The 117,528-nt window shown below is 33.1% G+C and overlaps 6 protein-coding genes, 1 non-coding gene and 6 pseudogenes across 7 annotated transcripts in view; 7 read left to right on the forward strand and 6 right to left on the reverse strand.

Annotated features, from left to right (window-relative positions):
- Positions 1-4, reverse strand: part of LOC133311525 (uncharacterized) — a 3,627-nt gene extending 3,623 nt beyond the window's left edge. The window contains exon 1 of the mRNA XM_061512580.1: positions 1-4. This exon is cut by the window's left edge and continues 227 nt beyond it. Coding sequence (XP_061368564.1) covers positions 1-4 — 4 coding nt within the window.
- A 37-nt stretch (positions 5-41) lies between these two features.
- LOC133311538 (small nucleolar RNA R71) lies at positions 42-147 on the forward strand. The gene has a single exon (XR_009751561.1). It is a non-coding gene; the product is annotated as a small nucleolar RNA R71 (small nucleolar RNA).
- A 6,580-nt stretch (positions 148-6,727) lies between these two features.
- Positions 6,728-13,250, forward strand: LOC133311518 (V-type proton ATPase subunit B 1-like). The gene is made up of 15 exons (XM_061512574.1): positions 6,728-6,768; positions 6,962-7,027; positions 7,239-7,294; positions 7,430-7,528; positions 7,857-7,916; positions 8,725-8,836; positions 8,914-9,122; positions 10,047-10,175; positions 10,656-10,793; positions 11,253-11,403; positions 11,490-11,572; positions 12,076-12,123; positions 12,366-12,419; positions 12,499-12,582; positions 12,680-13,250. Exons 2-15 carry the CDS (start codon positions 6,970-6,972, stop codon positions 12,863-12,865), a joined length of 1,467 nt encoding a protein of 488 aa, XP_061368558.1. The 5' UTR covers positions 6,728-6,768; positions 6,962-6,969; the 3' UTR covers positions 12,866-13,250.
- A 1,613-nt stretch (positions 13,251-14,863) lies between these two features.
- LOC133311513 (AT-hook motif nuclear-localized protein 23-like) lies at positions 14,864-18,513 on the forward strand (annotated as a pseudogene).
- An 11,752-nt stretch (positions 18,514-30,265) lies between these two features.
- LOC133311519 (UDP-glycosyltransferase 74G1-like) lies at positions 30,266-31,818 on the forward strand. The gene is made up of 2 exons (XM_061512576.1): positions 30,266-30,913; positions 31,072-31,818. The coding sequence occupies exons 1-2, from the start codon at positions 30,266-30,268 to the stop codon at positions 31,816-31,818; spliced, it is 1,395 nt and encodes a 464-aa protein (XP_061368560.1).
- Positions 31,819-36,037: 4,219 nt separating this feature from the next.
- LOC133311526 (mogroside IE synthase-like) lies at positions 36,038-37,593 on the forward strand. Its single transcript, XM_061512581.1, has 2 exons — positions 36,038-36,685; positions 36,844-37,593. The coding sequence occupies exons 1-2, from the start codon at positions 36,038-36,040 to the stop codon at positions 37,591-37,593; spliced, it is 1,398 nt and encodes a 465-aa protein (XP_061368565.1).
- A 3,821-nt stretch (positions 37,594-41,414) lies between these two features.
- Positions 41,415-42,800, reverse strand: LOC133311524 (UDP-glycosyltransferase 74G1-like; annotated as a pseudogene).
- Positions 42,801-54,218: 11,418 nt separating this feature from the next.
- LOC133311537 (UDP-glycosyltransferase 74G1-like) lies at positions 54,219-56,823 on the reverse strand. Its single transcript, XM_061512589.1, has 2 exons — positions 56,173-56,823; positions 54,219-54,968 (listed from the first exon to the last, which is right to left on the reverse strand). The coding sequence occupies exons 1-2, from the start codon at positions 56,821-56,823 to the stop codon at positions 54,219-54,221; spliced, it is 1,401 nt and encodes a 466-aa protein (XP_061368573.1).
- A 14,984-nt stretch (positions 56,824-71,807) lies between these two features.
- On the reverse strand, positions 71,808-73,188 carry LOC133311535 (UDP-glycosyltransferase 74G1-like; annotated as a pseudogene).
- A 12,850-nt stretch (positions 73,189-86,038) lies between these two features.
- LOC133311523 (UDP-glycosyltransferase 74G1-like) lies at positions 86,039-87,393 on the reverse strand (annotated as a pseudogene).
- Positions 87,394-95,691: 8,298 nt separating this feature from the next.
- Positions 95,692-97,069, reverse strand: LOC133311534 (UDP-glycosyltransferase 74G1-like; annotated as a pseudogene).
- Positions 97,070-99,729: 2,660 nt separating this feature from the next.
- LOC133311521 (UDP-glycosyltransferase 74G1-like) lies at positions 99,730-101,519 on the forward strand. The gene is made up of 2 exons (XM_061512578.1): positions 99,730-100,380; positions 100,782-101,519. The coding sequence occupies exons 1-2, from the start codon at positions 99,730-99,732 to the stop codon at positions 101,517-101,519; spliced, it is 1,389 nt and encodes a 462-aa protein (XP_061368562.1).
- A 5,436-nt stretch (positions 101,520-106,955) lies between these two features.
- LOC133311536 (UDP-glycosyltransferase 74G1-like) lies at positions 106,956-108,328 on the forward strand (annotated as a pseudogene).
- Positions 108,329-117,528: the final 9,200 nt, after the last annotated feature.

The raw sequence follows: 117,528 nt of genomic DNA on the forward strand, positions 1-117,528 counted from the left end.
TCATCCCTTGGAAGAAAGTTCTCGCTTGTTCCCAGGCTTCAATGCCATGTTGGGGACACTTCCTGAGCAGTCCTTTGAATCTTTCCCATGCTTCATATCGAGATTCACTTTCTTTTTGTTCAAAAGAAGTGATATCCGCTTGAGCTTTGCCATTTTCGAAGACGAGAAAAATTTGTCCAAAAATTTGGTTGCCAAGTCGTCCCAGTGAGTGATGCTTCCTTGAGGTAACGATTGCAGCCATCCTCTTGCTTCGTCTTTAAGTGAACATGGGAACAATCTGAGCAAAATAGCATCCCGAGACACCCCATTCATCTTCAAGGTATCACAATATAGCAAGAAGTTTTCCAGATGGATGTAAGGGTCTTCTGTGCTTCCTCCGGCAAATTGGTCTTTCTGAATTAATTCTAAAAGTGCCGGCTTGAGTTCAAAGTTGTTAGCATCCACGTTTGGTCTAAAAATACTCGCCGTCTGTGGAACTCGAGCAGGAGTCATGTAATCTCCCAACGTTCTCGGAGGTGGTGGAGGTACATTGTTGTCTCCCATTGCTTCTTTTCTTGGTTCTGTTGAGCTTGAAGCTTCTTTCTCTTGTTGTCTTCTTTCTTTAGCAAGTTTTCTGTTTCTTTTTGCTGTTTTCTCTATCTCCGGGTCGAATTGCAAGGAATCGGTGTCAACGGTACCTCGCATAAACCAGAAAAATAGATAATATAAAATAAAAAAAATAAAAAATAAAACTGAATTTAAATAACAGAAAATTAAATAACAGAAAATAAGGTCCAATCTAAAGAATTAATAGCTACTATTAATGTTGAAATAGTAATCCCCGGCAACGGCGCCAAAAACTTGTTGCTACTCACGGCAAGTGCACCGATCGTACAAGTAATATATGATTAAGTAGGAGATCGTTCCCACGAGGATTACGGTTCAAGCACCAATTCACTTTCGCAACTTAAGTTGGACAATCAAAGTTGTATTCGGAAACAGGATTTGGATTGCAAAATTGAAGTTATTAAATATTAAAGCTAACTACTCGCAAGAATTAAAAACAAGAAGGTAAAAATTTGATTGAACTAATAAAATAAAAATGTAGTTAGGGGTTCGATTTCCTTTAATCTCCTTATTATGATTCGAAGTCCTTCTTTACGTTAACCGTCCTTAATATCAATCTAACCAATTCTTTCGCGTGTTATTAGAGCTCAATCCCTTGTTACCCTAAAGCCTTTACAAACTTGGAAGAACCCTAGTTCCCCGGTTATTCCCCAAGAATTCAAGCATTAAGTTCAAGAATCTTAAGGTTACGCAAATTCTATGTCTATCCCTAGAATCATAGCGTTTACGATGAAGTTATCAGATATGGATCACACACCAACATCCCTATTGTCATGCATTTACCGATGATCATTATATAAGATTCAAGCCTATATAAAGCATTAAAATCAGATAACTTCATTCATGATAAAAAGGAGAATTAACGTACGAATTGTTCAAAGTATAATAAATCGACTAAAATCCATGTAACCCTAACTACTTAAAGAACTAGCCGGACATAGCAAAATCAAGAACAAAAGAAAATAGAAAAGCTCCCCCAAACTCCATAGATAATTGGTGGATCTTCAATATCTCCAGTGAACACTTGACGTTGATCCGTCTCCGCCGCTCACGAACATGAATCTGATGTTCCTCCGCGTTCCTTCAGCCTCCAAGCACCCAAGAGTTGTTTAGCAATGTAAAAGTTGTGTATTTCTGGTCCCCAATGGCCCTTTTATTGGCCAAGAGTTCGTATCCTAGTAGAAAACTCGAATGGGCCTAAGTTGGATCTGTCTGGGCGCTTAAGCCTGTTGTAGCGCGCTTAAGCGCCCTAGGACAGTGAATTCTGACTCGCGTTACGCGCTGAAGCGCTCTGGAGGGCGCTTAAGCGCGCTCCTCGCGACAACATTTTCTTCTTGTGGCGCGCTTAAGCCTTGAGTTGGGGGCTTAAGCGCCCAGAGGCAGTAGCTATTTGCGTTTTTAGGGAGCTTAAGCTTCTGAATGCGGGCTTAAGCTCCCACTTCTAACAACTTGATAAGATCTTCAATCTTATTGTTTTCACCTTGATTCATCTTCTTTTCTGATTTGATATCTCTTTATCTAAATCTTCATATTTGAATCATTTGTTATCAAATCCCTTTAAAAATAACAAATATATTAATTAGTTCCAACAATCAGATAATGTTCATGATTATCATTTTAAAACCCTAATTTTTGACTTGTTCAACTAGATAATTCATATTATTTTAGTCCATTAAACAAGATAAACTAAAGGTTTATCACCTATCCAATACATGATTTTTTATCCTATGGAGAAGCTGAGTTAGGATTCAATAGTATCGGATACCAATATTGGATACTCAATATATTCTCACGCTACTCAATATATCTTCACGCTACCTAATATATTTGTATTTATTGCATTATATTTTGTTTTTTCTTTCTCCTTTCTCTTTCTACATAATCTTATCAGATTGCTAATCAGGTGCTCGTCAAACACAAGACATGATATAGGCTTATCAGCCTCCATATCATATCCTACCCTTATCAGCCCCATATCATATCCTACCTTTATCTTATCATGTCCACCAAAGGAGCCCATAAAGTCTTTAAGTTACAATGCCTAATTTTTTTATAAAATGGTGGTAGCTCAGTTGATAATAAGGGAATTGAGTAAGTGGAAAGAGAATTGTCTCGGTTCAATCCCCACTTTTGGAAAATGTTTAAATATTTTTGTCTCTTACTCGCTCCGCACTTCAGATTAGTCCCATAGCCGGCTTAAAGACTATTTGTCTCAAGGAGATAATTAGGGTTGGCTAAAAAAAAAAATACTACATTATTTAATCCACATTAATATTGGATTAACATTAATGAAGAATAAATTACTAATTTATTTTGTTAGAAATAAAATCTTTCACCGGAAATAAAAAGCAAAACTTGATGAAGAATTGTTTAGAATGTAGTGGCCTAAAATTCATAGATACTTAAATTTTTCTTGTCTTTTCTAGCAATTAGTGAAATGCACAGTTTGAGAAATATTTATATATATATATATATATATATATATATATATATATATATATATACATATAGGGGCAGGATCATCTTACACCGGTGTAAGAATAATAAATCTTACACCAAATCTTAATCATTGATTTTCTACATCTAACGGTTAAGATTTATTAGGTCTCACTCATTAATTAATTTTTAATTCCCAATAAATCTCAACTATTGGATGCGCGAAAATCAACGGTTAAGATTTGATGTAAGATTTATTATTCTTACACCGGTGTAAGTTGATCTTATCCCATATATATATATATATATATATATATATATATATGTATATATATATATATATAATGGGAGAAATGCTTTGTATTTTGTTTCTTCTTGAGATTGTCTGCTGCCTACTTGGCTCATTCCTTACTGTAATCAATGTTAAAGAAAATAAAAATAAAAACTCAAACTAAATAAAAAAATAAATAAATAAATTGTCTTACACATTTTCTTTTACTTTTTGAAATCAGGTTTTACATGCTAAACTTTTATTATAGATGGAATAACCTCTACTTTTCTTTAATTATTCAGCTTCAAAATCTTGTTACTACCAATAAATTAGCATGTTAACAGAGAGCATATGGAATTGCTTCTAATTGAAAAAAATATTTACTAATAATAATAATAATAATAAATCACTCAGTATACCTATACTCTCGTAATAGCAAAATAAATAAATAAATGAATTCCATATTTATAGTAGGTAGTAATAAAAAAAAAGGATTTCAAGTTTGGTTAATCCAATTTTAAATGTCCAAAATCACAGTTGAAAAATCAAGACTTACTAACAATAAATATTAGATAATAGTAAAGAGTAGTAGCTCAAATACCATGAAGTCCTCTTTAAAGACTGTTTAATAACGTGATGAAATTCTAATTCAATCACTTTGATTGTCATTTAACTTACCAAATTACCATTCACCACTTTACATTAAGTTGTATCTTTTAGTAAATACTGTTTTTGCAAATATTTTTTTTGGAAATAACAGGAAAATTAAAACAAAAACACAACAAAAAGAAACTAGGCACAAAGCCTAGACCAGTGAACACCTATAGTGTCACCATACAGACGATCAATACAACCTGACAGTGGACTATCATCTTGTGGCCTGGAAGCAGATCTGCAAGGATAAAAAAAAATGGAGGCCTTGGACTGTGGAGTATGAGGGAAATGAACTCAGCATTTATCATGAAGGTTGGGTTCAACCTTGTAGCTCATCCAGATGCCTTGTGGTCAAAGTTCTTACGTGCTAAGTACAATGTGGAGGAAGGCATGACGCCAATTATTCATGCTCCAAACAACAGCTCCCAACTTTGGAAGGGAATTACGCGTAATTGGGATATTATAATGGATCATAGTCGGGTGCAGTTAGGCAATGGTCAGTCCACTATGTTCTGGCTTGATAGCTGGCTGCCCGATTGTGGTCCTTTGATCTCATATGCAGGTTCTCAGTTTTCTGTTAGTGATACTCTTCAGAAGGTGGTGGACTACGTGGATGAATTGGGGCAATGGAAATGGAATTCTCTTCGACAATTGCTTCCAGATTCTGTGCTGCATCGATTTATGAATTTTCTTCCTCCTTCTAGTCAAGATGGCCAGGATCATTTAATTTGGAATGGAACGACAGATGGCAAGTTTACTGTTAAGTCAGCATATGCAATATTAGCCATCAATGATACTACAATCCAACAGTTTCCTTGGGAAAGTGTTTGGAGATGGCAGGGGCCGGAAAGAATTCGCTTTTTTCTTTGGTTAATGGCAGGGGAGAAGCTGATGACTAATGTTTGTAGACTCTGCCGTCATATGGCTCTTTCAGATCTGTGTCCTAGATGTAATCAGTCCAGTGAAACTATCCTTCATACTATTCGCGACTGTCCACAATCAAAGGAAGTATGGTGCATGATAATGCCTCATATAAATCAGCGTGAATTTTTAACCTCAACTTGCACAATTGGATCATTTCTAATTTAGACAGCTCAAAGGATTGGGGGATGGGGTTGGACTGGCCTCTTTTATTTGGAATCTTAGCCTGGAAAATTTGGAAATGTAGGAATTCTTGGGTTTTTGAAGGTGATCGCCAGAATGCTTATTCACTTGTCCGTTCAGCAATTGGTTTCAGAGATAGTGTCGCTCTTGCAGCTAACCCTGTTTTTGGAGTGGGCAATCAACCAAGGAATCGAATAGAGAGATTGGTTGCTTGGTGTTGTCCTCCTGTGGATTGAGTTAAGCTTAATGTTGATGGTGCATGTGATGCTAATGGTACTAGGACTGGGTGTGGAGGAGTTTTTCGCGATGCCTCAGGAACTTGGATCGTCGGATTCTGTAAAAATTTAGGCTCAGGTACATTTTTGCATGCTGAGTTATGGGCTTGCTTGGTTGGTTTGGAGCTAGCTTGGGATAAAGGTTTTAGGCAAGTTTGGCTCGAAGGAGATTCTCTTTCAGCTCAACAGCTCATTACAAATGGGTGCCACCATGATTACCCTACGGCTAATTTGGTGAATTGTATTCGAAATTTGATGCAGCGAGATTGACAGATTTATATGCCTCACATTCACCGTGAAGGAAATAGAGTAGCGGACTTTCTAGCCTCTTACTCTTATGTTTTCTCTGTTTTTGCAAATATGATAGTATAAAGATAGTTTTTATTAACATTTATTTATTGTTTCGATAATTATACACTCTTCATACTTCTCAATAAAATTAATTTTTATGTTACAAATTAAAACTGATTTACATATTTTTGGAGTTATAAAAATAATTTCATATCATTGAAAAAACTCAATGAATGGTAATGGACCCATCTTACTATTCATAATAATTACGTTTTCGGACTTTTGATTTATTCAATGTAAAAAAGAAATTTTTTATAAGAATGATTTAAAATTTAAATATTTAATCATACGAGAACATGATTTGTAAATGCGCAAATGCATGTGTGTCACATGATGCACATCGTCTCTATGCGCAATATCCCTCATGTGACAAACGCGTCTTCACCCATGTACAAATTACATACCTCTATTTCATACATATTTCATCACCTTAATTTGAGAAATATTTAATATGATTTCGACCCATCATTTGATTTAGCGATTCGGGTCAATCAAAACGAGATATTTTTTGACATATAAATCCAAAAGAGAGACAAATTAAATTTTTTTGTCCAAATATCCCATTCTTAATGAAAGTAGCATGTGCTCCTAGTGCACAAAAGATGATCTCCTTAATTTGGTAAAATATTTCAATTTCGAATCAATCCAATAAACTCTTTCCTTTTACCTTGCTATGTGAAAAGGCCCACGGTTTCCGTACAGGAAAAAATCATTTCATAGAAGAACTAAACTAAAGCAGAACTTTATGTACCAAAATCAATGAGAACTTTTATCAATTAAAAAAAATCAAAATATATGAGTACCCAAAAAATAAAAAAATAAAAAAATAAAAATTTATTTGTAAGAAGTTAAATTAAGTACATATATTTTACATAAAAACACAACTTTTTTTATACAAAAAAAAGTCACTCGTGTTTATTAAATAATAAAAAAATATCTTGATTATTACCTGTATCTGACAAATAATTGTTATTTCCTTGATGGTTCCTGAATTTGATTGGTCCATTCATTAGATCTGTCACCAACAAAAACATCAACATCTCTGTTCCTCTTCAGATCAAACACACACAGGTAAGCTCTTCTGATCAATCTCATCGCAGGTTAATGTCTTAATTCCTAGAATTCTTGTGTTCTTCCCCAAATCAAACACACTCTGATCACTGAAAATTAAGGATCACTGAGAAAAAGTTTTGTTCTTTAGCTGTTGGGTTGGTTTGCTGTGCCTTATTTCTTAGTGGGTATTTCACTTTTTGATTGCTTCAAGTTCCAAAAATGGGTGTGGCTCAAAACATTCTTGATGTGGAGGAGGGAACCTTGGAGATTGGAATGGGTGAGTATCCTTTCCCTTTACCTATTTTTATTTATTTATTTTAGTTTTTTCTATTACGATTGTGGATATATGCACCAATGGTTGATAAATCAAAAATCCTTGCTTGCCACTATGAAAATAAAAGAAACTAAGAGAGACATTTTTGAAAGGGGTATTGGATTGATCAATTTTTAAAATTGATAACTTGTTGAATTGTCTGTTAATGCTGCAGAATATAGAACTGTGTCTGGGGTTGCTGGACCATTGGTTATTCTTGATAAAGTTAAGGTAATGAGTAATGACCATGTTACTACTCTCTCTGGTATGCTTATTACATATTCCAAAGTTTTGAACTTTTCTTCCATGAGGATGTCCCTCTTTCTGTATGGTGTGACTGAATTTTATACTGATCAACTGCATCAGGGACCCAAATATCAAGAGATTGTTAATATTCGCTTAGGGGATGGAACTACTCGGCGTGGACAAGTTCTAGAAGTTGATGGTCAAAAAGCTGTTGTTCAGGTGAGTTCCTACTGCCTAACTGCCCAGTGCATCAGTAATCATCTGTAGTTACATATATATCATGAAGAGACAATTCTCTCTTATCTTTGAGATCATGATGTCTTTGTTTTATTTTATTTTTTACCTATAACCAAAATATTATAAGATTCTCCTGTTGTTTCTCAATCTTTATGAGTTGGTAAGACAAAGCATTCATTGTTTTCTACTTTGTTTATGTAGTTGTTTTGACTTCAATAGCAAATGATTTTGTCTGTTTAGTTTTAGCATCTGCTGCTGCTATCAGAAAGAGTAGGTTAAAGTTTATTTACCTTTTAGTATGAATGACCAGGTCTTTGAAGGTACATCTGGGATTGACAATAAATTTACAACTGTGCAATTCACCGGTGAGGTATAAACTCTTTTTTTTTTTTTAATTTTTTTTTTATTCTTTTACTATTGTCTAACTTATTTAAAAATTAAATGTAAAATTATCCATGAAAATTTTATTGTGGATTTTTCATGAATGTATCTACTGATTGGTGACTTGGTATCTTTTGTGTAGGACCCAAATAATGTGTTAATTATTTAGTTTGAGAGTTTTATTTTGGTAGTAAATATAGAACTGGGTCAATCAGTGGCTAGTCTTTTTTAATATGTTGTCTTCTAAATTATAATAGTGACTAGATTAGAGAAATCCTAGTAAAGAATAATAATCCCTCCTGCATGTCAATACTATAGTTAAAAAAACATTGCAGGGTGGTTTCCTTAGTATCAATAATGATTACATTGCTTCTCAATTAACTTGATTAAATGATAAATTTTATATTGTGTATTTTCTTTTGGAATGTTCACTTAATATATTTAGCAGAGACTTCGATTGTATGATATAGTACTACTGGAAAACCTGGTAATTAAGTAAATCAACTTCCAATAAGAAAATAGAGAAAGAATTGTTGTTTGCCGAAATTGTACCCTTCATAAGGTTTGGCTTCTGATTACTGTTTTATGCATTAAATTTATTCTAGAACGATTATTTCTCAAGTTTAATCCTTTTCGATCTGATTATTTGATATGATTACTTTATCCCCTCCTAACAATTTATCCATGAGTATTGAGTATTGAGTATTGGATTTCTTTTCATTTTGATTCTTTGACTTGATTTGAATCAGTTCAACTGTTGACTTCCCTTTTTTCTCTCTTGTTGTTCATGTTTGCAGGTGTTAAAAACTCCTGTATCGCTGGATATGCTTGGCCGCATATTTAATGGTTCTGGAAAACCAATTGATAATGGTCCACCCATATTACCTGAGGCTTACTTGGACATATCAGGTATTATAATTTCTTCTGGGGTGGTCTAAATCTGTATCTTTATCTTTGTCCTTTTTAATATTTTCCCAATAATTCAGGAAGTTCCATCAACCCTAGTGAGAGAACCTATCCAGAGGAGATGATACAGACAGGAATATCTACAATTGATGTCATGAATTCTATTGCAAGAGGTCAAAAGATCCCTCTATTCTCAGCTGCTGGTCTCCCCCATAATGAAATTGCTGCACAGATATGCCGTCAGGCTGGCTTAGTCAAGCGATTAGAGAAGTCTGATAATCTTCTTGAGGTATAACTGATGTATTAAAGTGAATTTACTCTAATATGTTAAATGCTCCTGAATTATGAGTTCAGGACAATGTTAATGACTTGTGTTCCATATAGGTCTTCCTTACTTACTGTATTAATACTTTTCTGGCTAAGGCAATTTGGGAACTTGCATTAATCAGCTGCAAGTCTGAGAACTTGAACGGACACAGGCTTATGCTGGCCTCTTGGCTATTTTGTTACCTCGCACGTGCTGTTAATGCTCATTGCACATGCATCACTTTTGTTGCAGGTTTTAGTGCAGTGGGAGAGTAGTGCTTATTTTGTAATTGAATTAATTCCTAAATATATCGAATTAAGTACTTAGTCAATAAAAGCTGAGCTCATTCCTTATACCCGTATTCACCAATTGTTTTGTTGTGTGTTTGTCACCCTTAGAAGGTTTACATATGGTGTCTGGAAACAGGTATTTTTAGGATATTGGTTGCTTACATCAATATGTGAGGAATTTATAATGTCTGCTCTGTTTGAAGATTTTTATCAAGAATTAAACATTATTGCTAGCAAAATATGCATTACTGCTTGCTTGACTTTCAAACATGTTGATTTTGAATCAGCTTAATTCTGGTTGTTTACGGGGGCTTTAAAATTTTTGTACTAAATTACAATATTACTGTTACCTACATGTTGCAGAAAATTGGAATTTCAATATTAAATGGGAAAAGATAGCTTGTGAATTTTTGTTTCCACAAAATCATTTTATGAAGAAGCTGACATAATTAAATTGAAATGGCCTAGTGTTTTGTTTTATCGCTTGCAGATGATCTAGTTCTTATTGCCTTCAAATTAATAAGGATATTTTATTCATAATCATTTATTTAGACTTATTACCTTTACACTTTGTAAGTTTAAGGTGGATTTTCTAACAAATGTTATCAATATACAGGATGGAGAAGAGGACAATTTTGCCATTGTGTTTGCAGCTATGGGAGTTAACATGGAGACTGCTCAGTTTTTCAAACGCGACTTTGAGGAGAATGGCTCCATGGAGAGAGTGACCCTTTTCCTTAATCTGGTAATCTTTAGAACCAGTATGCAAATGTTCTGTTGTTTACATTGTTGTTTTTCTGCCTTCCCAATTTCCTTCTCAGTAATTTTGTCTATGTATTATAGACATTAAAGAAAAGTATGACCCTTGTACCAATATTGTTAAGTAATTAGAACTTACCAAAACTATAATTTTATTTTGGGAAAAATATTCCTGCTTTTGCTGCAGAAATTTTTTCTCTACCACACTCACATAAAAGTGAGTGAGGCCCATTTTGAAAAGAAGAGAGAGAAGAAGTTAGTGGGATCCACTCACTTTTATGTGAGTGTAGTAGAAAAAAAATTTATGCAGCAAAAGCAGAAATGTTAAATCCTTTTATTTTTGTTGTTGATTTTTTCAAATTTTAATTTCATGATGTGCATGAAGAAGCTGATCCTTAATGTTAGAAAAATATAATATAAATATAATTTAGATTGCTAATTCTCTTGCTGCTATGATTTATTACAGGCAAATGATCCTACAATTGAGCGTATCATTACTCCTCGTATTGCTCTTACTACTGCTGAATATTTAGCATATGAATGCGGCAAGCATGTTCTTGTGATACTCACAGATATGAGTTCTTATGCTGATGCTCTTCGTGAGGTAATGCACCTTCCACTGAAATTTTTAGAAAGAGGCAGCAAAAGGAAAGAAGAGAGATGAGAAACCTTTTGTGGCCTTTATCATTCTCATGTGATTTTAATTTCTTTCTTTGTCTACAAGAAATATTTTAGGCTTGCATAACAATTTCTAGTTGACATCTTACTTTTTATTTTGATTCATCAATTGTTGATCCTAACTAGTTTGAGATAAAGGTGATGTTGTCGTTGATAATAATTGCTCGTTGACATTTATTATCTCTGTTTTTCTTTTTCTTTGAGTATGAGAAGTAACCTAAAAAAACCTTAAATATTTCTTTTTTTTGGAAATATTCCAATCGGTTCATTGTTTCGCAACTAATCCGATTCGGGGCGGGTCCAGGATTAAGGCTTTAAACCTTAAGTATTTCTCGAACAGTTTAATTGACAATGGAACCCTATTGATCACTTCTGGATCCTGTAGGTATCTGCTGCCCGAGAAGAAGTACCAGGTAGACGTGGGTATCCTGGCTACATGTATACAGATCTTGCTACAATATACGAACGTGCTGGAAGAATTGAGGGTCGAAAAGGCTCTATTACGCAAATTCCAATTCTAACCATGCCAAATGATGGTGATGAAATATTATTAAACTTTATCAGCTATCTTGCATAATGCATACCAAATTCTGACTGTTCATCTTTCTTGAACTTTGTTCAGATATTACGCATCCAACTCCTGATCTTACAGGATATATTACTGAGGGACAGATATATATTGACAGGCAACTGCATAACAGGCAGGTAGGTTATATTGAAGCTTTTGGCTGTTATAATATTGTACAAAATGCTGGGTTAATCACCTGATTTATGTACTAGAGAGAATTTGGTGGAGAATGTGTCCTGAAATTTAATACATGGTATTACTATAAGAACGGTAAATTGTTTGATTGTTATGGAATGGAAGTTATTATTCTCTCTATGAGAGCTTTGATGGTTTTCCCCAACTTGTAAATTTTCGTTTTATCCTTTCATTGTCTTGACAAATGTTTTGAAATGGTTTGGTTTTATATTTCCATTGACACATTAAGATGAAATGCTGTGACTGATACGTCATCTGTAAGATCATCAAGATTTTTACTGCGTTGCATTACTGCATAAAATGAAATCTGCTTTTTATTTTCATGATCTACTCTTTTATTGTTGTTGTATTTATTTAGGCATCCAATATGTTTAAAGCCACTTGGTGAATTGCTTACAAAATATTAGACGGAAACTAAAAAGTCAATTCCTTTTGTATTGGGCAGATATATCCACCAATCAATGTCCTTCCATCACTGTCTCGATTGATGAAGGTGAGGTTAATCTTGTTTTGATGTCAAAAATGCCGTCAAGTGATAAATTTTTTTTGGACTTTGTTTACTCTTGGCTGAGTGAGTGGTCCCTACCACATGATTCATCCAACAATCACCCTTTAATCTAGTTGAATATTGTCAAAATTCTGGCTATTTTTTTCTGGCTGAAGTAACATTACTCTTAACTACAAAGTAAGTTATGAGGTTTATATTCTTGTGATGCATCATGTTTGCCTCTGCAGAGTGCCATTGGTGAGGGAATGACTCGAAGGGATCATGCTGATGTGTCCAACCAGGTCTGATTTTGTTTGTTTATCATATTGCTATTTTTCTGTTTATAAACCATCTCATTGGGGTTATTTTGTTTGTTTTCAGCTCTATGCAAATTATGCCATTGGAAAGGATGTCCAGGCAATGAAAGCTGTGGTTGGAGAAGAAGCACTTTCATCTGAGGACCTGGTCTCTAAATATTTCTCTCTTAGGGATATTTTTGTTTGATATAGTGAGATTGTCCTTGAAGTGTTGGTACTAATTAAGTTTGTTCTTTTTTTAACAGCTGTATCTGGAGTTTTTGGACAAGTTTGAGAGGAAGTTTGTCGCACAAGGAGCTTATGACACCCGGAATATCTTCCAGTCACTAGATCTTGCATGGACATTGCTTCGGATCTTCCCCCGCGAGCTTCTTCATCGTATACCAGCAAAGACTCTTGATCTGTACTACAACAGAGATGCTGGTAATTGATGATATATAGCAAGCTCATGTACCTTAATCACATGCTCAATCAGCTTGTAATGACCATGGCAATTGATTCATTTCTTAGTTTTCTCAGCCAAGAGTGCATATTTCTTCTATCCAGCATATATAATAAAGGTTTGAGTCTGTTTGAGTGCCGCATATTTTGATTTACTCAGTTAGTCAGAAGGAAGACCCTATAGATATTTTATTTCATGTGCCATTTTTTTTTTCTGGGGTAGTGGAGATGTTAGTTGTTACCAGTTTGGGATGGCGTTAATTGCATTGTGGGATATTCATTGCAGTCAGCATTTTGTGGAGACTGCTTTCCCATGTATGTTGCTTGTTTCATTATCTGGTTTACCTTTGTGATTTCATTATTCAGGGTATTTATAATCAGGATAGTTGTCTGTTGAACATTTTTATACTTTCGATTGTTTTACTTGATTAATAAGTGAAAGGAGTTTTAAATTTTTAGGGAATATATGTGCACCTATCATTGTGGGGGGTAAGAAGCCCCCTCTCTAAACTAGTTTTTGGATCAAATTAGCATTGCTAAAACCTTGAATATGCATGTATTTATGGAACAGTTCACCAACTTTTTTACCTAAATGTCACGCGAATAGTGTTATTTCTCAATTTGCCACGGGACAAGTTCGCTACCCAGTGTAGCAAACTCGGTCTGCTGACGTGACGTTTCTAGTGGACACCAAGTTCGCTACCCAATGTAGCGAACTTCAAACTTTTTTTTGTTTTTTAACTTGGTACTTGTTATCCACTAGAAATGTGACACGTCAGCAAACCGAGTTTGCTACATTGGATAGCGAACTTGTCCCCGTGGCAGATTGAGAAATAACACTCTTCGCGTGACATTTAGATAAAAAAGTTGGTGAACAGTGACATTTTGGTTGTATTTATCACCATGGTAGTAAGCCTCACCTACACACTATGATCTGTGGTTTTTTTTTTGGAAATAGTTTTTTTTTTTTCCCAAGAAATTAGACATGATATGGTTACGAATTTTTGGTCATCTCGATCCCACTTGCATCATCAAAATTAGTACTTTAATAACCACTATAGTGGTTTTTTTTTGGATAAAAATCGAAACCCGTTCTGGTGGACCATTTCAAAAGTGGTGCACCGGGACCACAAATTTATAGTCATTAATTTTATAATAATTAAAAAATGAATGCCAGTGGTTATATAACTTGCAACTTGGTCAATAGGTTATTATGCAATTCTATAAAGTTTACTTTATTTTATAATTATTTATTTTTTTCATAAAAAGTAAAATTAGATTTTAACTTGGTCAATAAAATGAACCGTTTCACGTTTAATTTTGTATTTATCTCCTTTTATATGTATATATTCACAAATTTTAATAGTGTTTCTTATATTATATATATGGGAAAAACTATTCTCATGTTACATGAGATAATTTTTTTCTCTTACACACTCTTCGATAACTGTGTCACTTTTTTATTTTATCTTTTCAAGTGGTGGAGTCTACTAGTTTGTCTTTATGACATGAGATAATTATCTTCTTTAACATGAGATTAATAAAACACTATATATATATATATATATATATATTCACAAAAACATTGATAGAGCTGAACCATTTAATGCATGTAGAAAAAGAGATATGCACCAAAAAAATGTGAAAAAAGTGCAGAAAAGTACATTCTAAAAGCCACCAACTTGTCCTTGCGAAAATATTTAAAGCCTGCATTTGTGTCAGACCCTACCATTAGAAGCCGCGCGTCCAATGCACTGCCACTCTTAAGCGTGTCAACTGCCCCTTCATTGGCATATTGGTGTCATGGGTTTTCTTAAAGGATTAAAAAAAGTTGTTTTTCTTAAATACATTACTTGGTTTGGCTTGAATAAGGACTTGACCTATTGATTATTTGTTGGTCAAGATATGGAGTCTATCTGATTTATTTTAGTCTAATCCAATTGGGGTTTATAAACATACATGTCACCAAGTTAAGTTATGATGCACAAATGCATACTGTGTTTTCAATTCCCTAATCATAACTTGCAACCAGTTCAAATTAAAATAAATATATAAATCACTTCTTTTGATGTCTAATCTTAGGGTTGTCTAGAGAAAAAAAATATATATATCCAAATTAAAATATGTAATTCATCTATATATATATATAGTTATCACTTGTTTGGATTTTGATTCCAAAACTATCAAAATCTGCATCCAGGTCCCTACACTTTCTAATTGTTAGGGTTCTAGTTCCTTCCATCATCTGGGGTTATGTTATGGTGACCTGAGTGTCATTCACACATGCAACATTTTACATGGCTTTTTCACTTTGTCATGTCAAGAATCCACCAATTGAATCCCCCAAGAAGGGTATCTCTCCCAATTGCTGTGCATAGTTGAAGACTATATTCTTTGGAGTGAGCAAGCCATACAAGCGATTCCTCCAAGATGAATAGCTACAATATTTGGAAGCCAATAAATTACTGTGATTATGGGGATAAGGTGTTATGCCTCACCTTTTGGCCTAACGAGAATCTGGGGGAAGAGATTTTAGAGGTGCCTAAATTATTAAGTATTTGTGATTCTGCATGTTTTTCAACAGATTTAATTGGTAGGAATCTTGGTCTGTGATTTCTTGAAATGATTGATTTACCAATGCCTACGCGTTCAAAATGGAATTTCTGATCTTGGAACATGTTTTTCACACAATAATCATTAATGCAAATTATATCTTTTAGTCAAAAATAAAAAATAAAAAAGAGAGAGACTTCCCATCACTTCTTTGATAGATTTTTCTTCTGATATCTTAAAAAAACTAGTGTATTAAAATAAGGTGTTTACAATATCTAACATGTCTAAAGATAAGAAGATAAGGTATAAGAGTTAGGTATTTATAATTGTCGTCATTATTGGTATATATTACAGGCTTAGGTGTGTGATGCCTATGTTTAGTTGTCCAAGTAATATTATACTTCAAACATAAACTTTTCTAAACATATCCTTGCACAATATTTTAATATAACTAATAAATAATTATTATCTCAATTTATAACAAAATGCAATGATCTATAAAGATAAATTACACTCCCCTCCTTTACAGGAATGGCAATTTTGAACACAACTTGCTGACATATCATGAACATAACATAAATTTTTTTTATTCGGGTCGACCATTCTCTTCATGTTAGAATTTTACTGTAACATTTAGATTCCCGTTTAGAATTCAACATATATAGTTCAATCAGCTGTGACACAAGAAATTAATACAAGTCAAAGTTTCTCTTAAGTATCTCTCTTATTTAAATAAGGATATGCCAAACCTCAACCTTCGAATATTGTTCATGGGTATATATAGTGATTCTAGATGAATTTAGTGAGACGTAATTTTGTTATGAAGTATCGAGCATCTCTTGAAATGTCAAGCCATTTTATACTAAGAGATTATTTTATAACCATTTCATGAAAATTCAACATATAAACAATAAAAATTAATTAATTGATCCTCCCCATTACTCTTTCGCTGTATGTATTTTTTTTTTTCTTTTTAGCAGTGAGCCTCTATGTAGGCCTAGGCTAATATACAATGAATATATTGGACATGTTGTGTCTCGTGCCTACTACAAACATTAAAACTATCGAATTTCAAATACATATAAAATAAATTAATCATAAACTTTCCACAACTGAATTTGAATATTTCACAAGATACATATAAAATTGTTTAACATTGCCCCCCCTAGTTTTATATGTTTTTGCCAGCTGGTGAGTGTAAACAAATAACAAGACATCTAGGGGAAGATTTCAACCGTAACAAAATATATAAGAATGGCTGTACTTCGAGTCAAAACCTCTTGAAATAAGTCATAAAACTCTTACAAACTTATCAACAAAAAAAAAAATGGATATACATATTGTTTTAACAATTGGATAGCCCTTGGGTCAACAAGCCTCGTATGAGTATATTTTTTATATAATGGGACTAGGTACTTAATTTATATTTTTTATACAATGGGAATATGTATTTTCTTATCAAAAAAGAAAAAGAAAAAGGGACATAGAAGAAAATAATTATAAAGATAGAAAAAATATAAATATATATGTTACTTTTTATTATATTTTGTAAAAGATATACGAGTGTTCAATATTCCTATAGCAGTGAAAAATCTTTCATCCCGTTCACATGCATGTGTTAGTATATATATTGATGAACGGCAGAAAGAAAATACATTATTTTTTTTGGGAAAGTAATTGTTCAACATGTGCAAGAATTACTTATTAGCTAAGCTTCAAATATTTTAGGTTTTCTCTTTATCCAAAGGCAACCTAGGTTTCCTAAATAATCATCTAACCTACCCCCCCCCCCCCCTTCTCTCTCTCTCTCTTACACACCCACCCTCACATCCTCCAAAGGCATAGACACAACATGATAACTTCATCACATGATTTTAAAAGTTAACAAATGTGGTTTACAAAGAAAATAATTAAAAAAATATTACATAGTTTTATAATCCCACATGATTATTATATTCTTCCGTATAAGTTTGTTGTTGTGAGAATGGCTGCATTTGCACACTTTTATTTGTCTCTCTCTCTTTCTCTTTCCCCTTCAAACCTCATCCCATTCCGTTTTCTCTGCAGTACTCAATTGCTCCCTTTGTTTTTCTATTCGTTTCTGAGGTTTGAATCATTGGGCACTCCTAATTACTTCCTTTAAAAATTCCTGTACATAATTTAATTGTTCATTACATACTATTCTAATTTCCTCTTATTTTAATTACTTTAACTATTATTTTTTTCTTTGTTTTCCCTTTTTTGTTTTGTTTTTCTGTTTACACTTGTTTAGAGCTTTGTGTATATGGCCGGCATAGACTTGGGTTCAGCATCACACTTTGTTCATCACCTTCAACGCCCTGACCTTGAAGATGATGATGATGAGAACCAAGACCAAGATCATGGCAACAACAACAATGAAGGGCTTGACCTAGTTACACCAAATCAAGGTCATGGTGATGTTGTTGCTCGTAGACCAAGGGGAAGACCACCAGGTTCAAAGAACAAGCCAAAACCACCAGTGATCATCACAAGAGAGAGTGCAAACACGCTTAGGGCTCACATCCTTGAAGTAAGTAGTGGTTGTGATGTGTTTGACTCTGTGGCAACCTATGCAAGGAAGAGACAAAGAGGGATCTGTGTTCTTAGCGGCAGCGGCACCGTCACAAACGTCACGTTGCGGCAGCCGGCCGCGGCCGGCTCCGTCGTGACGCTTCACGGAAGGTTTGAGATATTGTCCTTGTCAGGGTCTTTTCTTCCACCTCCAGCTCCACCAGGTGCTACAAGTTTGACTGTGTTCCTTGGTGGTGGTCAAGGTCAAGTTGTGGGAGGGAATGTTGTTGGTCCTTTGGTGGCTTCTGGACCTGTTATTGTTATTGCTTCATCATTTACTAATGTAGCATATGAGAGGTTGCCCTTGGATGAAGATGAATCTCTACATATGCAACAAGGGCAATCTTCTGGTGGCGGTGGCGGCGGTGGTGGAGTCAATGACTCTTTTTCCGACCCATCTTTAGGGCTTCCTTTCTTCAATCTGCCCTTAAACATGCCTCAGTTACCTGTTGATGGCTGGGCTGGAAACTCCGGTGGAAGACAATCTTATTGATCAGCTTCTATTGGTCACAAAGGTGAGAAGTTATTGAATCTCAACATATATATTCAAGAATTTCCTTCTTTCCTTTGAATTATTTGTGAAGAAGTACTGATTTTTCTATTGAAGTGATCTGATCATTACTTTCTTTGGCTAGGTTTGTTGTAAGGACTCAGTTTGTAGGAACAATTGTAAAATGTTTCTCTTTGGTTGTTGGAGTTGTTAGATTAGATTATTGTGCATTTTAACCTTGAGTTGAATAAATCATATATAGGCTCAATTAATAGCAAATATTTTTGGATTATGAAGTTGGGTTTTGATGATATTTTCTGTTAATTCCATCTAATAATTTCTTTGTTTCCATGGTTTATTTTATGGTGGAACAAATAACAATGGATAATTTTACTCTAACATGTGAAAACAAAACACAAACACAATCTTGAAACCATATGGATAAACAAATTGCTCAAGTTTGTTGGTATTCAAGAGAATAATTAATTAAAAGAATCCTAACATTATTGCTTTTGACCGAGTGAAGTTGAACATCTCTCTCTTATAATTAAGTAACTCCACCATAAGCAAGTGGGGAAAAACTAATTATATTTCTTGATTTCTGTTTCCAATAGTTCAATAGGGCTGTTTTAGAAGTCGTCTAATAAACTTCATTAATATCTTTCTAATATAAAATTTTATTCACTTAAAAAAATTTGAAGCATCTAACTTGATCTATACTAAACTATTAATTTTAGTTTCGAATCAAGTGGAGAAACAGGAGTGCGGATGGAAGAAAAATATACGTAGAGTGAGAGGAAAGGGAAAGACAATGATGGAGGCTCTAAGTTATGTGTGTTACACAGTTTTATAGGGCGTTTTCAAATAGTGTTTGGTTTAATTAATAACATGCAATGTTTAAAACAAACCTTATTAGAAGTTAAATAGATTCTTCAATATTAATTACTGTGTATTTAATGATTCAAAGCGACAAAATCTGTTCACATAACTACTTTGCCAAAATAAGAATATTTTGTAGCTTGTCTCACAGTAGATAAGCTAACTTTGATTGCTAGATTGAGTGCACAAATTAATAGAAATACCAGCCTGGTCTTATCTAACAAAAGGCATGTTTATCCACTGAATGTGTCTTAAAAGCATAACATGTTGTAGCTTTAAAATATCCGCACCCAACTTTTCTTTCTTGTTTTTCTCCATGCTAGTTAATGCTTTAAAACGTACTCTCAAAGTATTAATGCAATCTTATACAAATTAGATTAACCATGAGACTGTTATTTTCCACACAGATATACATGTAGGGATAGGTTATACTTGACACATTTTTTTCTTACCACATTTTACAATCAATCTTATTATCATGGATTAAAATCAAATCAATGGCTCTCATTTTATGTTATTTTGTAACTGTTGATTTGATTTTAATCCAACGATAACAAGATTGATGGTAAGAGATGCTAAGAAAAAAAGGTGATAAATATAATATTTTCCGTAGATATATACTCTATTTTGTAGCTAACAGATATCCATAGCTGGAGAAAAATGGGGGTAATTCAGTTTATATAAAGTTTGTTATCAGGTGCACTAGGCAAAGTGAAATTGGTCCAATTTATCACAAAAAGAGAGTGAAGTATATAATGGTTTCGATTTTCTGCTCTCTTATCAGACACCCTAAAATTAGAGAGTGCACTAATGGAATTTTGATTTTCCCATGTTCCTGCTGGTAACTAAATTCAGAAAAATAAAGATTGTTAATGATGATTAGTTTTTCCTTTTACTTGGAAAGATTGGAATTAGAGAGTTGTTATTAACAGTAGTTAGATATAGTTAATTAACATAATATGGTCATTGTTTTTTTTTTCCATTTTGAGAACTCTTACTTTCACTTGTTTAAACTCAATTCCAACTAATGGCAAACTTATTGGTTTGTTCTCAATCTTTTGTTGTCACTTCCCTCAGTTCGAAATTCAGTACATGATCCTTCATTACTGCGGTGACCTTGATTCTTGCATCAAAATCTCTATATAGATGTTCCCCTAATATTCAATCAGTTACATTTTCTTTCCCCGTGGGAGTAATTAACTCGTTGATTGAATATTCATGATATGAAAGTTAAGTTCCATAGAAGTTGTTCTATAAAGGGTTAGGGTTTCAAAGAGTTAGTGAGAAGCTGAAAAGAAGAGTTTTGGTGGAAAGTTTTCAAGTTGTTGTTGTTGTTGTTGTTTTTTTTTTTTTGGTGTACAATTTTCAAGTTGTTTTAAATGTTCTAAAGATAACAATTAGCTCCATTGGAGATTCGTTCTAACAAATAATCAACCCAATGTCATACTTAGGTTGTGCATTAATTAGATGAACTCAATGGTGACATGTTAATAAAACAGAAAAAGATCCAAAATTACTCGGATTCTTCATTTTCTAGTCCTGGTTTTATAAAAGCTATTTATGTATTTCTTCAATTCAATATGACATTGACTTTCATGCAAAACAATTAGTTATGGAAGCATTAATATTCAATTAAAAGAAAGCGTACTAATCACACAATTGAAGTTTATTTGGTGCAACCAATAAATTTATGTCACTCCAATTGTTTAAAGTTATTTTATGTAGGGTTTAATGTTTCTTCTACAAATAAGAGATAAAGTTATTTCTTGCACAAATATAAAAGTGATTGGGCCGGCATGATGAGAAGAAGAGAAAAAAAGAAGAAGAAGTAAAATTAATACATTTTTATATATATGCACGAGATAAATTTTTTGCATGCAGAAAAAAATATTAATCTCTTAAAATTACATCAGTAATAGTTCTCTGTTATCCCTTAGACCTGATCAAAGACATATATTAAATAATAGAACGTTACATCATTCCAAAAGAACAAGCATCATATTAATATATCAAAACGTCAAATTACTTCCAGCTCTTTATCTCTTTAAATTATTTATCTATAAAATTATTTGTTTCAATTACTTTTTATGTTTTGTTACATACGAGGTGCAAGACTGGTAGAGAATCAAAACTCCAAATTAGCTCATCAAGTCAAATTGCTTTGAGTCTTAGCCCTGCTGATATCCCAATGGATTATCTATACATGATTCTGATATTCAATCACTTAATTAGGTTGTTTTGTTACTAATTTAGTTTGTCTTTCCCTTCTCCACACTACATACACACACATTGGATTCCGATTGCTAAAAAGCTATTGGGTATAAACTCAGTGAATTATATATATACGGTATGTACTTTGTCCTTTAACTAATTCTCAAGTCTCAACTTTTGTATCCCTCTCAATTTTTATTTTCTTGGTTGTTTCACCAGAACTGTTTTTCTTTTTCTTTGGTTGATCCCCATTTTCTTTGCCTTTTCCTTTCTCTTTGGTTGAAACACCAGACTTCCCTTCACCGCTGGATTACATTGGTTGCATCACCCCCTATCCTTGAACTTGGCAGGTTTATACACTTTCCTTCCCTCTTTGACCATTTCTCTTTTTTTCCTCATTTTCTCTTTGTTTATGGAATATAGCTTCCACATTTGTATGCATTCTTCTCTCATAAGCGAACATTAGTTTCTCTATTTTAATAGTATCGGCTTTCTTGTGCACTTAATTTAACACTAAAAAGTAATATCAACTCGTCTCTCACACACACATATATATATATATGGGGTAAATATTTATATAGCCACTTTAGATAAAATTATTTACAGTTATCCAAAAATTATGTCGTTTTAATTAATGAATGATGTTTCTGTAATTTTAGGTGAATTAATGAATGGTGTTTCAGTAAAATGTACATGATAAAAAAATAAACAAAATTACGAAAACACTTTTCATTAATTCACCTAAAATTACAGAAACATCCTTTATTAATAAAAACGACGTAGTTTTTAAGATAGCTATAAATAACCTTATCTAAAGTGACTGTAGAAATATTTTTTCATATATATATATATGGAGTGGGATCCTTTGACACCTGTTGCAAAAAATCGATAAGTGTACAGATCGTTCCAGGTAATAAGAATGATGAGTAGAGTATCGTCTCCACGAGGATTGATGCACCAAATTTATTATAACTATTCCTCTCTTGTTGGATTACTAAAGATGATTTAAGGACAAGTATGGTTTGTGAAATAAATGATAACAATTCAAGAAAATGTAAATGATTGAAAAGTTCTTAAAGAAATTCAAGAACAACAGAATAAAAGTTGAGTAATTAATTGAGAGAATATTGCGGTAAAAAGACGCCAACACTTTTATGATCCTCACCTTGTAACAATACTAGAAAATAGATTATTTGCGACAGACATTTTCCGTCGCAAAATTGGCAATTTCCGTCGCAAATACACTTTGTGACGGAATATGCGATGGATAAAAGTTGTCGCAAAAACCCTCGTTGCAAACAAAATTTGCAACGGCATTTTGGCTGATTATTTTCTGTCGCAAAATGCGATGGATTTGTTTCGTCGTAAAACAACATTTTCCATCGCAAAAGATTGAGCTGAATGTAGACTGATACCGTCGCAAATTGCGACGGAATATTTAATTGCAAATTTTCATCGCACATTTGCGACGGGAAATATTAACATACCGTCACAATTTGCGACGGAATAATAAATACCATCGCAGTCAACTGCTGAATTTGCGATGGAATGTCCCAAAAATACCGTCGCAAAATTACGAAAAAAAAAATTCATTTATTTTACAGATTTAAATTATAATAAAATCCACAAAAGACTCTAGTAATTGCATCAAACAAGCTTCATTAGTTTAGCACTTCCACCAATTAGAAACCACAAAATGATATGGCAATTTTCACAAACCACAACCATTTGGAAGTGAGTGAAGATAATGGTTGTGCATATATAAATTTTTAATGTTAATGAACCACACAAAAATTCAAAAACTAAATTTTTACTCAAAGAAATAAAGAGGGATTCATATGGGACTTACATATTAAAGCAACCAATCTTGAAATTTTACATCCTACAACAAATTTGAAGAAAAACAAAATATCAAAGATTATATCATTAAAAAATATTCTAACACAAACAAAGATAGGTGATAACAATGGCTACCATGAAGAATGAGTTTGAGAATGGAACAAGACACTTGAGCTTGTGCTTCCTTTTCTCGAGCTCGGCCGGTGGATTCAACAAATTGAAGTCATTTTGGAGAACCTAAAACTATGAAATGGAGATGGAAGGGAACCATGGTAGAGAAGCCATGAAAAGGAGGCCATGGAAGGAAAGATGAAAATGGTAAAGTCAAATGGAGATGAAAGTAAAATGATGAATGTTTTTTTTCATGAAATGTAGAAAAAATTGAAAGAGAATTGAGTTGAAAGAGAAATGAGAGAAGTGAAAAATGTGAAGTTATTTTTTGTACTTAACAACATTTTGCGACAGAAATTTCTGTCCCAATTTGTGACGGATATATTTTTCGTCATAAATTTGCGCAATATTTTTAAATTTTGAAATTTTAAAACTGTTTCAATTTTTTTTTTCAATTTGGGACGGAAATTTCCATCGCAATTTGCGACGGATATATTTTCTGTCGCAAATTTGTGAAATATTTTTGAATTTTAAAATTTTTAAAGGCTGCTAATTTCATTTTCGAAATTGCAACGAAAAATTTCCGTCCCAACTTGTGACGGATATATTTTCGGTCGCAAATTTACGCAATATTTTTGAATTTCAAAATATTAAAAGCCCGATAATTTTGGTTTTCAAATTGCGACGGTAAATTCTGTCGCAATTTGTGACGAATATATTTTCGGTTGCAAAGTTGCGCAATATTTTTAAATTTCAAAATTTTGAAAGTGCGCTAATTTTATTTTTTAATTTGTGACAGAAATTTCCATCACAATTTGCGACGGATATATTTTCGGTCGCAATTGTGAAATATTTTTGAATTTTAGAAATTTTAAAGTCCGCAAATTTCATTTTTGAAATTACGACGGAAAATATTTGTCCCAATTTGTGACGAATATATTTTCGGTCGCAAATTTACGCAATATTTTTGAATTTTAAAATATTAAAAGCCCGCTAATAATATCGTCGCAAATTCCATCGCAAATTGCACCGGATTAACTCTCATAGCCGTCGCTAAGTTTGCTCCCAAGGTTTGCGATTGGTTTGCCTATCGTAAAAATTTCGGTCATAAACACTCGTCGCAAGTTTTTCATTTTTGCAACCGAATTAATTTTCGTCGCAATTTGCGATGGAGTTGCGACAGAATTTGTGTCCAATTCTTTAGTGACTAAAATGTGGACGTAATTCGGTCGCAATTATTTTACGATCGCAATTTCCGTCTCAAATTGCTATAATTGATTTTTTGTAGTAATTTTCGTCGCAATTTGCGACGGTTTTTTTCCATCGCAAATTTCCGTCGCAATTTCAGCATTTTCTAGTAGTGTAACCTGAGTTAACGTTTACATTCAATTATGCAATTGAACCAAAAGAGTCACTATCTTTTACTTAATTGGTTAAACCCTAATTCCTTAGTGACTTTAACCTTATTAACCCTATTAGGATCTTAATCCCTTAGAAATCCTTTTTTAAGTTAAGCCTTCGAATCAGTGAATCTTTCACGTTTGCGGTTCATGTAGCTTATCCCTAGTGCATACATGAACAGTTTTCTTACCTCTTGTCAGGAATTAGAATTATAATATTCCTATTGAAAACCCTAACCCTCGCAATCCTAAAAGAGTGATCAGTTCTAGAAGAATTATAAGATGAAGAACAAGGTAAAATAAACTCAATTAACATAGATGATATAAATTTAACCAAATCACAAGGGGTTCACATCAAGGGTTGTGACCCTTACCACAATTATAGAACTAGCTAGACATATTCATGTCTGACAAAATAATCATAAAATAAAATAAAATTAAGATCCTAAAGAAGAGAAAGAAGATGAAGATCTTCCGTCTTGATCGATCGAATCTTTGAAACTCCAAGAAGCTCCCCAGAATTCTCCCACTCTTTGTTGTTTTTCTCTTCCTAGTTGTCAAAAGTCCTTCCTTCCTCTGTTTCTGATCCTTTTATTAGGTTTTGGAAAAACTTAATTTCAATTGCTCTCCAATTGGGCCTCCTTTTTGAGTAATCCGCATCAGATTAAAATTGAAAAGTAACGCCCATACACTTTGCGCCAAGTCTGACGCACTTTGCATGAGAAAACAGAACTGAAGCTGTCAAACGGCGCACCGTGCGCCAGGTCCCGAGCACCGTGCGCCAGGTCCCGCTAACAGTGCGCCAGGATACAGGGACGATTTGCATAAAACGGCGCACCGTGCGCCAGGTCCCACGCACCGTGCGCCAGCTGGAAAATTGAACTTACCTCTTTTGCTTCCTTTTGTGGCGTTTCCTGCTATTAAAACACATAAATTGAGTGAGAGAATGATTGAGAAGGAATAATCAATATTTCTTGCATTTATGACTTATTTTCACACATTTATGATTAATTCCTTGCTTCTTTTAAGTTAGAAAACATCATATGCTAGACGCACATCAACACCAGTGTCAAATTTAAAGTTTGACACCTCATCTGAGACCATTAGATAAAAAAAGATCAACGACTCTGATTCGTAAGCATATGACACCATTGATATTTTTTGATCTAACGATTCTCAGATGAGGTGTCAAACTTTAAATTTGACACCGGTGTCAAATGATCCCACCTCTCTCTCTATATATATATATAGAGAAATAAAAGTATAATGTTGTAGGAAAGTTGTTAGGATATGTTATAGAGATAGAGATTGTGGGACCCACACTTGTTTTATTTTTTTATTTTTTGAATACTAATGTGGATCCCACAATCCCTATCTCTATAACATAACCTAATAACTTTCCTACAACACTATTCTTCTTTTTCCCATATATATAGGGGTAAACATTTCTACAGCCACTTTAGATAAGGTTATATATAGCTACCCAAAAACTATGTTATTATGATTAACGAAGGGTGTTTCTGCAATTTTAGATGAATTAATAAAGGGTGTTTCCATAATTTTGTTTATTTTTTTATCATATATATTTTACTGATACATTACAAAGGTGCATCAACTATTAGCTTACCTAAGTCACCCAAGTCTCTAAACTATGAATTAAGTATCACTTAACCACTACCAACATATATCCTAACATACAAAAGGGCTATGGAAGAATCTATCAAAATTTCGGTAGGGTTTTCTTATAATTTGGTCAATTTTGCAAAATACAATGCTTATGAAAATATTTTAGTCAAAGGGAAAACAAAAATTGAAACCACAAATTTAAAAATTATTTGTCGGAAAACTAAAAGTTTTAAAAGATTAAAAATAACGGTTGTAAAATTTAGAAACATTATGCATGTCAAGAATACTTGACTAGATATCTTTTCCTAACAATACTGCTAAAAACTTAAAATCTTTTTACTATATTCGTACAAAGAAAAATAAACAAAAAACACAACATTACTAAAGAAATCTTGAGTATTGTTGGCCTTGCTAACGTCAAGAAATGCGCAAGTATACGTAGCAACAAGTATACTATCACACTCCTTCCCCACAGCCCCTAGTGTCCAATTGCTTAACAAGATTCTTTCACAATCGTTTTTCAATTGGCAGACAACTGTGGATTTTTAATCCCTTAAAAATCCTTTTCCCTTTTGTTCTCACACAACTTATCCCTAAGCAGGTGAGACTAAGAGCTTGAAGCTCAGGTCCTTTTATCCACAAGGAGGAGTAAAAATAATCTCTGATCCCTCAAATAATCCCTTATTTGAGTCCATGAACTCAACTCATTTTCCAGAGAAATTTATTTCCCAATAAACTTCTCCTAAGCAAACATACTCCATACGGCCAAAATGGAATAACATTCAAACATATAAATCAGAGTTGAACTAAAGAAATTAAACATTAATACCAGAAAAGCAATTAACACCCGTCACTGTGGTTGGGGTTCAGTCACCCAACCCTTAGAAAACTTAGCTCAAATCCATAAGGATTGAGCTCAACTACAGGAATGAAAGGAAAAAATAACGGGAATGAAATGCAAAAAGCTAAATTCACATAACGAGTACTACCCACTGGGATAGCCTCGACACTGTGCTCAAAACTAAACAAAATAAACTAAGTTCTTACAATACCAGAAACACAAAAACAAAATAAAAACAGAAACGAAGAAGAAGAAAAATATAGAAGAAGGTGAGAAAGTTCTCATTTTTTGCACAAGCTCTTCTTTATAACAGCTCTCTTACACATGCATGGGCTTGAGCTATTCTATCAGCATCGTCCACATGTGCCCCCTTTCACTAGTAGTGTGATCTTCCTTAATGCAGCACCCCCACAGTTTGCATTCCAAAAAAATGCTAACGACCCACTTTTTGTAACAACCTCACCTCAGCATAACAGATATGCTTTTTCTTTTTCTCACTTTGCTGATTTGTGAACGGTTTGGGGTCAGGATTATACAAAAGGTATTCTTTTTTTCTAGCATTTTCATATCAACAACCATATATTTTAAGTCACATTTCATGGACTTATCCAGTATCATACTCAAGAATCAACACAACAAAATCGATAATAGAAACACAACATCTTTACTTTCGAAATATGATCACATGTATGGTGTTCTCCTCAACATTATTCAAATAAATTTAACAATGGGAAATAATTATCTCATGTTGTATGAGATAATTATCTCATGCACAAGATATAAATTGGTTATGGGCAGTGGCAGAGCTAGGATTAGAGAGAAGGGGGGGCGAAAATTAATTTTTTTCTTGCATAATATCAGTATTTTCTTTACTTATTAACCTCATATCTTCATGAAACTCATTTAGGTAATTTTTTTTATCAAAATATTAACTTTTAACAACATTTCAAAGACTGAAAAAATGCATTGTTGGCCGATTCCAACAGACATAAAAGGTAGTTTAAAACAATAATTAAAAAAAAGAAAAAAAGAGTGCCTTAACTAAAACAATACTTTTAACTATAATTTTTTATTAAAAAAATTAAAAGACTACAATCAAGTTGCCCCAAAAAATGAATCATTTAAGTTAGAGCAAACTCATTTTCTTTATACGAAACTATTACACAAAGAGAAACACAACCATGCCAATGAAAAGAGAGCAAAAGGGTGGCAAAAAAGCCAAAGCTTTCATTAACCAAAACATAGCATATGGAAATAAAAAAGAAAATGCAGAAAAGGTTAAACATATAACACATACACACTTTAGGTGAAGTGAAGGTAGATTTCAACTTGGAGCTCAAACCAGAACATCTGGAAGAAACACATTTAATAGTAACAACAGTACCACGTTAGCCTTCAATTACATTAAAAAAAATCATTTTTTTTGGGAGGGGGACGGCCGCCCACCCTAGCCTCCCCTGTCTCCGCCCCTGGATGTGGGATCCACTTTGAATTTTCTCTCTCTCCCTTATTTTCTCTACTCTATCTTCCATATGTGTGTGTAGGAGATTGTTTTTCTCTCATGTTAAATGAGAAAAACAATCCTCTTTAACAATGTCTCCTTCCTTCAAATCGTGCACGTGAAACTACCCCAACCCTTTCCCAAAGCTAGTTTAAGAACACATGCTGGAATAGTCTAAGAAAAAATTAAAACTTTTATCATTAAATTGGAAAAAATAAATAAAATATATCAACATTATTAGACAAATCCAAACAACTCCAAAAGCCATCAAACCTTCACAGGAGTAATTTTCTTTCTTTCTTTTTTTGGTATCCCACGGGAGCAATCTTCTATAATATATGCAATTCGACTGACAACTGTCGCAAATCTCGATATAAAAGTCAATTTAAATAATTAATATTTAAACAATTAAAATGGAATATGACTAGATGTACTGAATGATAATAGTCGAATCAATTAAAATGGAATATGACTAGGAGTCTCTGATTATAAAAAGTAGTACAAATTTCGCTTGCTAATATTTAAACTAAATTGTGTTGTAAGTCGCATTCAATGTCTCCATTACGTAAATATAAAATCATTAAATTAATTTTATCCAAAAATTCAATGTCTCCATTACGTAAATATAAAATCATTAACTTACTTTTATCCAAAAATTTAAATTTTTGGATAAAATTAATTTCTTTATATGGTGTTATAAATAATATGATTCAGTGATCATTTGTTCGATACAAGATCGACAAAATAGGTTCGGCCTGCTGACAAGCCGACCAGCTACACTAGACAAATGAGGTGAGACAGACCAATTTTTATAACCCGCCAACTTGCCTAATTTTATTTTTTTTTATAATGCAAAACCGCTTTGAAAAGGGCCAACCCAACCCATTTTCAAAAGAGGGTGGTGCAAGTTGGCTCGGCATTAACGGCAAGATGTCAACTTTGTCACTTCGACTCACTGCTTAATTATATTTATAAATATAATTTAATATTAAAGAATTTTTTAGCACAAATAGACCGGTGTGATGCATCATCTATCATTCAATTTTAGTGTACTGTTATGTGTTGGAGTGTGTTAAAGAAATACAAAACAATTAATATAATTTTATCCGACAACTTAAATTTTTTAATTTGGTGATGTTGATCCTCCAATATTTCATAACACAAGATTCAACAATCATAATAAAAGTCCAATAGTAAAGGCCAAAAAATAATTGAAGTTCTTAAATTAAATTAATGATCACACACCAACAGTTGTCTTACAAGTCGTCATAATTTCCGTGTACAAATTCTCATTTGCTATGTATAAGACTAGGAGAGCTAAGAGAGTTAACAGAGTTTATCAGAGAAATGGAGAAGAAAAGCATAGCCAACAAAGTGCACTGTTTGGTCTTAGCATATCCAGGTCAAGGCCACATTAACCCCATGCTTCAGTTCTCAAAGCTTTTACAACATGAAGGGGTGAGGGTAACACTGGTCACCGTCCGTTCCTACAGCATGAACATGCAGAACATACCAGCTTCCATTGCATTTGAAACCATTTCTGATGGTTTTGACAATGGTGGGGTTGCAGAAGCAGGGGGCTACAAGGCCTATTTGGAACGTTTTTGGCAAGTAGGGCCAGAGACTCTTGCTGAACTTCTAGAGAAACTTGATAGATCAAGTGATCATGTTGATTGTGTTATTTATAATTCATTCATGCCTTGGGCTCTAGAAGTTGCAAGGAGATTTGGTATAATTGGTGCTGTTTTCCTCACTCAAAATTTGGCTGTCAATAGTATATACTACCATTTCCACCTTGGAAAGCTCCATGCTCCCCTTACTGAGCAAGAGATTTCTCTTCCTGCACTGCCCCAACTTACACTTAAGGACATGCCATCTTTCTTCTTTAACTATGTAGAAGATCCATCTTTTCTTGAACTCTTAGTGGGTCAGTTTTCTAACATTGACAAAGCTGATTGGCTCTTGTGCAATTCCTTTTACGAGCTGGAAAAAGAGGTATGCAGCTGAAATCTTGTAACACTAATTTTCATGAACCAAACCAACTCTCCCATTTTCACCGAAAACTTTATGTTAAAATTCAATTTCATTTTTGTTTTTATCCTTCAATAAATATTTTCAGCATGCAATAGTTGTTTACTCGAAATTGCTTATAGGTTGCTGATTGGTCAATGAAGATTTGGTCGAAACTTAGGACCATAGGACCATCCATACCATCCATGTTTTTAGACAAGAGAATTAAAGATGATGAAGAATATGGTGTTGCACAATTCAAGAGTGAAGAATGCATGGAATGGTTAGATGACAAGCCAAAAGGGTCTGTTGTTTATGTTTCTTTTGGGAGTTTAGCAGTGTTCAATGAGGAGCAAACAGAGGAACTAGCTTGTGGTTTGAGAGATAGTGGAAATTACTTCTTGTGGGTGGTTAGAGCCTCTGAAGAGACTAAGCTCCCCAGAGGTTTTGAAAAGAAGTCAGAGAAGGGCTTGGTAGTGACATGGTGCTCACAACTAAAAGTTCTAGCCCATGAAGCTGTAGGGTGTTTTGTAACACATTGTGGTTGGAACTCTACATTAGAAGCTTTGAGCTTAGGAGTTCCAATGGTTACAATGCCATATTGGTCAGACCAGAGTACCAATGCTAAGCATATTGTTGATGTTTGGAAAACGGGAATCAGAGCTTCAGTTGATGAGAAACAAATTGTGAGACGAGAAGCATTGAAGCATTGTATAAGGCATATAATGGAGAGCGAGGGAGGCAAAGAAGTGAAGAACCATGCCATGCAATGGAAGACTTTGGCTGCAGGAGTTTTTGGTAAGAACGGAAGTTCTCATAAAAACATTGCAGAATTTGTGAATAGCTTGTTTCATTTGACAAATACAAGCAAATCACAAATTACTACTTGATCAACTTATTGTTGGGGGTTCAATAAATTTGAAGAAAAAAAGTTATAACTGTAAAAGTTACATGTTGATGTTTAAATAATTGTAACTTTAGAATGTTTGTAACTTGTTTTGTGTTACATTTTGATGTTTAAATAATTGTAACTTTACAAAGTTTGTAACTTGTTTGGTGTAAACGCTATGATGAGAAATTATGAATGTGGATGACATTCTAATTTCTAAGTTCTTCTTTGGAATGGTTGCTCTGTTTTTTGTTCTGTGCATGATATAAAGAAAAATAAAAAAGTTAAACTGTATGTCACATCATTATATGTAATTAGGGTAATTATGGACAAACGTTTCTTTTCTATAAGAATATTCAAATATTTATGTAAATGTGGAACTCTAGTCAAGAGTTACCGTTGTACATCATCAGCAATCTATTCTGTAGGTCACCCTTACATTTGTGAAAATGCATGCCAACCTTCAACGACATATATAGTGTTGGCTTGAAATAACGTACAAACGAACAAAAATTGTTGACATAACTAGAATGCGGGAACAAATTTTTTTGTATATATAGGGGCAAAAGAGTAACTTACATGTTTTTTTAAATTACAACAATTTATATGACAAAAAAAAAATATAATACTTACAACTAAAGACTTGTATAAATTTTGAAAGGAGACGATCACTAACTATGCATGTAATGAAAAAATAAAAAATAATGTTCAAATCTAAAGAGTGGTATAAAGTATAAACTTGAACGGGATAATCGCCCCTCCTTCTCTCCACCATTATAACTAGTTTCAAAATTAACTCAGATATATGTACTAAAAAAAAAATTAACTCAGATATTAAAAAAAAAAAAGTTGATAATTTTTGTCACGATGAACTCCGGCTCATGACTAATACATTACAAAGGTTGAAAGGTGCATCAACTATTAGCTAACCTAAGTCACCCAAGTCTCTAAACTATGAATTAAGTATCACTTAACCACTACCAACATATATCCAACATACAAAAAGGCTATGGAAGAATCTATCAAAATTTCGGTAGGATTTTCTTATAATTTGGTCAATTTTGCAAAATACAATGCTTATGAAAATATTTTAGTCAAAGGGAAAACAAAAATTGAAACCACAAATTTAAAAATTATTTTTTGGAAAACTAAAAGTTTTAAAAGATTAAAAATAACGGTTGTGAAATTTAGAAACATTATGCATGTCAAGAATACTTGACTAGCAATCTTTTCCTAACAATACTGCTAAAAACTTAAAATCTTTTTACTATATTCGTACAAAGAAAAATAAACAAAAAACACAACAGTACTCAAGAATCAACACAACAAAAGGTTCAATCAATAATAGAAACACAACATCTTTACTTTCGAAATATGATCACATCTATGGTGTTCTCCTCAACATTATTCAAATAAATTTAACAATTTCTCCTTCCTTCAAATCGTGCACGTGAAACTACCCCAACCCTTTCCTTCAAAGACATTATGTTTTTAATGTCAAATATAGTTCAAAAAATAATTAATATAATTAAAAATATAGTGTTAATTAATAAAATATTAAAAGTTAGTAAAATGTCAACAACTAGATAAGATCATAATCATTTTTGTTGTTTGAGGTTGTTTTATACTAGGAATAACAAATTACTAACCTGATGAGGATGAGAAAACAGTTGGTATCGGCTGAATATCAAGGAAAAATAGGAAAATAAATAATTATAAAACACGCTCGCTCTGTTTCGCGCTTCAGCGAGCAAGTTAGCGAGAAGCATAATCAAACTCGCTCTGATGCTGGCTTCAGCGATCAAGTGAGCGAGGAAAGGAAAATTGCTCGTTGAGCAGCTCGCTTCAGCGAGCTAGCCCAGAAATAAAGGCCCAGTTTTAAGCCTTCAAATAGAACGCGAAGAAGGCTGTGAAGAGGGAATTATTCGGAAGAGGATGTAGAGGAGCGCATTCAGAAGGCAGAAGAGCGAAGGAACGAGCTTCACCGTGAAGACTGAGTTTTATTTTCATTTATGAATTTTAGTTTCTTTTCATCTATTGTTCTTGTTTTCCTGACTATGTCAAGCTAATTTTCTTTAAGTAGTTAGGACGAGACGGAACTAATGAGTTCTTGAACGCTGCTTGCCTTTCTTATAATTTATATTCATGATTTAAAGTTATGCAATCAATCTGTTTCTTATTGATTAGCTTTATTTATGAACTGACCACTCGTAGATAAACATACGAGTCGTGCATGACAATAGAGATGTTGGTGTATCGATTTCCATTGGTTGATTGCAGGAATTTGTATGATCTAGGGATAGACTTACGAATTCTATAACTGAATGTTCTTGTGTTAATGCTTACTTTATGAAAAAGTACTAAGGGAGGCTTTTGAGTGGAGTAAAGAATTGGATTACTAAGGGATTAAGATTTAATCGAATATAGAAAGAACTGTTAATAACTGTATCTTGAATTTGATTACAAGAATAGGCAGACTAGTTTGGAAAACATTGGGGAAGTTGAGTCCTAGCTACGTTTTTTATAAAAACTTAAAACCAATTTTCTAGCATTATTATTTCTGAATTTAATTTCTTAAATATTGAAAACTAAAAATAAGTTTAAAAATTCTGTTTTAATTTAATTAAAATATTCTCAAACCAATCTTTCACAATCGATCCAACTTTAATTAAATAGATAAATTAGTAATTAGTCATCGGTCCTCGTGGGATCGACAATTTTTCTTATCACTTTAATACTGATATGACCGATGCACTTGTCGAAGTCGCAACAAACACATACATGAATAGTCTAAGAAAAAATTAAAAATTTTATTAGTAAATTGGAAAAAAATAAATCAAATATATCAACATTAGACAAAGGGATTTATTACTCTTATGTTGCATAAAATATAATCTATCTCCTACACAAACAAACTCAAAATGGGTCCCACTTTACTTTTTCTCTCTCTTCCCCTAAAAATGGACCCCACTTGCACCAATGAGTGTGTAGGAGATAATACATATCTTCTACAACATAAGAAAACTATTACCGTTAGACAAATCTAAACAACTCCAAAAGCCATCAGACCTTCACAGGATCAATTTTATTTTTTATTTTTTTTGGGGTTTCCCACAGGAGAAATTTTCTATTATATATACAATTCGACTGGCAACTGTCGCAAATCTCGATATAAAAGTCAATTTAAATAATTAATATTTTAAACAATTAAAATGGAATATGAATAGATGTACTGAATGATAATAGTCGAATCAATTATTTAATACCATAAGAGTCTGTGATTATAAAAATGGGATAGAATTCGTTTACAATTTTTTTTGCAAATTACATTAAGTACAACCGGTCATACACTGCATGATTAAAGTATGACCGGTCGTACTTAGTGTAATTTGTAAGAGTTTGTAAACAAAAAAGTTTGTAAATATAATCTGCCCTTATAAAAATTAGTGTAAGATTTAATTTTTGAATTGAATTAATTTCTTTATATGGTATTACAGCTGATATGACTTAGTGATCATTAGTTCGATATAAGGCTGGCAAAATAGGTTTGGTCCGACGGGTCGACTCACTTCGACCGCCAAACGGGGGAGGCGGGCCGATTTTTACAACCGGCCTAACCCACCAACTTGCCTAACCTTTTTTTTATAATGTAAAACAGCTTTGGCTGGGGTGGGCCTACCCATCCCGCTCTCCGAATAGGACAAGACCGACTGAGATTTTTAACCCACTTTCAAAAGCATGCGGAACAAGTTGACTCGTTTTTTGACAGATTGATGGTGGGACGCTCGACTTTGTCACTTCGACTCACCGTCCTATTCTATTTATAAAAATAATTAAATATTATAGATAAATATTATAGAATTTTTTAGCACAAATAAGCTAGCCTAATGCATCATTCACCCATCAATATCAATGGAGTGTTATATGTGAGGGCGTAATAAAAAAATATAAAACAATTATTATAACCTTATTCAATAAATTAAATTTTTGGGTTAAAAAATTCTTTAATAAACTTTTAATTTCTGTAATGGTGATGTTGACCCTCCAGTATTTCCTAACACAATATACAACAATCATAATAAAAGGCCAAAAAATAATTGAAGTTCTTACATTAATGATCACACGCCACTAGTTGTCTTACAAGTCGTCATAATTTCCGTGTCAAATTCTCATTTGCTATGTATAAGACAAAGAGAGTTAACAAAGAGTTTATCAGAGAAATGGAGAGGAAAAGCATAGCCAACAAAGTGCACTGTTTGGTCTTAGCATATCCAGCTCAAGGTCACATTAATCCCATGCTTCAGTTCTCAAAGCTTTTACATCATGAAGGGGTGAGAGTAACACTGGTCACCACCCTTTTCTACAGCAAGAACTTGCACAAACTGCCAGATTCCATTGCACTTGAGACCATATCCGATGGTTTTGACAATGGTAGGATTGGAGAAGCAGAAAGCTTAAGGGTCTATTTGAAACGCTTTTGGCAAGTAGGGCCACACACTCTTGTGGAGCTTCTTGAGAAACTTGCTAGGTCAAACTGCCCTGTTAACTGTCTTATATATGATGCATTCATGCCTTGGGCTCTAGAAGTTGCAAGGAGATTTGGTATAATTGGTGCTGTTTTCCTCACTCAAAATTTGGCTGTCAATAGTATATACTACCATTTCCACCTTGGAAAGCTCCATGCTCCCCTTACTGAGCAAGAGATTTCTCTTCCTGCACTGCCCCAACTTACACTTAAGGACATGCCATCTTTCTTCTTTAACTATGTAGAAGATCCATCTTTTCTTGAACTCTTAGTGGGTCAGTTTTCTAACATTGACAAAGCTGATTGGCTCTTGTGCAATTCCTTTTACGAGCTGGAAAAAGAGGTATGCAGCTGAAATCTTGTAACACTAATTTTCATGAACCAAACCAACTCTCCCATTTTCACAAGAAAATTTTATGTTAAAATTCAATTTTATTTTGTTTTTATTCTTCAATAAATATTTTCAGTATGCAATAGTTGTTTACTCGAAATTACTAATAGGTTGCTGATTGGTCAATGAAGATTTGGTCGAAACTTAGGACCATAGGACCATCCATACCATCCATGTTTTTAGACAAGAGAATTAAAGATGATGAAGATTATGGTGTTGCACAATTCAAGAGTGAAGAATGCATGGAATGGTTAGATGACAAGCCAAAAAGGTCTGTTGTTTATGTTTCTTTTGGGAGTTTAGCAGTGCTCGATGAGGAGCAAACAAAAGAACTAGCATGTGGTTTGAGAGACGGTGGAAATTACTTCTTGTGGGTGGTTAGAGCCTCGGAAGAGACTAAGCTCCCCGAAGGTTTTGAAAAGAAGTCAGAGAAGGGCTTGGTAGTGACATGGTGCTCCCAACTAAAAGTTTTAGCACATGAGGCTGTAGGGTGCTTTGTAACACATTGTGGTTGGAACTCTACATTGGAAGCTCTGAGCTTAGGAGTTCCAATTGTTGCAATGCCACAATGGTCAGACCAAGCGACCAATGCTAAGCATATTGTAAATGTTTGGAAAATAGGAATCAGAGCTTCAGTTGATGAGAAACAAATTGTGAGAAGAGAAGCATTGAAACATTGTATAAAGGATATAATGGAGAGCGAGGGAGGCAAAGAAGTGAAGAATCATGTCATGCAATGGAAGGCTTTGGCTGCAGGAGTTTTTGGTAAGGACGGAAGTTCTCAAAAAAACATTGCAGAATTTGTGAATAGCTTGTTTCATTTAACGAGAAGCAGCCCTGAATCACAAATTAATACTTGATCAACTTATTGTTTACAAATTGTTTGGGGTTCAATAAATTTGAAAAAGAGAGAGTTATAACTCTAAAAGTTACATAAAGATGTTTAAATAACTGTAACTTTAGAATGTTTGTAACTTGTTTGGTGTTACATTTTGATGTTTAAATAATTGTAACTTTGGAATGTTTGTAACTTGTTTGGTGTAAACACTATGATAAGAAATTATGAATGTGGATGACATTCTAAGTTCTTCTTTGGAATGGTTGCTCTGTTTTTGTTCTGTACATGATATAAAGAAATAAAAAGAAAAAGAAAAAGATAAATCGTACGTCACATCATTATATGTAATTAGGGTAATTATTTTTATGGAATTGAAATGACAATAGAAAATCCATACAAACTAGGGTTGGCAAAAATGAGCCAATCAGTCGGGTTGGCTCGTAATTCGTCAAAAATAAGTCAGGTTGGGTTGACAAAATTAAGTCAATCCGTCAGGTTGCCTCGTAACCCGTAAAAAATGAGTCGGGTTGAGTTGACAAAAATAAGCTACTAACCCGAGCCAACTTGAAAAAAAATGAGCTAATTTTCCGGTTGAGTTTTTTTGTTATAAAAAAATACAAAATATAATATACAAAAATGGACAAAACCCACATACCTTGTCATCGTCTTTTTCTTCTCTAAACCTAAGTTCCTAATCTTCTGCTGCCATTTTTATATTGTTAGACTGTGCTGGCTCTGTTTGGTTCAAATATCTTACCCACTTGGTAACAAGTGGTTCTTATTGTTTCTCGATGTTGGTGCAAATTTATTGTGAAAAAAATTCGAAACTAGAACATTTTGCTTTTACTTCTCATTATGTAACTTTCTATTTTGCTTTTTTTATAAACTATTTTGTAAGACAATTGTATTGTTTAAGCTGATGGAAGTCGCATAGCTAGTGGATTAATATTACAGGTTCATTTATATTGGCTGAAAACGAGCTAACCCGCGAGCCATTTTTGTGCCAACCTACAAGCCAATTTTTGATCCAATCCGTGAGCCATTTTTTTGAGTCAACCCATAAGTCATATTTTTTAGCCAACTCGCGAGCCAACCCTAACCCGACTCGGATCGGGTTTTCTGGCTCTTTCTTTTTTCGAGTCAACCCTAACCCACTCATTTTTTTCGGATTGCATGTGGGTTGGGTCGGGTTGAGCCGGGTTGGCCCGTTTTGCCAACCCTATACAAAACTGCGGTCATTTGAAGTAATAGTCGAAAATTCTTTAAAATAAGAATAAGAAAATAAAAAATCTAAAAAGCGTTGTTATTTTTCAATCCTAAAAAATAAAAGAGAAAAATATTTGTCATTTTAAAGAATGGTCATTTTAATTAAAACTAATAATTTTTTTTTAAAATTTAAATAAATAAAAAGCACTCATTTTCTCCGCTCATGATTTTCATTGTATATCTCTTTTTCTTAGTTAAAAAGACACAATTTTATATCCTTTAAAAGGATAAACATCAAATCCAAAAATAAATTATGAAAATCAAGTTTTCAAAACAATCAAATAAACAATATTCTACTTTGTTTTTTTTTTTTTTTGCTTATCTTTGCCTTACGAATCTCCAATACCTTATATCAGAATCTCAACTACCTTTATCATTTCTTTCTCCTATTGAGATTCAGATTATGATCTAATGGTGGTGAAGAGTGATAGGTAAAAAGGTAGGCAGAGAAAATGTAAGTAGAATAACTTATCTCAACAATAGATAACCAAACAAATTTTATTTTATGTTTTAGTTTATGAAGAAAAAAAAAGCTGTTTTCTTATCAAAGGCATTGGTTCATTATAACTGTTAAATGAATCTTCAATGAAAACCTAAAATTTTATTGAGAAAGCACACTGAAAAATATGATACACTAGATGGAGCATGCGTAAACTGGGGAATAAAATACAACATAAAACAATAAAGAAAGGCTACAAGCAAGAAATAAAGCCAAGTACAAGCATAAATGCAAAGGAAAGCTCGTAAACTATGACGCACCACGCTTCATTTTACAATGTTCCAATAAACAACACCAAATATAACAACATTAGACAAATCTAAACAACTCCAAAAGCCAACAAACTTTCACATGCAGGAGCACTTTTCTATTATGCAATTCGACTGACAACTGTCGCAAATCTCGATATATAAAAGTCATTTTAAATAATTAATTTTTTAAACAATTAAAATGAAATATGAGTAGGTGTACTGAATGATAAAATAAGAAGCATTGAAACAAATTGTGAGACAAGAAGCATTGAAACATTGTATAAAGGATATAATGGAGAGTGAGGGAGGTAAAGAAGTGAAGAGCCATGCCATGCAATGGAAGACTTTGGCTGCAGGAGCTGTTGGTGAGGGTGGAAGTTCTCATAAAAACATTACAGAATTTGTGAATAGCTTGTTTCATTTAAAAGAACACTTGTAATTTATTGTTGACAAATTGTTTGGGGTGCAATAAATTTTGAAAAAAGAAGTTATAACTGTAAAAGTTTCAAGAGTTTTTATGAAAAATGCATACATTTTAATGTCAAAATAATTTTAACTTTTAGAGTGTTTGTAACTTTTTTTCTTTAGAAACTTTTGTATCTTTTCTTCAAATTTCTTGTATCTTCATTAAAAAAGAGTAGGAACTTTCTTCAAAATTGTTGTAAAAAGACACATGGTGTGTCATTTCTGGAAATAACATTCAAAACAACAAAACACTGTATTGAGACCTAAACATTCAAAACACTTGGTAGTTTTGACCCTGAAATGGCTAGATTTGATGAAAATTACATCCCAACGGCCATATACATTCAAAAAATTAAAGAAGGATTGAACAAGAATCATCAAGGATTTGCAAGTTTAATCATCCTAATGTGTATATCTACTCAAAGGAGTCTTGCACAAAATTTGTAGCTCAGCTGGAGTATTTAAATATCTTTTTTGTTTGGTGTAAACGCTAAGGTAAGAAGTTTTAAATGTGAATGCCATTCTAAGTTCTTCTTTGGAATGATTGCTCTGCTTTTGCTCTGTAAATGATATAAAGAAATATAAATAAAGATAAAAATGTTAAACTGTATGTCTCACCACTATATGTAATTAGGGTAATTATTTTTATGGATTTGAAATGACAGTAGAAAATCCATAAGAAACTGTGGTGATTTGAAGTAATAGTAGAAAATTCATTAAAATAAGAATAAGAAAATAAAAGCATATAAAATATGTTGTTATTTTTATATTCTAAAAATAAATTATGAAGAACAAGTTTTTAAAACAATCAAATAAACAATAGATAATCAAACAAATTTTATTTTATGTTTTAGTTTATGAAGAAAAAAAAGTTGTTTTCTAAACAAAGGCATTGGTTCATTATAACTGTTAAACGAACCTTCTATGAAAAGCTAAAATTTTATTGAGAAAGCAACTGAAAAATATGATACATTAGTTGGAGCAAGCATAAACTGGGGAATAAAATACAACATAAAACAATAAAGAAAGGCCACAAGCAAGAAATAAAGCCAAGTACAAGCAGAAATGCATACGAAAGCTAGTAAACTATGACGCACCACACTTCATTTTACAATGTTCCAATAATTTGTTTAGCAAGAAATAAGGCCATGTACACGCATCATTGCAATGGAGCACCACAGTGAACAATAAATAAGAACTTCTTGGTTTATCAAGAAATAATTTGTGATTCATGTTGGTAGTAAATTGAACAAGCTGTTCAAAAATTCTGCAATGTTTTTTTGAGAACTTCCATCCTTACCAAAAACTCCTCCAACCAAAGTCTTCCATTGCATGGCATTTGTTTTCAACTCTTTGCCTCTCTCACTCTCCATTATTTCCCTTATGCAATGCTTCAATTCTTCTCCTCTCACAATCTTTTTCTCCTCAAACGCAGCTCTGATTCCAGTTTTCCAGACATCCACAATTTGCTTAGCATTGGTACTCTGATCTGACCAATGTGGTATTGCAACCATTGGCACTCCTAAGCTCAAAGCTTCCAATGTAGAGTTCCAACCACAATGTGTTACAAAACATCCTACAGCCTCATGGTCTAGAACTTTTAGTTGTGAGCACCATGTCACTACCAAGCCTTTCTCATACTTCTTTTCAAAATCTTTGGGGAGTTTAGTCTCTTCAGAGGCTCTCACCACCCACAAGAAATAACGTCCACTATCTCTTAAACCACAAGCTAGTTCCTCCGTTTGTTCTGCATTGAGTACTGCCATTGACCCGAAAGAAACATAAACAACAGACCCTTTTGGCTTGTCATCTAACCATTTCAAGGACTCTTCACTCTTGAATTGAGCAATACCATAATCTTCATCATCTTTAAGTCGCTTGTCCAAAAACATAGATGGTATGGACGGTCCTATGGTCCTAAATTTGGACCATATCTTCATTGTCCAATCAGCTACCTACAAGCAATTTGTAGTAACCAACCTTTACATGTCAAAAAAATACTTATTTGGGAAATAGAAAAATAACATAAGATCAAATGATGGAGTTATGTGGGTGTGTGTGTGAGTCTAATAGTGTTATATGACTTGAGCTGCTAACCTCCTTTTCCATCTCGTAGAATGAATTGCAAAGGATCCAATCAGCTTTGTCGATATTGGAGAACTGAGCCGCTACCAAATCAAGAAAAAGTGGATTATCTTCATCTGTAGAGAGCAAGAAAGAAGGCAAGTCCCCAAGTTGAAGTTTAGGCAACGCAGGAAGGTTAATCTCATTTTCTGTGGGGGGAACTCGAAGCATTCCTTGTTGAACATGGTAGTATATACTATTGACAGACATATTTTGAGTGAGGAATGCAGCTCCAACTATCCCAAATCTCTTGGCAACCTCTAGAGTCCAAGGAAAGAATGAATCATAAATAAGGCAATCAACATGATCACTTGATCTATCAAGTTTCTGTAGAAGTTCGGCAAGAGTCTCTGGCCCTACTTGCCAAAAACGTTCCAAATAGGCCTTGTAGCCCCCTGCTTCTGCAATCCCACCATTGTCAAAACCATCAGAAATGGTTTCACATGCAATGGAAGCAGGTATGTTCTGCATGTTCATGCTGTAGGAACGGGTGGTGACCAGTGTTACTCTCACCCCTTCATGTTGTAAAATCTTTGAGAATTGAAGCATGGGATTAATGTGGCCTTGAGCTGGATATGCTAAGGCTAGACAATGCACTCTTCTAGCTATGCTTTTCTTCTCCATTTTTTTTTGAAAAACCTCTATGTTTCTTACTCTCTGGGGTGGGGGAAGAGGGATGAACTTATATACACTTCAGAAATAATGGAGAACATTACAATTGAATTTGTGTGTCTTTTAACGTTATTACTTTTATTAATGTTTGTTGTAACTTGTGAGTATGATCTACTTCACTATTTGAAGGTCAACATTACAATTGGATGAAAAGATGCGTGCACAGACATTGAGTTTCATGACTACGCCGTTTTGTTTGTCAATAATATGATTTTAATACTATTTTCATTGCACAATTCTTAAAATTTATATACTAACGAATGGGTTAAAAGTTTGTCTTTTAAATATGCAACTTTATTTACTTTTAATAATTTATAACTATGTATTAAAAATATATAGTACTTTTTTCACTTTCTCGTCAGTAAACAATGTCTCAAGAAAGAGAATAAAGTATAACTTTAATATTAATTATAACTATGAGGAAGGTTATATTTAGAACGTGTTTTTGTTTACAATCTTTTACAACTATATTCTTAACTGTTGATTTTCATCAATCAACGGTTATCATTTATTGTAAATTAATAATTAATTAATAAATTTAATTTATGAAAATAATAACTGTTGATTGGCGCAAATCAACAGTTAAGATTATGGTCGTAAAAGGTTGTAAATAAAAATAGATTGTAAGTATAACCTTTCTTTATAACTATATATGTATTACCTTTAATACATAATTATAAATTGCTAAAAGTACATAAATTATATATTTTAAAAGAATAAATCATTTTCCCATTAATAAAAAGGCTTTAATGTTTCTACAGTGAATATAGATAAGTTAGCTATATTCGCTCTCAAAACGACATCGTTTTGGGTTAATAAAATTAAAAAATTATAATAAAAAACTATTATAATTCCAAAATAAATTTTAATTATAAAAAATCCTTGATTTCCGCCTCAAAACGATATCGTTTTGAACTTAATGCAGATAAATTATCTACATTGACCGTAAAAAAAGCGAACCATAATAAAAATGGTACGTTACTCTTATAGCTTTTTATTCTTATAATCTATATGGCCTCTTTGTTATCATCAAATCAAAATCAAATTAACGATTTTTATTCATTGTCATCATATAACTGTTGATTTGCTTTTGATCTAACTATAAAAAAAATAGTTGAAAGAAATTGTTAGGAAAAAACTTATAAACGTAACCTCCTCTTAACAAAAAATTATTTATTTAAAGAAAATACTACCCTCATTTTACTTGATATAATTTCTCATATTTTCGCACCTTTTTCTTTTTTTCTTAAATGGTTGCCCTATCTAATTTCTCTTTATAGCTTGAGTGAACTATTTAAAGAAGTATGTTCTTTACTTCTTATATAACTAACATCAAAATTGTAAACCCATAATCCAAATGTCAAACAGCATGTATGAATGTGATAAATTGAAAACATTATTAACTATTAAAAAACTGTTATAATATAATATTAATATTAAGGAGTTAATATTAAATTTTTTGACAAACAACATACTTATAAAAAAAATCATCGTACCAAACAAGAGAAGTAAAGAACTATTGAAACACAACAACAACAATGGTTTAAAATGTTAATAGAAACACAACAGCAACCGTGGTTTAAAATATTATAATATAATATTAATATTAAAGAGCACATGAGTCATGCAATCAAAATATAATATTAAAAAATTGACGAACGGAAGACAGCATACTTGAAAAAAAATACCCTCAAAAGAAGCTGTTTGGTTGAAGGAATCTGAACAGAATGATAGATAAATCACAAATGAGAAAGGAAGAAAGCAGCGTTTGGTGTGTTGGGTTTTCTCACTTAGCTAGGTAACTGTGATTGAAGGCATTCCTATTTCCCTATGTATATGTACTGATTTAGCCAGCCATAGAAACCCATTTGCAAGGTGGTATTGTGGAATACCTCCACATTTGCTCCCTGACTGTACACAAAAAAAGACCAGCGTGCCCCTTGTTCCAGCTAAAGTACTTGCAGTGTCCCAAAAGTTCAAGTTCCAAAATACGGTGTTGAAGTACAGAGTCCAATCCTTCTTCACCCCTTCTTGACCCAAACTCAGCCATCTACTGGGATCAATTTTAGGCAATGAAATCAAAGACAGCAACACAAAAGGTAAAAGGGAAATAATCCCCCCAACTATAGCTAAACCAGAATAATTAAGAAAAGATAGCACAGAAGTGGATATGAATATGGACACATAATGAGATAAACCAGAAGACAATGTTGGATTTACCAATTTGAGGGAACCCCAAAAGGGACCAAAGGGTTCATTAGCCCATATAACAAAGCCACCATTGCAGGTGTAAGATACCGATCAGAGGATATTAAATTCGGATATTACAAGCAGGTGTGAAGAATTGGTGTATATATGCAGGTGTGCAAATAAGTTTGTCTTCTTTTTTCCTCACATTCCCTTTTGATGGCTCTTTTTTATAGTGTGCCGGCCAATCAAAAGTAAGGAAGCCTTTGAGAAAGGTTAGTTATAAAGTCAGGGTTAATTTTGTAAACTCGCACGCATTTTCCCATCTATATGTTACTTACAGCCAAACATAGACTTTACAAAAGTTACTTAAGTTTCCCTGTAAAAATTTTTCCAACCAAACAACTTTTTCTTACATTTTCCTACCAATCTCATTTCCCACCCATTTCCCTATACATAACATTTCCCTATCATTCATAATATTTCTACTCAACCAAACGCTCCCTAAAGAAACAATAACCTAATAAAAAAAAGCCCTTCGATTAAAATAGAGAAAAATTCGCCAACTCAGAAGAGGTAGCAAGGCATAAAACAGGTCGCAAGGCAGAGAAAAACCTTAAATGCAGTCGTAAGAGTTCTGAAATTGGGTCATGGGTCATGCAATCGGGTTGTTGATATTTTGGCTTTTTTCTGACTTAAAAAGCGAAGTGAAATCTACGATTCCAGCGATGCTACGAGTTAGTCGTCGATTCCACCGTTCCTACCAGATTTACGATTTCTGTTGCGAGTTGGATCGCTTGGCTTCCAAAGATTACCTTGCATTGCATTTTTAATTCTATTGATTACGTTATTATTTAATTGAATTTAATATAAATATTTATAATATCTAATATTTTTTTACAAAATTGATGAATATTATAAATTTAACTTTATTATTTTGTTAAATTATTGAATATTAAATATAATATATACTATATAAATTAAAAATATTATTTAAAATCAAAACGTGTTTATATATATTAAAATCTAATAATTTTCAAAATGAACATCTCGAATATTATGTCGTGTGTCGTGTTTTGAGTCAATGTCCGTGTACCGTAGGATTAATGCTTTAATAATCCTTCTAATTATGTTTAAGGGTCTGAAACATGGCTTCATAGTGACGTAAACGACACGTCCTGGTTACACTTGAAGTCTTTAGTCAAATTTATTATAATTTAACCAGGGGCGGAGTTTACTGTTTATTGATAACTTTTATATATATATCTTTTATATATATATATATATATATATATATATATATATATATATATCTCTAAAGTTGCTATACGTACAATCAGTTTTGTTAAATTCGGACCGGGCATCAATTCGATCGGAGTACTAAGTCACTGGTTGGACCGTTGAGTCACCGGTCGAACGTTTGACCCGATTATATATATGTATATATATGTATATAAATAGGAAGAATCAGTATCTGGGTGCACATTGAGAAACTTTAATTATTCCCGCTCACTGGACGCATATGTAAAGATTTCAAAAAAAATCCCAAATCTTGAAAAATGAACATAGTAGCTCTTCTACCTAATCGGTGTATGCATATGTAAAGATTTTCTTTTGTTTGGATGGTGTAGCAACATATAACCCAAGCTAATACCATCAATATCAGCAAACTTTACGGACTGATTTCGTAAACAGTTTTATTTTTTTCACTTATTGTGTGATTTTTCATTTTTGTAAAATTTTATTTTGTTTTTATTTTTCTTACTCTGATCCGAACCGGTTCACAAAACCCAGAGGGTCAACGGGACCCGGTAAAAACTCGACGAGTCGTGCGGATCATCGGGGGTTGATTACTTGTCCGGTCCAAAAGCTGACCCAAATCGGTCACCCAACTGGGTTACCGGAATCCGGGTTGACCCGGCCGGGTCGGGTTTAATAACATTGCGTACAACAATGGTTGTGATTTCCCACATTAAATGTTTTAACCTATATATTTAAAAAAATTGTCACTGATATGAAAAAATTATTTCTACAACAAGCACTTTAGATAACATTATTTACGACCACCCTTTTTAACTAAGTCTGACTAGTAAGACATAATTCTAACAATAAAATTTTTCTTTATTTCTCTCTCCTCAGACATTGTCAACTGACGTGGCGGAGAGAGAAAATACAATATTTATACCTTACTCGTCAAACTTAGTTAAAAAAGGATAGCTGTAAATAATGTTATCTATGTGACTGTAGAAATATATATATATATATATATATATATATATATATATATATATATATATATATATATAGACACGAAGATTCAATTAGTAATTTCATGCATTTATAATGTGTAATTTGTAAAATTAGTGTGATTAAAATCGGACCGACCCGGTAACCGGTAAACCGGTTATATAACCGGTCTGGTTGAATCAACGGACCGGCCATGCATCAGAACCGGTGCGACCCGGCCAATTTTCATAAAAATCGGTGACCCGATCGATTAACTGATGACCCGGCCCGGTCCCAAAAAAAACAATTCCAAATTTTTTTTTTCAAAAAAAATCATAATGGACATATTTGAATACTTTTTTGCTTGTTGACTTACATAAGTTATGTACCTACAACACTAATATTATCTCAATTATGTACTATGTAGAAAATTTTGAATTAATTTATAGTTAGAGGTGTCATTTTCTGAACCTAAAGCCCCGTATCACGATCATTATATTTTTGTTTGATATTTATTGGATAATAATATTTGATTTATTATGTTTATATTAAAATATTTGAAATTTTTATTATTTTTTTAGATATTTGAGTATGTTTATAATTTTTTAATATAAATTATAAAATTGCATATAATTACCGGGTCATGTGGTTGAACCAGTGACCCAGTACCTCGACCAGGTCAATGACTGGGCCGATTTTAATAACATTGTGTAAAATATAAATTGAATAATGGAAAGTGTGTCTCATTTTAAAGGATGTAAAGTTGTGTCATTTTAAGTGAGAGAAAGAGATAGATAAAGAAGGAAAGAGAGAGTGGATGAAAAAAATAAAAGTATGAGTCTCACCTCTTTGTGAGAGTGAAATGATATAAATGTTGTCATTTAAAAGGACAAACACTTTTCCCATTGAATAAATCTATTATTGAATCATGTAATGTTATCTTAATGAGCACGGACGACGGACGCTAAATTTTGAATAAATCAAACATTCATATACATATAATCTTATGATCAACATATAATTATATTTTATAAAACATTTAACATTAAAATAAAATTGTGCAATAAATTATTGGAAAAATATTCATTATTTTAAATGACATGACTTTGTGTCATTTTATATGAAACGATGTCGCTTTGGTGTATATTTCCTATTCTCTCTCCTCAATAAAATTAAGAAGACAGAGCAAGTAGATGAAATAGAATGTAAATTATATCAATTATGCATCAAAACGATGTTGTTTCATCTAAAATGATAAAAAATCGTGTCATTTAAAATGACAAAAAATCGTGTCATTTAAAATGAGAAACAATTTTTTAATAAATTATTAACTAGATTTTAGATTGGGAAAAACGTTTGTCATTTTAAATGACAAACATTTTTTTCAATTTAAAATCTAGTTAATATTGTGTCATTTTCGATGAAACAACATTATTTTGGTGCATAATTAATGATATTTTATTTCTCTCTCCTCCATAAAATTAAGAAGAGAGAGAAAGTGGAGGAGAGAGAGTGTAAAAAATCATGAATTAGACATTAAAATTACATTGTTTCATCTAAAATGTCACAAAGTTGTGTCATTTAAAATGGCAAACATTTTTTCCTTTAAATTTTATAAAATCTATATGAGAAAAGTGTATTGTAGCTAACCATGTACATTGTAAATGAGACTATATGACAAAATGTTTGCATGGATGAACTTTTTAAAAAAAGAATTTTATATACCTTGCTTATTTTAGAAAGATATAGTACATGAGAAGCACATTTAGCTAAATATATTATTTGGATGTTAAAATTAAAAATACTTTTCATCTATAAAGTTACTAAAATTGACATGTGAAAACAAATCATGGGAGCGAATTTGGTTGTGATGGAGGCGATAGTGATGGCAATGGTGGTATATGTAACATCTCATTCTAGAACCAGTTTGTTATCATACATTATGGTATTAAGCGCAATTACAGTCAAAGTAATTGATTGAAATTACGAATCAACTTTTTTTCTTTTTTGTTTATTACCATAAATGAATTCTGTATTCAATTCTATCAAATATTTTGACTATAATCCTTACATCATTCAGAAGCGTTAATCTTTATTTTTTACAATCTCTTAATAGATAATACCATAACACAGAAGGTGTACAATATACTCTAAGTCACTCACCATGTAGCCTCTATAGCCTAACATGGTGTAAAACACCCACTGCCATTTTATCATTTCTGAAGAGCCCATACATATTCTGAAACTGGGATTGCTAACCCTCACCATAAATTACCATATTTAACTATGTTAAACTACATGTCTAGAGTTTTCTAACGGCATATTATAAGTCTCGATTAGATCCGTATAACTCAAGATATGTTTGTCGCGAGCCAACTACTTTAAACTGAATTTTTGGAAATAGGGCAGCGACATCAAATCAAAACCGTTTTACAGCCCAGAAAATTCTGAAATTTGAATAATAAAAACTAGACTTATGGGACTTTAATTTGATATATAATATGCCCTGATTGGTTAAGGCACGAAGGAGTTATAAAATTCGCAAGGTAACTACTTTGAACCGAACTTCCGGAATTGATGCCACAACTTCCAAATGGAACTGGGATCAAATACCTTAGCTAATGGCTCTAAGAATTCACAGGGTTGTAGCTCTAAGTGTTAGCTTAACACAAGTCCTAAACTTACTTAATTTGGAGCTCTATACCTCAAGTTATGGTCATTTTACTACACTTGTTCGTTGTCTCGCCCAGATATCTAGATATTCATCTGGGACATATCCAGATATTGGTCATGAAATATCATGATATCTCATCACAATGGCCAAAGTACACTGTCTAGCTTCGATTTAGGGTCTAAAGGCCAACCCTTTGTCATATAGACTCACCAACTTAAACCTAATTGACATTTTATCATCTCTCATGCAATATAATAGCCATTTCAAGGCTTTAATCTATGATCCATCCATGGGCCCATTAAATTCATCTTCTAAACATACTTGTCATCATATCCATATTCCCTCAAGTGTTAACCTCATGCATTATGCCTCATGGCTTGTATTCCTCAAATTTCATTACTAATGTCTCAAGTTACATCATTAACTTATACATACACAACTTTTCATCATTAACAATTTATTATCTAATATTTACTTGGTTAAATCCTAATGTCTTAGTTCTTTAATCCTTTAATCTAATTGGAATCATAATGTCTTAGAAACTCCTTTAAGATTAAGCCTTAAGCATGCTGAATTATAAGTTTGCAATTCCTACAAGTCTATGTCTAGATCATGCAAGAATTGATATTTACCCCTATCAGAATTAAAATCCTAATATATCTATTGTGAACCCTAACCCTCAAATCCCTATATGAGTAATCAAGTCATACAAGAATGCATAAAATTATTCCAAGGTAAAACATAAACAATTTGAGACAACTTATTAAAGAAACAATTTAAACCAAACAGGGATTCACGTTGGATCTATAACCCTAACTATAAAAGAAACTTAGATATAGCCGACTTAAATAAAACAAAGAAAAAAGAAGAAGTAGAAGAAGTCATGAAGAAGAAGAAGAAGAAGAAGAAGAAGAAAAGAAATCAATGTTGCCCAATTCTTCAAGTCTTCTCTTTCTGAAATTCTCCAATTTCCAGCAAAAGCTCTTCTCTTTCTGAATGTGCCAGCCTCTTTCCGTTTCAAAGAGTTATCTTTTTATAGTGATGAAATCATATCTTTTAATTTTCTATAATATCTTCAATGGAATCTTCACTAGAATCTCCAATCATATCTTTAATCAAATTTTTAAAATCTCCCAATTTTACATTTAAATGAAAACTTTCCTTAAAAATATTCAAGAGGATATTCAATAAAATTTTCAATCAATTATATGATTCAGAAATCCCAAAACAACACTTGAGCTCTCCAATTTATTTTTTTATTGAGCTAAAATTACTGCAAAATATAAGAATTTTTATGAGAATATTACTGAGCATAAAATAACACTTTAATTACAATTCTCATATCTTTTAATTATTTGTAAATCAATTTCATGCTCATATTAACAGTTAATACATAATAAATTGGAGATACATCACAAATGTTCGAAAAATGGGAATCAGAGCTTCAGTTGATGAGAAACAAATTGTGAGACAAGAAGCATTGAACACTGTACAAGGGATACAATGGAGAGTGAGGGAGGCAAAGAAGTGAAGAGCCATACCAAGCAATAGAAGATTTTGTGTTAAGAACCTTGAGGTCATCACCCCAAAAGCTAGCTCAAAGGGTGGAGTGCTCAAGGCCTTATAAACCTCACATTAGTTGTCATACAATCAATGTAGGACTATATTTCTCAACACGTCCCCTCACACGAGAGCCCACTGGACTTGAAGGGTGGACAACATACAAGCCCACCTACATCTGGAAATTCCATTAGACAGTGAGATTTCGGACGTTCTGATATCATGTTAAGAACCTTGAGGTCACCACCCCAAAAGCTAGCTCAAAGGGTGGAAGTGCTCAAGGCCTTATAAACCTCACATTAGTTGCCCATACAACCAATGTGAGACTATATTTCTCGCTGCAAGAGCTGCTGGTGAGGGGTGGAAGTTCTCATAAAAATATTACAGAATTTGTGAATAGCTTGTTTCATTTACCAGCAACAAGAACTGAATCACAAATTACTACTTGATAAACCAAACACTTGTTATTTATTGTTTACAATTTGTTTGGGGTTTAATAAATTTGTAAAAAAGAAAGTTATAACTCTAAAAGTTATAAAACTTTTTTATGAAAATGCATACATTTTGATGTCTAAATAATTGTAAATCTAGAGTGTTTGTAACTTGTTTGGTGTAAACACTAAATAATTATGAATATGGATGGACATTCTCAGTGGCGGAGCCACGTTGAGACCAACCGGTGCTTTGGCACGGGTTTGGTTTTGATCACGCTCCTACAGAACTATTGTCCATGTAATCTGGAAGGGGAAAATGAGAGAAATTCACTCTTGGCACTGGCTTGGATATTTGTCACCCTGTTGGTGCCTTGATGGTTCGGTGGCGATGGGGGATCTCGCCAGCAGATTTGAGGTTGGAGAAGAAGAAGGATTTGATGGAGGATAGATGTGCTGCGCGACCACAAGCCTCTTTGACTCTTTCTCCGACTTCAAAAACTGTAAGCCGCCTTGGATAATGCATAAATCCTACGAACACTTGTCCCTCTTATCACTTTTGTTTTTAGAGTTACTAGTGTATTATCGTATCGAGAATTTGTTTGAGGTGGTATTGCACATACGCGGTTTGGTTTGTTTATCTGTTGTGTCTTCGTTTCAGGGTTTTCTGTATTGGGTGCCATGCCATGAAGGTCTTGTGGTTGCAGGTAAGAATTTGAATAGAGAATATATAAATCATAGGTTTAAAAATAATTTTTCTCTTACATTATTTTTTTGCACTTTTATTCTAGGGGCAGGTTATATTTACAAACTTTTTTATTTACAAACTCTTACAAACTACACTAAGTAGGACTGGTCCTACATTAATCACACATTAATGTAGGACCAGTCCTACTTAGTGTAATTGCAAAAAAAAAATTGTAAACGGATCGTGTCCTTTTATTCTATATCTATCTTTACTTAAAAAAATAAAAATTCGCTAAGTACGAAATAAAGATATAAAAATGTAAAATATAAGAATAACATTGTTAAAAGTATAATATCTTATATTAAAAATGAATGTGAACAATATGTGAAATACGTCAAATTAGATGCTGAAAAGGATAACGAGTCAGTACATAATGATTCTTTCTTTTGGGGTTAGCCATGAGCTACACCACAGATAGATAGCCGGCCACCATTTCCTTTCCCGCCTTCTTCCTCTCCTCTCATCATTTCCTAAAATTTTGTCTGGCTCCGCCACCGGATTTTTAAGTTCTTTTTTTGGAATGGCTGCTCTGCTTTTGCTCTGTACATGATATAAAAAAATATAAATAAAGATAAAAATGTTAAACTATATCTCACACCATTACATGTAATTAGGGTAAGTATTTTTATGAATTTGAAATGATAGTGGAAAATCCATAAAAAATTGCAGCGATTTGAAGAAATAGTAGAAAATTAATTAAAATAAAAATAAGAAAATAAAAACATCTATAGGATTTACTTTTCTTATTTTATATGATGAAAGTTTTGCATCCTGCATTCATAAATTCGTATGGGTCCCATGGCTTAAAAAAAAGAAAGAATAATCAATGGTTGTGCGTGAAATTTTTTTCTTCTCCACCAACCTTATACTTACATTTACCAAAAATAAATTATGATGAACAAGTTTTCAAAACCATCAAATAAACAATAGATAACCAAACAAGTTTTATTTTAGGTTGGGGTTCGTTTTTCTGCAGTTACTGCAGATAAGTTATCTGCAGTAAGCTCAATATGACATCGTTTTGGGACAGAAATCATGATATTTCTGTAATTTTAATTTATTTTAAGGTTATAATAGTCTTTATATTTATAATTTTTTAAGATTTCAATACCAAAACGACGCATTTTGGGAATAAATGCAGATAACTTATCTGCATTAACTGCAAAAACATTTTTTCCTTTTATGTTTTAGTTTATGAAGATTTTTTTTTTCAAAACAAAGGCATTGGTTCATTATAACCGTTCAATGAACCTTCAATGAAAAGCTAAACTTTTATTGAGAAAGCAACTGAAAAATATAATAGGATACAATAATTGGAGCAAGCATAAACTGAAAGATAAAATACAACATAAAACTCTGTTAAAAAAAATTACAACATAAAACAATAAAGGAAGGCCCACAAGCAAGAAATAAAGCCAAGGACAATCAGAAATGCGAAGGAAAGCAGGTAAATTATGACGCACCACGTGCCATTTTACAATGTTCCAATAATGTAACATGCATCATTGCAATGGAGCACCACAGTGAACCCCAACAATTAGTCATCAAGAAATAATTTGTGGTTCATTGCATGTTGGTAGTAAATGGAACAAGCTATTCACAAATTCCTCAACGTTTTTTTGAGAACTTCCATCCTTACCAACAGCTCCTGCAGCCAAAGTCTTCCATTGCATGGCATTGCTCTTTAATTCTTTGCCTCTCTCACTCTCCATTATTTCGCTTATACAATGCTTCAATACTTCTTGTCTCACAATCCTTTTCTCATCTACTGAAGCTCTGATTCCAGTTTTCCAGACATCCACAATTTGTTTTGCATTGGTGCTCTGATCTGACCAATTTGGCATTGTAACCATTGGAACTCCTAAGCTCAAAGCTTCCAATGTAGAGTTCCAGCCACAATGTGTTACAAAGCACCCTACAGCCTCATGAGCTAAAACTTTCAGTTGTGAGCACCAAGTCACTATCAAGCCCTTCTCAGACTTCTTTTCAAAATCTTTGGGGAGTTTAGTCTCTTCAGAGGCTCTCACCACCCATAAGAAATAACTTCCACTATCTCTCAAACCAAAGGCTAATTCCTCTATTTGCTCCTCATCGAGTTCTGCCATGGACCCGAAAGAAACATAAACAACAGACCATTTTGGCTTGTCATCTAACCATTTCATGCATTCTTCACTCTTGAATTGCGCAACACCATAATCTTGGTCATCTTTAAGTCGCTTGTCCAAAAACATAGATGGTATGGATGGTCCTATGGTCCTAAATTTGGACCAAATCTTCATTGTCCAATCAGCTACCTACAAGCAATTTTGCGTCAAAAAATATTATTGAAAAAAAAAACATAAGAAAATATGAAGGAGTTATGCGGGTGGGTGTGTGAGCCTAATGGTGTGTTACAAGGGCAAAAAAAAAATGTAGATATGGGTTTTTTAATAAATATTTACGATAACAAAATTATTTTAAATGTAAATACAAATTTATAGTACTCAAACACGCTCCACAGAAGGCGTGACCGGTTGAAAAGAGACACTTCCCACATGTGGCGTGTTTCATGAGAGAGACACTCCCCACAAGGGGTGTGACTCACAAGGTGCTGACACGTGACACAAAAAATCAACAGTTTGACCGTAAAACTTTGAAAGTATATAACTTTTGGCTCAGGTTAGGTAATTTTTTTTATTCAACACCACTTTTCGAGATCTACACAATGAGATCTTATTAAAGGGGATTTGGTGAATTTTTTTTCAAAATTTTGGATATTTTATGGTTAAACTTCGGAAGACCGTTACTTTGATATCGGGTGCATGAATCAAGCCTTTTTTTTTTATTCCACATAACATTTTGAGACAAACGTGTTGGCAAGTCCCAAAGGGGACTTGGTCGCATTTTTTTTCTTCAAAAAATGCTTCCTTGTGCTTCGTTTTGTATATTTTATATCTGTTAGTGTGAACGAAGTTATTTAAATTGAAGTTTCGTTTCGCATAAATATAATTTCAATTTGACACAATGGTTCCATAATCATAAGGATCTTTACTAGGAATGTTTTTAATCATGACAATAGTTTTCTCTTTATTATTCTAGGTTTAAACGTTCTTATAGTATTATTATTGTAAATTCGAACTTTTTTGTGAGAGACTAAATATGTCAAATGAGATGTCATTACGTAGATCTCAAAAAAATTGTGTGGAATAAATTTTTTTTACCTAAGTCGGACACCTGAGTCAAAAGTTATAGATTTTCAAAGTTTTACAGTCAAACCGTTGATTTTTTGTGCAACGTGTCAGCACCCGGTGAGTCACGCCCCTTGTGAGGAGTGTCTCTCTCATCAAACATACCCCCATGTGAGGAGTGTCTCTCTTCAACCGGTTACGTCCTCTGTGGGACTTGTTTGAGTACTATACATTTATATTTTCATTTAAAATGATTATGTTTTTGTAAATATTTATTAAAAAAAATAATATTTAATTTTTTTTTTCCCTGTTGCAAGACTTAGCTATTTACCTCTTTTTCCATCTCGTAGAATGCATTGCAGAGGATCCAATCAGCTTTGTCAATGTTGGAGAATTGGCCCACTGCATAATCAAACAAAGCTCGATTATCTTCATCTGTAAAAAGGAAGAAAGAAGGCAAGTCCCCAAGTTGAAGTTTAGGCAATGCAGGAAGGTTAATCTCATTTTCTGTGAGGGGAACTCGAAGCATTCCTTGTTGAACATGGTAGTATATACTATTGACAGACAAATTTTGAGTGAGGAAAACAGCACCAATTATACCAAATCTCCGTGCAACTTCTAGAGCCCAAGGCATGAATGAATTATAAATAACACAATCAACATGATCACTTGATCTATCAAGTTTCTCTAGAAGTTCAGCAAGAGTCTCTGGCCCTACTTGCCAAAAACGTTCCAAATAGGCCTTGTAGCACCCTGCTTCTGCAAACCCACCATTGTCAAAACCATCAGAGATGGTTTCAAGTGCAATTGAAGAAGGTATGTTCTGCATGTTCTTGCAGAAGGAACTGGCGGTGACCAGTGTTACTCTCACCCCTTCATGTTGCAAAATCTTTGAGAACTGAAGCATGGGATTAATGTGGCCTTGAGCTGGATATGCTAAGACCAAACAGTGCACTCTTCTAGCTACGTTTTTCTTCTCCATTTCTTTGATAAACTCTCTCTTAACTCTCTTAGTCTTATACATAGCAAATGTACACGGAAATTTTTACGACTTGTTAGACAACTGTTGACGTGTGATCATTTATTAAAGGACCTAAATCATTTGACTTTTGTTATGATAGTTGTTCCTTGTCCTTGTGTGAAGAAAGGGTCACAAATACGGAAAAATTTTAAATACCATCGCAGTAGGTAGATCCAACGGCGGAGCCAGGATTGTTAATTGGGGGGAATTTTTTTTTTCTACATCAACATGTAATAAATATTCAGAAATTTAATACCATCAAATATAGATTTTGTTCACTCAATTTTTTCATCCAAAAAATGCAAAGTTTATTGAATAAAACACTAAATCTAGAGTAACCGTTAGAATTGATCTAGTGAGGGATTTTGGTAGGTTAGATTATGTGTTCAATTCCACTTGTATCCAAAAAAATGATCAAGATGATGCTTTAAAAAAAAAATAAGAAATATAAATTTTAGTACTATATACTCTTGTTACGTAGCAGGGCTAGGACAAAAGAAAACACATATAATAACCACCCTCACACACCACAGAATTGACCTATGTAGCACCGATACGACACGCGACACATGACACGACATGACATGACACTCCGACACGTCAATCTTAAAAAATTATGAATTTCGACACGTTGGGACACGTTTTAATATTAAATAATATTTTTAATTTATATAGTGTATATTTCATTTACTATTTAATAATTTAACAAAAAAATGAAACTAAATTAATAATACCCATCAACATGTTATAAAGATAGAAGCTTTAATAAAAAAAATAAGAACTGGGATGAGAGAGATATAATATCAGATAGAGAGATCAAATCATATTAGAGAGATCAGAGAGAAGAAGATACAACAAGAGAGTGATAGGAATTTACAACAATGATGCTGAGATGATCTCTTATCTACTTAAGGGGAAAAAATACAAAAGATAAAATTGATATGATCAGGTGGAAGCTTTATTAATATATTTTAACTTTTTAAAAAAATAAATTTTTTTAAAAAAAATTAAATTTTTTTTACGAAAATGCTATTTGACCGTGTCGGACACGGTCAAATTCGCGTGTCGGAATGATCAACGTGTCAGAAAAAGTCAACCGCGTGTCCGACACCGTGTCGGAGCGTGTGGGACCCGACTCTTCCTGTTTTTACAAGTGTTCGTGCTTCCTTGGAATTGACAATGGTAATAGTAATAAGAGAGAGAGAGTAAAACAACCTTAACAAGATATACAATAAGGGAAATCATACTCTTATGATGCATGAAATTGATCTCTCATGTTACCCTCATTTTGAAAAATGTGCCTCTTTTTGTTCTTTTTTCTAAAAATTGGTGGAATCTACGTTATTTGTCTCTTAACATGAGAGAACTTCTCTCATACTACATGAGAGAAGTAATCACATACAATAATCTCATGGTTTATTTTATTACAAGGTAAAATACACAGGCATATTGCCATGGTAGAATTAATGTTGCTAAGTACGAAGCAACAAACAAAGAAGGGATAGTATAAAACTATTACACAAAATACAAAAAGCATAAAATTCAAACGTAAAGTTACGCATAGTTATTAGTATATACGGACTATACATACATAGCCCTTATAATAATATATATTTACTAAAATCAGTGCTTTCAGAAGAAGCTTTCAATATTCTAGTCTCCATACCCATACCATACCCTCTACCAAAACGATCTTCATGCTCATTCCCATACATACTTCCAAAACATTCATCTCCATAACCACAACCAGAACATTTTAAAAAATCATTAAAAAAAAATCATCAAATTCTAAGGGGTTGGTCGCCAACCCCTAGCCCCCTCCCTCCGCCTTTGCAACTTTGCAACCAACGGAAGCGTGCTACGTCAGCATATGTTGTAGTGTAAAATACATTGTTATACCTAATTTTCAATAGCACCATCTTACTCAAAATGCACTCCACAAATACGGAAATTAAAGATTGTTCAGAGACATTGAATTATGTGACTAACAACACGTACGGTTTAGTTTAAATATTAGCCATAGAAATTTATACTAATTTTTGTACTCAGTGTCATATGTTATTGAATCACTGATTCGACTAAACCTATTCATATTTCATTGTAATTGTTTAAAATATTATGAGAAATTTTCAAAAATATTTCCATGATTTTATTTTGAATCACTTATATCTTGAGACATTGATCGCTTTGCTTTTACATAAAATATACCCAAATGCTATGGATTTCAAATATTTTTTCAAACTAACACGATATCATAGTAGTTAAGTGATGTAGTGACTATAAAAGGGACACATACCGCATTTTCAATTATGTGTAAAACCTCGAAGGCCTGAATAGACGAAAGTCATTACATAAAATAACAATTTTGGTGTATAGGGATGAGTTTTATTTATTTAATCATAATCGCTGAGTGATTAAACTACTTTGGCTATTTATAAAATTATTTTTTATTCCTTGCACCAAATCACTAGACAAGGAAGCGACTATGACCTATTTTTTGTTTGGTCCGTGTGGATGACACTTGCCATATTGGCGTAGAAATCTCATTTATGAATTATGGTCACAACCTCTCTCTCTCTTCCTCTCTAGAAGAATAGACTGGCATTGTTGGTGTAGTGGGTTGTTTATTGTTGTGGCTCACACTCATACACGAACTGACAGTGTAATTAGTGTGTGAGAGAGAAAGCGAGAATGTGCGCGTGGGTGAACATGAAAATCTGTCACTCGTCCCTTCTCACACACTGTTCTGTCCCTTCTCACACACTGTTCTGTTTCAGTTTCAATAAATATCGGAAATGCATGTTGTGAGTAAAGACATGACATGATTATGTGAGAAAATTACAATCATACAAAGTTAAATGAATGATTATGATTTTGTAACTACTTATTTTATTATTTTTTCTCTCCTATCCATCTTTGTATGGTTATGATTTTCAACTTTACACTGTCATGTGAATTTGAACATCAGAGGATCCGGATCCATAAATATCAGCTTCATTCTTTTACCATCCAACGGGCACTTTTCTTCCACGTGTCATGTCATCAGCTTTTGCTCATTTCGTCCTTGCACCGGAAATGCTAATATGCTCGATCACTCACAAGTACCCGTGTCTCTCGTTCTATCTAACACCGCTCATTTCCTCGTCCAGCGAGTATGGTCCATCACCCGTGTCTCTCGTTCTACATTACTCAGCAATTATAAAAAATAATTTTGTAGATGGCCTAAGTAGCTACGTTACTCAACGACCATGGCTATATCACTCAGCGACTATTGTCAAATGGATGGCATTTGTCCTGTTCATCGTCGTTACATCATTCAAAGATTATGGTGCTGTGACGATTTGAAAAAATATTTAGAATTCATGATATTCAGGTATATTTTATGAAAAAACAATGTCCCCTTATATCTTTATACTTTTCTTTAAGGGTTCGCTTTTTCTGCAGTTACTGTAGATAAGTTATTTGCAGTAAACCCAATACGACGTCGTTTTGGGGCGGAAATAATGGTGTTTTTGTAATTTTAATTTATTTCAGGTTTATAATAGTCTTTATATTTATAATTTTTTAAGATTTCAATATCAAAACGACGTCGTTTTGGGAATAAATGTAGATAACTTATCTGCATTAACTGCAGAAACATTTTTCCCTTTCTTTAATCACTTATCCTTTATGTTTTTTTTCGTCCACACGTTTCTCTAATACTGTTAAAAATTTACTAAATATGCATACTTTACCTTTCCTAGAAAAAGAAAATAGAATGATAAAAAAGAAAAACAAATATAAGAACAAGTGTTATAAAACCTTAAAATATTTAATAAAAGACTAAAAGAAAAAAAATAGAAGAAAAAGAATATTAAATATATCTAAATAAAAAAAAGAAAATAGATTAATGATAAAATAAATAGAAGAAAAAAATAAGACCAAATATATTAAAAAATCACAACAATGACAAAAAAGACTAAAATTAAAATAGTCTAAATGAAAAAAAAATACCGAAGACAAAAAAACTAAAAGAATAATTAAGATAAAATAAAAAATAAAAAATCACTTTTGTAAGTTTTCAATATATTTGATTTGATTTTTTATTTTTTATCCTTGATCTATTTTATTCTTCTTATTTGATAAGTTTAATCTTTTTTCTTTCTTTTTTTCACTTTTTTGGTTTTTTACCAGTGATGAAAGAAAAAGAAGAAAAATAAGATAAAATCTAAATAAAAGAAAAAAAAATATGTTTTGTAAACTTTCAACATATTTGATCTTATTTTTTTCTATGTTTTTGCTCAGCATATTTTATTCTTTTTTATATAGGCATATTTGATCTTATTTTTTCTTTTAATTTTTTTTGTATTCGGTCTATTTTTTTTTATTCAGATTATTTTTTTTCCTTATAGTGTTTTTGTCACTATTGTGATTTTTTAACATATTTGGTCTTATTTTTTCTTCTATTTTTTTGTCCTTAATCTATTTTTTTTTATTTAGATACATTTGATATTTTTTTCTATTTTTTTCTTTTAGTCATTAATGTAAGTTTTCTAAGTTTTCATAACATTTGATTTTATTATTTTTCTTTTTTATCACCCTGTTTTCTTATTCTAAGAAGGGTAAAGTAAGTATATTAGTGTTTATAAAAAATAAATAAAAAAGTAAGTATATTAGTTAAGTTTCTAACAGTGTTAAGAAATGATGTGGATGGAAAAAATCTTAGGGAGCTAAGTGATTAAAAAAAAAGTATAAGAATATAAGTGACTCAAAGCAATACTATAGGATGGTTTTTAAATTTTTTCCAAATATTAATTATTTAAAATGCGGCAGTTGTCAGTCGAACTGCATAATAGAAAATTGCTCCTGCATGTGAAAGTTTGTTGGCTTTTGGAGTTGTTTAGATTTGTCTAATGTTGATATATTGAATGTTTTTCTTCTTCTTCTAATTAACTGATAAAAGTTTTTTTCTTGAGACTTTGTTAAAATTTTTTGAAACATTTCAATCAGTTTATCGTTTTGCGACTAGTCGGATTCAGGATGAGTTTAAGACTAAGATTTTAAACTCCCCAAAAATAATATTGAAGAGTATTGAACACATGCTAACTGAGTTACCATGCGCCAATTGAGCTTCCATTGTTTGTTTGGTGACTTTGTTAATTTTTTTTGAATAACGTTGAGGAGAACACGTACATGTGATCATATTTCAAAAGTAATGATGTTGTGTTTCTTTTATGGGTTTTATAAGAGTTATGTTGTAGGAAAAATGATTGTGTAATGTTATAGAAATTCGTTTTGCGTGCCTTAATTTTTTATTTATTTTTTTGTTTTAAAAAGTGTGAGCTCACAAAATGTTGTGAGAGTAGGAAAGTTTGTTGTGTTATGTTAAAGGATAAAAGTAAAACCCTTCTTTTATTGATTGAACCTTTTGTTGTGTTGATTCTTGAGTATGATGGTACCGTTATTTTTTTTGTTTATTTTTCTTTGTGCGAACATAGTAAAAAAGTTTTAAGTTTTTAGTAGTATTATTAGGAAAAGATTGCTAGTCAAGCTAGTACTTTTTTTATACTGACCCCCTAATTTCTTCTTTGAGATAAGTCGGCCTTTGGATATTTTCACAAACTTCAACTCTTTGAGCTGATTATGAAATTAATACTAAGTTGGGGTTTAGTCACAGTTTAAACTCATCAAACTCATTGCTCCTCAACAAAGATATATTTGGTGGGAATTAAACTCATATTCTCTCCCTATCTACTGAGCTGAGGGTGTAAAATTTTGAGTATTTAGAATTGTTTGGCATGGTTTTTTTAAAACTAAAAATTGTTTTAAAACTAAAGTTGAAAATAAGAGTTTATAAAATAAAGGTAAATTTTTTTATTGATGATTAAATAAAATATTTAGCTTAAAAATTCGGGAAAAACAACTCTCCAATTACTAGAGAGAACATTTTTCTCATACAGACCTATCAAAAGTTGTGCCATCCTTCTTCTTCTTTTTTGATGTTATTCCAATAGATTCATCTCTTCGTGAGTACATCTGTCGAGTTTTTTTTTGTCTCATCTGGAGATAAAAAGTCTCTCCTATTACATGAGAGACATATTGTCATAAAAATTAAGAATAAACTAGTGTATTACCCGTGCGATGCACGGGAGGAAAAGATAAAAATATTTGTCGTCCGACGTAGTTGGTTAATCGAACTGCAAACCTTATACTTATAAAAACCTGTATTGCTATCTTAATTTTTTTGCAAGGATTTATGTCGTTAATATTTAGAATTTTATAAATTTGTATTTACAAAAATTGAAATCTGAATTAAGAATTTAATTATAAAAGAAGAATAGTGAAATTCTAATTTAATTATTAAAACGTGTTGGCAGGCGGGGCGGGAAGGCCCTCTGGGCAAGCCCAGATTGCAACATTTAACTATCAGTATTTTATGTAAATAATTATTCTTTTGCAAGGATTTGTGTCATTAGTATTTTAAATTTTACAAATTTGTATTTACAAAAATTAAAATCAGATTTAGGAATTTAATTATAAAAGAAGAAGGATGAAATTTTAATTTAATTATAAAAATGAAGGGCCGGCCCAGTTTGCCACCTCTAACTATGAGCATACAACATATTTTTATATTTATCCACACAAAAAGGTTGTTATAGTCACATTTAAGTTTTTATATTTTATCTCAAAAAATAATAATAAATAATTATTTTTGCTAGGATTTGTGTCCTTTGTATTTGAAATTTTACAAATTTGTATATACAAAAATTGAAAGCAGATTTAGGAATTTAATTATGAAAGAAGAAGAATAAATTTTAATTTAATTATAAAAACATATTGGCAGGCCGGCCATCCGGGTCGAACCCAGTTTGCCACCTCTAACTGTCAGCATTTTATATCAGCATGTAATAGGTTTTTATATTTTTCCACACAAAAAAGATTTTTATAGTTACTTCTAGATTACTATCTATCTATATTTTCTATAGTTGTCTCTAAATCCACTCTCTGATATGTGTGTATTTGTGAAATATATATTAGATGAAGAGTTGATAAATATTTGAGTTGAAGATGAATATGGTAATATCAAAATACCATTCATTAGCTTAATTGAATAAGTATAAATAATTATTTCCAAAATTAACATATATATAAGCATATACTTAATGCATGATATTTAATCTCAATAATACTTCAACTCCACCGATAATAATTTGGTGAAGAATATGAAGAGCCAAGTACTTCTTGGGTTGGAAACAACTATAGCATTAAAATAATGATATACATCAAAACATTGAATGATCGTTCCTTTTAATTGAGTAATTAATAAGAATAAATAATTAACTTTTTGCAAGAATTTGTGTCCTTAGTATTTGAAATTTTATAAATTTATATTTACAAAAATTGAAATTAGATTTAGGTTTTTAATTATAAAAGAAGAAATGTGAAATTTTAATTTAATTGTAACAACGTGTTGGAGGGCAGGGCAGGTCATCCCTCCAAACCGAGCCTAATTTTCCACCTCTAACTGCTAGCATTTTATACAAATAATTATTTTTTTTGCAAGGATTAGTGTTGTTAGTCTTTTATCACAAATTTGTATTTACAAAAATTGAAATCAGATTTAGTAATTTAATTATAAAAGAAGAAGGATAAAATTTCGATTGAATCATAAAAATATATTGGTGGGCCGGCCGGGACGGGCCGAGCCCAGTTTTTCACCTCTAACTGTCAGCATCTTTTATAAATAATTTTTTTGCAAGGATTAGTGTTGTCAGCATTTGGAAGAATATTGAAGACACAATATTGATTAGATCATATATGTAAATACATCAATCTGAATAATAACTTTTAGTAAGCCGCAAAAACATGTTAGAAAAAAAATGCATAATGTCAAACAAAAAGATATGACTTTAAAGAATAATAACTTAGGGACGTAAAAATGATTTTTCACACCTTTTAGTAGGAATATCTGGGTAGCCTCTTCCTTGTAAAAAGATAGAATTCAAAATCATCCTGTCGACTTTGCTCTACAACAGACCTGTCAAAAAAAATGGAAAATATTACACGTTTATCTAATAGAAGAACAACTTGAGAAAGAGAAGAGAAAAATATGTGCACAGAAGCTGATTATCAAATAAAAAGGCCCAGCAACACATTCTATTTATACACGAAATAATTTTGTTACTTTACAATATTTTTTTAATGTTTTTGTTTTTTTATGTAGCATTAATAGGGCTAACAATTACCCATGCAAAAAGTAGTGGGTCATACAACAAAAGAAAAGTAGTAGGATGTTAAATGAGCTGTCTGCCACAATTTTTTTTTCAAAAGCTTTCCCACCATTACAAAGTTAAAAATTCAAATTCAAAATTTAAATTTAAACATAAATTCCAAATTTAAAAGAGTTGAGTTATTATTAATTTGAAAATTTCAATGTAGAAAACAGTGGGATATTAAATGAGTTGTCTGCCACAAAAAATTATTCACATAATTTTCCATTTAATTTATTTCCAATTTCGAATTTATTTTACAATATAAATAATTTTGTTATTTTACAATATTTTTTTAATGTTTTTGGTTTTTTTATGTCGCATTAATATGGCTAACAATTACCTATGTAAAAAATAGTGGGATATAAAATAAAAGAAAAGTAGAGATATTTTTTACTAATAATATACCACAAAAGAAAAGTAGCGGACATTAAACGAGCTGTCTGTCACAAAAAAATTTCCAAAAGTTTTTTCACCATTACAAAGTTAAAAATTCCAATTCAAAATTCGAATTTAAACATAAATTTGAAATTTGAAAGAGTTGAGTTATTATTAATTTGAAAATTTCAATGTAGATAGCAGTGGTGCATTGAATGAGTTGTCTGCCACCACAAGTTGTTCACTTAATTTCCATTTATTTTATTTCGATTTGTAGATTACATTTTATATTTTTTAATTTCAACTATTTACTAAAGAAGGAAAGTTTGCAAATGACATATTTTCCAATAAATATTGTAAATATACTTAAAAATTACCATGTAGAAAGTAATGAGTTATTAATACAACTGTCTACCACGAAAAATTGTTGAACTATTTTCTCACGTATATCAATTTAAAATTTGAATTTCCAAATAGTAGTAGGATATAAATAAAAATATTTGCTACTAATTAATGCTGAACTCTTTTCCCACATATAACAAGTTTGAATGTTGAAATTTAAAAAATAATGAGATTTTAAACATAAAAAAATGATATTAAACATCAAAAAATGATATTAATCATAAAAAAATGATTAAATATTTTTAAAAATGTTTATGTTAAATATTTTTGAAAAAATTAATTGTACGAAAACATTTTAATCAAAGAATGCAACCTTTTAATTATATTGGACGATTTTCTAAACCATTATTCCTCAAATTACGCAACGTTCATTAAACCTGAGATGTAATTAATTCCAACGTTGAGTAAACAGTAGCTTCGATGCAGCGTTTTGATGACAGATGGTCCCCAATACACCATCATTCCAAATTCAAATTTAAATTCCCAAAATTACAATGTAGAAAGAAACGGAAAGAGCATACCAAAAAAGAAAAGAAATGGAAAGAAATATCGTGTTAAGATTTGTTGACATATAAATTTGCTTTGAAGTAAGATTTTATAATCGATATTTCCAAAACAATATGCTATCAGTTGTTAGGATGTGTTTTTTGAAATATTCAGTGAGTCAAATTATAATTTTTCTTTAGTCAGTCATTGTTTGAGTAAAATTAAACTTTTAAAATACGAACCAAAATATAATCAAAGATTGGATTAATAAATTGATTATTAACATTTATTGTACAACATATAACACCACAACTATCGCTTTTAATATTAATTAACGTCGTTATTGATACTGGAAGATATAATTGATTTTTCAGCTACAGGAGGAATATTGTTTTTTTTTTTTCGTATACTTTTAGTTGCAGCACGACTTAGACGGTCGTATTTATTTCCGCTAGAAAAGGTTAAAAAAACAGTTTTCCATGCCACACATCAACATAGCAGAAATCCATTGCAAAAAACAGCTTTCATGAATATACCAAATTAATGGGAAATGTACATCACATAATAAATAGATTGGATTATCTCAATAGAGCAAAACATCACGACACGATTTGAAGTGAGGTAGTCCATTGCAAAAAACACCGTTTATGAATATAACAAATTAGTCGTCACTTCAACAAAACACATTATGTGATGAGCATAGTTATAATAACAACAACAATCCAACATCTCGTCTCCAAGAAACAAAAATCCTCCTCAAGACATAATAGCCAATTCTACGGGGTAGTCTCATCTGCTTTTGCATCAAATCTAATTAAAAAAAGAAAAAAAAATCAGTGATGAGCATTTCAACTTTGCGCAAGCAAATGAAATGGTATAAACATTATAGTAAGATTGAAAAAAAAATTAATGCCAAGAAAATAGAAACACAAATATAAATCAGAAAATACGTAACTCATTTTCAAGCTTTATTTTGTTTGCAGTTCGAACAATTGTAAAATTAAATTCCCCAGCAATGGGATTATGAGAATTAATCACCGGTGTCAACATAGTTAGGGAAACATCACCAACGTCAGCACTATCACAGGTCTGAATCTCAACATCCTATAGTTTAGTAAAAAATAAAATAAAAAAATGGTACATCAAGTGAATATCAATTTTTTTTGTTCATAACATAAATTTTAATTCAAATAATGGGTTACCGCAGCCTTTTCTGGTTCCGACGATACAATTCCGTTTTCGCGTGCATTATCAAAATTTGCTTCCTCCTGTGATATACAACAACAAACAACAGTCAAGTAAAAATGAATAAGAAAATTGGACATCCAATAGAAATAAATACGCAGCCTACATTTGGATAGATCAGAGACTTATTGAACATTGAGATAATTTCTTCACTGATATAAATTTGGAAACTTGATATTTTGGCTCACTGTATGAATTCAGATCCTTTTGCTTCACATTTATCTTAAACAACATTGACTTCTCATTCAGAACATTTAGTTCTTCTGAAAATTGATCCAAATCCGCACCATATAAAAAAATAAAAAATAAAAAAGTAAAAAAGAAGAAATAAACAGTATACAAAATGTTATCACAATCCCGCGCTAACAGTGCTCAATAAACGACAAAAAAAATGTTAAGCATTTCACAGGAATGATGATACCGGCAAAGAACCTTTGACAGTGGCGTGGATCCTACCACCCTACAAAAGAACGCAACCAACTCACAAAAGATGGAAGATTTAAAAAACGCAAAAATGGAAGATTTAAAAAACGCAGACAACTACCTGTTCATCCAATAAAACCATTTCAACATTGTCGTCAAAATCTCTACGTTGAAAGTTAGGAACTTTCCAAGCCCGAATCACCGTCACCTTAATCCTCCAGTCCTCCTTGACAAGATTGACATCCACGATCAGAGAGAGAACGAAGAAGCTGATTTTATTGGCAAAAAAAGTTAACAGCTGATATGCATCAGAGGCAAAAAAAGAAAAAATGAACTGGAGCAACAAAATCGCCCCTAAGCAATCGCATAGAACAATGAGAAGGAGATGTATTTTTTTAAATGTTTAGCAATTCCAATGGAAAAAGTAGCTCAACATCAAATGAGTTGTCAGATTTCAAAATTCAAATTTAAATTTTCAACTCCGAAATTCAAATTTAAAATTTAAATGAGTTGTCTGCCACTACAATTTATAACAAATCTGTACCATTGATTTGAGTTATGAAATCTTGTCCATCGATTTTCATTCAAAATTAGATTTCTTTTATATTTTTTTTATTCACTGATTTACCAAAGAAGGAAAGTTTTTAAATTTTTGTAGTGTGAACGCAAAGCTGAAATTGAAGGAGGAAATGACACGTCAGCAGACTTACCAAAGAATGAATTTGTCTTAGAATATAAGTTGAATATAAGATTGTTTGTTAAGTATTCTGACATGTCCACATAGACCCAGTAAAATGTGTTGGCCATCTAAGATGCATTAAAGATCTAGTCCATTAACACCTCATTGCTGAGCTCATAGGCTCCGCATGAGGGAATTCCTTCTCCTCTGCATAGCTCATCATCATACTTGCAGTCCTCACTGCAACAGTGAGGCCTTGTCTAATTGTTTTATGGCTTGTTTCTCTATCTCTAATCAGTAGGGAATATTCTTTTGCCTATAAAAATATCTTTTCTCCCAATAAAAAAACATATGATATCACACACTTTTATGAATTAATTGTCGTGTGGTTCAGCTTTTTCTAAAAGTAACTTTTACTACTTCCTTATTTTAAAAGTATTTTTTACAAAAGTTAAAGTTATTTATATTTTTATAAAAATATTTAGTTTTTGAAAAAAATATTTGGCTTTTGACTTCTGCTTTTCTGAGAAGTTAAAAATTTTAGCTTCTAAGAAAAGTAGATTTTTGGCTTTTTTTGTGACTTCTCCTTTTTTTAAAAGCAGACATTCAAACGAACTAAAAACGAAAAGTATTTTTTTCTTGAAAAAAAGCAACTTTTAAAGAAAAAAAAGCTTATCCAAACTGTCCCTTATTACTCTATCGAACTTTAGAGTTACCGCTCCTCCTTCGCAACTTCCTCTGCGACTACACTTATATATGGTGAATTCCTCATAATTTTGGTATATATAATTGGCTTGTTGAGATACTGCATCCCTTAAGGCATACAAACTTAGAACTACCATTTCACTATATATAGTTCATTAAGGTAAGTTACAGTTTTATTTTTAAAAAAATTAATTTATATTTCAAAAAAGCTCCCCGTGAGAGCTTTTAATTTTTTTTTATTATAAAAATATGTTTGATTAAGCTTCTTCTTTTAACCAAAAAAAAATTAAAAGTTGTATATATAAATGGTACAAGTTTCACACTTTTACAAGTTGTCATGTAATTATAAATGGTAGCTATAGATAATCTTATATAAAGTGATTGTAGAAATATATATATATATATATATATATATATATATATATATATATATATATATATATGGGGCTTATCATTTTTCAAGCTGCCGGAGATAATTTTATCTCCGGCTACTAAATCATAACCGTACAAAGATGGATCAAAGGTAATAAAGGAAGAGAGAGAAAAGGGGAATCATAACCATTCAAAAGTGAATCAATAAATATAAGGAAATAAATAATCAAAACGACGTAGTTTTGGGGTGGCCGGAGATAAACTTATCTCAAGCAGCTTGAGAAATGTTTTTTCCCGTATATATATGTGTGTGTTAAACTGTATGTCACACCATTATATGTAATTAGTGGAATTATTTTTATGGATGTTAAATGACAGTAGAAAATCCATAAGAAACTGCACTGATTTGAAGTAATACTAGAAAGAGTAAATATTTTTTGGTTACTAACAAAAAAAATACGGTCTCCACTTTAGTCTCTTACAAAAATAAATTAGTCAATTAGTCCCCAACAAATTCAAAGTGGACCTATTTAGTTGAAATCGTGGTCCCTCACAAATTCAAAAAAGATCCATATTAGTCCTTCAAAAGGACTAAAATGGGTCCACTTTGAGTTTGTTAGAGACTAACTAACTAATTTATTTTTGTAAGGGACTAAAGTGAAAACCGTGTTTTTTGTTAGGGACCCAAAAAGATATTTACTCTAGTAGAAAATTCATTAAAATAAGAAAAAGAAAATAAAAACATTTAAAATGCGTTCTTATCTTTCTATCCTAAAAATAAATTATGAAGCACAAGTTTTCAAAACAATCAAATGAAAAATAGATAACCTAACAAATTTTATTTATTTTTTTATTTTTTTGATTTCCCAAGATATCCTCCTCTCAACAGCCAAAACTAATCTTTTGGAGGCGGGAGATCACATTAAATACGTAAACCTTTCCTAACAAAACCTTTTCTATTAGCATGTTTAAGGAACCCAACTATTTTATATTTTTAGTTCGTGTAGAAAAAATTCATATCAAAACAAAGGATTTGTTTCATTGGCTTTTTGTCCCATTTAGGTGTTTGACCACTCAATACACCTATTTGTTATTGGAGGATGGAAATATTTTATCGTTGAAGGGCGATTGGTTCCGGCGGGTTTGAACCCACCACGGCTAGTTCAGCTCTTCTTGTTTCTTATCATTTTTTTCACTTTTACAAGTTTATTTCATTTTGTTGTTTTTTATTGATGTGGTAGCTTCTCTTTTTGTATATGCTTGTACAATTTACAGATTTTGCCTGTGCTGAAAGATAAGGAACAAGAGAAGATGGACAAGAAGAAGAATGGTTGCTCTAAGAAAAAAAGGCCCTATCCACACCTTACATTTTAAGGTGCAAAGACCAAATGGAATGAGGTACAACAAGAAATCCTTTGGGATATATAATATAATTTTTATTTTCTCTTTTTAATTTAAACTCAATGGGACTTGCGTTTTTTTAGTTTTTGTGTATTGATGGGTTCATGCAGATTAAGAAAGCAATCCCAGAGGCAGAAAGAAAAAAAGAAAAAAAAAAAACGAATTCCGCTGGTTAAAAAAAAAAAAGTACCACATGAAGAAAAAAGGCATTGGTTCATTATAACTGTTAAATGAACCTTCAATGAAAAGCTAAAATTTTATTGAGAAAGCAACACTGAAAAATATGATACATTAGTTGGAGCAAGCTAGAAATAAACTGTTAAGTACAATCAGAAATGCAAAGGAAAGCTGTCAAATTATGACCCACCACGTGTCATTTTACAATGTTCCACTAATGTAACATGCATCATGGCAATGGAGCACCACAGTGAACCCCAACAATCAGTCAACAATAAATAATTTTTGGTTCATTGCATTTCGGTAGTAAATTGAACAAGCTATTCACAAATTCTGTAATGTGTTTTTGAGAACTTCCATCCTTACCAAACACTCCTGCAACCAAAGTCTTCCACTGCATGGCATTGCTTTTCACCTCTTTGCCTCTCTCACTCTCCATTATTTCCCTTATGCAATGCTTCAATTCTTCTCCTCTCACAATCTTTTTCTCATCAACCGCAGCTCTCATTCCAGTTTTCCAGACATCCACAATTTGCTTTGCATTAGTGCTCTGGTCTGACAATTGTGGCATTGTAACCATCGGAACTCCTAAGGTCAAAGCTTCCAATGTAGAGTTCCAACCACAATGTGTTACAAAACATCCTATAGCCTCATGGTCTAGAACTTTTAGTTGTGAGCACCATGTCACTACCAAACCTTTTTCTGACTTCTTTTCAAAATCTTTGGGGAGCTTAGTCTGTTCAGAGTCTCTCACCACCCACAAGAAATAATTTCCACTATCTCTCAAACCACAAGCTAATTCCTCCAATTGCTCCTCATCGAGCTCTGCCAGACTCCCGAAAGAAACATAAACAACAGACCCTTTTGGCTTGTCATCTAACCATTTCATACATTTTTCACTCTTGAATTGTGCAACACCATAATCTTCATCATCTTTAAGTCGCTTGTCCAAAAACATAGATGGTATGGATGGTCCTATGGTCCTAAATTTGGACCATATCTTCATCGTCCAATCAGCTACCTACAAGCAATTTGCAGTAACCAACCATTACATGTCAAAAAATACTTATTGGGGAAATAAAAAATAACATAAGATCAAATGAAGGAGTTATGTGGGGGGGTGTGTGAGCCTAAAGGTGGTACAGAACTTGGGCTGCTAACCTCTTTTTCCATCTCGTAGAATGAATTGCAAAGGATCCAATCAGCTTTGTCGATATTGGAGAACTGAGCCACTACCAAATCAAGAAAAAATGGATTATCTACATCTGTAAAGAAGAAGAAAGAAGGCAAGTCCCCAAGTTGAAGTTTGGGCAATGCAGGAAGGGTAATCTCATTTTCTATGAGGGGAACTTGAAGTTTTCCTAGATGAACATGGTAGTATATACTATTGACAGAGATATTTTGAGTGAGGAAAGAAGCTCCAACTATCCCAAATCTCTTGGCAACATCTAGAGCCCAAGAAAACATTGAATCATAAATAAGGCAATCAACATGATCACTTGATCTATCTAGTTTTTCTAGAAGTTCAGCAAGAGTCTCTGGCCCTACTTGCCAAAAACGTTCCAAATAGGCCTTGTAGCCCCCTGCTTCTGCAACCCCACCATTGTCAAAACCATCAGAAATGGTTTCAAATGCAATAGCAGGTACTTTCTGCATGTTCATGCTGTAGGAACGGGTGGTGACCAGTGTTACTTTGACCCCTTCATGTTGCAAAAGCTTGGAGAACTGAAGCATGGGATTAATGTGACCTTGAGCTGGAAATGGTAAGACTAGACAATGCACTCTTCTAGCTATGCTCTTCTTCTCCATTTCTTATGAGCCTATCTCTTCCTTGCTGTGTGAGGTGGGGGAAGAGGGATCAACTTATATACACTTCAGAAATAACCATCTGTGCACGAGAAATTATGTGACAGCTTGTAAAAGTGTAAATCAAAAGTCAAGAGCATGTGATCATTAACCAAAGAATTTCAGTTGAATTTCAGTTGTAACTTGTGAGTAGGAACTACTTCACTACTTGAGTGTCACTGACTTCGCTGTTTTGTTTGCCAATGATAAGATTCAAAATAGGGAAAAGTTCACCAATAGTTTTATGGTTTGCTTCAGAATCACTTATGTCTCTGTGTTTTTTTATCACATATGTCTCTGTGCTTTGTAAAAAATAAAAAATCATAGGGACATATGTGATAAAAATCATTTCCTTTTGCAAACCATAAAGATATATGTGATAAAAAAAAACTACATGATATAGATATTCTGAAACAAACCACATGCGTATTGATAAACATTTCCCTTCAAAATACTATTTTGACTATACAATTCTTACAATTTATATATTAATAAAAACAATTTATTTTAATCTTTTATCTGAACGCCTCTTAATCCTTCCTTTCTACTTGAGCTATTAATTCAAGATTCAGATTTTTTTGCATTCAATATTGAATAATGTGATGTTATCTTAATGAGCACGTACGCTAAATTTTAAATAAATCAAACATTCATACATATATAACATTCCTGTGATCAAGATTTAATTATATTTTAAAACAACATAACATTAAAATAAAATTGTGCAATAAAATATTAACTAGATTTTAAATTTTATAAAATTTGAATGAGAAAAACGTATTGGAGCTCTATATTGTACCAACACACGACATTGGATACGACACGACATGCGTCATACACCATTATGTTAATTTAAAAATTTTAACACGTTATGATAATAAATAATATTTTTAATATATATAATATAGTTTACATTTAATACATATAGCAGCTCATAATAAGTCATATAACTAATCAAACTTTTGAAATTTCATAAGATAAATATAAATCAAAAATAATTTCCCATGCCTTGTTAATTTTTCATATCAAATTCCATAACAAAATATATTTGATTTATAAATTAATTTTTTATATTTAGTTAAAAAGATAAAATAAAATAAAATTTAGATCTTAAAAAAATATATATCAAAAAATATTGACAGCGTGTAGGAGCGTTCATGACCACATGTCAGGATGTGTCGGTACTCGACATGTGTAACACACATTTTTTCACCCAAAAAAAAAATGTTTCGGTGTTGTTGGAGCTAACCCTATGAGCTGTAAATGGGTGTATAAGACTAAGACCAAGTCAAGTGGCAAAATTGAAAAATTTCCTGGTTTGATTCGTCTCAAAAGGCTTTATCCAAAATCGACGGTGTCCATTTTAGATGTATCCCAAAAAAAGAAAGACTAAGAATTGTTTTGACTCTCACATGCTCTTAACTTGTTTCACACTTTTACAAGTTGTCATGTAATTAATTTGTAGGGCACATTGTTATTTGGGAAGTATAAGTTGACCCCTCTTCCCCCCACCCCACAAAGCAAAGAAACGGAGAAGAAAAGTATATAGCCAGCATATATATATATATATATATATATATATATATATATATATATATATATATATATATAGTGCATTGCGTGGTCTTATTGCACAATCCAGCTCAAGGTCACATTAATGTCATGCTTCATTTATCCAAAACAACCTAGCTAGTCTCTCGCACTCAATAATAAAAGAAGGTATGTTTTGCATCCCTAGATCATCCACTAGATCCTACTCAACAAACATTAATAAAAGTCCTTGCGTTAGAAGACATGAAAATTTAATTCAAGTTCTTTGTTGAATGAACACATTATAGAAAAGTATGAAAGGATTGAATGATAAGTGTTGTATTGCTTTGTGGCAGATAGCTATAATGACCCTAACTGGTAAATCTTAGTTAAAGATTTAATTTAAGGATTTAAATGCCATAATTAGATTCAGTGAACGATTTCGAGTATTTTGACTGTAATCATGACTATGTTATGAACAGTGCGTTCTACCGGAGAATTTACAGTTTTGTGAATTAACCGGTAGAGCTTAAAAAGAGCAAAATAATTTTAGAGACATAATTTGATAATTCTGACGACAAATATGAGTTCAGAACGAAAAATTGTATAGTCTGGCACTTTCCATGAAAATCTCGTGAATAGTGTTTCTACCGGGTATTTTGTACTGCTGTTTAAGCAACCGGTAGAGTCCAGAAATAAATAATTGATGAAATAAGAATAAGAAAGTCCAATATATGCCAAGCAAGTCAAAATAGGCCCAAGAAAATGATAAGTTTATAAGTTAAGTTCAGAAGTGAGCGAAGTACAGTTAGTGATTCACAGTGCATTTCGTTAAAACGGTGCAAAAACCATACTGTGAATTATGAATATTGTTTAGTAACAAATTAAAATTTAATGTAAAGGATTTTAGAAAAATAAAAATATCTCCGTAGATATAAGTTAGTTCCGGGTCCGTTAAGTTAAAATACGCGATAGAAAAACATCCGATTGAGAAAGCCACATGTGCTTATAACTTAAGTTTCCTTCCAAAAGTTACTATTCACATCAGCTCACCTTCCCTCTCTCTCCTCAAGGCCGAGTCTCTCCTCCATGGAAGGCTAGGTTTTCAAGTTTTCTTTCTCCTTTGATTTCTCCCTCCACACTCAACCAAATCCTTAAGTCCATACACGAAATTCATAGGAAATCAACCAAGGAATCCATTCCACCGCTTTGTTTGGGCTGGTTTTGCTTGTAGAGAGAAATATTCCTCACCCCCAATTCGTGACACTATTCATCATTGTGGAAAAGTGGGGTTTTTGAGTGAGAAAAGCTTGGGTTGTGTTCCTTGGAGCTTGGGTTGGAAACTATAGGTAAGAAACCTCTAACCCTATGGTTATATTTTTGGTGATTTGAGTCTTGTTAATGATGAGCATATTTTGTTGGGAAATAATTGATGTTAGAATGTGAAATTTATGATGGATTATTGTTGTTTAGGAAGTTGTAGTGTTGAGTAAGCATCCACATGTGATATAAAAATTTAAAAGCCCTATTGCATCTTCCTCCTAGGTTTCGGCCATCATGGAGTGAGTAGGAGTTATTGTGGAAAAAATTATATTATGTATTGTGAAGGTATAGTGTGTGGGAAATGAGTGAAAATGGATGAGTTAGTAAGAATGCCTAAGTAAAAAGGACTTGGTGTCTAAACTCAAAATAGGAAATTAGTGGAAGCATTCCTAGGTGTTTGCAAGTTGTAATGAAGTAACGAAAATGTATTGTAAAAGAGAAGGATCTTTGAAAATTCCCCTTGTAGGATTCGACCTATAGGGTATTTAGGGATATATTTTGTACATTTTATTTTAAATAAAATGTGTTGTAATAAATTGTATAAAGGTGATGAGTTTTGAAGAAAAATAGCATGATTTATGTTGAAAATTCCTAAGGGAATGGTTGATTAAATTAAAGAACACCAACGGTTATAAAGAGGTCTAGACTTGTGTATTGGCATAGGATTGGCAAAAATGCAAAGAAAGGAAAATAAGCGATAAAATGTATGCTTATGAAATAATTATGGTATTGCATCATTTTATTGATGCATTGTAAATTATTCTCTAGGTGTGCCTAGGGATTGAGAAGGATCGGAAATCTCTTGAAGCGATAAAAGTAACTTGTTCCACAAGTAAGCGAATTGGTAAAGCTTCAAGAGGTAAGCTCTATGTTCAAGGAGTCTTTTCCTGCTTGAGTGCTCCACCATGGTTAGTGAACTATGGTTGGACTGTATGACTGTGATTTAGATGCTTTGTATAGATGCATTCATATAGAGTTATTTGATAACATGATATGTTTTGCTCTGATATGACTTCTGTAATATGATTTCTGTAACAATCTCTGGCCATTGATTGTATAGTACCCAGATGTCCGCTTTGGGGTCCTCCCTCGGGACTGATGGTGTACGCTTCTGATATGTCTGGTTCCGCTTTGGGGTCCTCCCTCGGGAACACGTGCGTTGATTTCCGCTTGGGGTCCTCCCTTGGGAATGACGGCGCACATCTCTGATATGATATGGATATATGCTCTGTTCTGTTATGATATCTGTTATATGTTGTATTTGTATACTCTGCATCTGACTTTCATGCAGGAGTGAGCCAGGGGTATGGAGAATTCTCTATAAACCTGGAGCTTATTGAGATTTGTAATCTCACCCCTCTTTGGGGACATATTTTCAGGTGCCCAGATTCCCGGTGAGTCCTCACTAGGCAGGGACACGACACGTGGCTGAGGCAGTTGACAGATTGGATTTTGAGTGGCTGTAGGCTACTACCTTTTTGGAGTGTTTGATGTATTTTAGTATTTTCGCATTTGATGGATCATGATATTGATCCTTTATTGTGTATATGGTCTGTATATGTTTTGTATATGTCTGTCGCTTTGATGCATGTACATTTGGGTATTCAGGCACGTTATATGATGAGGTAGTATTCAGATATGTTTACGTGTTGGATTGCATGCTGTTAGATATAGTGGCACGGAGCCAAGTTATGCATGCGCCCATGGATGGGCATTGGATTATATTTGTATAAATTGTTTATCAGGAAATGCTTTTGTGAGGGATTGGAAAATCCCCAGTTGTCCGATTTATAGAGGAAACTCTGCCCGATTTTCGTTTACGACGAATGAGAATTTAAAAAGAAAAAAAAAAAGTTAGCTCGTATTTTCAGAAGTTAAGTCTTCCGCTGTTTTCTGTTTTATCATATGTATGTTAATTGAACCGGCTCGAGACGGGGATGTTACAATAGCCAATTATATATACAAATGACAACAAACTGAAACAAACGATAACAAACTATCGTAACAATACTAATACTATCGTAACAATACTATATGGAGAACAAACAAACTATCTTAACCAAACTATACAGATACAAGATATTAACAAACTCTTCCTAAAGACTTGGTCTTCATTAGTTGAAGAATAAGATCAAAGGTGATCTTATCCTAACACTCCCCCTCAAGTTGGAGCATGTAATGAAGAAATGCCCAACTTGCTGCGAAGAAAACCGAATTGCTTCATGCCAAGGGCTTTGGTAAAAATGTCTGCAATCTGCTGATCGGAACGAACATAAGAAGTAGCGATTGTATTTCGTAAAACATGATCTCGCAAAAAATGACAATCGATTTCTATATGCTTGGTGCGTTCGTGGAACACTGGATTAGCAGCTATTTGCATAGCAGATTGGTTATCACAATGTAAAAGCATTGGCTGTGAATGAGGAACATCAAGAGAGTTTAAGAACGATTTGATCCATAATAACTCAGCTGTGGCTGCTGCCATTGCGCGATATTCAGCCTCTGCAGAGGAGCGTGACACTGTAGGCTGTTTCTTTGTTTTCCAAGAGATAGGGGAAGTGCCTAACATAATAAAATAGCCTGTGACTGATCGCCTGGTAAGTGGACAGCTAGCCCAATCGGAATCAGAATAAGCTCGAAGAAGAAGGTCATTTTCTGATTGAAGCAGTAATCCTTGACCGGGGTTAGCTTTTATGTATCGCAAAATACGTAAGACAGCTTCATATTGAGCTTCGGTGGGATTCTGCATGAATTGCGATAAAACATGGACGGAGTAGCTTAACTCGGGTCTGGTAATAGTCAGATAAACTAGACGTCCTATGAGCCTTCTGTACCGTGCTGGATCCGAGAAAGTGGGACTTTCTGTAATAGCAAGTTTATGATTTGTTTCAAGAGGAAAGTCACAAGGTTTGCATGTAAGGAGGCCAGCATCTTCCAATATGTCGAGAGCATATTTTCGTTGGCTTAGAAAGAGACCAGAAGAACTGTGAGCCATTTCTATTCCAAGAAAATATTTTAAAATCCCCAAATCTTTGATATGGAAGCATGAGTGGAGGAAAGTTTTGACAGCATTGCATGTGGTTGCATCATCCCCAGTTAAGATAATATCATCAACATAGATGAGAAGAGCGATGAAGTGACCATTCTTGTGTAAGGTGAATAGAGTATAATCAGCCTTAGATTGAGTAAAACCGTAGGACTCAAGAGATGACCGCAACTTAGCAAACCAATTTCTGGGGGACTGTCGCAATCCATAGAGTGATTTATATAAGCGGCATACTTGATGGGTTTGTGATGCTGGAAGCCTTGAGGAACTCGCATATAAACTTCCTCTTTAAGATCTCCGTGTAAGAAGGCGTTTGTAACATCTAACTGGTATAATTTCCACTTCTTGGCAACTGCTACTGCCAGAAGTGTCCTCACACTAACCATCTTTGCTACAGGAGCATATGTGTCAAAGTAATCTTCGCCAGGTATTTGATTATTACCAGCAATTACCAGCCGTGCTTTGAATCGCTCCACAGTACCATCTGAATTGTATTTGATGCGGTAGACCCACTTACAAGGGATTGCACGTTTACCAGGTGGCAAAGAAGTAAGCTCCCATGTTTTGTTTTGCTCAAGTGCATCAATTTCCTTTCGCATTGCTAAACGCCATCGTTCATCTGTGACAGCTTCTTTGAATGATTTAGGTTCGACTCCAGAAGAAATGGCAGCAAGAAACTGTTGATGTTCGGGAGAAAATTTAGAACAAGAAACAAAGTTAGCAATGGGATAAGGAATACCTGAGGATAGACTGGAGGAGGTAGAAGAGGCTGCTGGATTATGTGCTATGACATTGGTGCATGTATAATCCTTGAGATATTTGGGAGGATGGCGAGAACGATGACCACGACCCAAAGTTTCTGATGCAGTAGTTGATGGTATTTGAGACTGTTCATGTTGGTCGACTAGATTATCTGATGTAACAGTTCCTGGTAGTATGGACTGTTCATAGTGTGCAACCAAAGGTAAAGAGCGTTGGTCAACATCTGCAGGAGTTGTAGGATGTGGTGCAATTTCGCAATCAACTGATTGAGTGGAAGAAGATGTGTCGTGTGCAGCCGGTGTTGGTTCTGCTTCAACATGAGACTGCATCAGTTGGGAAACTTCAATGTTGGTAGGAGTTTCTGTTTGGGTTTCATAGGGAAAGATGGTTTCTTCAAATACCACATCTTTAGAGACAAATATGGTCTGTGTATCAAGGTTATAAAGCCTCCATCCTTTCTTGCCAAAAGGGTATCCCAGAAACAGGCATCGGACTGACCTTGCAGCAAACTTGTCTGACGATTTGGGACGTGGATGAGCATAACAAAGGCATCCGAAGACACGAATGTGATCGTAGTTTGGTGTACGATTAAAAAGGCGTTCAAATGGAGTTTGTCCTTGAAGAAGAGGTGTCGGGGTCCTGTTGATTAGATGAACAACAGTGAGAACACATTCTCCCCAAAATTCAATGGGAAGATGAGCTTGAAAGCGTAGTGCCCGTGCTACATTCAAAATGTGTCTGTGTTTCCGTTCGACTCGTCCATTTTGTTGTGGTGTGTCCACACATGATGTTTGGTGTATAATCCCCATGTCTGAGTAAACCTTACGAAGATTAGTAGCACAGAACTCTGAACCATTGTCGGATCGTATTATTTTGACATTGGCATTGAACTGAGTACGAACCATCAAGAGAAACTGAGATAAGTATTGGAACGTTTCAGTTTTAGTCTTCATTAAATAAACCCAGACATTTCGGCTAAAATCATCCACAATAGTTAAAAAATATCTTGCACCAGTTAAAGAAGCAGTTTGATATGGACCCCATATGTCACAATGAATAAGATCAAAACATGAAGTAGTTTTATTAATGCTAACAGGAAATACAGTGCGAGTTTGTTGTGCTCTAAGGCAAATATCGCATACTGAAGAAGAAATTTCCTTATGTTTATTCATTGTAACAAAAGGGAGAAAATGCAAGGACTGAAACGACGGATGACCCAAGCAACGATGCCAAATATCTGCAGTCTGTTGTTTTTGAGCAGTACATGCAGTAAGGGAGGATCTTTTATTTAAGGAGTCATGCACATAAACACCAGCCTGCAATCTACCCAGTCCAATCTTGATCCTCGTTGTGGGGTCCTGCAATTCACATCCAGTGTGAGTAAAAGAAATAATGCAATTTGTATCAGCAAGTAATTGAGCAACTGAGATAAGATTGCATTTTAATTGTGGAACATATAACACATCCTGAAGAATAATATTGGATGTCAACTGAAAAATTCCTCGTTGAACTGATACGAGTTGATCACCATCTGGTAAGCCTATGGAAGTAGATGGAATGGATTCAACATTCGAGATTAATTGAAGATTCCCAGTCATGTGTTGAGAAGCACCACTATCCACTAACCAGGTGTAATTTGGAATGTGCTTACCAGAAAGTGTTGTAGTATTAGCAGAGGGTGTAGAGGGAGAGACAACCATGTTGGCAATCTGCTGAAGAATCTCAGGAGTCAGATTTGGAACGAAATTCGGGTTGGAAAACGTAGGTATGGCAGCTGCGGTTTGTGGTGCAGGAGAACTAATTGTGTAGTTCCTTTTGTCATAGGGTTTGCCACGTCCTCTACCCCGACCATAGGGTGGTTTGCCATGAAGTTGGTAACATTTAGAGACATCATGGTATAGCTTACCACAGTGGTTGTCATTGGCAGCGGAAGAATCTGAATCAGCCATGGGAAATTGGATCGTTACTGTTAATCTGATACCATATAGAAAAGTATGAAAGGATTGAATGATAAGTGTTGTATTGCTTTGTGGCAGATAGCCAATTATATATACAAATGACAACAAACTGAAACACACGATAACAAACTATCGTAACAATACTAATACTATCGTAACAATACTATATGGAGAACAAACAAACTATCTTAACCAAACTATACAGATACAAGATATTAACAAACTCTTCCTAAAGACTTGGTCTTCATTAGTTGAAGAATAAGATCAAAGGTGATCTTATCCTAACACACATGCTCTTAACTTGTTTTCCACTTTCACAAGTTGTCACATACGTGCACTCACTAGTGGAGTGTAAGTTGACCCCTCTTCCCCCCCCCCCAAGCAAGAAAAAGAGAGGTTTACCAAAAAAAGCATAACCAGAACCGTGCATCGCATGGTCTTGGCATCTCCAGCTCAAGGGCACGTTAATCCCATGCTTCAGTTCTCAAAGCTTTTGCAACATGAAGGGCTAAGAATAACACTGCTCACCGCCCTTTCCTTCTGCAAGAACATGCGGAACATACCTTCTTCAATTGCACTTGAAACCATCTCTGATGGTTTTGACACTGGTGGAGTTGAAGAAGCAGGGAGTTACAATGCCTATTTGGATCGCTTGGGCCAAGTATAGGGCCAGAGACACTTGCAGAGCTTCCTGAGAAACTTGGCAGTTCAAGTGATCATGTTGATTGTGTTATTTACTATTTATTTTTCACATATAATATAATTAAAACTATTAATTGGTCTTTGCTTAATAATTTAAGCTTTTGGGTTTAAATGGTAAGTCTATATGATAAAGTTATAATGATGAGTTCGATTGTCACCGGCCCATTCTAAGCATTATCTACACTTCAAGTCCAATGAAGTCTTGCGTGAAGGGGTATATTAGAGAAACATAAAATCATTAGTGTAACCTCATGTTGTGACAGTGCACCGGTCGTTAAGTAATAAAGTGTATCGGAGTACGAGATCATTCTCATGAGAATTGATTTTCAAGCACTAGTTCATTAATTGTGGTTTAGTTGAACATCCAAGATTGAGATGAAAAGAATTGAAATTAAAAACAATCAATAACATGTAAATTCATAATTGAAAAGCAATTAAAGAGATGAGTTGTTTAATTATAAAGAACGCGCGTAGTTAGGGTTCGATTTCCCCCATTATCCTTTTATTGTTATGAGTAAAACAATTATCAAACTGCTCTTAACATAATGTCAATCGATTCTTTCTAAGTTAATTATCGTTAAATCTTTTGTTACCCTAAATCTATGTGATCTTGTAAGAACCCTAGTTCCCCGATTATTCCACAAAAACACAAGCATTAAGTTCAAGAATCTTAAGATTGCATAAGAACCCTATGTCTATTCCTAGATCACAGGGATTATGATGAGATTATCAATTCATGGTTTTCATACCAACATTCCTATTGTCATGCAATTACCCTAGATCATTCTACAAGGATCAAACTCATATAAAGCATTAAGGAAAGATAAAATCATGCAATTATGAAAAAAGAAGAATTCAAATAAAGAATTAACTGATAACAAAAAGATTCCAATGAGGTCCATCTGCCCCTAACTATATATTAATTTAGCCTAGCATAATGAAATTAAAAACTAAAGAAAACAATAAAGAATCCCAAAACTCCATTATTGTGGTAGCTTGTTGAGTCTTTAGAGTTCTCAGCGCCTATGTGAGTTCCACCCACTCCCAATGCTCTCTCTCTTTCCCTTTGAATAATCTCCCCCCTTTTTAATTCGTCACAAAGCCCTTTATTTATAATCATGAAACTATATCTTTTAATTTCCATTAATATCTTACATGAAATCTTTAATCGTATCTTAAATTAGATACTGAATTTAATTGGGCCTGAACTGCATCGTATAAGCGGGCTTTAGTGCGCTGAATTGGTTAATTCCATCTACCTAGGAGAGCTTAGAGCGCTTAAGCGTGCTCTTCGAGAGAGACTTTTGCTGATTCCAGCGCGCTTTGGCGCTGTGTTGCGCGTTTAAGCAAGCTCATCCAGTGGATTTTGGCTATTTTGCTTCATTAGGGCGCTTGAGCGCACTGTAGAGCGCTCAAGCGCGCTCCACCAGCCTTTGAATTGCTTGTAACTTGCTTTTTTTGGACTTCGTCTGGTCTTCAAACGTCTCCTTTAAGTACTTTGATGCATTTTAACATTCTTTTGTGTCATTTTACCTTCAAAACAAGCAATACGACAGAAAGTTAGCTCAAAATCCAATCTTCATGTTTTTTCATTATAAAACCCTAAGTTTCCATGCAATTGACTATGTATTTGATGTATGAAATAGCCCTAAAAAATGGTAAACCAAATTTATCACCTCACCCATTAATATAGCCTCTCACAACATCTTAACTTTTGGGTAGAATTATTTTTTACTTGGTATCAAAGTCTATGCGACTAAGTTATCATTAGTTCGATTCTTAATGTCTCATTCTATTAATAAATAATTAAATATTATAAAATTTCTTAACATAAGTCGAAGGAACTTGTATATTATCTACATTTCAATGACTAAAAAATTATGAATATGGACTACATTATATATATAGGAAAAATATTTCTACAGCCACTTTAAATAACATTATCTCTGGCTAAACAAAACTACGTTGTTTTGGTCTAAAATTTAAAAAAAAAAAAAATTATTTTGTTTTCTAAAATCAAACATATTCAACAACAGAACAACAACTATCTGATTCCCTCTTCGTTGCGCAGATAGCATTCTTTTCCTTTGTTGTCGACGTTCTTTCCGTCTTCGTCGATTAGAGAACATTTTTCTCCTTTGTCGGTGGTCATTCTTCCCTCGAATCATTTTCCCTCTTAGTTATTCTCCTTCATTTTCCCTCTTCATTGTTAGACGTTCATCATGGGAAGAGTTCATCATGTTCAGGGTACTTCTAGTAACAGAGAGAAGGAAATTTGGCTTTGGCATAGACGTTTAGGAAATCCATCATTTGGCTATTTGAAAAAAATTGTTTCCAAATTTAATTGTTAATTTAAAGGAGTTTGAATTTAGTTGTGAAACGTGTATTTTGGCTAAAAGCCATTGGGAATATTTCCCAATTAGTTTTAATGGAAATGATGTACCTTTTTCATTAAGTCACTCTGATGTATGGGGTGCCTCATCCAAGGAGAGGACGGGTTCCCTAAAAGCAGTTGTAGTCAATGATGCCTTGCCTTGTTCACTACCACTGCTAACACCCCCAGCCTTTCATGCTTTGTAGTCCTTCCACCAATCCAGGTAGCCATAGAGTTTAAAACATGTGTCTTAAAGGTGTCGTGTGCTGCCACAATGTGAGCAGGTCCCTAATGATTGTTTAATTCGAGAGCCAGTATTGGAGCATCATCCACCTTGCTTAGTCATCTGTAATGAAGGGTCAGACCCACCTTGTCTACGTCCTTGAGACACCATAGCACCAGTACCATGAGGAAATTCGGACGATGTGAGCATCTTCGCTTGTTTGTAAGTCTAGTTGTGAGGTTCTCAAGAAGGGAGGTTGTAGTTGAGGTTTCTCTTACAACAAAAGAATGTGCCATCGTCGAAACTAAGGGTTGGGAGAATGGGAAGGGTTAAAAATAATTATACGCTAGCGGCGTAGGCAGGTTCAAATTCCTGCTCGTGATACCGTATAGAAAATAAGAATATGAAGGCTGAAAAAGAAATCTTTGTTCCACTACTGTTCCTGGTATATATATACAATGTAAATATAGATAGCATGTCACAATCTGCAGCTCAAAGAAATTGGTCTAAATCAAGTAATTGATTGACCTAAAATCACTCCCTGATTTTCTAATTAAAATAAAATCAATTAATGATTTTGTAATCACAATCAGAATCTTAAATATTTACAAATAATATTCCTTAAATATTGCTAACTCCAACACCAATAACGTACCATGCACCATTGCAATGGAGCACCACAGTGAATCCCAATAATCAGTCAACAATAAATAAAAACTTCTTGGTTTATCTTGTTTTATCAAGAAATAATTTGTGGTTAATTGCATCTTGATAGTAAATTGAACAAGTTATTAACAAATTCTGAAATGTTTTTTTGAGAACTTCCATCCTTACCAAAAACTCCTGCAACTAAAGTCTTCCATTGCATGGCATTGCTTTTCACCTCTTTGCCTCTCTCACTCTCCATTATTTCCCTTATGCAATGCTTCAATTCTTCTCCTCTCACAATCCTTTTCTCATCCAATGCAGCTCTGATTCCAGTTTTCCAGACATCAACAATTTGCTTTGCATTGGTGCTCTGGTCTGACAATTGTGGCATTGTAACCATCGGAACTCCTAAGCTCAAAGCTTCCAATGTAGAGTTCCAACCACAATGTGTTACAAAACACCCTACAGCCTCGTGGTCTAGAACTTTTAGTTGTGAGCACCATGTCACTACCAAGCCCTTCTCTGACTTCTTTTCAAAATCTTTGGGGAGTTTAGTCTCTTCAGAGGCTCTCACCATCCACAAGAAATAACTTCCACTATCTCTCAAACCACATGCTAATTCCTCCATTTGTTTCTCATCGAGTACTGCAATAGACCCGAAAGAAACATAAACAACAGACCCTTTTGGCTTGTCATCTAACCATTTAATGCATTCTTTACTCTTGAATTGTGCAACACCATAATCTTGATCATCTTTAAGTCGCTTGTCCAAAAACATAGATGGTATGGATGGTCCTATGGTCCTAAATTTGGACCAAACCTTCATCGTCCAATCAGCTACCTACAACAAATTGTAGCCACCAACCGTTACGTGTCAAAAAATATTTTATTGGGGAAAAAAAAACATAAGATCAAATAAAGGAGTTAGTGTTACAAGACTTGAGCTGCTAACCTCTTTTTCTATCTCGTAGAATGAATTGCAGAGGATCCAATCAGCTTTGTCGATATTGGAGAACTGACCCACTAACAAATCAAGCAAAACTAGATTATGTACATGTGTATAGTAGAAATAAGAAGGCAAGTCCCCAAGTTGAAGCTTGGGCAAAGCAGGAAGGGTAATCTCATTTTCTATGAGGGGAACTTGAAGCTTTCCTAGATGAACATGGTAGTATAAAGTATTGACACACATATTTTGAGTGAGGAATGCAGCTCCAACTATCCCAAATCTCTTGGCAACATCTAGAGCCCAAGGCAAGAATGAATCATAAATAAGGCAATCAACATGATCACTTGATCTATCAAGTTTCTCTAGAAGTTCAGCAAGAGTCTCTGGCCCTACTTGCCAAAAACGTTCCAAATAGGCCTTGTAGCTCCCTGCTTCTCCAACCCCACCATTATCAAAACCATCAGAAATGGTTTCAAATGCAATGGAAGCAGGTACGTTCTGCATGTTCTTGCAGAAGGAACGGGTGGTGACCAGTGTTACTCTCACCCCTTCATGTTGTAAAATCTTTGAGAATTGAAGCATGGGATTAATGTGGCCTTGAGCTGGATATGCTAAGGCTATACAATGCACTCTTCTAGTTATGCTTTTCTTCTCCATTTTTTTTTTGACAAACCTCTATGTTTCTTACTTTGTGGGGTGGGGGAAGAGGGATGAACTTATATACATTTCAGAAATAACCATCCGTGAACGAGAAATTATGTGACAGCTTGTAAAAGTGTAAAGCAAAAGTCAAGAGTACGTGATCATTAACCAAAGAATTTCAGTTGATTTTGTGTGTCTTTTAACGTTATTACTTTTATTAATGTTTGTTGTAACTTGTGAGTAGGATCTACTTCACTTCTTGAGGGTCAACATTACAGTTGGAAGAAAAGATGCGTGCACAGACATTGAGTTTCACGAAGATTATTTCTTCGGTGCTGAATTTTTGTTGCATTTTGTACTTACAATGTAATATGTGTCTTATTTTTAATAATTATTCTCTCAGCTAGTATTAAAATAAATTATTTATTAATAATTTAATAAAAATAAATATATGTCATATTGTGAATGAAAGATACATCAAAAACCCAATATATCCGATGCACAGAAGATTTGTTTGAATTACACAGACTACGCCGCTTTGTTTGTCAATAATATAATTTAAATACTATTTTCATTACACAATTTAATCACTTATAATCTTAATTATGACCAAAAAATAATTGTAAGAGATCGTTAGAAAAACAAATTGTAATTACAAACTGTTCTTAATAAAAGAACAATTTATTTTAATCTTTTATCTGATCCTCTTAATCCTTCCTATCTACTTGAGCTATTATTTCAAGATTCAGATTTTTTCCCCCCTTCAATATTGTCCTGTAATAAAATACTGAAATATACAATAGATTTATTGTCAAATAAGAAAGATAAATAATAATTTAAGAGAATTTCCTAAATCTTTACTTAATTAGGAATATTAATAAACGATAAGGTTGGTAATATAAAAATAAGGCGAAAGAAAATTTCAATATATAATATAATAGTAAGTTAAATCAACAGAATTCACGGCGAGAGTGTTGGCAGGATTACTGCTTTAATAATTCTCCTAATTATGTTTAAGGGTCTGACACATTGCTTACCGTGGAGTTTGACCGCCATAGTAACGTATAGCATATGTCCTGGTGACAATGTCGGTCCGCACAACCTGACACACGACACGACCGATTTCGATATGAATGTGAATATACTCTATACGAAAATAACACGAAATTTTTATGAATTGACACGCGATGTCACAAATTATCGCTTATTTTGTGGATTAATAACACAACATGAATAATCTGTTAACCACAAATTATATTATTTATTATGTGAGTCGATATGAGATGATAAAACATGAACAATATGTTTATAACACGACCCAACACAAATAATTTATAAAATATTTGGGTCAATTTCAAATTTACAAATTGACACGCGACACGATATGAATTTTTTCAAATCATATTTTGCCAACCTGAATATAAATTTTTAGTGTGTGTCGTGTTAAAAATTGTTAACCCTAACCTTGATTTGGGAATAACACTTGAAGTGTCTAGTCTAATTTATTCCACTTTAACGAGGGGCGGACTTTAATTTTTTTTTTTTTTTTATGAATTATATATATGAAGATTCACTTAGTAATTTCATTCATTTATAATTTTTAATTTGTAAAATATAAATTTAATAAATATATTATTGAATCATGTGATGTTATCTTAATGAGCACGGACGCTGAATTTTGAATAAATCAAACATTCATATACATATAATATTATGATCAACATTTAATTATATTTTAAAAAACATTTAACATTAAAATAAAATTGTGCAATAAATTATTAACTAGATTTTAAATTTTATAAAATTTAAATGAGAAAAGCGTATCGGAGCTAGCCATATACACTGTAAATGAGTCTATAAAACTAAAGTTCTGTTTGGATAAACTTTTTAAAAAAGAACTTTGTATGCCTTTGCTTATTTTAGAAAGATGTAGTACATCAAAAACATTTAACAAAATATATTTTTTGGATGTTAAAATTAAAAATCTCTTTTCATCTATAAAATTACTAAAATTGACATGTGAAAACAAATTATGGGAGCAAATTTGATTGTGGTGGAAGCGATGGTATAGGTGGTGGCAGGTTGGCAATGACGACGATGACGTGGTGGTGATGGCTGTAACGCCCCATTTGCAAACAATTATTTTACATGCATTATGGTATTTAGCACGAAATAATTAAATTCTTAAGTGGAAGACTTTCATATAAAAGTATCATTATTACTCTTTGTAATTGTGTGACTTAACTTTTTCCTTTGTGTTCTTTATATATTGCAATGCATATTGTATTTTCCATATTATTCCTAACTGTACAGTCTCATACCTACACAGTATTAATATTTGAATCTTTGTAAACCATAATTAATGGTCAATGACTAACTGAATATGAAATCATGTACCATCTCGAATAGAATCTTACGGACAACATTTCGACTGTAATCTAGACAATACAAGGATAATATCCCACATTTATTCATGATACTGTAAACTAGAAAACCAGTATAGACATATATCCAACAGTCTAACCATAGTGGACCTAGAATCCATTCATGGATTCATACTTCAAGAGGCTACGTGCCACACTATACATCATTATAAATCCTTTTCCATGACATTCATATACATATATTTCAAAAAACCTAAAATTTCAACCATACCAATCACTAGTTATATCAAAATAAAGTAATTCAAAATTACAAACCACTGTAAAATTCAAGTCTTCAAACTAAGACAAGTCTTAAAACTCGTGAAGAGTTAAAATAGATTAATATACAATAAAAAAAACTAAAACAAGAGAGTTTGCTATCAATAACATCCAAGATTTCAAGTCTACAAAATAACAAGATTCCAAGTCATCATCTTTCAAAAATAATAAATTCATAATATATTGGATCAGTTTGGATTGGATCGATTTTCACCAACTGATGAGTCTCCAATTTATTATGTATTAAATGTTAATATGAGCATGAAATTGATATAAAAGTAATTAAAAGTTATGAGAATTATAATTAAAGTGTTATTTTATTCTCACTAATACTCTCATAAAAATTCTTATATTTTGCAGTAATTTTCATCTCAATAAAAAGATAAATTGGAGAGCAGAAGTGAATTTGCTTTGGATTTCTGAATCATATAATTCATTGAAGTTCATATTGAATATTCCCTTGAATATTTTTAAGGAAAGTTTTCCTTTAAATATAAAAGAAAAGATTTTAAGGATTTGATTAAAGATATGATTGGAGATTCTAATAAAGATTTCATTGAAGATACTATGAAAAATTAAAAGATATGGTTTTGTCACTATAAAAAGGCAATTCTTGGAAACAAAAAGAGGTTGGCACATTCTGCAACAGAGAGAGAAGAAGGCAAGAGCGAGAGATGGATATTTTCGGAGAGAGAAGCTTGAAGGAGATTGAGCAACATTGATTCTTTTTCTTCTTCTTCATGACTTCTTTTAATTCTTTTTCATGCTTTATTTTGTTTAAGCCAACTATGTCTGGCTAGTTTGTTTTTGTAGTTAGTATTATGGATCCGATGTGAATCCTATTTGTGGTTTGAATTTGTTTCTTTAATAAATTATTTCAGTTATTTGTTTTTACCTTGCATGAATTTCAATGTCCTTGTATGAATTGGCCACTCTTATAGGGATTTGAGGGTTAGAGCTCACAATAGACATATTGGGGTTTTAATCCTGACAGGGATAAAATAACAGTTCTTGCATGATCTAGACATAGGCTTGCTTGAGTTGTAGACTTCATAATTCATTATGTCAAATGCTTATTCTAAGAGGAATTATTAAGACATTACGATTCTAATTAGAGTAAAAGGTTAAAGTCACTTATTTCCAAAAAAAAAAACAAAAGGTTAAAGTCACTAAGACATTAGGATTTAACCAACTATTTTTAGAAGATGAATTGTCTGAAATATCTGTGAGGAATTATTATTGAATTTAATTTAAACTAATCTAGGAGGATCTCAGGTGAAATAATTTCTAGCTATAGTTTAGTTATTAAAGTCTTAATTCGTCTTTACTCATTTTTATTCTTAATCTGAATTTATTATTAATTATAATTATTTTTATTTTGTCTTTCAAAATTATTCTTTCTACGCAAATTGATTTGTCCAAATTAAAGGGAATAAATAATACTTGGTGCATTAATCCTCGTAGGACGATACTCTACTCACATTTTTATTACTTGAAACGATCGGTATACTTGCCAAAATCGCAACGCCAACCAAGCTGAAAACCAATCCAATCCAACTAAAATATGCGAGTTCTTTTTCGGTTTTTGGTTTTTCGGTTATCATTTTTTCGGTTCGGTCACTACAGTTTGAATCAGTTAATGAACACCCTTACATAAAAGTGAGTGGGCTCCATCAAAATTTTCTCTCTCTTTTCTTTACAATGGGACTCACTCACTTTTATCCAGTGTTATTAAAACCGGCCCGGCCCGGCCGGTCCGACCGGTTGGCCCGGAAACCGGCCCATCAACCGGTCCAGTTTCAGTATTGGACCGTTTAAGCATTCGACCCGGTATCAGCCCGGTGACCCGGTCATAAACCGCGGTTGAACCGGTGTAAACCGGTACCGGTTTTACCTTTAAACCGGTTTTTTAAAATAAGTTACAAAATATTCCAATTTTTGCACCAAGTGAGAATCGAACCCAACCCTTTGATGTGAGGAGCGCACCTTTGAACCACTACGCTATCATTACTTGTTAAATATAATGCACCATTTAATATACTTATTATATAACTGTTAAGTTAATAGAATTATTTCAAAAATTGCATCTAACAGGAATCGAACTCCATACATTGAGGATAGACAATATAGTAATTATCACTAGACTACATCAGGTTATTGTTTGAATTGCACCATTTAAAATATTTATTATATAATTAAGTATAAAATATAAATTTATATATATACCCGGTTCATGCGGTTCAACCAGTGATCCACCGGTTGAACCATTGACCCAATGACCCAGTACCTCGACCGGGTCAATGACCGGTCCGGTTCTAATAACATTGCTTTTATCTGAGTGTGTCAGACAAAATAATTCTGTAGTAAAAGCAGAAAAGTTTAACTCATGTGTGTGATGGTTATTGTTAGCAATGAATTATGTTTATTTTAATGGACTTATCTTTATAACATTTGGGCTGAAGAATGGTTACAAGTGTAGGATATTGGGTCAAGTAACACCAATTCAGCCCAACAAGGTAAAAAATGAGAAAATGTGCTAAAAGGATGACTTACTCACTTAAATCATTTTTTTTCTTGCAGTAAAAGTGATTTGTGGGCCAACTCTTTGGAAGTGAAAACAAATTTGAACAATTGGATGGACAAGAAGATGGATGGACAACTAGCATTTTAATTTTAGTTTTAGTTTTAGTTTTTTTTAGTTAATAGGTATCTTTTTGGGTTATAATCAACAGATTGAAGTTTTTAGTTTTTCTAAAATTTCTGTGAAGAGTTTTTTGTTTTCTTTTGAGAGTCTTGAAACTTTGTAAGCTGAGTGTAAAGTTTCCAAGTTCTTGAACTCGAAGGGCACTGGCAACGCATCTTCTTGGGAGATATCAAGGATTTGCATGCAACCTATGTTTCTCTCCAATTATGCAAGTTCTTCCCAGCTTTAGTGTAGGAATTCTAATATTGGAAATACTGGTCTGTATTGAACTCTATTTTTCTTTTCTCTTTTTGCATTCGGTAACGCATGTTACTTCAAATTTAGAATATTTAATTTTGTTCTTTGAAATGGGTAGCTAATTTTTCCTTTTCTGGAATTCAAGATGAGTAGATAATCCCTCTTTTTATTAAACACTTTATGCATCTTTTCATCTCATTTGATTAGCAACTCTTTTAGTTTCAAGAAATCTTGGGAAAGATTCTTGAACATTCTTGCATAAGCTATGATTGGGAAATCAAGTGAATGCATTCTTGCTAATTGAACCCTTTAGGTTAGGGATAACCAGAGGAGGAATTTGACAATTTTTGTATAAAGATTCAAAAGACCTTGGGAAAGGATTCTTTTGGGGATTAAAACTGGAATTAGGAAATTCTAGCGAAATAGTTTTAGTAGTTCAAATTTTATAATTAAAGTGCCTTAGCAATGATAAAATGCAGGGATGCAAATTGCTTTAGAGAAGTCCATGAATTGAGAATTCCAGAATCTTTTCATTGTTGATATTTGTTACTTAACCATTTTAGTTCCATTTGTTAATCCAGTTTTAATTACAAAACCAATTTCATTCAATTCTTTAGTTTAAAAGTGAGATTACTATAATCCAATAATTAATAAATAGAACCAAAAAAAAGGAATTAAAATCAACTGTTCCCTGAGAACGATATTGATCCTCTGATCTATACTACCTAACAGTTATATTTATAAACTTTTTTTTGTGGTTGTTGGATCAAAATCAAATCAACGACTCTCATTTAATATTATTTTGTAATCGTTGATTGATTTTGATCCAACAACCATAAAATGGTTGTAAGAGAAAAAAATGTTGTAAATATAATCTCTCTCATATATATATATATATATGGGTCAATTTATGTCTACAACTTTTTTGTTTACAACTCTTACAACCTCAACTATGTATTCCCGGGAATACATTCTCAAGTATTTGTACTCTCCAAAGTACATAGTTGAGGTTGCAAGAGTTGTAAACAAAAAAAGTTGTAAACGTAACCATTCTCTTTCTCTCTCTCTCTCTCTATATATATATATATATATATATATATATATGGTAAAATCATATCTAAAGTTGTTGTACATGCAACAATGACAGGTGTATGGTTATGATTCTCCACATTTTAACCAATATATATGGTTATAATTTGTCACTGTTACATGTAAAGCGGTTATAGAAAAATCGAATCATATATATATATATATAAACAAATAAAAATACCAAAACACCCTTCATTAATTCCTCTAACTCTCAAAACGACATAATTTTGGGGTGACATAACATAACTTTATGTCATGTGATACAACAAAAGATTTACATGCATGGGAAGTTAACGTATTTGCATTAAAAATATACAGTTTTTCGTTTCTTTTTATTCTAATTATTCTCATTTCTTTACCAGAAAAATGTTTCTACAGTTACTGCATATAAGTTATCTGCATTTACTCCCAAAACAAAGTCGTTTTGGTGTTAAAATATTAAAAATTATAATTATAAAGACTATTATAACCCTGAAATAAATTACAATTACAAAAATACCTTGATTTTCGTCCCAAAACAACGTTATTTTGGGCTCAATGCAAATAACTTTTCTGCATTTACTGCAGAAAAGATGAACCTTTTCTTTATATTGATTCATAAATACATATATATTTGGATCATTTCGGCATATGATTTGCAGTCTTTATATGTTCAAAATTTTGACATATTTGAATAACAGTTTTTTGTTGCTGCATCATATTGCAATATTTAAATTTTGTTTAGTATATACTTGTTTGCTAGCTGCCATTGTTTGGTTTCTTAGCAATCAATTTGTGTTTTTCAATTCTGCAAACTTGTTTGGAATTGCATTGTTTATCAATTACTCTTGACCATTTTGAATTCTGTTTGTCATTTGATTACTAATCTATGATCAATCATTGGATTGGTCAATTTGAGAGTTTGATTTTGTGTAAATTAAACCGAATCTAATTTTATGTTTGTGTGATTTAAAATGACAAACACTTTTTCTAAAATTCAAAACATCCAAAATGTATTATAGAACAAGTTTTTAGATGTTTTGAATTATGAAGAACAAGTTTTTGAAACAATCAATTAAACAATAGATAACCAAACAAATTTTATTTTATGTTTTAGTTTATGAAGAAAAAAAGAAGAAGTTTTCTAAACAAAGGCATTGGTTCATTACAACTGTTAAATGAACCTTCAACGAAAAGCTAAAATTTAATTGAGAAATCGACTGAAAAATGTGATACATTAGCTGGATCAAGCATAAACTAGGGAATAAAATACAACATAAAACAATAAAGAAAGACAACATAAGCAAGAAATAAAGCTAAGTACAATCAGAAATGCCAAGGAAAGCTGGTAAATTATGACCCACTACGTGTCATTTTACAATGTTCTAATAACGTACCATGCATCATTGCAATGGAGCACCACAGTGAACCCCAACAATCAGTCAACAAGAAATAATTTCTGGTTCATTGCATATTGGTAGTAAATTGAACAAGCTATTCACAAATTCTGAAATGTTTTTTTGAGAACTTCCATCCTTAGCAAAAACTCCTGCAACCAAAGTCTTCCATTGCATGGCATTGCTTTTCACCAATTTGCCTCTCTCACTCTCCATTATTTCCCTTATGCAATGCTTCAATTCTTCTCCTCTCACAATCTTTTTCCCATCAAACGCAGCTTTAATTCCAGTTTTCCAGACATCCACAATTTGCTTAGCATTGGTACTCTGATCTGACCAATGTGGTATTGCAACCATTGGAACTCCTAAGCTCAAAGCTTCCAATGTAGAGTTCCAACCACAATGTGTTACAAAATACCCTACAGCCTCATGGTCTAGAACTTTTAGTTGTGAGCACCATGTCACTACTAAGCCCTTTTCTGACTTCTTTTCAAAATTGTTGGGGAGTTTAGTCTCTTCAGAGGCTCTCACCACCCACAAGAAATAACTTCCACTATCTCTCAAACCACAAGCTAATTCCTCCATTTGTTCCTCATCGAGTACTGCCATAGACCCAAAAGAAACATAAACAACAGACCCATTTGGCTTGTCATTTAACCATTCCAAGCATTCTTCACTCTTGAATTGAGCAACACCATAATCTTGGTCATCTTTAAGTCGCTTGTCTAAAAACATAGATGGTATGGATGGTCCTATGGTCCTAAATTTGGACCAAATCTTCATCGTCCAATCGGCTACCTACAAGTAATTTGTAGTAACCAACCATTACACGTCAAAAAATACTTATTGGGGAAATAAAAAAGGACATACGATCAAATGGAATTAAGTGTGTGTGTGTGTGAGTCTAAAAGTATTAGAATACTTGAGCTGTTTACCTCTTTTTCCATCTCGTAGAATGAATTGCAAAGGATCCAATCAGCTTTGTCGATATTGGAGAATTGACCAGCTAACAAATTTAGCAAAACTGGATTATCTACACCTGTAAAGAAGAATGTAGGCATGTCCCCAAGTTGAAGTTTGGGCAATGCAGGAAGGGTAATCTCATTTTCTGTGAGGGGAACTTGAAGCTTTCCTAGATGAACATGGTAGTATATACTATTGACAGACATATTTTGAGTGAGGAATGCAGCTCCAACTATCCCAAATCTCTTGGCAACTTCAAGAGCCCAAGGAAAGAATGAATCATAAATAATACAATCAACATGATCACTTGATCTATCAAGTTTCTCTAGAAGTTCAGCAAGAGTCTCTGGCCCTACTTGCCCAAAGCGATCCAAATAGGCCTTGTAGCTCCCTGCTTCTTCAACCCCACCATTGTCAAAACCATCTGAAATGGTTTCTAGTGAAATTGAAGAAGGTATGTTCCGCATGTTCTTGCAGAAGGAACGGGCGGTGACCAGTGTTACTCTCACCCCTTCATGTTGCAAAAGCTTTGAGAATTGAAGCATGGGATTAATGTGGCCTTGAGCTGGATATGCTAAGGTTATACAATGCACTCTTCTAGTTATGCTTTTCTTCTCCATTTTCTTTTTGAAAGACCTCTATGTTTCTTACTCTCTGGGGTGGGGGAAGAGGGATGAACTTATGTACACTTCAGAAATAACCATCTGTGCACGAGAAATTGTGTGACAGCTTGTAAAAGTGTAATTCAAAAGTCAAGAGCATGTGATCATTAACCAAAGAACTTCAGTTGAATTTGTGTGTTTTAATGTTATTACTTTTATTAATGATTGTTGTAACTTGTGAGTAGGATCTACTTCACTACTTGAGGGTCAAAACATTACAATTGGAAGAAAACATGCGTGCACAGACAATGAGTGTCACTCCGTTTTGGAAGAAAAGATGCGTGCACAGACAATTAAATACTATTTTCATTACACAAATAGTAAAATTTATATATTAGTAAAAGTGATAGGTTACACTTACAATATTTTTTTTCTTATAATCTCGTATAATTATTTTGTTAGAACTTAGGGTTTATGTTAAATCAAATCAACATTTTTATTGAATATTATTGTGTAACCATTAATTTAATTTTGATCTAACTATAACAAAAACAATTTTAACAAATTGTTAGGAAAAAAAATTATAAATATAATCTCCTCTTAATAAAAAAATTTTATTTTAATCATTTATTTGACTGCCTCTTAATCCTTCCTATATATCTACTTGAACTATTAATTCAAGATTCAGGTTTTTTTTTTCCCTCCAATATTGTCTGAATACTGATACAGTAGATTTATTATTAAATAAGAAAGATAAATAACAATTTAAGTGAGTTGCCTAAATTCTTACTTAATTGGGAATATTATTAAAAGACAAGATTGGTAATATGAAAAGAAAAAGAAAGGTGAAAGAAGATTTCAATATATTTAATCATAAATAGTAAGTTAAATCAACAAAATACACGGGCGAGAGTGTTGGTAGGATTGCTTCTTTAATAATTCTCCTAATCATGTTTAAGGGTCTGACACAAGGCTTAACATGGAGGTTGACCGCGATAGTAACGTAAAGGACACGTCCTGGTTTGGGAATAACACTTGAAGTCTCTAGTCAAAGTTATTCTAATTTAACCAAGGGGCGGAGTTTAATGTTTATTTATGACTTATATATGTAAAGGTTCACTTAGTAATTTCATGCATTTATAATGTGTAATTTGTCAAATGTAAATTTAATAAATCTATTATTGAAGGGAACGGATCCTCTCATGTTTAATTTAACATGATCATGTCATGTGCGAGGATCTTAACCATTAATAATTAAATCAACGGTGATGATTGTGTAACTTCTTATCCTTATATTTTTTCTCTGCTCTTTTATCACCATTAACTCACTCATGTATGATTATGATTGCCCAACATGACATGATCATGTTAATTAGCGCATATGAGAGGATCTACTCCCATTATTGAATCATGTGATGTTATCTTAATGAGCACATACACTAAATTTTAAATAAATCAAACGTTCATAGATATATAATTTTGTGATCAACATTTAATCAAATTTTAAAAAATATTTAACATTAAAATAATATTGTGCAGTAAAATATTAACTAGATTTTAAATTTTATAAAATTTAAATGAGAAAAGCGTGTTGAAGCTAATCTATGTAAATGGATTTATACGGCGCCTAAGACCAACTCAAATGGTAAAATTGAAAGATTCGAGTTTTAATTTGTCTCTGAAAGCTTTACCCAAAACCGAGGGTGTGCATTTTTACAATATTTAGTCTCGAAGAAAGAAAGACCTATCGAGAATTGTTTTCACTAGTCTCACATGCTCTTAACTTGATTAACACTTTTAAAAGTTGTCACGTAAATAATTTCTTGTGCATATATTGTTATTTGTGATGTGTAAGTTGACCTCTCTTCTCCCACGCTACTGTCATAGTAATAATATAAAACTGTTGGAGATCCATCACTTATAAGCTTAACTTGTTAGGTGAGATAGATTGTATTATATGATATCAGAGTTTATGTGGTCATGAGATCAGGAATTCGATTCTCATTGTCCTCACTTTATAGTGCAATTAAGTCAACACAATATAGAAAACTTAAAAATGAGTCTATGCAATATTCACCTTCAAGCTCAAATGGTTTTGTGCAAAGGGATGTATCAGAGAAATATATATATAATATAAAAATCACTGAAAATTCATCACTTACAAGATTGAGCTATTGGGTGAGATGGCTAATGTATCATGGTGTAACATTCTGAGTGCTGAGGAGATATGTTAGAGTTATAATATAAAACCATTGAAGGCCTAAAAGTGATATAGTTGTTTTTCACCTACAAAACAAAGAAATGGAGAAGAAAGTATATAGCCAGCATATACATAGTGCATTGCGTGGTCTTAGGACAATCCAGCCCAAGGTCACATTAATGTCATGCTTCACTTATCCAAAACAACCTAGTAACTCGTACTCAATGTCTGTACCTATCTTTTCTTCCAATGGTAATGTTCGCCCTCCACTATAGATCCTACTCAACAAACATTAATAAAAGTCCTTACGTTAGAAGACATGCATATTCAATTCAAGTTCTTTGTTGAATGAACACATGCTCTTAACTTGTTTTACACTTATACAAGTTGTCACATACGTGGACACAGTGGTGGAGTATAAGTTAACCCCTCTTCCCCCACCCCACACACAGCAAGAAAGATAGAGGTTTATCAAAAAATGGAGAAGAAAAGCATAGCCAGAAGAGTGCATTGCATGGTCTTGGCATCACCAGCTCAAGGGCACGTTAATCCCATGCTTCAGTTCTCAAAGCTTTTGCAACATGAAGGGCTGAGAGTAACACTGGTCACCGCCCGTTCCTTCTGCAAGAACATGCAGAACATACCTTCTTCAATTGCACTTGAAACCATTTCAGATGGTTTTGACAATGGTGGAGTTGAAGAAGCAGGGAACTACAAGGCCTATTTGGATCGCTTTGGGCAAGTAGGGCCAGAGACTCTTGCTGAGCTTCTAGAGAAACTTGGTAGATCAAGTGATCATGTTGATTGTGTTATTTATGATTCATTCTTGCCTTGGGCTCTTGAAGTTGCCAAGAGATTTGGGATAGTTGGAGTTGCATTCCTCACTCAAAATATGTGTGTCAATAGTATATACTACCATGTTCAACAAGGAAAGCTTCGAGTTCCCCTCACAGAAAATGAGATTAACCTTCCTGCATTGCCTAAACTTCAACATGGGGACTTGCCTGATTTCTTGCTCTTTACAGATGAAGATAATCGAGCTTTGTTAGATTTTGCAGTGGGCCAATTCTCCAATATTGACAAAGCTGATTGGATCCTCTGCAATGCATTCTACGAGATGGAAAAAGAGGTAAACAGCTCAAGTCTTGTAACGTACCATTACACTCTCTCACACATACATAACTCTTTGATTTGCATTTTTCTCTTTCACGTTTTATTAGAATGGACTAAATGAATACTGTATAAGTTAAAGTTTTGAATTAAGAATTTAAGATATAGTATTCAATCAATATTTTTTTGACATGTAATAGTTGGTGACTAAGACGGCAAGTTGGAGCAGTTGTAAAATTATTCATTTTTGTTATAAGGTGTAAAGAACTAATTCAATCTAAAAATTTAAACTTGCGGGAGAGGGTTTTTAAATGGTTTATACTATTCTCTAACGTAAGAATTGTCATTGTCTCTGTGTTTACTTGTCGGGGTTTAATGGTGAGTGATTTTTTAATGGTTGGTGACTTCAATTGTTTGTAGGTAGCTGATTGGACGATGAAGGTTTGGTCCAAATTTAGGACCATAGGACCATCCATACCATCTATGTTTTTGGACAAGCGACTTAAAGATGACCAAGATTATGGTGTTGAACAATTCAAGAGTGAAGAATGCATGAAATGGTTGGATGACAAGCCAAAAGGGTCTGTTGTTTATGTTTCTTTCGGGAGTCTAGCAGAGCTCGATGAGGAGAAAATGGAAGAATTAGCTTGTGGTTTGAGAGATAGTGGACGTTACTTCTTGTGGGTTGTCAGAGCCTCTGAAGAGAGTAAGCTCCACAAAGATTGTGAGAAGAAGTCAAAGAAGGGATTGATAGTGACTTGGTGCTCACAACTAAAAGTTCTAGCCCATGAGGCTGTAGGGTGTTTTGTAACACATTGTGGTTGGAACTCTACATTGGAAGCTCTGAGCTTAGGAGTTCCAATGGTTACAATGCCACATTGGTCAGATCAGAGCACCAATGCAAAGCAAATTGTGGATGTTTGGAAAACTGGAATCAGAGCTTCAGTAGATGAGAAAAGGATTGTGAGACAAGAAGTATTGAAGCATTGTATAAGCGAAATAATGGAGAGTGAGAGAGGCAAAGAAATAAAGAGCAATGCCATGCAATGGAAGACTTTGGCTGCAAGAGCTGTTGATAAGGATGGAAGTTCTCATAAAAACATTACAGAATTTGTGAATAGCTTGGTCAATTTACGACCAACATGCAGCGAACCATAAATTGATTCTTGATAAACCAAGCAGTTTTTATCAAAACATTGTAAAATGAGGCGTAGTGCGTCATAATTTACCAGCTTTCATTTACATTTCTGCTTGTAATTTAGCTTTATTTCTTGCTTGTAGCCCTTCTTTATTGCTTAATTTATGTTGTATTTTGTACCTAGTCTATTTAGTTTATGCTTGCTCCAAAGAATGTATCATATTTTTCTGTTGCTTTCTCAAAAAAAAATTTAGCTTTTCATTGAAGGATCACTTACCAGCTATATAACAAATCAGCAGGTTTCCCATATATTTAAGATCTCCCAATTCTAACCCCCAAGGGTAGCTCAGTTGGCAGCTGAGCTCCTAAGGGATTGCTTGGTGCAGGGATCAAACTCTGCCTCAAGCAGTTTCTTGGAAAATCTTTGGGGGCCAGAGGATAAGCCAAAAATCTTGGGTTGAGGGATTAGTCTCGTCCTTTCTCCGGTTGCGAAACTTAGTGCACCCACTGTTACAATGAGGGGCTAGCCCAAACGGGTCGTACCCCGAGGGCATGGTGCCCGGAGAAGGTTGAATGAGGATACCTCCTGGCAATGTACCAAAAAAAAAAAAAGATCTCCCAATTGTCCTAGAGTCCAATTCATTATTTTGAGCTTTGAACTGTTACGCAGTAAATTAGTTATATACATATACTAGTACATGTTTCACCCACTTTAATCCTAAATATATGAATATCAATCACGTTTCCCAAACATGGCCTTCATCATCAACTCTCTTCAACTCTTTTTTCTACACCCTCACTTTGTTTTTTCTTTAGGGACAAGCCCATTTTAAAATATCTATTTTACAAACGAAATATAATTGATAGGCACCCATTGTTGTCACTAATTTCTATCTGCCTCTCATATTCGACCCGCAATTTAATTTTTCTTAATTACCTACTACTCTCCAATACCATTAGATCATAATTTCAAGAGGAGAGAGAAATAATAAATGTTAGTTAAGATTCTAATCTAACGGTGATGGAGAGTTGTAATACCCTGTTCTAGAACCGGTTTGTTATCATTACGTATGATATTAAGCGCAGTTACAATCACAGACTACTGGAAAAGTAGCGAATAGCAAGGGAAATTTGCGAAGGAAAAATTTCCTAGCAAACTGCAACGAAATTTGCAAGGGAAAAACAATTGCGGGGGGAAATAGGCAAGATTTCTGTTACTACATTGTCGTCGCAGAATCCTTTGCAGTTCGGTCGCAATTCCGTCGCAATTTGCAGGGGAAATTGAATCCCTCGCAAGAATATAAGTCTGTGACGGAAGCAGCGAGGGAAAAAATTGGCGACGGAAGTTCCCTCGCAAAATTTAGGATCGAAAAATTGCAACTGATATTTCACAATTTCCCTCGCAAATTGCGAGGAAATATATTCCCTCTCAAATTCCCTTGCAAATTGCGAGGGAATATATTCCCTCCCAAATTGCGAGGGAAAGAGTGAATATATTCCCTCACAAAATTCAAAAATAATATACGAATCAAATTTAAAAGGGACAAGGGCATAAATTGGTCGCCGCATCATGCACATGAAAAAAATTATTAAATATGTCGCTGCATCCTTTATGGCAGACATTGAGTGCATGTAGTGACAGTAGTGCCTATGTCAGCTAGTCATAGGAAATATAAGACTCTGTTGATATTTAAGGTGTGTGTAAAAATTGTTCAATAATGAGAAGCAGAGAAAAATGTCTGAAAGATTCCTGTTCCAACCACCCTCGTCGTCATCACTGTACAAATTAAATGAAAAGTGACACATGCTTCCGATGCCACCAAAAAGGGATAATTTACTTTTTTGCAAGGGAACTTTTCCGTAGCAATTTGCTAGGGAATTGTCATATGACAAATTTTCCTTGCAAATATATTTGTGACGAGGGTTTTAGCGAGGGACCGTGTTCCCTTGCAAATTTCGTCGCAGGCAATTTTTGCAAGGCAATTTTGCTGTTTTGCAAGGGAATTTTTCCCTTGCTGATTGTGAATTTTCTAGTAGTATGTAGCGGATTAAAACACGGATAAATTTTTCTCTTTTGAAAACATACTATTTTCTGATTAAATCACTTTCTGTATTTATAAACAATTCAAATTGTAATTATAACTCATACAAATTGGAAATATTTAATCTCGCTTAAACATATCATACCACCATGAAGTTACCATAAACAACATGGCTTCACACGATAAGGATGATAGTTAATCACACAAGGTGATAATCTCCTACCAACATCGCTCAAACAAAACGGACAGAGCTCCGATCGTTTGTTTTTCGGACATCTAGGGATAATTTCCTCATGATATCTCAATATGATAAACAGTTCAATAAATACTAACATCATCTCAATCTATCCAATAGGCGTATAAGCCATTTCATCATAATTGTATCAAAATACATAAATGTCCACAGGCTATATAAATGGAAACTTAATAATACAAAACATATGATCAAAGTCCTTTACATGCATCAACAACATGAAAGATATCCAATTACTTTTATCATAGGGTAAATCCCTCCTCCATGCATCAATAGTGCACAAAAGATATAGAAGTGAAATAATCTATACATATGACCTATGATGCACGGACACGGGACACGACACGACACGCTGACACGTTAATTCTAAAAAATGTCATATTTCGACACGTTGAGACACGTTTTGATATTAAATAAAATTTTTAATATATATAATATAATTTATATTTAATACATATAAGAGTCCATAATAAGTCATATAACCAATCAAATATTTAAATTTCATAATATAAATATAAATATAAATAATTTTTCGTACTTTGTTAATTTTTCATGTCAAATTTCATAATAGAAAAAAATTAATTTATAAATTATTTCTTTTATATTTAGTTAACAAAATAAAATTAAGATTTAAAAAAAAAAAAAAAACTTGTCCGAAAACGTGTTCGAGCGTTGACCACGTGTCGGAAAAAGTTGACTGCGTGTCAGAAAAACGTGTCGGAGAGTTGATCGCGTGTCCCCAAATGTTGACCGCGTGTCCTTGTCCGTGTCGGACACGTGTCCGTGCTTTCCAGCATATGGCTCAACATATATCCATAGGCATAATCAAAAGAGGTATAGACATCCCTTATACTCTCCATAATACATGTATGACATGTGAGATATAAATATATACATCAAAATAAATCTCACATTCATGCAGTATCATGGCAATCTAGCCATGTCTCATACCTTGTGATGCTCATGCACCATTAATACCTGTACCTGAAATCCCCATAACGCGGAGTGAGATATGTATATACATCTCAGTAAACTAGGGGCTCTTGGAGATTTCTCCAACCCCAAGTTCACTTCTGCATAAAAGTAGTAAATCATATGATACAACATATACATATCTATGCTATGCAAATAATGCTCATCTAAACATTTGTCCAGAATGCTCATGCCACAATAACAATAAATCCTACTGGCCAGAGAAACTACACTCTATGAATTACACAAGGAAATCTCCTTGATACATACCAAGTGCAAAAACATAGCATACACATACATATATCAAATGCATCACATCAAATTTATGCAATTACATATTCCACATAAACCACTACTCCTTCAGAGCATGGTGGAACAAGCATGGGATAAATTCCAAGTTTCGAAAGCTTACCTGTAGTAGCTTTCCAATCAATGCACTCAATTTGCGTCTCAAAGTGTCCACATGCTTATCCAAGCATCGACACTCTAGATTCCACTAGGATGACCTATCAAAGTCACTAGTGGGGTCAACATACAATCCATTATAGAACATCAAACAAGGTATATAAATCCTAATAACCCATTACTTGCGTTGCAAGCAATCAAGCCTTTTACACATGATATTTTTGAAAATATCAAACCAAGTCCAAATGATGATCTAACTCTTTTTCTACCATTTATTTTGGCTCCTTAACATACTTCCCAAAGGACCAAAGGCCACACATGCCTCTAACCCTATCAACCATCAAAATATAGCAATATGCCAACCTAACATAATCCATTTTCAAAACTTTGTGGAAATGATATTTCCTTACCTCAAATGGCTCCACAAAGATCCAAGGAGTAGATTTCCACCCTTGGATGAGATCAAACAGACCTCCCTTGCTCCCAAACTCTAGAAAATTGCCACTTTCTCTCCCTTTTTCTCTTCACGCACTCATTTTTAAGGAAATTTGAAATAAAGGTTAGGTTGGTGTTGTGATTCTAAGCAACCTTGAGTTTCACTTCAAGACAAACGGATGATTACACAAGAAGTTGCAAATCAAACATCTAAGGCTATGGTGGTCGGCTCATAGAGAAGGAAGAAAGAAAGAGACGCACGCGGGGAGAGAAGTAATGAAATGGGTTCTATGTAATAACTTAGGATATTTTAACTTACACGGGTCAAAGCAACTTTAAGCGGTATTTCAAGCATGTCTTCTCATTCATTTTACTCATATAACTTGTTCTTAGACTTTAACTAAAATTATTTTATTATATTCCATTCAATTATTTTTAAGTTCCGGTAACTTTTGCCTACTAGCATTTAATTCCCAAAACTCTCACTTTTTGCACTTTTTTCAAAAATACCTTATTTTTATCCAATTAGATTTTTAACTTAATTAGACCATTAATTTCACGATTAAATTTTTAATCAATTTTTAAATCTATATTACACAGGTTAGGGTTATTATAAGAGTGGTAAGTAAGATAGGTATAATAAATAGGTAGGTAGAATAATCTATTCTTTTTTACTTATTTTTTGTGCCTACCTTGCCTACCAGTACTCTCCAATACCGTTAGATCATAATCTCAAGAGGAGATAGAAATAATAAATGTTAGTTGAGATTCTGATCTAACAGTATTGGAGAGTGAAAAGTAAAGTAGGTAGAATAACCTTTGCAAAAAAACTATTTTTCGTGTCTACCTTGCTTACCACTCTCCAATGTCGTTAGATCATAATTTCAAGAGGAGAAAGAAATAATAAATGTTAATTAAAATTATGATCTAATGGTATTAGAGGATGGTAAGTAAGATAGGTATGAAAAATAGGTAGGTAAAATAACCTATTTTTTTATTTTTTATTTTTGGAATGCATAAATTAAAGAATCCTGAAGTGGGTAGTTGGTAGCACTCAATGTCTCTATCAATGCTTTCATTCTCCAATGGTGTTGTTGTCCGTTCGATCTATCTAACTTACAACAAACATTAAAGCTAGAGTTAATTAGTAGGTATACAAATTCAATTCAAATTCTTCATTAAACACGTGGTTTTAACTTTACCGTTTGACAACAGCACAGTAAATTGAGACTTAATTTGCTGTCCACAAATTGTCTATTTTTGGCTTTATTTTGTCTTGTATAAATTAACACCTCTTCAGCCATCACACACACTCACGGAGAGAATTGGGACAGAGGTTCATCAAAGAAATGGAGAGAAAAAGCATAGATAGAAGAGTGCATTGTCTAGTCTTAGCATATCCAGCTCAAGGCCACATTAATCCCATGCTTCAATTCTCAAAGATTTTGCAACATGAAGGGGTGAGAGTAACACTGGTCACCACCCGTTCCTTCTGCAAGAACATGCAGAACGTACCTGCTTCCATTGCATTTGAAACCATTTCTGATGGTTTTGACAATGGTGGGGTTGCAGAAGCAGGGAGCTACAAGGCCTATTTGGAACGCTTTTGGCAAGTAGGGCCACACACTCTTGCTGAACTTCTTGAGAAACTTGATAGATCAAGTGATCATGTTGATTGTGTTATTTATAATTCATTCTTGCCTTGGACTCTAGAGGTTGCAAAGAGATTTGGGATAGTTGGAGCTGTTTTCCTCACTCAAAATATGTCTGTCAATAGTATATACTACCATGTTCACCTAGGAAAGCTTCAAGTCCCCCTCACAGAAAATGAGGTTACCCTTCCTGCGTTGCCCAAACTTCAACTTGGGGACTTGCCTTCTTATTTCGACTTCACAAATATAGATAATCCAGTTTTGCTTGATTTGTTAGTGGGTCAGTTCTCCAATATCGACAAAGCTGATTGGATCCTCTGCAATTCATTCTACGAGATGGAAAAAGAGGTTAGCAGCTCAAGTCTTGTAACACTATTAGACTTACACACACACACATTAAGATCTTAATGTTTTTTTTTTCCCAATAAATATTTTTTGACATGTACGTGATGGTTGGTGACTACATATTGCATATAGGTAGCCGATTGGACGATCAAGATTTGGTCCAAATTTAGGACCATAGGACCATCCATACCATCTATGTTTTTGGACAAGCGACTTAAAGATGATGAAGATTATGGTGTTGCACAATTCAAGAGTGAAGAATGCTTGAAATGGTTAGATGACAAGCCAAAAAGATCTGTTGTTTATGTTTCTTTCGGGTCCATGGCAGTACTCGATGAGGAGCAAATGGAGGAATTAGCTTGTGGTTTGAGAGATAGTGGACGTTATTTCTTGTGGGTGGTGAGAGCCTCTGAAGAGACTAAGCTCCCCAAAGGTTTTGAAAAGAAGTCAGAGAAAGGATTGGTAGTGACATGGTGCTCACAACTGAAAGTTCTAGACCATGAGACTGTAGGGTGTTTTGTAACACATTGTGGTTGGAACTCTACATTGGAAGCTTTGAGCTTAGGAGTTCCAATGGTTACAATGCCACATTGGTCGGACCAGAGCACCAATGCAAAGCAAATTGTGGATGTCTGGAAAACTGGAATCAGAGCTGCGGTTGATGAGAAAAGGATTGTGAGAGGAGAAGAATTGAAGCATTGCATAAGGGAAATAATGGAGAGTGAGAGAGGTAAAGAGGTGAAAAGCAATGCTATGCAATGGAAGACTTTAGTTGCAGGAGTTTTTGGTAAGGATGGAAGTTCTCAAAAAAACATTGCAGAATTTGTGAATAGCTTGTTCAATTTACTACCAACATGCAATGAACCACAAATTATTTCTTGTCGAGTGATTGTTGGGGTTCACTGTGGTGCTCCGTTGCAATGATGCATGTTACATTATTGGAATATTGTACAATGACACGTGGTACTGGTGGGTCATAATTTACCAGCTTTCCTTTGCATTTCTGATTGTACTTGCTTTACTTTTTGCTTGTGGCCTTCCTTTATTGTTTTATGTTGTATTTTATTCCCCATGTTTTGCTTGCGCCAACTAATGTATCATATCTTTTCAGTTGCTTTCTCAATAAAATTTTAGCTTTTTATTGAAGCACTACTAAAAATAGTATGATTTGGGAACGGATTTTAATTGGGACAGATAGAGATGAAAAAAACAATTCATTTTTATTTGATACGGATTCAACCATGAAATAAGTTCTGTTTTTAAGAGGGATGGATTTTGATATAAAAAAAAATTCTATCCCTATTTGGAACGGATTTACAAATAGAATATTTTTAATTTCTACAATCTGTCCCTAATTCTGTCTCTAATAGGGACAGAATATTGTTCATCCCAACTTGGGAAGAATTAGGGACAAAATATTTTATTGTTTCTAAAATTCGTCCCTAAATTCGTCTCTAATAAAGATGAAAAAATATTTGTCCCTAACAAGGACGAAAAATAAACTGTCCCTAATTGAGATGGATTTAGTGACTTAATTTTGTATTTAAGTGTTATTGTGTATGAGATTGCAAAAACATGAACTTTTTGCTGCATTATCTAGATTGGATGTTTGTATTTAAAAAAATAACATTATGTGATTTATAAGACTAAAATCTCAATCACTCGCAAATAGAGAGATTGATAAACTCATAATTTATCATGTTTTGTAAGACTAAAATCAAAATAATTTACTCTCAAATCAAACCTAAAGCATAAAAACTTTGAGTTATTTGGCTAGGAATCATTAATCATATTCCCCTAAAATATTTGATTAATTTTTGTTATTTTTTATTAATCATTGAACAGTTATAATGAACCAATGCCTTTGTTTTGAAAAAAAAAAATCTTCATAAACTAAAGCATAAAATAAAATTTGTTTGGTTATCTATTGTTTATTGAGTTGTATTTATCTTATGTTGCATAAGATAAACAAGTTTCCTACACACACACAAAGTAAGATGAGTTCCACATCTATTTTCTGTCTCTCCTCTTACATGTGGATTCCACTTATAATTTTATTTCTATAATATGTGATAATCATTTTGCTACGAAATAAGATAAATATAACCCTTATTTATTTGATGGTTTTGAAAACTTGTTCTTCATAATTTAATTTTAGGATAGAAAAACAATGATGCATGGTACGTTATCGGAACATTGTAAAATGAGGCGTGGTGCGTCATAATTTACCAGCTTTCCTTTGCATTTATGCTTGTATTGAGCTTTATTTCTTGCTTGTAGCCCTTCTACATTGCTTTATGATATATTTTATTCCCAGTTTTCTATTGCTTTCTCTATGTTCCGTGGCCTTGCAATCAGTGTCGGACGCAGGATTTTTAATAAGAGAGGGCGAAAATAAAAAATATTATAAATCATAAATAAAAATACTTAAAATACAATACAAATTTAATATACAAAAAATCAAAAAACAAATCTACTACAGAACTTAATATCATTTCACTTGACTCTTGCTCTACGTGTTTTCATATTGTTAAACTTATATAATTAAATCCGTGCTAAAACTCAAAACAATTTCTTTTTCAATACATGTAATCAAAGAAATATATGGTAAGAGCGAGGTCATCTTCTGTACATCTGTAGTAGATATATCTGTCTTTTAACAGGTGACACTTGGATAAAAAAAATATTTTTCTCTCGTTTCTATACAAGTATGACAATTATTTCTCATTTTTTATTGGATAGATGCACTGAGCGAATGGTACAATAGTAGTACTATAGATATTTCCGATAAGAGCATGAGCAGAAACATGAAAAACTGAAGAAAAAAGCATGTACAACACAATAGTTTCATCATCACATTTTTTTACATATATTATATAAAAAAAATTTCCAAAGTTAAGGGGGGCGGGGGTCCACCCTAGGCCCCCTACTCGATCCGCCCCTGCTTGCAATGGGATTATTTTAAAGAGCTCCAGAACCACCATTTTATTGGCTGGTCATTCACCCAAAATAAAAAAATTTGGTTTCATTTAAATTTCTTTTAAAATAAAAATAAAAATCTCTCACGGTCCCTCCTTTTTTCTATTTTTGGCCAGACTATGGTGTACCGATGCACTAAAAATACATGGCCTTATCCAGCCAGCCACAACACATGGCCTTGATCATATTAACTCTAATCGGTTGGACAAGACAAGACTTACCTACTATTATTAACTGCATTGCTCTAACCATTTAATGCCTAAGGCTCACTTGGGTCCCAGAATGTTAATGCTGTGGACCTTCTTTGCAAATTCGAAAACATTATACCATTTTGGATTGGCGAAGTTAGAAGAAAAAATAGAATTAAAAGGGAAGAAAGTTTAAGTTCCTTTCCAATTTACGAGAAAATCTTACTACTTGTAATTTTTTTATTTTAGAATACCTCTCTCTTTTTTGGAACACGTAATTTTTTTATCTTTTTTTGAATAAATCACGTGTATTATTCACGGAACACATGCTCTAACTCCCAGTTACTTAACTCTCATGCATCAATTGAGCTACCATCATTTAGTACTACTTGTAATTATATTTGTGGATTTATGATGTTAAATGAGAACAATGATATGAGCATGTGTTGTAATTGCTGTGGATGTAGCATGAGATTATATTCACTTAAAATATATTATACTGTGTGAAAAAAAAATTAATTGCAACTTTTAAAACTTAATTATAACCAATGTCTCGTAAAAATAAATTAATTTCATGCCTTATGATTTAATTAGTGTTTTCAATATCTCAAGACTAATTTTTTTTATCTTTTCAATAATATTTGGATAAGTTATTCTATCTACTTATATTTTGTGCCTATCTTATCTATCAATCTCCAACACTGTTAAATCATAATCTCAAGAGAATAGAGAAATAATAAAGTTTTGTTGAGATTTTGATGTTTAAAAATTAATAGCTAAGGTAGGCACACACAAAAAATAGGGATAATATCTTGTCTCTACAAAATAGAGAGAAAAGTGAAAGAACAGACCACAAATATCAAGAGACTAAAACCCAGTGGATTTGAATTCCTCACCTTCCAATACCAACAACACAATTGTTGTGAATGGAATAATACCTGTTGTTTCCACCTTGGCCACTGCCCCCACCACCATCCTTTTGGAAAACCCTTCTCTGGTCAACGATTTTGGTGACCGAAAACCCATCGCCTTGTGGCCAAGGATGTACCATTCTCTGGTGACAAACGCTTTATGGGAAGCAAGGACCAAGATTTTCGAGAGGCTTCTTGACCCACCAAGGGATGCTCGTCCCCAAAGTGAATTACTCAACAAGACTCCTTGACAGAGCAAGACTAGCATTTAGAGGTGGTAAACGAGTCAGGGACTTTTCAGGGGTCTTTGGCTCGGTTCGTAAAGGCATGAGCTTGTTTAATAAAAAAGCTCGTGTTGGAACCAGTCTTGGACTTGTATAAAAGTTCGTTTAATAAAAATGTCTCATTCTCTAATTCAGAAGCTCGGCCTTAGAGCCTCCCAGACTAGCCTAGTATATAAATATTTATTTATATTTTTTATACTACTTGTAATAACTTTCTTTCATCAATTTATTTCACCCCATTTTATTGGTTTAACAGACTTTTTGAATGATTTTGTTATATATTATGCTATTTGGATATATATTGAATTTATGTATATTTATTAAATTACTAGTGTTGTTCTATATTATCCTTCATCCTCCTTCACACAAACAAACCCACAAAAACTCATTCGTTCCACTGTGCACTGCTCGTTTGTGTCAATTTATTTTTTATTTTATTTATTTTATTTTTATTTTTGTTGGCACTTTTTTTATAATGGGCTAAGATAATATAACATGTTATCTACCTTCTCTCACTTTTATTTTTTTTATTTATTGTAGACTTTATAAATTATTGCTGCAAATTAGAAGCTAAGGTTTCTATCTGGAAATTGATTTTTTGTGGAATTCCGTTCTCTTATTTTTATTCTGTAACATGCTAACAGGCTAAGACAGACTTTTTATTTTTTGTAAATAAACCAGGCCACATGCCAATATTATATTCGTAACAGGTAACTAAGGCCAGTCGGACACGTTTAAATACAGGCTTGACCCGTTAAGATCAAAGCTCGGCTCGGCCCGTTAACACCCCTACTAGCATCCTCTACAATTTCTCCTTTGATTTTGTGCTTAGAGAGCAGTATAGGGATCCTTCGAAAGAGGTTCGAATTGGGAAGTTTCTTGAAGATGTTGATTATTTCTGTCTTAGTCCCATTTTAAAGTTTCAAGTTTTTTTCAGTCAGGAAAAAAATTATGTTTAACTTTTCAAAACTATTGAAGCAAGCACGCCAATGAACGTGTATCGCTCAACTTATCAAAAGTTGAAATCATTGAGGTCCATCCTAAAATTTTGTCATAATAGGGAGCTTGTGCAACACAAAATCATAATGCATGACTCTAGTATGTAGCGTGTGTTTAAAACATGACCATTTGAGAGGACCTACAATTTACTCACAAAATTTTAAAACAATTCTCTTAGGAAATATTTTCATTTATTTATCTAGATTTGAATTATCCTAAATAATTGACTTAATTATTAATCTAGTTTTATGAATCATAATAATTATTGTTTATGAGGATAATTTGAAATCAAATAATAATCATAACGACTATTAATCATTAAATTTGTTAGGCACATATTTCGAAAATTAGAATTAATGTCATAATGACCATTTAGGGGTGTGCAAAAAAACTAGTTCACTTGTCCTGCCCTTGACCCGACCTTGACCTGACCCATAAATACCTATATTTTTTTAACTGGTTTAAATACTGACCCACTTTTATTTGGGTCAGTTTTAGACTTGACTTGTTTTAATATTGACCCATTGACCCAAAACTTAACCCATACCCATTATGTGAAAAAAAAATCACAATTATATTAAAAGAAAAGTTTTAATGTTAAACAATTACGTCAAAAATTTTTGACGAAAAATATTTTCATCAAAATTTGTGACTAAAAACATTTCTGTAAAAAAATTTGACAGAATATTTTTTTTGTCAAATTTTTTTACGGAATCTAAATTTCGTCAAAATATTTCACAAAAAAATATATTCATCAAAAATTTCGACGAAACACATTTCCATCGAAATTTTTTGACGGAAAAAAATTTCATCAAAATTCTTTACAGATTTTGAATTTCGGCGAAAGTTTTCGACGGAAACATTTTCATAAATCTTTTTGACAAAAAAAATTTCGTCAAAATTTTTAGCGAAACACATTTCTATCGAAAATTTTCGACTATATATTTTGTCAAGTTTTTTGATAAAAAATATTTCCATCAAAATTTTCAACGGAACACATTTTTGTAAAATAATTTCGTAAAAATTTGTGACAAAAAATATTTCGATATAAATTTTGACGAAAAAAATATTCTGTCAAAATTCTTTAGAGAAACTAAATTTCGTCGAAAGTTTCGAATGAAACATTTCCCTCAAAACAATTTCCATCGAAAATTTGGACGAAACACATTTCCATCAAAAAAATTGACGGAAAAAAATTTCATCAAAATTCTTTACAGATTTCAAATTTCGGCGAAAGTTTTCGACGGAAAAATTTTCGTTAAACTTTTTGACAAAAAAAAAAAATCCGTCGAAATTTTTAGCGAAACACATTTCCATCGAAAATTTTCAACTAAATATTTTCGTCAAGTTTTTCGATAAAAAATATTTCCATCAAAAATTTCTACGGAACACATTTCTGTAAAAAAAAAAAATTCGATACAAAATTTTGACGGAAAAATATTCTGTCAAAATTCTTTAGAGAATCTAAATTTCGTCGAAAGTTTCGAAAGAAACATTTTTTTCGAAACAATTTTCGTTGAAATTTTCGTTCGAACACATTCCCATCGAAATTTTGAACGAAAAATAATTCGTCAAAATTTTTGATAGAATTTTTTTTTCATTTAAAACATTTGATGGACGAAATCATTTTCGTCAAAACTTTTGACAGAAACTAAATTTTGATAGAAAATTTATTTTTGTTCGACAAAAAGTATTCCGACGAAAAAATAATTTTGTGACAAAATTCTCGTCATTTGCAATGTATAAATTTCGACGAAATTTTGTGAGGAAACCAATTCAAAAACGGGTCAGGTCAGATTTGACCCACTTCATAAACCAAGTCAGACCCATTTCAGAAACCAAGTCAGGTCAGATCCGATCCAGTTCTGAACTAGTTCAACAAAATTCAAACCAAGTCAGACCTGACTAGGATCAAATTAAAGCGGGTCGGGTCAAAATACCTTACCTATAAAAACCAAGTTGGGTCGAGTTGGACAAAAACCTGACCCGACTTGACCCACGCACAACCCTATGACCATTCTTCTTGCCTATGAAATGTAAAAACGTTAGATTTATATTTCAAAATATAAGTTAACTAGCCATAATGACTATTAATCTATTCATTCAAACATAACAATCATCATGCTCATATAATTAACAAGTTATGCAACAATATATCAGCACCTATTATATATGACATGTTATCATATTAAGCATGTTATCGATCATATAATTCATCCATTCATAAAAATAAAGAAATTATTAAATAGACTTATATTCATGGTTTCATAGTGAATAAAAAATAAAAAAATTACAAATTTAAAAAAAAACTTTTGTCTTGTTGTCCACCTCATCTTTCCTTTAAGTCCATAGAGATTTGGTTCAAGCCCCTTTATGGTAACCGTGGGTCCAAAATACCAAACTTTGGCAAGAAACCCTAGACATCATCACGTCCATTGCGCTGTTACATAAAGTCATTTCAGAACGAAACTCTAGGGACAGGACCCCCATCAAAAGAGGGACACACCGCTGCCAGAACCCTCGAAAAATATTGTTCCACGCGCCCTCATGCGCTTCTCCATGGTGTTGGCTTCTCAGATCGACCATCGGTAGTTCATGAACACGTCCAAACAGATCTTGATGTCCTTGTTTTTAGCTTCTTTTGGATCTTCTTTTCATTATAATTTTATAATACAAGGAAAAATAAACAGAAATTAAAATAAAATCAAGGAGAAAACCTAATCATAAAGTATTAGCCCCCTTGTTACAATCCTAAAAGAATACAAGGAAATCTCTACCATGGATTAAAGCCAAAAACCAGATAAAAGCATCGATTTTTAGTGAAACAAATGTTAAAGATACACATGAGAATCATATACCAAAATTCAAAGAATCCTAGGTTCCATATTTCATGAAGCAAACTAATTACATGAATAACATAAACCAAACAACTAAATCCACACCCAAACACTCAATTCGACTTTAATACCAATTGTTGGCGCAAATGGATCTGCGAAAGCGCTAAGATCGTTGCGGTTTGGAATGTATTAGATCATCATCATTTTAGTTTCCTACAAGGTTACCACTTGTAGAACAGATTTGAGATGATCCCCTTGTATAGGCGTGGCTTCACAAATTGGCTTGATCAGCGTCCCAACACAAACAACCACCTAGTTAAAGTTGGCTTATGGCAGACCATCCAAATTATCCTCAAGGGGTAATGGCGATAGTGTGTGGGTATTCTCACATTGTACAATCTCAAGCGCTGACGAGGGCAGGGGTGATCGCCGGTGCACAAGAAATGCACGGACAACGAGCCGACTCTTGGCAGACTTCCAGCAGGAAGGGTACATGAACGAATCAAATCAACACCCAAAAGAAAGGGATCTAGAGACTATGCAGGTTTGGGACTGTACAATTGAGGATAGCTTAAAGGAATTAATATATACTACCTGTGCAGGGTTTGGGACTATACAATTGAGGATAGCTTAATATGTTGCTCTCAACCCATCATTGCTCCAATCTTGCTTGGATCTACAACCACTCTTTCTAATGAGATTAAATGACTAAAAAACTGAATCTCGAAAAGCCAAAACTCACATTTAGATAGCTTGCCATACAACTGTTTATTTTTCGAAACCTACAAAATAATTCTCAGATGAATTTTGTGTTCTTCCTTACTCTTGGAGTATATCAAGATGTCATCAATGAAGACAACCACGAACTGATCTAGATACGGCTTAAATATCTGATTCATATAATCCATGAAGATTATCGAAGCATTGGTGAGTCCGAATGGAATCACCAAGTACTCATAGTGTCCATACCTGAACCTGAATGTTGTCTTTGGAACATCTTCTAGCTTAATCCAAATCTGATGTTATCCAGACCGGAGATCAATCTTTGAAAATACTGAAGCACCCTTCAACTGATTTAACAAATCATCAATACGTGGTAAAGGATACTTATTCTTGATAATAACCTTGTTCAACTGTCTATAGTCAGTGCACAGTCTCATGCTTCCATCTTTCTTCTTGACAAATATTATCAGTGCTCCCCGTGAAACTCACTCGGCCTGATAAAATTCTTAGTTGAAAGTTCCTCAATTTGCTTTTTCAACTCAGCTAACTCCAGAGATGATATCCTGTATGGAGCCATAGAAATAGGCCCCATACTAGTCAATAAGTCTATAAAGAACTCAATCTCTCTTTGGTGGAAACTGCGGAACTTGCTTTTATCACTGCCCACTAGACCTCCTAAAAAGAAGTACCCACACTCTCCTTGCTTCAAATATTTTATGACCTGAAGTACCGACAGATAAAGAGAATCGTCTCTGGGAGACATCCCAATTTTCTTACTGCAGCAATCTATCATTATCCCATTTTTCATCAACCAATCCATACCCAGAATTATTTTCAGACTCATCTTCTCTAAAACCCGCCTTCATCGTCAACTCTCTTCAACTCTTATTAAAATATCTTTTTCACCAAACCAAATATAATTGATAAGCACCCATTGTTGTCACTTATTTCTATCTGCCACTCATTCGATCTGCAATTTAATTATTCTTAATCTAATAAATTTG

The sequence above is a fragment of the Gastrolobium bilobum genome, unplaced genomic scaffold, assembly GCF_033153095.1.
Source record: "Gastrolobium bilobum isolate Gb01-03AN ecotype WA unplaced genomic scaffold, APGP_CSIRO_Gbil_v1 utg1846, whole genome shotgun sequence".
NCBI lineage: Eukaryota > Viridiplantae > Streptophyta > Magnoliopsida > Fabales > Fabaceae > Gastrolobium > Gastrolobium bilobum.

What these genes read in the sequence shown, in the direction of transcription:
- LOC133311519 (XM_061512576.1), top strand. Translation starts at nt 30,266, where the DNA reads ATGGAGAAGAAAAGCATAGCCAACAAAGTGCACTGTTTGGTCTTAGCA. An exon ending in TTTACGAGCTGGAAAAAGAG is followed by an intron (nt 30,914 to 31,071) that starts GTATGCAGCTGA and finishes AATTGCTTATAG; the next exon opens with GTTGCTGATTGGTCAATGAA.
- LOC133311521 (XM_061512578.1), top strand. Translation starts at nt 99,730, where the DNA reads ATGGAGAAGAAAAGCATAGCCAGAAGAGTGCATTGCATGGTCTTGGCA. An exon ending in TCTACGAGATGGAAAAAGAG is followed by an intron (nt 100,381 to 100,781) that starts GTAAACAGCTCA and finishes AATTGTTTGTAG; the next exon opens with GTAGCTGATTGGACGATGAA.
- LOC133311537 (XM_061512589.1), bottom strand. Translation starts at nt 56,823, where the DNA reads ATGGAGAAGAAAAACGTAGCTAGAAGAGTGCACTGTTTGGTCTTAGCA. An exon ending in TCTACGAGATGGAAAAAGAG is followed by an intron (nt 54,969 to 56,172) that starts GTAAATAGCTAA and finishes AATTGCTTGTAG; the next exon opens with GTAGCTGATTGGACAATGAA.
- LOC133311526 (XM_061512581.1), top strand. Translation starts at nt 36,038, where the DNA reads ATGGAGAGGAAAAGCATAGCCAACAAAGTGCACTGTTTGGTCTTAGCA. An exon ending in TTTACGAGCTGGAAAAAGAG is followed by an intron (nt 36,686 to 36,843) that starts GTATGCAGCTGA and finishes AATTACTAATAG; the next exon opens with GTTGCTGATTGGTCAATGAA.
- LOC133311518 (XM_061512574.1), top strand. Translation starts at nt 6,970, where the DNA reads ATGGGTGTGGCTCAAAACATTCTTGATGTGGAGGAGGGAACCTTGGAG. An exon ending in AACCTTGGAGATTGGAATGG is followed by an intron (nt 7,028 to 7,238) that starts GTGAGTATCCTT and finishes TTAATGCTGCAG; the next exon opens with AATATAGAACTGTGTCTGGG. An exon ending in CTGTGCAATTCACCGGTGAG is followed by an intron (nt 7,917 to 8,724) that starts GTATAAACTCTT and finishes TCATGTTTGCAG; the next exon opens with GTGTTAAAAACTCCTGTATC.